This window comes from Betta splendens, chromosome 22 (genome assembly GCF_900634795.4).
Source record: "Betta splendens chromosome 22, fBetSpl5.4, whole genome shotgun sequence".
Lineage (NCBI taxonomy): Eukaryota > Metazoa > Chordata > Actinopteri > Anabantiformes > Osphronemidae > Betta > Betta splendens.
In genome coordinates, this window is record NC_040900.2 from 9,038,199 (window position 1) to 9,143,712 (window position 105,514).

Below are 105,514 nucleotides of genomic sequence, written 5' to 3' on the forward strand. Positions count from 1 at the left end.
ACCAGGAGACTGTAGCTGGCTGGAGTTTAAAGAGCAGGAAGCAGAGGGAGGGTCCAAGCTTCACCTGGAGCTGATCACCCTGAACAGTGGCTGTGAAGATGCAGCTGCAATTTGCTTTGCTTCTGATCTTCACTGGTGAGATGATTTAAAGTCAGCAGAAAAACTGAGCTGATGTTTGTTTGTTTGTTCTTGCTAAAGTTTTTTGTTTACTTGTTTTTCAGATTTCTGCTTCTGTGTGAAAATCGACCAGGCTCCATTTGTAATTAGCCGCGCTAAGGAGCCATCGGTAACTCTGCAGTGCAAACAGGATGACAGTACATATTACTACATGTACTGGTACAAACAGAGCAGCAGAGGGGAAATGCAGCTGGTCACATATTCTCCTGCTAAAGACACGTCCAGCACTGAGGCTCCTTTCGACAAGTCCAAGTACCAAATGTCTCGGCCTGAAATCTTGACATCCTCCCTTCAGATTGTCACGGTTGAATCTGGAGACTCAGCTGTGTATTACTGTGCAGCCAGCACACAGTGATGTGGTTCAGTGGTGCTGCTTTACCAAAACTCTCCTGTGCGAAGTCATAACAGCTGCTGTTCAGACTCTGAGTTCATTTAGAGTCTCAAATATGCATATGCAAAATTTACACGACCGGAAATCTGAGTGAAGAAACACAAACCGACTGACCAACATGACAAGATCACCTCTCATACTGGCAGCAGGTGTTGGTGACATAAATGTAAACCAAACAGGAAGTGACATCAAACACACACACACACACACACACACACTGTAATGGGAAAAATTGTGCCTTTGTGCTTTTTCTTATCGAAAACAGTCATCATGTGCTGGTTAGGTGCAATACTGAACCTTGTTACATAAACAACTAATCTCTTGTGCCGTGTCGTACATCAAGTTTAAACATCTGATGTTTAGTTTGACTGACTAATAGTTTATGATATATGTTTGTCTTCTACACCCGGTCTTTGGCTCCATCCTATCTGACTCCCTACCAGACCCAAGGCTGTAAAACCCCATGCATCTTGTCTTGGAAGGTTGGTGTTCCTTCCTTTGATAAGACACAATGATGCAGAAGTGAGAATGTTAACATAGTCACTCACAGCGAGATAAGGTGGCACAAACAATACTATTGGTCCAGACAGACATTCCACCAGAGCCAGAGAAAGGGGTTAAAAGGCAGAAGCAACCTGAGGATTGGGGGCTCTTTGCATCACACCTTTATGATGTTTGCATTAATCTCTCCAGCTGGTTTTTGGTTTGTTGATGTGCACGATCAACATCCATGTTTTTGATTTGCTTTCCCCATCATTTTTATTTTCCTTTATTTTTATAATAAATCTCACAAAAGAAAACTCTCTCATCTGCCTTTTGTATGGGAAATTTCCACCACAACACACACACACACACACACACACACACCAGACCAAACAAGACCAAGAACAGCACCTGTGAAGGCCAGAAGCCTGAACTGTAAGTGTTGTAATTGCTTATCTAATAATCAAACAGAAACCATTTTAACAGACTGCATGGTTGTAGAATATGCAGATCTGATATATCCATCAACGTCCCAATGCTCATGATCAGGGAATTGAACCTGCAGTAGCGTCTCACTGACACCAGGAGACTGTAGCTGGCTGGAGTTTAAAGAGCAGGAAGCGGAGGGAGGGTCCAAGCTTCACCTGGAGCTGATCAGTCTGAACAGTGGCTGTGAAGATGCAGCTGCAATTTGCTTTGCTTCTGATCTTCACTGGTGAGATGATTTAAAGTCAGCAGAAAAACTGAGCTGATGTTTGTTTGTTTGTTCTTGCTAAAGTTTTTTGTTTACTTGTTTTTCAGATTTCTGCTTCTGTGTGAAAATCGACCAGGCTCCATTTGTAATTAGCCGCGCTAAGGAGCCATCAGTAACTCTGCAGTGCAAACAGGATGACAGTACATACTACTACATGTACTGGTACAAACAGAGCAGCAGAGGGGAAATGCAGCTGGTCACATATTCTATCAATAAAAACATTGCAAGCACTGAAGCTCCCTTTAAGGAGTCCAAGCACAAAATGTCTCGGCCTGAAGTGCTGACGTCCTCCCTGCAGATATTCACTGTTGAACCTGGAGACTCAGCTGTGTATTACTGTGCAGCCAGTTTAGCACAGTAACACACAAAACCTCAGCAGCTCAACAATAACCTCAGAGGAGGAGATGACAGGGAGGAGGGATGAGAGTCAGATGTTCCTGAACTCTGAGAGATTAGAGCAAACATTTATGTTTAGATATTAAAACCTGGTGAAACCTTGAACTGTCAGAAGGCAGTCACACACTGCCCTCTACAGGAGCCACCTGGGATTACACATACAACATTTCAGTCATCAGAGTAATGCAATGAATAGAAGTCTCTAAACAGTGAATGTCTTTAAAATGAAAAGTAAAGGTTTGTGTTGGTTTTATATAGAATAACTACAACCTGTGACTTATAAATATAGTAAACATATTATTTTACCATATTACATTAGTATTAAAACTAATTCAGTTTGAAAAAAATCAGTTTGAAAAAACTGCTTACAGTGTATTTATTACAATATTAATAATAAAAAGAAATGAAATGTTTACAATTACTTCATTTTTTATTTTTTACTAAATGCAGCAAGTGACTTTTTTACATTGGTGGACAAGTAGGTGTGACCAGCGGAGATGTCACTTCCTCTGAGGATCTTCCAACACAAACAAAACCAGTTCCTCCCTTCCTTCCTTCAGTTCTCGCTGCTTTTCTTAGCCGTCACTGAAATAGCAGCAGTCGGGCTGGCTCCCGTTCAGCACCAGCACAGCTGCCATGGCACCCAGAGCGATGGAGGCTGAGATACGGAGTTGTGGGGAGGGGGGAGGAGAACAGAGAGAAACAAGGGTTTTTGTGTGATGCTTTTTCACCGTGGGGACAGGGGGCCACGGTGGATACAACCCAATAGAGCCGCCGTACAAAAACCTCCTCGCACCAACTCCCATTGTGTTGAGTGCTGCGAGCGGCCTGGGACACACTATGCAGCTGAAACCCCAGTTTTAGGGCAGGAGGTGGAACAGCAGCACCTCTCAGCAGTTTAATGTCAATGTAAAGGAGAGGATTTGAGCAAAACAACCTGTTGTTGATGACGTTTTAGTCAAATATGATGCATTTGGATGCTTCATTAACTAACCCTGAGTAAAACTAAGCAATCTGGACATCATGAAGCTCGTCCTGCTCGCTGACGCGTCCCTCCGCTCCTGGACTATTCCTTTGGTTCTCAACATGCTCATTACGGAGGGTTCGGAGACTTCTTGTCAGTGGGGACAGTCAGTGTGAACCAGGCAAGCGAAGCTTACTTTGGAAAAGGAACCAAACTCACCGTCTTGGGTAAGAAACAGCCCCGACATCTTCAGTTTACAGCCTCAAACTTCCACATGCATGAATGGTTTGAGCGTGAAATCAGAACCCGTCTCTGTGAAGCGTTGACATATTGCGCTGAACTGCGAACACTGTGACCTACACTGAACCTGCTTATTTCGGCCGAGGGACCAAAGTCACGGTTTTGGGTAAATATTCCAGTTTGTCTTACTGTACGTTGGAACATGAGTGAGCAGCTTGTGTAAATGACGCTGGGACAGTTTCGTGCTCGGTGGCTCTGCACTGTGAACGTCAACGAGGCCTATTTCGGCCCAGGAACCAAAGTGACTGTTGTGGGTGAGTAAAGCGTCGCGCTGATGCTGGTTGTCGCGAGAGTGAGGCTCGCTGGGCTGTTTGGGGCCTGATTAGGTTCACTGTGACTCTGGTGTTGGTGAAGCTTACTTCGGTGGAGGAACAAAACTAACGGTTTTAGGTAAGAACCGGGCTTCATAACACATAAGGTAGGACAGGCTCAGGCCACAGCTTTTTGCTGCCGACCTGAAGCGCTGTGCCAATTACGAAGCTTATTTCGGCCAGGGGACCAAAGTGACTGTTCTGGGTGAGTAAAGCCTCCAACCTCCCTGTAAAACACGTTAGAGCAGGTCTGTTGATTCGAGCGCTGACTGAATCCACTGTGAGAGCAGTGGATTTGAAGCCGTGTTCGGTGGAGGAACCAAACTAACTGTTTTAGGTAAGACACAAGTCCAGCAAGTTCAGGAAGAATCCAAATCCTTGGTCCTCAGCTCAAAAGCACACTCTTAATATTTGAAGTCATTACTTTTCTCAGGGAACATAAATGATTAGTTCAAACGCAGAATTGATCAGCAAATGCTCAGCGTGTTGCTGTTCTGAGCACTGTCTAGACTCACTGTGACACTGGATCTGAAGCTCACTTCGGCGGAGGAACGAAGGTAACGGTTCTAGGTAAGAACGTCTATGGTAAAAAATCATCAGAAGGGAAGCGGAGGCCTTTATGAGCACTGACTAGACTCACTGTGACTCTGGATACGAGGCTTTCTTTGGTGGAGGAACAAAGTTAACGGTTTTAGGTAAGAACGTCTCATAAATCATCAACGCTTTGGCGATAAATCATGAGTCAGGTTTTATTAAACAAGAGTGAATGATGAGAGAAGCAGAAGGAGCAGGTTGAGCCGCTCTGAGGACTGGTTGGATTCACTGTGACACTGGTTCTAGTGAAGCGTACTTCGGTGGAGGAACCAGGTTAACTGTTCTAGGTGAGAACCGCGCTGGACAGATTCTACAGCCAGGACTTGGTTCATGGCTGAAATGGGAACATGTAGATAAATCTCTCATCGGGTGAGATTCTCTGACAAACGTACGCAACTCGTAGTGAATGTGAGGCTCAGCTCACAGCGTTTTGATGTGGAGCTCTGACGCTGTGTCAGTACGAAGCTTATTTCGGCCAAGGAACCAAACTGACTGTTCTGGGTGAGTGAGACAAACCCAAAGTTAAATATTGAAGCTGTGTTGTTGAAATTGATTTAGGTTTGAGGGTGAACGGCGTCAGCAGGTGGGTTTGAGCAGTGTTTGAGCACTGACTAATCGCACTGTGACCGGTGGATATGAACCTGCTTTCGGTGGTGGAACCAAATTAACCGTTCTAGGTAAGAAATGAGACCGAACGGAGCTGATCGAGTCAAGATGTTTGTTTGATTGAAAACTGCTACGAAACGAGCAGCAGCAGCAGCTTCTTGGGCCGTTTTGAGCTCGGATGGGCTCACTGTGACTACGGCACTGGATCAGAAGCTCACTTCGGTGGAGGAACAAAGTTAACGGTTCTAGGTGAGAAAACACTGCAAAACGAATGAAATGAGGTCGAGGCAAAGCAGGAGCCGCGTCCTGGGCCGCTTGAGGCACTGACAGAAGTCACTGTGACAGCGGTTCTGCTACAGAAGCTTATTTTGGTGCAGGAACAAAGCTGACGGTTTTAGGTAAGAAATCTGTTGATCCACTGATCCAGTGGGGCCCAGACGTGGATCTGCTGAAATGTTCTGACACTGTCATTAGGTTCTAAGTAAAATTACTGCTTCAGTCATTAGAAAGACGTGGGTTAAGTGTATTAGGTGGTAGAAGCGGCACGTCCAGATGTTCAGAGGCAGAGTTTTGTTCCGGCTCAGCGTCTCTGTGCTCCGATAGAGAAGCTTACTTCGGATCCGGGACCAGGCTCACTGTTCTAGGTAAGAAAGTACTAAAAATGCAAAGTAAAGGAAGGAAGTAGCTGTTTGAGCACTGACGGAGTCCACTGTGACTCCGGTGCTGGAGCAGAAGCTCACTTTGGTGGAGGAACCAAGCTAACGGTGTTGGGTAAGGAATTCTTAAAACGCGTGTTTAAACATAATGGCTTAACGTTAAAGCGCTCGTGACAGGAGAATCAGCAATGAGTAGATGAAAGCGAGGGCCGTCGGGTGCATCCAGGTGCAGAGAGGCAGAGTTTTGTTCCGGCTCAGCGTCTCTGTGCTTCAACTCAGAGGCGTACTTCGGGGCTGGGACTAAACTCACTGTTTTAGGTAAGAAGCTACTGTTCTATGTGAACCTAAAGTGTGAATGGAAGCAAAGCGGCTGCGTTTGAGCACCGGCGGAGGCCACTGTGACTGGTGGTTTGGCAGAGGCTCACTTTGGCGGAGGAACTAAATTAACCGTGTTGGGTAAGAAATAGCTTATTAACATCATCAAATATCGCGCTGGCATCAGTGACGCTGTAACAGACCGCTCCTATTTTGAAACTCAAACCATTCAGAACCGCTGACCGCCGGTTAATTCCCATTAAATGAAGCCGTGGATGTCAAACATCATGGCAGAGCAGAGCAGGGAGAGTTTCGTTACGGCTCGGAGCCTCTGTGCTCCTATAATGAGGCCTACTTTGGAGCCGGGACCAGACTCACTGTTTTGGGTAAGACGTTTTGAAGTACAACCGGGTCTGAGAGCTAGAGTTTTGTCACAGCTGGAAGCCTCTGTGCTCCAACACCAGAGAGGCTTACTTTGGAGCCGGGACCAGACTCACTGTTGTAGGTAAGAAGCTAGAACCCACTAACGCGTTTGAGCACTGGCCGAGCGAGCTGTGACTCTGGATACGGAGCAGAAGCCCACTTTGGTGGAGGCACGAAGTTAACGGTCGTAGGTAAGAAATGACTGGCACGTCCGCGTATGAGCCTCACGTGGAACGTGTTTAATATCGCTGAAGCTGAGTGGATGTGAAGGAGGCCGAGGCAGGAGGGAGAGTTCTGTTCCGGCTCAGCGTCTCTGTGCTACAACGCTGAGGCGTCCTTTGGAGCTGGGACTGAACTCACGGTTCTGGGTAAGACCTCTCACCTCCGCTTGCTGCCCTTGAATCAACCCAGAGGATGAGCGCAGGTGGACGCGTCGTTCGCTGCCGCCTCTGCAGCAGTTGAACCTTTGGCTCCGGTCCCAGACTCTCGCGCTGTCAGCCGGTTGTTATCAGCGCGCTGAGAGGCTGTGAGCAATCAGGCAGAAGCTCACTTTGGAGCCGGGACCAAACTCACCGTCCTCGGTAAGAACCCGCTGTTACTAGACGCAGGCCTGAGCGCTGCTGAGTAACGCTTCGCAGGCGAAGGGGACGATCTGACAGACACTAAGTCACAGCTGAGGTGCTTTGGTCAAATCGTCCTTTACGAGCTTTAAAATCAGGACTTCAACCTCTCCCTCAGCTTGTTCTCGCGTCGCCTGATGTGTAAAATGCTCGTGGCCAAAGACACCGGCGCCGGTGCAGGAGGTTCGGTGGCGTCAGGCTGAGCAGCTTTATCTGCAGCCGCGCGTCAGTGTGAATAACTACGAGCCAGCGTACTTCGGGCAGGGCACCAGGCTCACCGTGCAGGGTAAGCAGCGCGTGCGACGTGATGCCTACAGCTCCACACGAAGGTTTGTGTGTTTAAGGTGCCGTCTGGAAAAGTAGACGCGGCGAAAAGGTGGTGTAGCGTTTGAGGCAGCCCGTTTTTAACATGTGAGCCAGCGGTGTGCTCCGGCTCCTATCCGGCTTATTTTGGAGAAGGGACCAAGCTGACAGTTCTGGGTGAGGGTTGCTTCAAACTCCCAGTGTTTGCTTGTTTTTTGTCGAATGCGTCCAGGGTTTGATGAGCTGACGCCTAATAATGTGCAGCAGATTTGTGGATTTCAACTCGTTTATTTTCCTGTTTCTCTGCAGAGGAAGGACATGATATCACTCCACCAAAAGTCAACCTGTTTTCACCTTCGGAAAAAGAGTGTCTAAAGGATAACAGAGACAAGCAGAAGAAGAAGACGCTGGTGTGTTTGGCCAGCGACTTCTACCCGGACCACGTCACCGTGTCCTGGCTGCATAACGGAGAGGTGGTGACGGACGGCGTGGCCACCGACGCCGCCGCCGAAAGGGATGGCAAGTTCTACAGGATCACCAGCAGGCTGACGGTCCCCATCAAGATGTGGTTCAAGACGGAAAGCGAGTTCACCTGCAATGTGAACTTCTATAACGGCTCAAAATACACAGATCACACGGCCAGTATTACTGGAGAGAAAGGTGCGTTCGGGCGTCATCTGAATCTGACGGTTGTCTGTCATGTTCATGTTCAGCCGCTCTAATCTGTTTCCTCTCCCTCAGCTCCTGATGTAGGCGTATGGACAAATGGTACAGTTGCTTCTCAATGCATTCATTTAATTCATTTCACACATTGTCGGCTGATGGAGTTTAAGACTCATGCCTTTTGTCTAAATGTCCAAACTCTCTGCAGAAAACTATTTGAAGATGGTAAATAAGATGAAACTCTCCTACGTTGTCATCACCGTGAAGAGCTGCGCGTACGGAGCCTTCATCGTGTTCCTGGTGTGGAAGCTCCAGGTTTGTCATGAAACACGTGAGTCCACGGGCAAAGGCGCCGAGTGTGACATTAAGACCGTGTCCTTTCTGGTTTCAGGGGTCAAAAGGGAAGTAGAACCACCGGGAGCTGAGCCCTACGTGACGCCGTGTAAATAAGGATTCTTATAATGTTGGAGTAACTTCATCCAGTTCTGTGTTTACTCTTATGCTGAAACGTTTTCCAGTCTCCAGTTTGTAGTTTTTATAGTTACTGTACTTCATCGCTGTGAAATGCTTGTGCAAAGGTTCTTTCAATAAAATATTTCAGATTTTGGGAAAAGTGCTTTGACGTCTCTTACTGTCACCCACATTTACATGCACCTATGATCAAAGCACGATGACTGATTTGGAAACACGCCAACACGCTTCACACTCACTCCTTCCAGACACGGACGTGTTTTCAGCAGCTCGTCGACAGTTTGATTTCTGAGAAATCGACTCGTTCACCCACACAGAGATGGAACATCGCTCAAAAGCTCACATGCAAATTCATTCAGATTTAGAAGTTTCCAGTGAGTTTGACCTTTGATGTTTACATGAAATCCTGAAACTAAACTGCATCAGCAAACCTGTATTTTGACCTTTTTAGGAAATCGGTTCCATATTCTTGAATTATTCTGGCATCTGAGCTTGAACTAAAAAAATACTGCTTCAGTTCAAACCCTCTCAGTCACTGAAAGGTGAGAAAACCAACGTTGTCAGTTGCGCTCCAATGGAGATCAACGCGGAGCTGAAGGCAGGAGCTCAGAGGGCGGATGTGGTCGCGGTGCAGCCTGCAGCTCTGCACCGACACGCGGCTTCACCGCAGCCTCCGCGTCCGCGCGCACCTGCAGCCCTGCACCAACTCCCACGCCGCACATCTGAGCGCACATCTGGCGAGCGCGCATTTCTGGGTCAACCGAACAGCACGCGCCGCTGCAGCCGTTCGCTGCAGAGCAAAGTGTGAACGTCACCTCTGCGCGCTGCTTCTGTGAAAAAACATGTTGACGCTCGCATGCGGCAGATAAACAGGAAGCAGCGTTTGCGGCGCAGCAACCGAAAGCCGACGAGCCCGACACCTGTGAGCGAGATTATTATCCGGACTGCCAGCGTTCAGCTAAATTTATGAGCTGCTGTTTTCATCGCTGTTAGGAAACAAGCAGTTATATTTGTGTGTTGGGGAATAAAGCCTGTGGTTATTTAAAGCTCCTAGATGATAGATGTGCCAAAACATGGAGGAGTCAACTCCACGGTGACGGTTCAAACCTCCATCATCTACTCACATTTACAGTAACAACAGGACTGGAATCACACGAATGAATCACACGTAGATGGAAAACCGGATGAACAAACTACTGAATCTGAATCTGCCTTTTGTACATTATACTAATGATTGTGTACTTATATTTATATATTATATCAACTAATATATTTAGATACTTTTTATCTAATTAAGTAAGCAACAGTAAGTTTTGAAACAGGATTGGAAGCTTTATGATTGGCTGCTTCGAAACTGTATGAACAACACGCATAAAGGTATAAACACAGTATCATTTAATTCACTGACGGCTAGTTGCCTGTAGATCTTTCTGACACTGATAAATAAACATGATAGTTCTGCAGAGAATATAATGCTGCGAATATTAGTTCTTAGTTCGTGATAAACAACTGTTTGGTTGTCAGGGGGCGGCAATGAACGGACCCACATGCACAGCGACGAGACGTGAGGCGAGGCGATGCGAGAAAGTGGTATTTAATTCCAGAACTCAGGTCACAACGGTCGGAGTCATACACAGGTAACAGTAGATAATCCAGGCGTGGCAGACAGGGATAAGGCAGGCTCAGAGTAAACGAACAAACAGGATACACGGGTTACAGCGGGGCTAGGTCAGCGAACGGGACTACGACAGGATCAACGAACTGGAACAACGGTAAGACACAAACAACGATCTGGCAACTGGAGTCTGTGAGGGGTGGATGCTATATACCGGTGTGATTAGTTAACTGCTAACAGGTGTGTCATGATCCGGGGACTGAACTGAGAAAACAGGAAGTACTTTCAGTATAAAAGCGGAAGCTAACACAATGACCAGGATCCGGAGGTGTTACACAAAGTGAAAACAGGAGCTACTGCGTTGAACAGGAAACAATAAACAAAACCAAAACCCAGATCGTGACAGTACCCCCCTCCCAAGGGCGGATTCCAGACGACCAAAAAAACAACAAACCCGAGCAGGGCGGGCGGAGGGAGGACCGGCGGAGGGACAGAACCAAAAACAACCCTCACAGGACACAGACAGGGCGGGCGGAGGGCGGACCGGGGGAGGGCAAAACGGGAACCCCCATCAAACAGAAGTCACGCCCGAACACAGACCGACCAGAAAAACAAAGAACAAGTCTCATCATCAAGAGAACCCAACCTGAATGTCCACAAAACAAGAACAAAAGTCCCCAACCAGGAAAACAACAGAGTCCAGGGAGTCCCTCACAGAGGGTGGGGACGCGGCGAGATCCTGCTCAACCGCCGCTGAGGCAGGAGAGTCCACCACGACGGCTGGCGAGGTCCGGGAGAGCAGAGCTGAGCCCAGCCCCCTCCCCGACGGAGATGCTCCGGGGATCCCAGTATCGCGGCGGACGACGACGGCAGAGACCGCGCCATCGTCGCGGCAGGAGGGGACGTACCCCAGGCGAACGGCCGTGGCGGTGGCGGAGTCGAGGCGGACGGCGCCGGAGGAGGCAGCGCCATCCAATCACCAGGAGAAGCCGAGGGCGAGGCCACCAGTCCGGCAGCCGAGGCCAGGACGAGGCAGGAACCGATGCAGGGGCGGCCGGAGCCGGGCCGCCAGGAACCGATGCAGGTGCGGCCGGAGCCGAGCCGCCAGGAACAGATGCAGGTGCGGCCGGAGCCGAGCCGCCAGGAACAGATGCAGGTGCGGCCGGAGCCGAGCCGCCAGGAACCGATGCAGGTGCGGCCGGAGCCGAGCCGCCAGGAACCGATGCAGGTGCGGCCGGAGCCGAGCCGCCAGGAACCGATGCAGGTGCAGCGGGAGCTGCGACGGGAACGACCCCCTCCTGGAGGTCCGCCGGGACTGCGGCGGGCGCGACCCCCTCCTGGAGGTCCGCCGGGACTGCGCTGGCGCGACCCCTCCTGGAGGTCCGCCGGGACTGCGACGGGCGCGACCCCCTCCTGGAGTCCGCCGGGACTGCGGCGGGCGCGACCCCCTCCTGGAGGTCCGCCGGGACTGCGGCTGGCGCGACCCCCTCCTGGAGGTCCGCCGAGACTGCGGCTGGTCGCGACCCCCTCCTCGGAGGTCCGCCGGGACTGCGGCTGGCGGCGACCCCCTCCTGGAGGTCCGCCGGGACTGCGGCTGGCGCGACCCCCTCCTGGAGGTCCCGCCGGGACTGCGGCTGGCGCGACCCCCCTCCTGGAGGTCAGCCGGGACTGCGGCTGGCGCGACCCCCTACCTGGAGGTCCGCCGGGACTGCGGCTGGCGCGACCCCCTCCTGGAGGTCCGCCGGGACTGCGGCTGGCGCGACCCCCTCCTGGAGGTCCGCCGGGACTGCGGCTGGCGCGACCCCCTCCTGGAGGTCCGCCGGGACTGCGGCTGGCGCGACCCCCTCCTGGAGATCCGCCTGGACTGCGGCTGGCGCGACCTCCTCCTGGAGGTGCGCGGGAACTGCGGCTGGCGCGACCTCCTCCTGGAGGTGCGCGGGAACTGCAGCTGGCGCGACCTCCTCCTGGAGGTGCGCGGGAACTGCAGCTGGCGCGACCTCCTCCTGGAGGTGCGCGGGAACTGCGGCTGGCGCGACCTCCTCCTGGAGGTGCGCGGGAACTGCGGCTGGCGCGACCCCCTCCTGGAGGTGCGCGGGAACTGCAACTGGCGCGACCCCCTCCTGGAGGTGCGCGGGAACTGCAGCAGGCGCGACCTCCTCCTGGAGGTGCGCGGGAACTGCAGCAGGCGCGGCCTCCTCCTGGAGGTGCGCGGGAACTGCAGCAGGCGCGGCCTCCTCCTGGAGGTGCGCAGGGACTGCAGCAGGCGCGGCCTCCTCCTGGAGGTGCGCAGGGACTGCAGCAGGCGCGGCCTCCTCCTGGAGGTGCGCAGGGACTGCAGCAGGCGCCACCTCCTCCTGGAGGTGCGCAGGGACTGCAGCAGGCGCGGCCTCCTCCTGGAGGTGCGCAGGGACTGCAGCAGGCGCGGCCTCCTCCTGGAGGTGCGCAGGGACTGCAGCAGGCGCGGCCTCCTCCTGGAGGTGCGCAGGGACTGCAGCAGGCGCCACCTCCTCCTGGAGGTGCGCAGAGAGTGCCGCTGGCGCCACCTCCTCCTGGAGGTGCGCAGAGAGTGCAGCTGGCGCCACCTCCTCCTGGAGGTGCGCAGAGAGTGCAGCTGGCGCCACCTCCTCCTGGAGGTGCGCAGAGAGTGCAGCTGGCGCCACCTCCTCCTGGAGGTGCGCAGAGAGTGCAGCTGGCGCCACCTCCTCCTGGAGGTGCGCAGGAGCTGCGGCTCCGAGGGTGACAGGAACTGGAACGGCCGCAACATGGCCGACAGGGACTGGGACAGGAACTGGAACGGCCGCAACATGGCCGACAGGGACTGGGACAGGAACTGGAACGGCCGCAACATGGCCAACAGGGACAAGAACGGCGTCTACTTGGCCGACAAGGACAGGAACGGCGTCTATTTGGCCGACAAGGACAGGAACGGCATCTACTTGGCCGACAGGAACGGCATCTACTTGGCCGACAGGAACGGCATCTACTTGGCCGACAGGAACGGCATCTACTTGGCCGACAGGAACGGCATCTACTTGGCCGACAGGGACGGCATTTACTTGGCCGACAGGGACAGGAACAGGAACTAGAACGGCCTCAACATGGCCGACAGGAACGGCCGTGACATGGCCGACAGGAACTGGAACGGCATCTACTCTGGAGCTGGCATGGCTACTTGCCGCTGCCAAGCTCGACGGAGCAGACGTCGGGCCTGATCGGGTGTGCATAGCACCTGTACGACAGGTGGTGCCCCCTGGTAGGGACACGACCTGCGCGTGACTGAACTGAACTGGGACAGGAACGTGACTGGACTGAACTGGAACCTGGACAGGAACGTGACTCGACTGAACTGGAACCTGGACAGGAACGTGACTCGACTGTACTGGAACCTGGACAGGAACGTGACTGGCCTGAACTGGAACCTGGACAGGAGCGTGACTGGACTGAACTGGAACCTGGACAGGAGCGTGACTCGACTGTACTGGAACCTGAACTGGGCTGGAACCTGAACTGGGCTCGACTGGACTGGGCTTGACTGGGCTGGAACCTGGACTGAGCTCGACTGGGCTGAGGCCTGGACTGAGCTGAGCTCGACTGGACTGGGACTGGGCTGAGGCCTGGACTGAGCTGAGCTCGACTGGACTGGGACTGGGACTGGGCTGAGGCCTGGACTGAGCTGAGCTCGACTGGACTGGGACTGGGCTCGACTGGACTGGGACTGGGCTCGACTGGACTGGGACTGGGCTCGATTGGGCTAGGACGTGGACTGGAGACTGAACTGGGCTCGGCTGGACTGGAGACTGAACTGGGCTCGGCTGGACTGGAGACTGAACTGGGCTCGGCTGGACTGGAGACTGAACTGGGCTCGGCTGGACTGGAGATTGAACTGGGCTCGACTGGACTGGAGATTGAACTGGGCTCGACTGGACTGGAGACTGAACAGAGCACGACTGGACTGGGACTGAACAGAGCACGACTGGGTTGGAGGCTGAGCTGGAGACGCGAACCACCGGAGCGGCGGCCGGAGCGGAGGCGGAGCCGCGGCCAGCCGATGCGCGCCGTGCGCGTGTCAGATTTCTCCGCATTAGCCGGAGTCTATCGAAAAACGCCTGCACTCCGGGGTACTCACGCCACCAGTATTCGTCCTCCAGGATCTCGATGGCTAATTTGACTGCTCGGAGCTGGGCCGTAAGGCTGGGCGCTTCCGTGTATTCCCTGGCCAGCCTCTCGAGATCCCCGCGGAAGTCCTCCGGTAAGCCCGGTGGAATAAATTCCATCGCTCCGGTACGGGGTTAGACGCGGAGCCGATGAACAGAGGGAAAAAACGGGGAAAAACAAGGGACAAAACTCGTACAGACCTGGGTGCAGGTTGGCGCTGGCTGGGTCCAAGTTTGGCCAGATCGTTCTGTCAGGGGGCGGCAATGAACGGACCCACATGCACAGCGACGAGACGTGAGGCGAGGCGATGCGAGAAAGTGGTATTTAATTCCAGAACTCAGGTCACAACGGTCGGAGTCATACACAGGTAACAGTAGATAATCCAGGCGTGGCAGACAGGGATAAGGCAGGCTCAGAGTAAACGAACAAACAGGATACACGGGTTACAGCGGGGCTAGGTCAGCGAACGGGACTACGACAGGATCAACGAACTGGAACAACGGTAAGACACAAACAACGATCTGGCAACTGGAGTCTGTGAGGGGTGGATGCTATATACCGGTGTGATTAGTTAACTGCTAACAGGTGTGTCATGATCCGGGGACTGAACTGAGAAAACAGGAAGTACTTTCAGTATAAAAGCGGAAGCTAACACAATGACCAGGATCCGGAGGTGTTACACAAAGTGAAAACAGGAGCTACTGCGTTGAACAGGAAACAATAAACAAAACCAAAACCCAGATCGTGACATTGGTAAGATTTTGGCGAAGCCATTGAATAATTGTTGCCACTATAAATATTGTAAGTTAAATGTATTTGGTAATTAGTGCACTAAACTTAAAGTTGGTTTATCTGATAAATTCATACTATTAAATATTTTGAGTAAAATGAACATTGCATTTAGTATATTGAACTCAAAATTCCTATTTCATAGCAATCAAAAACAATAGCAATTTTGAGTTATTGTGAAATTTGACATTTGAGTTCAAAAACGTTAAGCGTGTACAATGCTCAAAGTGACTGTACTTACTGTTTACGTTACGAGACTGTTTAAGTTGCAGAGTTTATAGCACCAATGCCAGCCTTTAACAAGATCACAAACATTTAGTTCAATTAATCATTGCTTCCATCAGGGAGGTGGTTTTTGTATTTGTTTTTTTGTTTTACTGACTGCTTCTTTTGCAGGTGTGTTACTCTATGTCTATTTATGTACTAACAGAAGGAATAGCTCAAATCTTTAAATCAAAGAGTCATTTGCTCACTACATGTTGTATTTTTTATAAATCATTAAATTCAGACTAATATCTGAATAGTTTCTGATGTCTGAAGTTGTATCTCTAGATTCCAATTAACAGATAAGATAAAATACAAAACTCCTTTTAAAGCAGATAGAACTTCTGAAATGACTCACTTTGGCCAGATGTCATTTACCCTGAATTTAGACTTTGTTCATCATCAGTATAATTCATGCTACTGGGAAAACATTTGGTATAAACCCACACGCTCTCACTGTCTGTAACATGAGTTGAAGCCTTATGTTCTGCTGCAGGAACCTGAAGGAGACACCAAATCATCAGCTGAGTGCCCCCTTGTGGAGCAAAGTCAAGATATCTGCAAATGTTTAATGAAAATAATATTTTTATTATCAAATAATGATATAAAAAATAAACAGCTTCTGGTCAAAGATAAAATATACATTTAAAATGGTGTAGTGGTTAAAACTAGAGCAGATATGAAATATATGTGTAACATGCTTCATTTCGTTTAAATGACCTGAAATAGAAATTCATGATTCTCTTGAAAACATATATAAAACGGTCCAGTGATTAATAACTTACTGTTAGGATGATAAAAAGCAAACAATGTTTTTCTCATCACATTCAACAGGTTTTAAATGTTCACCAACGGTACTTTAGTAGTAGCATGTAAATAGTCCTTTAACGTTTCAAACATAGTTCAACTTGTACTTTTAGCTGAGGTTCGATTTAAGCGAGTGTTTTCAGTTTTACTGACGTTGTGTACTTCTGCCACCTCTGGTTGCATCTTCAGTGTTTAATGCCCCCCCCCCAGTCCTCCATGCGCCCCGCCATCCCATAGTTTTGGCCTTAGCCGAGCTGCGCCGACCTGTGGCTCCGCTGTGAGTGCCTGGTGCAGCTGGCGCAGCAGAAGCTGGAGTAGTAGGAGTTGGAGCAGAGCCGGGCGTAAACGATCAGCTCGCAGTTGGCCAGATCCGGCTGGTCCACGCACTCAGGGGGCACGTCCGAGCCTGCGGGCCCAAGGGCAAAGAGCCTCCATCAGTTTGCTTCCTGTGCGTCCAGCAGTCAGATGGAGGCATGAAATGCTCCTTTTTATTGGCTGCTTGAAGTTTTAACTTTTAGAATATGAGTAGAACGAAAGATTTTAAGTCTGACGGTGAAACAGGTACCCAGAGATGCCACAGCAGCTCCAGAGCATCACTGGTGTTACCTTGCTGTGAGTCTCTGATGACCTTCACTTCAGCCGTGGCGCTCACAGAGTAGATGCCAGTGTAGGCGTTGCAGGTGTAGGTGCCCTCGTCCGACGGCTTCGCGTTATTCAGGATCAGGCTGCCGTCAGAGGACTGAAGGACGTCACGGCCGTCCGGGCGGATCGGTACACCGTTCCTGTAGCAGGTCAGAACCAGAACCAGAACCGGAACCGTCAGTGAGACTGTTGATTGATTTTACTACAATAAAATGCCATCAGGTCACATCATCCACAGCTGTACACTTCACTTCACAAGACACTTCACTCCTAAAAAATGTATTTCATACATTTAGTGTTAAATGCTCAACAATTAAACGTGTTTCAGAACCAGTCTTTAGTGTTTGTTACTACCTGGACCAGCCAATATTAACATTGTCTCCTGAGACCACACAGGGCAGCAGGGCTGTGCTGCCTTCAGACACCTGGACGTTATTTGGAGCAGTTGTTATCTTCAGATCCGCTGAAAGACACAAAAAAACAAAATAACAAAAACTTTCTTTTCTCTCCTTTACAGCGCATGTGTTTTTCAGCTATACTGACCTCTAGTGGTGAATAAGTCAAAGTGAATGTGATCGATGGGACTCAGACTCACCCCGGACTCGGAGCTGCAGCTGCCGCTGCTCCAGCTGCTGCGGACCGGAGGCCGTACAGGTGTAAACGCCAGAGTCGTCGGACCTCAGCGGGACAATGATCAGGGTGCCGTCTGAAGCCTGAGTGAACCTACAGCCCACAGCCTCAAGTTAAATCCAACATCTGTAATAGACAACATCAGATTTGAATGAGTTCTACCTGGAATCAGTGAGGGGTCGTCCGTCCTTGGTCCACTGGATCCTGACGGACTGGAGAGCCGAGGGCGGGACCACGGTGCAGGGCAGGGTCGCGCTTTGTCCCGCTCGCATGTGCAGCAGAGATGAGCTGGACCGATCGATACTGAACCTGAAAACAGAACGGAACACATCTGCCTCCTGAAAGGCAACGAGTGGGCGATTCACGAGGCGGTGGAGACGACTCTAACCTCGGGGACGGACCATCTTTGGGGAGCAATGGAGGAATCAGCTGTGAGGATCCTTCTGTGAGACACACAGGGCAAGCATCACATTGATGTTACATAGAGTCTGACATCATCAGTGAAGGCTTCAATCTCAGGGTTATTGAGTCTGGGGCCAGTTAGTTACCACTACTACTACACATGTATGTGATAAGTAACGCATGACACCACCTGAGACAGACAGGTGAACGTAGCGGTGATCTCGCTCTCGCTCCTGAGTGGCGATGCATAAGAACCAGCCAGAGTCCGACTTGGAGACAGGACCAACCAGCAGGGAGCCGTTGGGCTGCTGGTGGTGCCTGGAGGTAACGTAAATAAAAGTAGAGGTCATTCCTACTCATCCCGACCTATGACGCCACTGCATGCGCGTGCTTCCACCCACCTCTGCGTGGACAGGGGGACCCCGTCCCTCCTCCACTCCACGAGGACCGTGGACGACGGCGGAGGGCTGACTCTGCACGGCAGCACCACCGTCTGGCCGACCAAGGCCTCCACGGTGGGAGGGTCGCTCTTATCGATTGTGACTCCTTTGAGGGTCAAACTGAGGAAACACGAGGGACACGAGCACAGGGGGAGGAAAAGAAGGAGGAGGAAGGACAGGAGGAGGGAAACAATGACAGGGGAAGAGTCACTTTATGCTCCGCTGTTGGCACCTGCGCTAGTAGTCACCAAAGCAAGCATAAAGATCGGCCACGACCTGGCAGCAGCAGACGAAGCCCAGAGAAGAGAAACCTTTGGCACATGCAACAAGAGACAGACAGATGCACCCACAGAACAGAATGTTCAACTGTGACGATGATGATGATGATGATGATGATGATGATGATGATGATGAGACACAAAACAGATGATTTTACCCAAACACCACAAACAAATCAAAGAATGTCACTGAAACACAAAGATGGACAAAGACAAGACACACCGACATGAAGCATCCCAGCAGAACCTTTATTAGTCTGGTGAACACACAAAACACAGGAACTGGTCAGAATGGGCCGCACACGCCAGCCGTGTGGAGCTGCTGGGAGGCTCCCAGCTTCCCCAGGGGCTGAAGCAAGAGATGAGGTGAGGCGACCGGATTTAAGAGTCTTTGAAAGCAGAACCAGAAGCAGCTGCGGCTGCGAGAGCACGGTGCACGGGCTAAAGCACAACAGGGGGCGCTGAGGTCAGTTGGCATTAGTCGCCCTCACATCTTTAGTCACATCCAGCTGTGACACTGCAGAAATACAGATGTTTGTACACTAGAGGTCACCAAAAGGTTAAAGGTTAAATAAACTTTACATTTATGTTTTCATTTGCTATTCTGCTGCTATTTATTCATCTGCTGCAAGTTTAATATTGACTCCCTGATCAGGTTTTGCTAAATTATTCTGAAGCTGGTGTTTGTTATGCAGACACACGATGAACGATGAAAAGCTTGGTGTGGATGTGAGTGAATGATGCCTGTTCTTTGTCTCTGGGGGGTTTGTTCTCTCCTCCTTTCTTTGGCCCTGCTCAGTCAGAGCAGGCCGGAGTGGACTGGGCTCCTTTCGCGAGGTGAGGAGCCCTTTGACAGCATAATGAGGCCAGTGGTGCTGGGGCTGGAGCCAGGCGCCAGCGTTCCGCCGTGCTCTCTGGGACGTCGAGGTCTTACCTTGCGGCCGGGCCGGAGTGCTGGGCGGCGGTGGCGGGCAGAGGCCGGCGGACCCGCAGGTACATTCTGCCTCTGTGGGCCTGCCTGGCAGCGCTGCTGGCCTGTCTGCTGGTGGAGGTGGAGCCGCCGGGGGCCGTGAAAACCCTCCCCATGTTGCGCGACTGTCCGGCCGTGGAGCCTCCCGCCCTGGAGCCCGCTTCGCTGTCCCGTCCAGGCGTGGTTTCTGTTCCAGAGCCTGGGCCGGGCTGGGGGCCGGGCTGGGGGCCGGGCTGGGGGCCGGGTTGGCTCTGTGCAGGTACCTGACATGCCCTCTGGCACTCCGCTTGGCTCATGAAGTTGTTGCTGTTGCCGTGGCAACCGCCGTACCAGAACTGGATGCATTTCGAGGCGACGACGTCGTAGTGGTAGCGCGACACCCAGCTGCTGCAGGAGCCGGCGGCGCGGGGGAGGGAGCAGATGGAGCGCTCAACTACAAGACAGACACAAGCGGTGACGCCACCGGCACCAAAGTGCTTTCTCTCATTCTCCCAGACGTTGTGTAGCTTGGGTTCCTTACTGTGGTTTGGCGGGTGGGGGCAGCCCTCCCCACTGGGTCCTCCTGCAGGAGTGCTGCGGTCGTAGCAGCAGCCGTAGGTGGTGGTTCGGCACTGCACGGCATTCTCAGCAGGAAGAGGAGCAACCTGCACCAATAATATTTAATTTCAAATAATATTCATCTTTTTTCTGAGCAGACAACACTTCAAACATCCTATCCAATAATAATGAGCATGCTGTTTGCTTACAGTAGGTTCAGGGGCCACGTACTCCACGCAGCCTTCCTTGTTGGGGCCCTGAGCAGCCGTCGTCCCATCTTGGCAGCAGCCATAACTGTACAAACAGAAGGGAGCAGGTTTAAACTATCAAACTGTTTATACTCCACGTTTGTGCCAGAAATAACAAAAACAAACTTCAGCATTTCTAAGAAAGCCTCGACCTCACCCTCGGTACTTAAAGGCTGTAATTACTGTGGTGAAACACAAAATGATATCTTGGTGGTTAACGCAGAGAGAGTGACACCCAGGCAGAGATGTCAAAACAGGCCTCCACCGCAGGGAGCAGATACCTGGTGTGGACGCAGGGCGGCTGGGCGGGGGTGGGAACCGGGGCCTGTGGACAGCCCAGGCCCTGGGGGCCCCGGGCCGAGGTGCCTCCGTCTGGGCAGCAGCCATAATAGGACTGGCTGCAGTGGGGGCCGGGGCCGGACGGATCGGCCTCTGGCCTGCGAGCTGCAGAGAAAGGGAGCAGTCTGAGCTATTGTACTCGAGGCCACGCAGAGAGAATGGAAAGAATATCAACCAAGGGAAAGGCTGAAACACACTGGGGTCCAGAATAAACAATTCCTGACCACTAAGACAGCGCAGGGTGGTAAAAAACGCAGGAACATGCCGCTAACGCCACCGCTAGCACACTCCAGTGCTCCAGAAATATTTTAATCAGGCCCACAATGCTCACAGGCGTCATTCAGGCCTGGATAATTAGTGTTGGGACCGTAGCTGGAGGGAGAGAGGAGCAGGAATCACAGGACATTTACAAACCTTCTGAGTTTCTCACTTTGATGATGCTAAAACTCCATGAAATATTTTTACTTTTATGGATTTTAAAAGTGACTGAACATTATTACGTTAGGCCCTCTGTCCGGTCCTACCTGTTGCGTGGTCAGGCACATAGGGCCGGAAGCCCGTCTGGGTGTGTTCGTGTCCTCGCGGGTCCTGGATGCTGGGAACCGCTGCACAAAGAGCACAGACAAACGTGAGTGTGTTTCAGTTCACGGTCTTGAGTCCAGAACCTCAGGACACGCACCCTGTGGCCTGTAGCAGGACTGGCTGTTGCAGCGCTCCACAGCGGGGGGTTTGGGGTGGGCGCCGCACTGGTCCACAGGGTACAGAACGCCCTCCTGGTCCGAGCAGGTCACCTGGCGCTCCCGAGAACCGGAACCGCAGCTCCTGGAGCACTGCGGGGGAACAGATCAACAGTCTTTGAACGGAAGCACAGGAACGACGCCGCATTCAGCGCCGCTGTCCATTGCCGTTTGTGCCCGTTGCTGCTGGTGCCGCTCACCAGGCCCCACGCGCCGACGCGCCAGCCGATCCGCTCGGAGCAGGCGGCCACCTGGCAGTGCTGGACGGAGGCCGGGCGGAGCGACCCGCCGCAGGACTGCTCGTCGAGCCTGGCACCGTTGGCGCCGACACACGTCACGTCTCTGGTCTGTTCACCTGAGCCGCAGGTCGCCGAGCACTGCGGACGCCAGCACACGACGCAGCGTGACGAACAGAGCGCATTCATTTGGGAGGCGTGAGCCTCGTGGCGTTGGCTTTACTCACCGCGCTCCATCGGCTCACGCGGTACTCCGCGCACTGCTGCATGTTGCAGGTCTGCAGCGCGGCGGGGGCCTCCGTGTAGGCGGCGCACACGGCGTCCTCCACCACCCGGGGCCCAGAGGCATCATGGGAGACGCACTGCACGCTGCGCACCTGGGAGCCGCCGCCACAGGTGACCGAGCAGGTGTTCCACTCGCCGGTTGTCCAGCTGGGAGACGGACCAGGAGCCAGAGGTCAGGGGGGAGAGGGTAACAGTAACACAACACAAAGACCGACTTGTCCAATAAATAGGCAGTTTCTATCTAGGAAAGGTAGACAATCTCACAACTAAAAACAAAGAGTGCAGGATTGGTGGAAATCCTGGTGATGTAGTTAGTTTGCTGCTAATTACTAGAAGCAGTAATTACTAGAAGACAACAAGGCTCCCCTCAAATTTAGCATCTACAGGTTTTTATGGCTTTGATTCGAAGACTGGCATCACGCGAGCAGAGCGTCTTAAACATCTGCTTTTAAGCAGCAGGAAAGAAAAAAAAAAGCAGGAAATACCACAGAGTCACTGAGCAAAGTCCTGGCATTTTACTGTCACGTCCCATTGAGACCCACACAAACCCCCCACGAGGCACGACCTTTCACCTACGAACACCTCACAGCCATTAAGGGACACAGGAGGGGAGGTTTACAGTTCACTACAGTAACCAGGCAGCAGTCCGGCTCATTGCTCAGGTACAAAGGAGGAAAACCCTGGAGGGAATGTGGCAGCAAATCATGAGCGGACAAATAGTGTCTAAGACAGATGGTTGACGCTGAGCTGGACCGTTGCCCCGAGCCAAGAGGAACAGGCTCGTACTAAACATACTGTAGAAGCTAGAGGAAAGGCTTCGTAAGGGACATTCGATCACCATCAAGACATTGATTATGAAGATTACTAAAAACTATTCTGCTCAGGAAATGACCAATCAGTGGATCCGATCTCCCCATGTTGGTCCAGCTAACTACGACCACAGAGCCCGAGTTACCTGAAGACACAGGCTTTGGGTCTTTGTGAGGATCTCCACAACAGTGGTGGATACAGGTACGCCATCCTTTCAGACAGTCACACCACGGCCTGGATCTTATCTACTTATCTACCTGAAGCTCTTATCTACCTGTGGGTCTGTGGGCATGGATGGGGGTTGCAGGTGCGGTTGGTTTGTGGCCTTGGCAAAGACGCGCAGAGGTAGTCGGGGTAGGCCTCGTTATCGATGGTGCAGAAGACCGAGCGAGACTGGTAACCTGGGGAAGGAGGACGGCTCATTTTACACAAGGCAGGGAGAGGTCAGAGGTCACGTTTCGATGGCGGCCTGCTTTAAGAGTCGCACCTGATCCACAGTCCTTGCTGCAGGCCGACCAGGAGCCGAAGCTCCAGTAGTAGCCCTGTCTGGAGCGGCCGTTGGGCAGGTAGAACTCGTACTCCACCCCCTGGTTGGGCTCCTGGCTGATCAGCTGCGAGGGTCGCACATAAACATCACATTCACGGAGCTCGTGCTCAGGGACTCTCAGCGAATGCAGCAATCGTCTCGTATCCGTGCGATCTCACCTCGACTACAAGCGGCTCGGTGGTGGGGCCCCGGCCGATGATGGTTTCAGGGACGCTGTCGCCCTCGGCGCCTCGCTGGTAATACAGCACGGTGCCGGCGACGGGCGTCGCCCTGGAGAACTCAATCACCCAGTGGCCATTCAGGTAGTACTCCCCACGCAGGTTCTTGATGGCTGCACAACAGATCCATGTTCGTTAGGCGCCGGACAGACTAGAGAATTATGGACCTGATTCATCGTCCACGTCAAACAAACCGACCAATATAGTTGCGTGTGGCCGCCGTCTCTCTGATGCTGATGGTGGTGGCGCCAACAGGGATGATGAACATCTGGTTGTAGCCTAGATGAAAGCAAGACTCCCTTCACTCACACGGTTCTGTTGATTAATGTTGTGTGATTATAGGTTGGAATATGCCCGGTACCTGTTTGCAGGTTGGGGACGGTGAAGCTGTTCTTGACCAGGTGGCAGGACTGACCGCTACCTCCACACTGCAGGCAGGGATCCTCCTGCTGAGAAGACTCCAACACGTTGTCGCAGCCCAGACGCTGGACGAGCATCAAAAATGCATACATTAATTTTGCATAGATGCAGAGTTTGCAACGTTTAAAATCAAAATTCAAGGCTGAACCAATACCAGGTTTGATTTAAGAAGGTGTGACGGAGGGAGGAGTAGCAGACAACAGCAATCTGGGGTCAAAGGTTAAATTCATCTGGAGCACAGACTGAGAGAGCAGAGCCTCTGGGTTCATCTCACTACTTATTACTACCTTGCACACTCCAGCCACGCACACGTCCCTCCGCCCCGGGTGGCAGGGCGTCCCGTCCACCACGGCGCTGCGGTGCCGGTAATAAAAGTTCTCCCCTCTTGGGATGCAGTTCAGCTCGCACGGGTTCTCGGCTGTCAGAGGAGGGAGATGATGTCACTGAGACCCTGATCAGAGCCCACGGGGCTTCACTTCTGCTGGGTTCTGACCTCCGTAATATGGGAGCCACTTGTAGCGCCTCCCCTGAAAGTCAGTCCCGTCGAACTGGGAGCACTGCTCCTCACGGAAGTCTCTGGATCCCTCTGGACAGTCCTGGGAGGAGGGGGAGGCAGAGGGTCAAAGGTCAGAAAGAAAAACGTCACACAAAGGAGGAAGCACACTAGTGAGACATCTTAGCGTGAGGTCACCTGGATGTTGCAAGAGCGATAAGACTTATCGGGTCCCACACAGTTGTGTCCTCCATCGCTCCTGTTTGTAGAAAAGTAATGAATGAATATGACAGATGATGTGATCTCACAAGCACAATGGAAGGAAGGAAGAGCATCTTCACTGGGGAGTTAACTTCTCATGACCAGTAAACAAAAAAAAGTAACGTGCACCTTTAACCCAAATCATTAAACAAGCTCCTCTTTAATCTGCATATGTGTAAAGCAAAACTGAGTTCTTCCAGTCGTGCCGGGAACCCGCGATTAGGTCACCTCCAAAAAGTACCTGCCCTGGAGCCTGGGAGCGGGACGTGCCCCTGCTGGCACCAAAACTGAAAGCAACGCACTTGGCAACGGCACCCGGGCCTCCGCTTCCCCCTGGGGGGAGACAGCTAACACCGGTGCCTTACAATAACATTTTTAAATCATCCGTCACTCAAAAGGTCAGGAGTGTTTACACTGAGTGAGTTCCTGTAAGGAGCATGATGACTCAACTTGGTAAATTACAGTGTTTGGGTGTGATTCGCGGAGGACAAGGCCCATCGTAGGCAGGTCTTCTTCTCTGGTATTAAGGATTCGGGTGCAGGGAGGAAACAGCCTGACTCACTGACTGGCTGCACGGACATGTTGGAAACCAGCAGCGAACGCAGCGGTGACGACTGGGTGGGAACATGGGGCTGGACTGACGGTTTCAACATTAAATGCTTGCTGTATGTGGGATTTGTTGGGTTTAGTTATGTGAGGTCTTAAACCTTACTTTGTAAAGTGCCTTGAGATAACTTTGTTGTGATTTGGTGCTATATAAATAGAATAGAATAGAATAGAATAGAATAGAATAGAATAGAATAGAATAGAATAGAATAGAATAGAATTGAGTTGAATTGAATTGAATTGAATTGAATTGAATTGAATTGAATTGAATTGAATTGAATTGAATTGAATTGAATTGAATTGAATTGAATTGAATTGAATTGAATTGAATTGAATTGAACCTCACGCTCCTCTACCAGCGTTTAATGTGACGCTCTGAGCTGGAGATTAATCATGAAACCGTTTCAACATGCTAAGAGGCCGGCGTTCTGCCTGGTGGCGTCTTTGCTCCCCATTACTGAGACGCACCGATACGCTGAGCAGCTGATGAGTGACAGATAACCTGCAGGTAGAAAACCATCAGCAGCAGCGACCTTCAATTGGAGGTAAATTCATAATAGAGACAGTGATGGATCGAACCAGCAGCATTCACTCGTATGCTGCTCTCAGACCCTGCTTACAGGACTCGCTCTTAGCTGCTTCGTGCTCCTCCAACAACCCAAACATATTGTGTAAACTCCATTTTGAGCCCTTCAATCAGATATTATGCTTATGCATTCATTGCAGCAGAGCCCAGCCCTTTTAATGTCGAAGGGCCCCTCCCTGCGTCTGCTGCAGACGTACGGTGAGACAAGCCCGCGTCTGTGTGACTTCAAGGCATTCCTCTACAATTAAAGATCCAGTCCACGCGCCTCCACCCCCTTGTACCTGTGTGTGCAGCGCCTCCCGGTGAACAACACCGGCTTTGATGTCGGCACGTTGACCCGCATGTAAATGTAATAAAAAATATATATTACCTGTGAGTGATGCAGCGTCTGGTTCTCGTAGTTACACCCCCGCCACAGCTGCGACTGCATTCCCCATATGGACCCCATGAGTCCCAGTGATCCACACTGGGCACCTGGAGCCAAAACAGAGATTTATAAGTGGCACTGTGACATAAATCAGCAAAATCCATATAATAACACTAACAGAGCGGAGAGTTTGAGCTGAGAGTTTTCCCAACTGAAATCTGACATTGTGCTGCCTCATCTGACGTGATTAAATTGGGAAATTTGCATGAAATGTAAAACATAATGATATTTTGCATGCAAATATGTTTCTCCAGAGTTTTACCATCAGCACTGGGGCCAGGAGCAGCTGGACGACTGCCAGACACAGGAGCATCTTCATTGTTGCCTGGTGACGAAAACCCTCAGTGTTAGTCACTGTGTCTAAGTCACAGAGGCAGGAGAACCATGCTGACGTGAACTTCCCAACACGGACAGAGGAAGAAAAGAGAGAGGAAGAAAGAAGAGAGTGAGAGAGAAATAGAGATGGGGGGTTGATGGGGGGCCGCCAAAGCACCTCTGACCTCCTAGCCATGGTCACCACGGCCCCCAGAGTGAGGAAAGCTACCGTGCAGCTGTGAACCCCCCACGGAGATGCTCATATCAGAGAGGAGAGAGGCTGCAGTCAGCAGGTCTGATGCCCCTGTAGTGAAGACGCTGACTTCAAACAAAGACCACCACCTCTGGAGACCACCACACTCAGTATTCAGCCATGTTTGCTCCATAGACGCTTAAATGATAACTGTACCACAACTATAGAACAGCTATAACTTTAAAGCCTTCAGCCTCGTGACCTGCTGTTATAAAACCAAAGAAGGCAGCTCCACAACCAGGAGGAAGGAGAAAAAAGCACCTGCTCAGAGTCCTCAATAACACGATAAATCAAATCTTTAGGGACTCAGTCATTTATCATCACTTCTCAGTGGCGCGCGTTGGTTTCTTGATCTGATTCCGCTTCTCCTAATAATAACTTTCCGCTGAGGCGTCATTCAAACAAACGTACTCAATTAAAAAAATATCCGCCACTTTAAGTCATATTGAACAACCGGAGTCGCAGTTCAGTGAGATACGCGGGCCACTCACCTGATCTGCGGCTCTGAATGCGGCGCCTCGGAGCCCGAACCGCCGCTGGATCCTCGCGCAGAGAGAACACGGGTTTCTATCGATCCGACTCTCGGACTTGAAGGCGCGTCTGAGCAGCGCTCGGGCGTCCGGGATATTTGAGGAGGCAGGTCGGGCTGCTCCCCTTTGTCTCACTGCCTCTCGCTGTCTCTGTCCCACAGGAAACCGACAATCGGCGGGGAAAGTCCTGCCGGTCGAACCTCCTCCGCGGCGTCATCGGCGGCGCCTTTTAAGCAGCGGCGCATCCAGCGCAATTACAGCCCGTCGTGACAGCGACGGGGACCTTTCGCGCGCGCTCTGTAATTTCACACTGTAAAAATAACAGTTAAACAGCGCGTTCGTGTCTCATAAGAGCGGCTATCAACGACGAGGCCTCTTAAAAGGTCTATTCCCTCTTTGCGTAAACCAAAGCGTCATTACCGCTTCCACTGTACATGTAATACCAGGGTTATCATCCAGGCTTATTATTTTTAGCTGAAAATTGACCCCATGTGTTCTCTCTTGACGAGCGTTATCGTGTGTACTCAATGCTAGCTTGTTTGACGTTAACATAACGTTAGTGTTTTGAGCAAATGTAGAGCTAAAAACTGCTAAAAGGGTGAACAGTTCATGGAGAAGCAGCAAGAAAATAATGGGGGAAACCCAATAATAAGATCGTGGCTTATGGATTTAATCAAGTCATCAGTTTTTGTTTTGGTTTTCATTTGAGAAAATATTAGCTTTCCAGGCAATACGTGCAGCATTACCGTAATACTTGCTAATACCGTAATCCCCCAAATTCTTGCTTAGAGCTTCGATTAGGTCATTTATTTCGAGAACTAAAACCACATATTTAAACATATACGAAGAGCAGCTGTCGACCTCCTTATGTTAGCAGTAGCAGTGATGAGCACAGGTGAGGCTGATTGGTGGTGTTAGTAAAGCTGAGGGAAGACGAAAGTAATAAACAGGAAGTGCGGTTATGGGACTACAAAATAAGAGCCAGGAGGAGGAAGTAAACGTGAGGACGATGCTAGAAATGATAGAACTGTTTGTATTCTAGGACACAGACTTCAGTGCCTTACATTCTATCACAGAAAGTTTTGAAACAGTTCTGCAACCATTGATTCCCTCTTTCCTTTCATCAATATAACTAAAGCTCTACACGGACAATGTACTAATTATATATCGTCTATATATCATCTTAACTGATTACTATTACATAGAAATACCACCAAAACGTGATTATTTTAGGATTTAAAGGGGAAACCACCAAGACCAAAGCTATGTTTAAACATCTGCCGACATGATTCCCAAAAAGATTTTCGTCCCCTCTCTCTCCTCTCGTTTGGGGGTGAGGTTTTAGAAAACGCCACCTAAAACTACTATAATTGTGCAGAGTTATGTAGTTGTGGGCTGGTGTAAAAATACATTCTGGGTGTAATGCATACTTTTCTTCAGCTAACTGTTCTACTGTTTAACGTGTGGCTGAGACTTATTCAGAACGTAGGCAAGTAAAAGTTTGAATTAGGCAAACGTAAAGTATAAATATAGTCACTTGACTTTCCAGGTAACGAGAACCTGTAATTAAATATAAAAAAACAACGTTTTACGTCCAGTATTTTAAAATGAAACACTCTTACCATTCACCTTTTAAACTTTTTCTTAATTAAATAATTTTTTTGTTGTAAATTTATTTTCTGCCAATCCACATAAAAGCACATGACAAAGGAAAATCCATAGTTTATCATTTTAGACAGACAAAATAACATTTAGGTGGAACAATTAATAAGCTGATTAGCTGATTTTATGATCAGGTTTAATAATTTCAATAAACTTTCACAAGGAAAATTGCTGAAGTTGATGCAAAAGCCTAAAACACATAGGAGATGTTTTGTCGAGCGTTTCTTTATTTTGGTGCACAAATATTCCACGTCCCGCCGTGTTTGGGAATCATCCGTCTTCTTGGATGTGTGGATGCAGGCCACACATCTCAGCACACAAAGGGGTAATCAGGTATTTTTAGCACGTAACCTCCAAAAAGAGCAAAAATAGGCGACCACCCACTTCTTGTGATCGCTGTGCAACTACAAATAGCATCGGCCGGCTGCTGGCAAATAAAACCTTTACGGGGCAATGCAGCGGAGCTTCAGGCCTTGTTTTAATAACAGAACCCTAATGAGTGATGGCTGATGCATAATCTTTAGCCACTTTTAAAAAGCTCCTTTTCCACAATGGAGAGATCTTCTATTGATCCTGGCCGTTAAGTCTAGACATGACTTTAACGGGAGACCTAAGCCACAGGATTTAAGTTAACATTGAAATTACTAAGCTCCACATCTGCCGTTTCCAAACCTAACATGCAACAGCCAGAAAGAAAACACTTGTCCTATAGGTTGATGCAAGCAGCTGGGCCCACTTAGCCTTCATGCCCACCCAGTCTGGTGGGCATCGAGCTGCTTTTCCAGCTGTCACGCCTACAGTTGGGCTTTCAGAGCTGCCTGCTGAGTTTCTGGGCCTGCCGCTCCTTTGCGTTGAAGGCATATTTCGTATCCTGTAGCTGTTCTATTATCTCCTTGGCCTCCTTCATCTCCACGGCGAGCTGGTTGTATTTCTCCACCAGCTCCTGGTTCTCTCTCCGCAGCTCCACCACCAGCTGGCTCAGCTCTTCGCTCTGCTTCCCACAGTGAAGCTTCAGCTGCTCCATCTCGGAGAGGGTATCCTCCATGCGCTTCACCAGGCTCTCCAGCTTGTCCTTGGACATCTTCTTCCAAAGCTGCTTCTGTTCTTTTTGTCCAAGCTTTAGTCAGTTTGTGCTGTTGTGCACAATTGTTACTTGAGTAGAATGATTAGTCTTAATCCTTAGTCACTTACTCATCCCTCCCTGCCCAGTAATCCCATTAGCAGAGCTATCCTGGGAATGCACATGAGCGAGACACTCAGCTACCGCATCTCCTGTACATCCTGCTCCAGGTCAAAAGGTTGACTCGTCTACAAATAAGCTTAGAGTAAAAGAAAAGTGAATTAGACAAGTGCATGAACAAGGCCCCCCGATGCTCGGGTCAGTCTCAGTACGAGGCTTAAACATTAAACCCAAATACTGGGCCACTCTCCGACCCAATGAGGCCAAACAGTCGCCATGGTGACAGCTAATGCGCCCAGAGGTCCAGGCGACGTGCCAGCGGTGCCCGTGGGCCAGTTGGTCTAGAACGGGATGCCAGCGCATCAGCAAGCTGAGGAATGTCCAGGGAAATGCTTTGTGTTAATTCCTGTGACGGTTTTCTCTCCGAAATTAGTGCTGATGAAGCATTTTCTGCTGCAGGTTTGTACTTGTACTACTTTTGAGGGGAGTATTATACTTTTTTATACTATGTTCATCTGACATCTACAACTTCCTTTTGGCGATTCATATTTTGAATACAAAGCAGGACAGGTTAAAAACTATTCTTCAGTCTTGGGGTGTGTTCAGGGACAGCAGTCAGTGTAGGTCATCTGCATTTTGTGATGTTTTGGCTTCTTTAGTAATTAACCTTTGACTAAATGTACAGAGTTGAGGCTGATGATTTCTCCTGCATATGCTCTATATACATCTAAACAAAACAGATGCTTCAGTGACATTATTTATTAAAAAAAGAACAAATCTGAAATGAATAACCTTGCATAACACACATATGCATGTGAAGAATGGAAAATAAGCCAGCAACCAACCAATTCCCGAAGTACTAAAATGGGGAAAACGAGTCTCAGAACAAATACTTTTCTGTTCTTCACCCCCTGGGTTTCCTTCTTTGCAACATGACAGCTCTGTGCAGCTCGTCTTCTCTCTGGGTTTGGGTTCACATATCTCGGTGTTTCACACCAAACCAGGTTTGTACAGAGTTAAATTTTCAGTTTTCTCACCCTTTAATGCTAAAAATGGAAAGTATATTTTAAATAAACCCATCACAAATTCAATTATCAAATTTACCTACATTTATAATTCTCAATTTTGTTCTCTCAAACCTTTTGGTTCATAGATTTTCCTAATGTGCAGTTTCTCTTTAACCCTTTTGTCTCCTCTGCCATACAAACCACGACCTTTTGGGTGTTTAGATAAAATTATTGGAGATTTTGATGTAGCATAGTTGAAGACAGCACCAGGCGAGCATCATGACAGCAGCAGCCTAAAGGTTCGGTTTGTGACCAAAGGATCACAGGTTATAATCCCTGGACAGGTTGGAAATAAAACGGGAAAAGAAAAAAAGACACGTTGATGTCCCACAACAACAACAACAACAACAACTACAACAACAACTGAAATGCCCTTTAGCAAGGCACTGAACCTCCGAGCAGGTCTCAGGTGTGAGCATGTCAGTGTGGGTGTGCATGTGACTTTTCCTCCCTCCGCATGTTGTGAATGCTGACGTGACTAGTTCAAATAAAGGGCAGAAAATACAGTGAACTCTCTCGTGTTGGTGGCAACAACACTCACATTTTATATTCTAAACATACGTTTAACGTCTCCACACTAAAATGATTAGAATGTCCAAGCCTCTGTGTTTTGGTGTCTACTGTGGACAAGAAGATGTCTTAGAACGTCTTACCGGCGTGGGAAAAAAGCTGAGCTCACACAAACCTACACGATAACCTAAAGTCAATATCATCACTGAGTGTCCATTCGCTTGAAGGCATTTGGAATCTTAGTTTTAGGGCAACTGAAACTTGTGAGTCATGTGAAAGGTAACGGAAATAACCGTATGACTGGAAAAAATGTCTGTGAAGCTCAATAGCTACTGCCAAGGTGTCCCTGAGCAAGGCACCTACTGTAAAGCCCCAGTTGTAATAGACTGTGGTTGTACTGAAAAATGTGAAGCAGGGCGCTGCTGAGGCGGAGTAGACGATCTCTTGTAAACCACTCCTGGAGAAATGAAAGGTTTAATATTCCCACTAACTGGTTGGACTGTGCCTGAGGCCGGTGATGGAGAAGCAATTTAAAGTGGAGGTCCCAAATCAAGCAAGAGATTTCTTCTCGGTTTAAAATGGAAATAAAAGTTTTTAAAAAAGACCATCTCTTGGTTGCCAAAAACAAAGGCAAACTAAATAGGTTGTGTCCCATCATGAGTTCTTCGGAGGGGATGTGCGGGCGGAAGCTGCGCTCGCGTCGCCCTTTGTTCCCCGGCCGCGACCGCTCTCTCTCGTGTTGTCACCCAGAGACCTACATGGGTGAGGGTCGTCACGGCGGCGTCCTGCTAAATGTAGAACTGGTGCAGCGCCAGCTTGTCCATGAAAGGCTGCACCAGGTTGTCTGTGGCGAAGTAGAAGACCAGCCCGAAGAAAATGGAGATGGGCAGAGCGGGGAGCGCCTTCTTGAAGATGGCGAGGAGGAGCAGCGTCAGACAAAGACCCTGCGGGAAGAGACGCACAGAGCGGCGAGTTGAGGAGTTGCAAATAAAAGCGGCTCAACACTGGGAGGTAAAGTGTCACGCTGCGGTGGTGGAGCAGCGGCGGGCACTCACAATGAGGATGGCTACAAAGCAGGCGAGCGTGGTGTTCCAGTCGCCGCTGGCCGAGGCCTTTCCCACCAGCATGCTGTAGAAGATGAAGTCTCCAAGCCCCAACTTGACGCCTCCTGAAAACACAGGGAGGACACCGCATTCAGGGTGGAGTCAATTCAAACACGGCGTTCACTTTTAACCCAACGCTGGAGAAATCGCGACTCGGCTGTAATTACGGTACAAACAAGAGGTCGGACCTGGCATTTACCGAAGCCTGAAGTTAGAAAGAGCACCGGCCCCCGGAAGGTGCTGATGTGAAACCTAGTCATTGCAGTGAAAGATTGTTTCCCAATTTGCTCCTAAAAGCAGTCTGAAGCCAAACGAGGCACATTCCAGTATGCTCTCACTTTAGAGAAAATGACTGCACACTGAAGAGCCAGTCAGAGAATCTGGACGGTTTTAGAAAGTATGTTCACTTCTCAACGACCGCCAGCACTTACTCTCCTCATCGTCGTCTTCAACAGGAGGACGAGCAGAGGGCATCTGCTGGATCTCCCGTCTGCTTTCCTCGGTGGACTGGAGTTGTCCCAGCTGGTGCTGCTGCTGGTTGATCCAGGAGGGGGTGAACCCTCCGTCGTCCTGTGATGGACTGGAAGGATCGGGAGACGCCACGGCTGCCGACAGACAGTCACCGGTCAGACTCAACAACAACCACACAAAGTCCCAAGAGCAACCAGGCTCCACCGACACCGACGCTCTGCTCACCTGCTTGAGGAGTCTCCTGTTGAGGCGAAGCTGATTCTGCTGAATTCCTATTTGGCCTGTCCGTGTCGGCCATGTTGACGAGCCACACCATTGTAGCTGGGGAAGAGGTCAGACAGTGAGAGAGGTTTGGGTCACAAACAGAGTAAACGAAAAACAACAACACGTTTTGTTCACATTTGTGTCGCTTGTGATGGTGAAGTGAGAAGTACACAGTGTGTAATGCCATCTCCTCTAATTCAGACTTTCACTCTGCAGTCTTTTGTCAGAAACCTGGCAACGCGCACACATAAAACAGAAGTCAGCTGAAGTTCTGTACCAGGGGGAATCTGGCGTGTGTGTGTGTGAACGCCCCGTAAGCTCATGTCACTAATGAAGTCAAAACACCAATTTTAACATTGTTTCATTGCCCCACCTCTGTCGCATTATGACATTGTGTTCATAAACACTGTCTAGTTAGCGTCTATCTTACAGGAGTAGATGAGGGCTGGGAAGATGGGTTCATTCCTCTCCTGAGCCGTTTCCACCAGGATCCTCAGAGGCCCTTTGGGACAGAGCACCGCTAACAGATCTGTGGCAAAAAGCAGATTAGCGATGTGAGCAAGAGGAAAACATTTTTTATGCTATGCAATTAGATTTGTTTCCATTTTGCCCAATTCTCTGTTTATCAGAGAGAGCAACATGCAAGGCATGCTCTCAGCAACTTTGACTGTCTGGAAGCTTTATTTTCTCATAGATTGGGTCTTTCATTACACAATTCAAGTTTTTGTCTAGAGGTTTTACTTCTTGAGAAACATCCTTCCTCTAAACTAAGATGATTACATCTGTCACTCCTCGTTGCATATAAACACTGCTGAAGAGGGAAGAAAGTCTTTACTCTATGACATAGTAAAATACTGCATGCTCTGTTGTTCTGTCACAAAGCACAAGAGCTAAAAGAAACCAGATGGTTGCACAAATTCGTCATCTGAAGACATCTTTTTTCCCCAAAAGCATGCAGTAACGATCAGAACAATAGGACATGATTTACCATAGACGGATATGACAGCTAATATGAGCCATGCAGTCCACTCAGGTAGGTACTTAATGAAGACCAGGGCCATGAGGGCGCTGATCATGATGAGGTAGGCCTGCTGGAGCCGCAGCGGGCCTTTCCAGTGAATGCACATCATGCCCACCACTCCAAAGTTCCAAATTATTACGGCCAGGGTGAGGTAATCCATCGCCACGTTGTAGGTCTTGAAAACCTCTCTTCGGGACAAAACAGAGACGTTTCAATCACCTTTAAGAGTTCATGAGAACCTAGAGAATAAGTGAAAATGTGAGTAAAAACTGAGGGAGCATGGCTTACTTGAGGTAGATGTAGGAGAAGAAGAACAACAGGAGGAGGGAGGAGAGGATGAGCCAGCCTTGGATCACCTGTGAAGACACGAAAACCAGACAGGTTTAACACAGGACGCTGCTTCAGGAAAGCACATGCAAGTACTTGAACCAGCGGGGGTGGGGGTGGTCTTAGGCGGACATCACCTTGTAGCACCGGTACTTGTACAACAGCACCAGGACCAACGTCATGACGATGATCACCGTGATCATGATGGTGGCGTTCAGGATGGAGTTCAGGGCTCTCTGTCCTATTGTGTCTGTGTCTTCGGGGAACGGTGTGTAGATCCTGTGGGTGGCAGGGTCACATTATACAATGTAATAATGCAACAGGCTGGACACAAATCTTTCAGGCTCCATGTATCAGCAGTATATTTTGCTACGTGTTCTGAGAACAGTCTAGACTCGGCATTAACGAGCTCATACAACTACACTGGTCAGTTCTATGCAAACTATGTGGATAAACACTGCATCAACTCCACCTAGTGGCAATGTGACCACATTGCATTACATTTAAACACCTGAGCCAGTGAGCGGAGAATCTGGCACACGACCCATTCGAGTTCCCCATAGCACTATTTGAGTAGGGATAACACTCACAGTCTCTGGCCGTCGTTCTGGGTGTAGAAGCTGACCGACTTTATGGTTGCCACAACAACCACCATGCACAAGGTCACAGGAACAAAGAGCATGATGACGTGCTTGGCCCCGTATTTCAGGGTCAACTCCTCGTCCTCATCCTCCTCAGCCTCTACCACCCGTGGAGGCCGAGCGGCGGGAGGGTGTCCGTTCTGCTCTGGCCCAGTACCATTGCCGCTACCGGCGCTGCCGCTGACTGCGCCTTCTCCACCATTCCCCCCCGAGCCCCCTCTGGACCGTGCTCTGAGCCTGGTAGCGTCCTGTGGCTGCTGGGGGCACTCAGGGACCCTACTGGACTCCTGTTGGTCCTGTTGTTATAAGACAAGAATTATTGTCTGTTACCTTGAACAGTACTACACCTGTAAATGGGCAGTTTAAAACGCACAATGTAATAATTACTCAAACTGAATATATGTAACTATATTATTACAGACGTTGTTAAGCAGAAACATTTACTATAGAGACATCTAGTGATAAAGAAAAACACTTGGAATCACTGATGAGTGAACGGCCTAAGACAAGACAATACTATGCAGATCTGATTTAACTGTAAGAAACAAACGCATAGTCATGTTAGAAAATAAGGAGTAAAAGACACAGAATGTTACACAACTCAGGCCCTCGGCCAGGATTCGATTAATTTTATCCACAACACTATAAACTGTAAATTTCTTCTACTTTCTGTTCTTCTTTAAATGTTTCACTCATGAAACACTCATTCCAGTTCACTCTGAGGCTCTGTCCTAAACGAGGAACCTCAAGGAGGGTGTGTGAACAGAAACTGTCAGACTGCCTGGCGAGTCGAGACGTGGGACAGCCCAGACGTGAAGCAATCTCACCAGTTAAACACAAGTGAAGACAGGTGGTCTGTCCAAAAGACTGATCTGAACAGTGAAAGTGGCTACAGGTCTTTGAACAGCCTGCTGCTCTGAACAAGCTCACTCTGTGGTTTCAGTCCTGGGAGTTAGGCCAGGATTAGTACAAAGGATGCCAGTCATTTGGGGTCGTGATAGTGTAATAGTAAATGACTCTTGAATGCACAGCCAGTAGGAGGGAAACAAGGCTTCCGATGTGTCACTCACTGTCACAGTGAGTAGGGACCTGAAAAGTCCGGACACACCTATATTTATTATAAGAGCAGCGTGCTTCATGCACTACTTCACTGATTGTTTGAGTCAAAGTCTACAAAAGAATATACCCATGATTTACCTTCCCTTCATAACAACAACACCAGCCCTATCGGACTGACTCCTCCAGAGTTTGTAGCATCATAAAATGACTGGGAAACAGATCACTATCGCCACTGACCTGGCATGGAAACTAATCATTATCCAATACACCAGCACAGCCAGATACAGCCACCACAGCAGCCACACGAGCCTTTCTACTCACCATATTGCTTTCAATATCCTCTGCATTGTTCGCCATGGTTGGCTCTGCAGCCGCTTGTCCTCACATGCAAACCAAATTCTTTCGCCCTGATGAAAGAGAAAAGGAGAGAATACAAAAAGTATGACAACAGAAATGTGCACCATGTGTTAAGTTATTATTTTTACTACTACTACTACTACTACTACTACTACTACTACTACTACTACTACTACTACTACGTGTGTGTGTAATCTGTAATGGAAAATAATGTGCTCATTTTAGAGGAAGTTTGGCCGCTTTAAGGACGTGAGAGAGCAGAAGAGGATTGAAGAGATGTTTTAACTTCTGTAAAATAGTAGGACATGTCCTCAGACCCTTTTCTCAACACAAAATATCTTCCTTGGTGGACTCTGGTGGAGAGACGGTAACACAAAGAGGGAATCTTGCAGTAGCACTGCTGAAGACTCTGATTACTGTCACCCTTGTTTCTGGGTAGATAGGTTTACCCAGTTACTCTGGGCTGTGGGTTAGAGGCAATCAGTCACAGAACAAGAACTCCTGTCTCTGACTGCCCCCATAAAACAATGGCAGGTATAGGCTTTTTGGGCTAGATCCCCATAGAATCTCTGGCCTCACTGCTCCTGCTCGGTTACATTCTGTTATGCTCTGTTGTGCTTCTGGTGATAATTTAGGTCTTTCGCTGGAACCACATGAGGAAGTGATCACTTCACAAGAAGGACAAATAGTTACAACAGCCAATAATGTGATGAGCAATGAGAGTAAAGTCCTTAAAAATATCCCATAAGTGAATGTATCCATGGCACAATGGAAAATACTTCAACACAAACAGAAATCAAATGAGCAAAATGTATAGCATCATAAATCAACAAAATCATGAGACTGTAAAGGAACAGATTTAAGCTAAATATCTAAAGTAACTATTTGTTATTACAATTATTAACAACTGTGTAAATGGCACAAGCGAAAGGTTTAATTTTCAAAGATTGGCTTCTGTAATTTATTTTGTGAATCTTTAATTTGTAATTGCAGCAGAAGTAAAGTAGCAGCTTAAACTACTTTGAACTGTTGCACAGACAGACCGCTGCATTTGAGCTTTTTTTGCATATAAATTATTAATAAACATAAACACGTTAGTTAGCTTTAACATTACAGCAACGACGCTGGCTTGCTAACTATGAACTCAGCCAACATTAGCTACTAGCGACCAAGCACCTTAGCTGGATGGGGTGAAATGAGTGTTTTTTGTGCCAGTACTGGGATCATTCTGTCACTAGGCTCATTTCTGGCCGCTGGCATTTCACCACTCGCTGCGGACACAACAGTGAACGTTGCTTCACATTAGCCAGTAACGTTGCAGCGCAGACAGCGGCCGCGCTGCGCGGCTAACGCTGCTTCACTCACTCGGCTCAGATTGAACTGCTTCCTAAACGACGATTAAGGGAAATGAAGGCAGACTCACTGTGAACCGCAGGTGGTTTCCTCGATTTTCCGACCACAGGTAGGTTTGAAACCCGGGCACTCGCTCTCCTTTGTTGTTCCTGTATTCACGCCTAACATCCGCCCGCTGCTCTAAACTACTTCCGCTTCTCGCTGTGTCGGGGAGCGTGCAGGATCGCGCCGTCGTTGGAGCTTAGTTTGTTTTTGTTGAGTTCCGTAGTGTTAATTAAATATATCACCATCATTTGGTGCTCACTTTTAATTAAATTAGATAAACTAGAATTTACAATAAACAATACCAAATATTCGATGAGCTGCGTTCAGGTATAGCACACTAATTGAGAATTGTATAGCCATTACACATTTTAACAACAGTGAGTGTACTAGTAGACTACTGCATTTATGTGATTTTTTGTCTATTAATTACTTTGCACATGCTGATATTAAATCTATAAATTAAGCTCTTAACTTAATATAAGATCAACTTATATTTTGAGAGGGGACGCGCTGGATTTGTCCACACTCTTTGAACGCACCGTCACTGGTTATTGCTTCTTCTTCTTCCGGTGACAAGGGTCGAGACGTTCAGAAGAAGCAAGGATCCAAGAGAATCGACTGAAACCGAATAAAAACCACTGCAGCCATGGTTAGTATGTTGTTTTGACGTGTTCCTGAAGCAGGCGTGTTTTTGGTTTGTTTAATGTCGAAGCAGCGCGTCGATTTTAACGACTTACGTTAGCAGAGCAAGTGTTTGGTTAACGTAGAGGCTAACGTTAGCATGTATGTGGGGGTGTTGGGTGGTTAGCTAGTGTAGCAGCTGCGACTGAACCTCGACAGATGTAAATGTGAGATGAACAAATTACACATAAACGGTGCAGGTTAAATAAAGTACACAGACTAAGACCGGTTTCCAACTGGTCCACGGTTTTTCGAAATCATGTGGCTGGTGGTTTGTTATTTAATGTTAGTTAGCTTTAGCTCGCTAAGTGCTCAAGCTGTGGAAAAAACTTGCAGGGCCTTTACTTAAATAGAAGTATCAATACAACACGACAAAAACACGGTCCTACAAGTTAAACGTATGTATTCATAAAGCTAACACGGCTTCTATAGCTCTCGTCGTTAAATGACATTACTTTGTATTTAGTCATTTAAAAAAAGAGATAATTAGTATTATATTCAGAAAAACATAATGTCCAAAATTTCAACATAAGGTAGTTTTTTTTCTGTTTACTGTTATGTGGTTCCTGCAATAATAGCTGTTTTTTCCCATTCAAAAGAATCCTCAGTCAGCTGTTGTCATCCCCTAATTACACAGCAACAGCTTAAGGCACTAACAGAAAAGTAATGCAGCTTCTGTGGAATATTTTAGAGCTACTTGCTGGTTTAATCTGGCAGCGGCATGGTCCTGTCTGTACAGAACACCTTTTGCCTCTTCCTTCTAAATTGGTATAATGCAGAGAGAATCACATTGACCTATATATGTGCAGCCAACATGTGGTGTATTTTAACGGTGTAACCCCCTCCCCCATCCAGTCCCACACCATCCTGCTTGTCCAGCCCACCAAGAGGCCAGAGGGAAGGACATATGCTGATTATGAATCAGTAAACGAGTGCATGGAAGGTAAGATGAAATAAATACTGTAATGTTTTTCTAAGATTGTGCATTGTCCCTGATTTACCTGTTTTTCTTTTGATAGGTGTGTGCAAGATGTACGAGGAGCACCTAAAGAGAATGAACCCCAACAGTCCATCGATAACGTATGACATCAGCCAGCTGTTTGACTTCATTGATGACTTGGCTGACCTCAGCTGTTTGGTGTAAGTTTCACAGACTTGTACAAGTCTTCCATACATCTTGTTTGTTACCCTGTAATCTCCAGTACATGAGATCAGGTCAGCCTCACACATTAAGGTGGCTAATTTGTTAGCCTGCTTGAGGTATAGCAATACAAGTTTTTAATTTGGGGTAAAGAAAAGGAATTCATCCAGCTAATTCACTACTTAAAATCCTCATGTCCATCCTGCTTCACATTCAATAGCATCTGTACAGACCAGAATATTACAGATACATTTTCTCTGGCCATGTCCTCTTTTAGCTATTGTGGTTTTTGGCAGTGACACCTTGGTTCCCTAGCTTTTAAAATTATAGCTTGCACATGAGATTACAGGACCTGACTCTTGCCCTGAAACATTCAACTTTATTTCACTGGGATAACAAACTCACAATGTATTAGAACATTTAATAAAAGTGACTTATCATTCACACATAATCACACATTAAATATCATCGGAACTTTGGATTTCCCCTTTCTCCTTCTCTGACTGTTTGTCCACCTCTGTTCATTCTTCTGACTGCTTGCTCTTCCCTCCTGTTGAAATTTACCATTACCATCAATGTCTGTTTTTCCTTTTTCCCTTTTTTGCCTTTTGAAAGTGTAAGTGTTGCCATATTATAAAGATTTAACAGGGCCTTAAAATATTGGTTGTCAAGAAACAGGCCTAAATATGGTTAACTGAATCTATTCAACAAGCGTGTTGTAGTTTAACGACAAAATTAAGTAATTAAGCGAGTTGAGCGTTTATCAGTTTTCCTTAGTAACTGCTCTCTCATGCTGGTGTTGGCACCCATACGTCACTTGTTTTGCACCCTCTTTTTACCAGTGTCTCCAAAGCTGTGAGCGTGCATTCATATTTATTCCGTAATTAGTGTTGACAGGAAGGAATTTGTTATTAAAAAGACTTAAATCTTATTAGTTTTAAGTTGTTGGCCCAGATTTCTAGCTTACTGATTTTTACCAACTTGGCAGAGATGATGAGTGAGGAAAAGATAATGCATTTCTAGCCTCTCTGTGCAACAACCACTCTACTGTTTCAATGCCCTTGAGCACAACCCAACCCCTACCAGCTGCCATTATGCTTCACTTGTAGCTGAAATTGACGCTTGACCTCAAGTACAGGTAAAAGCAAAAAGGCCTACTCTAAGCAAAAAGGCCTACTCTAGATGGAAAGTGTCTAATCTTCCAAGTCTGTGAACCAAAAACAAAAATTAAACCCAAATGTAATTTCTCATGCTGCTTCAGGTATCGCGCTGACACACAGACGTACCAGCCGTACAACAAGGACTGGATCAAAGAGAAGATCTACGTTCTGCTTCGCCGCCAGGCCCAGCAGGCAGCGAAGTGAAGCCTCTGAGGAGGGTGCAGGGTTTGGAGATCAATATTTTTTCTTTTTCTGTAACTTGTGTTCAAAAGATTTGACATTTGGACTTTAGATTTAGAAGTTTTTAAAGTTGTTTTTTTTCCATGGAGGAGAGGTGTGTTTTGTATGTTATGGTTGGAGTTGTTAATAAAGATTTGCTTTAAAGTGTCTGGCTGATTTATTAGCTGCTTTTGTTTACACTAATTTTATTTGTTTTACAGTAATGTGAGAAGAAACTTAGCTTAAGTTTCTTTACCGTTCTCTTTAATTTTTTTTTAACTTCAATGTACTTAACGCTCAGTTTGACCTGCTCTCCTGGTGCTTCCCTCTCTTTGTGTTGTTTTTAAACCACTTGGCTGGAAAGTCTAAATTATAGTGGCGTGGTTTACTTTACTTCCAATCTGCCCAGTGGAAAACGTTTTCTTTTCCCTAATCACTACATCGAAAGAATAATTTCAGTTACAGATCTGCTGTGAGCATTTATCTGTTCTTGTCCTGTTATTTATTTCTCTCTTTAACTTTGCCATTGTGGCAGTTTGCTTTGTAGTTTTTACTGATAGAGAAGTGAGTCTGAGGATATTGATCCAATTCCAACTGTTGGAGAAAAGCTTATTTCAAGTACTTTCAAATTAGGTGGAAGTAACAGAATCTTATGTCTTCATCAATCTGTCTCCAGTTTTTGACTTTAGCATTATTTAGCATTTATTTTTATCCTTCCAGTGTGCTTCTCGTTAAAATCCGTTTCTCCCTTTTATTTGTCATTGAACTCGGGTCATCTTCCTCCTCCATCTATTTCCCCCCTCATCAGTAGTAAAGCGCCCAGGTGCTCCTCACAGGGACAGTTCTATAGCTGCGCTGGCACTTTCCCCATTTTGGCACGGTCGCAAACGCGCACGTGTTCTATTGATTTTTTTCAAAACTGTCCCTGGGAAAAGTCTTTACGAATTTTCTGGCCGTGAGCGGAGGGCAACGTGGGGATCGATCCGCCGCCTCCCGCGCTCCACGCCGCCGCGGCGCGTCCGCAGCGCGGCGTGGCGCGCGTGAGGCGGCGGCTCCGCTCTCCTGCCGCCGCCGCACTGCTCAAGCCGGATCCTCGCCTCCACGAGTTGTATTCTCTTCCCACCTTTGTGTTGTGATCGGGCTCTCCCAGTCTGTTTCTCACACCCACCCCGGCACCCCCTCCCCCTCCTCCTCCTCCTCCTCCCCACCTTCATCCCACCCTACCCTACCCCATCCACCACCCCCTCTCCTCCTTTTAGCATCTGAAAAGACCACTGAGTGAGAATCGATGGCGCAGAGGCCCGCTTGACAGGACAATAAACCACAAAGAAGGGGTGAGTTTTATCCTCTTGCTTGTTTTTCCTGAATTGCAGAATTACTCTAATGGCACAACGATGAGGGAATCGCTCGGGGCTCACTGCGCGGCAATGATATTTAACACAAGACATCTTTTGTTACCGCGATATGATTTACAGCGGGCGCCAGCTGTCGTGGTCCCACTCACGAAGAAATATTTATATAAATAATGAAAAAGCGGAAATTATTAAATAAAAAGCACCAGAAGGCTGCAGCCGGCGGCTCCGCGTCCCGCGTCGTTTGGGACATTAATTTCACATGAACACATTCACTTTACGTAACCCGTGAATGCATCACTGTGTCCTGGTCCCGTTATTGCCGGAGAATAGCAGGCACTTGCCGCTGCAGGTTTAGATGAGGGTCGTTTGCCTGGATTTCATTGGGCGATGCGGTACCTTGAGGGTGTTAATGCGGCTGTCGCGTTGTAAACAAAAAATATGTCAGCGCGTCGCGGAGGGAGGTTCGCCTCGTTTTCCCTTCATTTATTTTTAAGACACTTCCACGGGAAATTGGGCGCAAGTGAGTGAGGTTATAATTGGGTTGCGCTGCGCCGCTGCCGTGTGTGTGTGTGTGTGTGTGTGTGTGTGTGTGTGTGTGTGTTTTTCCTCCTCTCTCCAGCCATGAGGGGGGAGAGAGCGAGTCACATCCAAGGCGCAGGGGGAGCCGTCTATTTACAGCTGAGGCGTTTCAGATCTGCCTCTCGTGTCTGTGATAGCTACAACAATAGCTTCCATTTTCCTCATCAGCCCCGGGCTCACGCGGCACAGTCGGGGGGGGAAAAAAAAACCCCATCACGTCGGTCAGGTTCGGTCCAGATGTCTGCAACAGCCTCGCGAGCGCTGAGGAGAAAGTGATGAATCACATATTGATCTCACGTCTCACCGCTGAGCGGAGAATGCGTTTCGCCTGCTGGTAACCTCAAGTGACCTGACAGCATGTGGTGATGCGTCTGTGCCCCCCCCTCTCGCATCCAGCCTCGTGAGGACGCAGCGATGCCCCAGCAGAGGGAGGATCCGTCCGCGTGCCGCCGCCTCGGCCTGGCGGCCCACCGTCTCCAGGCACTGACGCGCGGCCGCCGTTTCCCATGAGGCCTCCACCAGAACTCAGCTCGACCGCTCTGTATGGGGCCTCTCACTCGTGAAGTACGTAACACGAGGGGCTCCGCTGTTTACTGGGCAACACAGGGGTTTTCAGCCATTTTCGACCGCAACAATGAGCACGTCCACCGTTTTCTTCTGGAATAACACACATGTTTCATAAGACTGGAAGTTTAATATCTACCGATGCAGAAGAATTTTCTCAGTGGACGAGTTCAATTAGTCAATCAATATTTAATTTGTCTCTTCAATAATCTGTACATTATTTTGTGCCAATCTATCGGTTGAAGTGAGAGAACGTAAGTGAAGGTGGAACCAGTAACAAAGCTGGTGCTAATGTGGGCGAGTGAGCCACAGCTGGTATGAATGAAGGGTGTGACTTTACCAGAACTGTCTAACTGCCTTTCCCTCCGTCTTCCCCTCAGCTGACATGGAGGATGAAGATGGGACTTGTCTACTTGATGTTTTGTGGTAATTTGATTTTAACAGCCCTGCAGATAAAGAGAAATGAGCAATAAGATGAATTAAAACCATTATTCTAACTTATATTCCTAACTGATGTCTTCTTTGTGTTTAAAGCCTTTAGCAGATTATTTACATGGACTGACTGTATTTTCACTGTGATTATAATATCTCTCCCTTTGACCTGACAGTGACCCCCAAGCCCTGAATGACTTCCTTCATGGGACCAGCGAGGTAACAAAGGCGGAGCCACACACAAACAATCACTACTGTAAATAATCATATAGAGATGATGACATCTCCCGGCGCGGAGGGCGTCTGACGGTTGTAATCTAATCCTGGTGTTTGTGCGAGCCCAGCCTAAACCTGCCCGATTCTCTCCCACCAGCTGCAGACTGAGGACCTGCTCATTAACTCCTCCTCTGGGGAGCCCTCCCTCTTCCCAGATGCCCCGGTGAGTGTGTGAATCCACAGCCGGCAGCGTCACAACGAGCGGCGCCTCCCCCGGGGAGGACGCGCGCCCGTGCTTGGCGCTAACTTCTGCTAATCGCTCGCTTCCCCCTCCTCCAGAGTCCGGTGTCTCTGCTGGGGGACGGCGGGGACTCCCCCGGCACGCCCCCGCCCGGCTGCGTGGACCTGTCCTTCCTGGAGGAGGCCCTGCTGTCGTCGCCGGAGGGTGAGGAGCTGCAGGCGGCGCGGGGAGGGGCGCCCGCGGGGGCCGGACGCGAGGCCGAGGGGGGAGACGGGGAGGAGGCGGAGGAGGCGCAGGTGGCCTGCGACATCCTCCAGCAGAGCCTCCAGGAGGCCGAGATCACGGAGCAGACCATGGCTCTGGAGGCGGGTCTGACCCAGGCGGGGAGCTCTCTGTCCCTCTACTCCCCCGGCCCCCTCCTCCCCCCGCCCGCCGCGCCGTTCGCGCCCAAGTCCGTGAGCCTGCCGGTCCCCGCGGCGCCGCCCAGAGACACCCAGGCGGCGGTGGAGCCGCCCCAGCCGTCCCTCCTGGCCGTGGGGCCCGGCTGCCCGTCCCTGAAGCCCGCCCCCCCGCCCCAGCTGATGGGGCTCCTGCCTGGAAACGTTTTCCCGGCCCCGGACGGCTCCTTCTCCGCCAGTCCGGCGCAGGGCTCCAGTATGATCATCCACAAGGCCTTTCCCAGTGTGACCAGTCGGCCCCTCATCACCCCCGCCCTCAGAGCCGCGGCGGCAGCACCGGGCCTCGTCCTGCAGAGGGCCCCTCTCCCCATTCAGCCCAAGCTGCCCATCAGCATTCAGCCCAGACTGGTTCAGATCAGCCCCAAGCCTTCGGGGCAGAAACCCGCCGCCGGCCTCGCGTTTGGCTCCCCAAATATTTTGCTGTCCCAGCCGCCGGGCCAGAAGCCTGCAGCTCTGCCCCAACAGCCCGGCCAGCAGCTCTCCAAACCGGTGAGCCTGCAGCTGGTCAACCAGGGCGGCTCCTTCGTGCTCCAGCCTCAGGGACTCTTTCAAGGCCAAAACCAGTTCCTTCTTCCAGGCCAGTGCCCTGTCACCATCTCGCAGCCTGTCAGTGCCGCTCGACCCCTGCTGACCCCCGCTCACCAGGGCCCCACGCTCCACAGCGTGACCCCCTCCGCCGGCCAGCTCGTCGACGGCTCCCAGATCCTGACGGTGCCCCAAAGGCAGCTGAACTTCGGCCCCGTCTTCGCCACCCCCGCGGGGCAGCTCGCGCTGCGCCAGGCCACCGTGCTGTCGGCACCCTTGCAGCTACAGTCAGCGCCCCCTACTGTCTTCCAGATGCCAGCACAGCTGGCTGGAGCCTACTCTGCAGGAGGCCAGGGGCAGCGCGCCACCCTGGTCCACAGCCCGGCCCTCGGAAACCACATCACCCTGATCAACAGCTCAGGGGTGCTCCCCTCGGACCTCGCGTCCATCTCCATCGTCAACGGCCCGTCGGTGGTCCAGGGCCTGCCCTTCGCCGCCGCGGCTCCTCCGGCGGCGGTGACGGAGGGGCCGCTGAGCCTCCAGCCGGCGTCGTTGGTGCTGCTGCCGGAGAGGGCGGTTCAGGAGGAGAGGGCCGGTTCTGAGGAGTTCCACCAGCTGCCACAGGTGAGCGGCCGGTCGTGGCCTCATAGACAAGGATTATCTGGAGTAAACAGGGAATGAATCCACAAATATTGCCTGATTCGCACGTTTGCCAGTGTTATTAAAACCCCCCTCCTCAGCTGACAAACCGTGGCTTCGCTCGTACCTTATTAAATCCCTGATGTATCTGGGTTCTCCTGCTGTTTAAAATAGAAAACAACCCCGTTTTTCCACTTACTACACATCAGCAACCTGACACAGCGTCGGGTAATTCACTCGTGTTTCCCGCCGCGCTGCAGGCGTCGCACTCATTCTCGTATTGAACCAAAATCCATTATTAGCCACCTGAAACCTTTTGTGCTGTGATTCATCATTCCCCATCAGTAATATAATTATAAAGCAATGCTCTATAGACTTGCAGCTGAGTGTTTTTGCAGCCCGAGTTTCAACACAGCAGACTTTTGTTCAGAACCACCGACAGTTCGGGATTCAGCGTTAAGTGAAGGACATTAACCCAAGTCGTGAATGCGTGGTCGCACCCTGTGTCTCTGCTTCAGCCTGCTGGTCTCACGGCCTCTCCCTCTGACCCGCAGCCCTTCGGACATGTTCTGCAGCACGTCTCGGTGCAGCCCAGCCCTGCAGGCCTGCAGGCGTCGCCTCCACCCCTGGTCGCCGTCCTGCAGACGCCCCCCGAGCCGCCTCTGGCCCCCGATCCAGCCGTGGAGGTGCCCCCGGCGGACGTGAGCCAAGCCGTGGAGGAGGTGACCCGCTCCATGAGCCAGAACCAGGCCTTCATGGAACATCTGCACCAGGTTCAGGACTCTTCAGCACGTGTGGCTGGCTCTGACTTCACCCGGATCCTTGTGACTTATTGTTACTGTCTCCATGATGTCTTCCACAGCGAGCACTTAGTTCCCCCATTCCGCCCGAACTGTTGGTTGGAGCGCTGCCAGCGGTACCGATGGAGTCGCTGGCCTCCCCTGTGGCCAGTGAGAGAGACACCCACCCTGCGATGGCGGAGTGCGCCGAGGCCTCGCCGCTCCAGTCGGACTCTGAGGACGCGCCGCTGCTCTGCCCCTCGCCCCCGGTTCCGGACGCTGGGACGTCGTCTTCGGCAGCTTTCTCCCCTCCGCCCGGACCTCAGCTGACTCTACCTGGACCCGGAACTCCGGCCTCACCGCCCACAGCCACGCAGTCCCACGTGGACCCCCCGGTTCCTCACCTGGTTCCTCACCAGCGCCACGTCTCGCAGGCCTTATTCGCGCAGAACCAGGTGCTGGTCCAGGCGTCCGGCCCGCAGCCTTCGCCCCAGGTCCAGATGTCGGCGCCCCCGCCTCTGTCCTCCGTCCACAGCAGCCCCCCCCCTCTGCACGTCAGCGTCCCGGTGCCTCAGCAGCAGCCCGACCCCACTGCTGTGTCCGCGGGTGTCTCCAAAGGAGGAGACGCCGCCGCTGTCCGACAGCACACACACAGTGAGTTGAGCTGCCGGTTAAAGCACGACTGAACATGCTGCCGTTCTGTGTGTGGTTCTAACGCCGTCGTCACCATCACCGCTTCCACCCGCATCGTCATCCTCGTCCTCAGAGCCAACAGCTGCCTTGACCGTGGAGAGTAAGGCGTTTGCTCTCGACGCCTGTCCGGGTCCGGGCTCTCCTGCGGCCCGGACCGTGTCCCCAGCAGCCAGAGAGTGCGGCGCCGTCCAGATGAGCCAGCCGAGCGGCACCAAGGTGAGATCATCAGCGCACGTTCAGTCTGGTTGTTAGAGAAGGCACAGCAGGGAGCCTCCTGTTTGTAGGATACAGCCTTTAAAGGCCAAGGCCGTAGTGCAAAGCATGCTAGTAGATTAGCTTGCTGATTTTCTGCTCACTCACTGACTGATAGTAAGTTAATCATTAATTAGTTCTAATTATATGACTGTATTTCTAATTCAGTTCAGTTTGAATTATAGACCTGAATTTAAATATTTGATCCTTTTCGTCTGGTTTCGTCTGCATCGGCTCTGCTTTTGAATCACCTGTGGCCCCTTTGAAACGCTCTCATGGCTCCTTCCGTCTGTCCTTCCAGCTGGCGGACGCTCCGGAGCGGCAGCGAGAGGAGAGGCTCACACCAGCAGTGCGCAGGCACAGGTAGGAGCCCGAAGCCCGGGCAGCAGCAGAACCCGGAACCCGAGATCACGCAAACGCATGAGCCGTGGCTGAAGCTGGCAGAAAGCCACACTCACACCTGTACTGTGCTTCAGCTACGTCTGCAAGTACTGCTGGAAGACAGCAGTCCTAAAGTAAAGTCAACAACAGCATCTTGAGTCATTGGAACCCAGACGAGCAATTAAATGCAGTTTGCCTTTAATTCACTAACAGTTTTCCCACTTCCTCTTCAGCTTTGTCCTCCTTTCGTTGCTAGTGAGTAATAACGGTTAGTGATAATCAGCCAGTTAATTCATTCAACAACAGTTGGCTGGTTTTACAGAAGTGGATTAAGTCTGATCCCTCACTAATGTTCTTTAATCCCAGCCCTGCAGGGATGCTTTCACTGTTTCCTCCTACTCGCTGCTAGTTCACGTCCCGCTTTCCCTCTGCGGCGCAGGTTCCAGCAGCAGCTGTGCTTGGACCACTTAGCGGTCCAGCACTCGTCCACCGGCCCGGCCTTCTCCTCCCTGAAGGATGCGGTGCGGCGCCTGCTGCCGTACCACACCTGCTCCGGTCACCTGCCCACCGAGGGCGACTTCAATTTAGGTCAGTGGGACGATTCGCGTATTATGCCATTAATAATGCATCAGCGTTTTGTAGCTTAAATGACCCTGGGCTTTAACTGTTTCTCTGCTCACAGTGGATCAGGAGTTCGACACCGTGTCTGGGTTCCTACTAAAACGCACCAAGGACATGGTGAACAAATACAGGCAGCTACTGGTCAGAGAAACCCAGGTAGGTTTAAGTGTTTAAAAGTCAAATGCAAATGACTGGAAAGCGAGTTCAGAGGACGGGCTTGGCTTCTGTAGTTTATCCAATGCAACAAAGCAGAGAATTTAAATATTACCATTGCCATTAACGATAAGAAACATGATTCAAGTTTTCAAGGAAAAGGCTTCTTCAAACTTGACAGATATGGTTCTGGTGACTTTCATAATCAGTTAAGTCAATTATCCTATCATATTTATATAAAATGGTAAATTGTGTCAACACAGTGAACTGCAGGTATTATATACAATTATAGTAGCGGATTTTGACAAGTCCATATTTACTTATAATTGAGCATCAACAGACAGAATCCTATCAGTCTATGAACAGATAAACAGGCAGCGAGGACTCAGGGTTCAGAAATGAAGACAAAGCCTCGGTGGAGGCACATTAAGCATCTGCAGGCAGAACAAGCCGTTAATGAGCTCCTCAACGCGTCTCCACAGCAGGAGAGTCCATCGGCGGAGATGGTGATGCTGGAGCGTCTCTTCCTTCAGGCCGAGCGCTTCTCCCTAGCGGAGGACAGACGGCGAGCCCGCAGAGACCCAGGTGAGCGTCCCGGCAGCAGGAAACCGGCCGGCGCCGCGTCACATCACGCCGAGCGCCGCGCCGCGGGGAAAGGGAATTAGTGACACTCTAATTTAGCGGCGCCTTTTGGAAGGCAGCACTTAACCTTCACGTCGGGTCCAGAGCAGCTCCCAGGTGTCGGCGGGTAATTAAGCTGTGTAAATGTGGAGCGGGGGGTCGTGCTGGGAAAGATTCAGTGTGATGATGGAGAAATTACACGTGAGAGGTTAAGAGCAAATTAAAGCAAGGTTGTTATGTTAATTAAAAAGTCGAGAAAGGAAGCGTGCGGAGACTAAATGTTAAATGTCTGGATCCCTGCACTGCTCAGTAAATCACAATCCAAAAATAGAGAGATTAACAGGCAAGTGATGCCGACGCTGTACTACATTAATATGTGAGACACGGTTGTTGTGTTGCCTGGGATACGTACCAGTCCAGTTATTCCAGTGGTACTGGGCTGTGATGGTCGTGTTGCTACTGCAAACATCCCTCACACGTTCTTTTTCCCCCCAGAGTCGTTTGTGATGGCTTTGGCAACATCAGTGTCTTCCCCCCACGGCGCCCACTCCTCCGGCAGCCCCTCCTCCCCACCGGCCTGGACCAGACTGTCTGACCGGCCTCCGGGGCTGAAGACGTACCGCTCAAGCTCGCGCGGTGGTCTCCGGCTCACCATCAAGCAGGAGTCCGGCTCCCGTAAGGTGGTGCACAACTCGGCGTGCGACGCGGGACTGAAGAGGGACCACACGGGGCAGCTGGCCAACGGCGGCGGATCCGGGCCCGAGCGCCGCCCCCGGCCGTCCAACGGAGCTGCCCCGCCCCCTCAGCCCCCTCAGCCCCCTCAGCCCGACGAGGAGCTCTCCAACGGAGCGCTGCCTGCCAACACTGTGGAGGACGGCCCGCAGGCAGCGCCCACTTCCAAAACAAACCCTCCTATGCCACAGGCCGCCTGCTTCGAGCTGCCGCCCAGAGATGTCAGCGCCCCAAAACTTAAATGCTACAGGCTGGATGCGTCGCCTCGGCCGGAGCATCAGCATCAGCATCAGCAGCAGCAGCATCAGCATCAGCATCAGCATCAGCAGCAGCAGCATCAGCATCAGCATCAGCTGCAGCAGTTCGGCTCGCTGCCCCCCCCCCTCCAGGAGGACAACATGCTCAGCGAACACCTGCAGAGCGCCATCGACAGCATCCTGGAGCTCCAGCGGCTGCAGGGCCCCGCCGCGGCCTCGGCCAGAGCCGTGTCCGGCCCGGCGCTGGACCAGGCCGTCACCAGCATCCTGGAGGGACACCTCTGAGGTAACGCGCTCGGACGCACCTCAGCGCGGAAAACGGCTGTCTGAGGTGGAAGCAAGCAGAGGAAGGGGTGCCGGACTTTTTATCTGTCCCTAGAACTGTCAGATTATGAATCGATTGTTTAAAAAGAAGGGGAAAAAAACTAAGAGGCACTATAAAGAGATGCATCCCAGACAACAGCACTATCTATAGTCCCATAGATGTTAGATTCTTCATTTTGATGTCTGTTCGTGGGAAAAAAATCTATTTGAATAGGAGCTATATTGTTTCAGTGGTAGTTAAGTCATTCAGAGGTTTACGACACTGGTGTAACCTTCATCAGCATATAGTATATAAGTAATAGTGAGGATAACGAACACGTGGCGTAGACTGAGATTATTCAATAGTTTTTTATAAGATTTCTTTCCAAAATGTGAAGTTTCTTTTGCATAGTGCCAAGCTTCCAGGGTATTTATTTTGATAATCTGTGCCAATCGTGTTTTCAGACGAGTTGCGTTTGAGGAGCGCGGTGAATGTGCGACGAAGGGTGTGAATGTGCGCGTGCGCGACAACATGGAGTCCCGCGACGGGACGGCGGTCGAATCCCGCCGCGGGCTCCGTCATCTCGGCTCGACGAACGGATACTCCAAAGAATCTGTGACTTGCTACGTCCTGAAAAATACACCAGCAAACATCCACGTTGTGTCTCTTCCCACAAAACGGAGCGCGGCCTTCGCTGGAGGAGAACGAACCCCGAGGCGCACGAGGGAAAAGGAGGCAGTCATGTTTTTTTATAGGATTTGACCCTTGTTGTTGCTGTTGTTGACGTATACTTTACTTGGTCTCGTCTGGTTTTCGAGACGACGCGTCCCCCGTATTTGTGTTATCACGCAAGCAATAATGAGTTGGGGTTGTTGGGAGGAGGAGGGAGAGCAAAGTGTGCTGTTTTGGATTATTTAACATTCTTTTCGTCTTTAAAGCCCATTTTAACGTGTTTCAAGGGCTTGAGGGTCATTTATCAGCTAACGACCATAAAACAGAAGTAGTTTTTTCTATCCGGAGCCTCTCTGCATCAACAAACAGCCTTTGACCAAAAACTAGAAGGAGCGTCCGCTTCACATTTTTACATTTTGAGGTCGACTTCTCTTTATTTATTAAACTATTGGTCTGTAGCCTGGTGTATTTAAGCCGAAGACTTATTTCCTCGCATCCATTGTGGAGCAATATTGTTTTTGACACATTTTGTTACATTACGACAATCTTTGTGTGTAAATTCTTTTACGTGAGTGGGGTTCGGTCCTTTGTATCAGTTTTGCGACTCATGAAACGCGCGCAAAATGTCCCCTGTAGATGCATTCACCTCCAAGGGCCAAATGTGAAACCTGCTACGTGAAATAGCTTCGTTTTGTACTGTTCTTTAAAAATGGGCTTTAAATTGGAGCTAAAGTTGGGGACTTCTTTAGAATATGCCTTATTGTATTGCTTTTAAAATAATGTAACATCTGGTGTCCTGAAATGTGAAAGTACCTTGTCCCCTTTGGAAAAAAAGACTAAAGCATCCAGAGATTTAATGGTTAAATCAAACAAGTGCACAAGGAGTTTTAATATGCAGTAACTTAGTGCTGAAGCTCTGCAGTCCAGGTGGACACGCCAGAGGATTGGTACCGACACCTGTACAGTGTGGATAAAGCTGCAGGTATCACCTCCATCTGTCAGGAGTGAGGAAGCATCATTACATTAGTAAATACTGTGTGTACGCTCTCAGCTTCATCCTCACCGTACCGACGGCTGGTGTCGGTTCCGCCCTCAGAGGTTCGGCTGTAATGCAGTAAAGATGTCGGTGTCTCTTCACGTAGGCTTGCACTCCTTAGCGCCGCTTAACTTCGGAAAGGGGAGCCCCAGCAGCTCCCCCCACGAAGCCGCCTCATGTGCCATTGTTCTCGTTCTGTCCAGTGTCAAACACTGACCATTAGAGATGTCTGTTGTCAGCTTTTAGGACAAAGGGATTGTCTGCATGTTGAGCCACTTTGGTATTTATTTGTAAATGTGTTCCGTTTCATTTTTTTCCTGACTGAACTGTGAAACCAGGGGAGCTCATTATTTACACTAATTCAACTTCAGATACAAAACCATTTGACTGACAGATTGTTCTGATGCCAAAATCAAGAGGCCTTAATTCAGCAAAACTAGATTGTAAAAAAACAAAGAAAAAGTCATTCCTGACAAAAATCCAACTGAAGACTCCTTTGACCTGAAAAAGTCATGAGTGATTCATATATGAAATGTTAAGAAAACCACTTTTGTACTCATTTTTACAGACTATTTATTAAACTGTGATTTTGTAAGAAATAAAAATGTGAATATGCTTGTGTCTTTATAAATCGTTTGAGGGAAGCTGCGCAAACAAGGTTAATATAAACATGACTTATTTTATTTGATTCATTCACAATGTGGAAAACCGCGTCAGAGCTGACAGGAAAATACAAAGACAACAGCAGCTGTTCATACTTTAAAGTTCCATATATTGTAAATAAGTTTATCACGTTCATAACTCAGAAACCTGCCTTGCATATGACGGTCTTAAATAACATTTCTCAGTCACGTCAGTTGGCTGCTTTTCTTCACGGTGCGTTTTTGGATTCTGTAAATTGACGTCGTAATGAAACTGCTGAAGGATGAAGTGAGGTCGTGTCCCGATGCTGTGACGAGCCTCCCGTCGGGTTTGGAGATTTAAGAGGCACATTAAAACATGGGCCATGGAGATGCCCCAAACCCGAGGAGAACCGTCCACAGAACACGCGTCTGGAGCTCAATGATCAACCCAAGCAGCTGACTGAACTGGACTGTCCCTGCGCAAAAACAAGGTCGCCTTGAAACCAAACTCTGACTCCAAGGTTCTTGTGGAAAACTCATCCTTCGTCTGTCTCGAAACAGAAGCAGGGAGAGCGACCAATAATTTAAAGGTCCGATTAAAATGACCCTCTCTATGCAAAGCAATTCTCTCATTCTCAGGCAGAGCTGCGGTCCTGCTGGGGGAGAGGGGGGAGGGGCAGGGGGGAGGAAAACATTTAGGAGCAAGTTAAGAGCAGGCTGCAGCTTTGTCTGAAAGCTGGTAGATAAATATCTGTTCATTTTCATAAATAATTATACATTTTTTTCATATTAAAACATTCATGTGCAACTACATGACAACCAAAGTTAGTGTTGATCAGATTTGGTGCTGGACTACTTCTCCACAGGAGGAGTCTCTGCTCGCATAGCCCGTCCATCACGGATAGTGTGTTCTTTCACGCACTCATCTTTGCCTCCTCAATGCCCGAGTGGGAGCTCGACAGCAGCCACATGCCGGCAGCATTGAGATAGGGCGGTAGATCAGTGCATTCATTCTCTCGCTACTAGTAATCTGGCTCGTAACACGATATAGTGGCTTTGGAAGTTTCTAATCCATCTGGCACTCTGACCACTGAATGAGGAAACCGTCTTCTGACCTGGTGTGCGGCGTTTGGGCGCAGTCAGTTGAGTTGGATGGGCAGGTCCTCTCCGTATTTGCGAAGGAACTTGTCGTGGTTGTGGTCGACGGACCAGAGGGGAGGGAGGTGGCGAGGCTGCATAGTGGTTAGAAAGTGCTGCCTCCAGCGGCGCTCCAGGTCCATCAGGCCCCGGAGGCCTAGCTCAGCGTACGCCTGCACCACCTTCAGGCCGTGAGGCACATAGGCCTCATTGAAGATCCTTCAGGAGAGAGAGGCCACAAGTACACATGCTTTACAGTGGAAACCAACGGCATCAGAACAGCGACCCATATGTGCACTGCCTGAATCAAAGCTCACCTCGTCTCCAATCCAGCCATCTCCTTCAGCACGTCGTCCGTCAGCCCTTCGCCATTTATGCTGACGAAGCTCTGGATCAGAGCCTGCAGCTCCTCTCGCCGCTGCTCTGGCAGCCCGTCGCCGGCCATGAGCAGGGCCCGGGCCGCTGAGCGCACCCGCCGTCGCTCCGAGTCCTCCAGGAGGCGAACCCCCTCCTCGCAGCCCTGGGGGGCGGCGAACTCCTCGGCCAGCTGCTGCTTCAGGAAGCCGTCGTGCACGTTGGACGCGCCGTGGCAGCTGGTGCAGAGCAGCAGGATGTCGTGGGAGTTGTGGTCCTTCATCTCGGTGGGAAAATGCCGCCTGTACTCGTGCGGCACAATGTTTTTCCTGCGGGACCAGAATAAACAACGTATTCAGATTTGACGACACAAAAAACAGATTTCTTTAACTATAGATAACATAAGTGACATTAAAAAAGAACGTAGCAACGTGCCACACCTGATGTAGGAATCCTTTTTGCCACAGACTACACAGATGTTCTCTTTGGCGGTGAGATAGTAGTCCTGGTTGGAGTCCGGGCGTCCAGACGGCTCGAAGAGCAGCCTCACTATGAAAGGCTTCTCACTCTGGAGCACTGGGTCAGAAACAGAGGGGATTAACAGGTCTTCAGAAAAGATTACTACTCATGCAGAGCAGAGAAACCATCGCTAGATTTAGGTTTAGGACAAAGTTAAAAACACAGAACAATAAGGTCAGGAATGTTTGTGAGAGTGAAGTGAATGAGCCAGATGAAGTCAGGTAGGGTACCTCCTATTCCCTTATCAAGGTACCATTTGGCTTTCTTCTTGTCACAGGTGCACAGAGGTTGGCCATCGGGAGCGTGGAGGAAGCAGTTATCATAGAGAGGAGACTTCCTGTAATCATCAGAGGGACATGTTTCAGGGCTTTACTCAAACAAATATTCAAGAGTTCAGTTTAGGTTTACAATAGTTGATTGAAGCCCAGTGTCTGTTTGAGCAGGACATTTTAAGTTCATTGCTTTTATCACTGGGTGTGTTCTCACCTTGCAGAATAGCCCACACCCAGTGGTTTCCTCTTGTTGTTCTTTCGAGGGTCTGGGATTTGCTGATCTCCAGCCTCTGGGCTTTCAGAAGTGGGCGTTTTCCGCATCTTCCGCCTCCTCTCTCCGTTGGCAGCTCTCTCGTCTACTTCTCCCCGGCCCTTGAAGGGCACATCCATCAGGCCCTGGCAGCAGGCAGCCAACTCAGGGTAGGAGCTCCCGCTGGAAGAGGCGGGCCCGGCTTCAGAGATGAAGCCGAGGAGATGGAGGAAGAGCGCGATGGAAACCTGGGCATCTCTGGCCGCATAAGTCATCTGCAGGGGGCAGCGAGAACAGGTTTAGAGAGAGGGGAAGCATTTTACTATTTACTTTAGGTTTGTGTTAAATCATGATTTGACCAACTGACCAAGAACACATTTTTTTTGACAGAATGAAATCTGTTTTCCTGGTGACCACATTCAGGTAATGTCAATTTTTTTTTAATATGCAACATTTGAATAACTCTAAAATAAAATCACCTGCTCCACTGTTAGCTCATCTGCCTCCCAGTCACTGCAGCGCAGCTCCAGGGATTTATCTAGTGACACATTCAACAGATCTGCTGCCAGCGACTTCAAACTGAGGCCATTGTTCACTTTTGTTTGCCTGAAAAAATAGCACAGATTTGAAAATAATCATGGTGCAAAGTTAACTATAAACTTCTCACAATGTGAAACCAAGGCAGCGACAGGAACCCCGTACACTGTACCTCTGTCGTAAAGCAAGGTAACGCAGGTCGACCACACACGCCACCGACAGACCGTAGTCACACATCAGCCGCTTGCCATCTTCATAGCAACCGACGCCAACTTTCAAAATGCGGGGGTCTTGGAGGACTCCCTTCAAACTGAGCGGAAGCTGCCGCTTGCTCCGAAATGCCAGCAGCTTCACCAGGATGCACAGACCCGAGTACGACGCCATCTGCAGCAAGGAGACTGCAGATGCCTGACCCCTCACCGACACCTGTCGGACAAACAGCCGCCAGGTCATAAGAAAGAACAATTTCATGAAGAATGGCTGAATTTGCTAAATTTACTTTTCTTCTGACCTCAAGTGCAAATACTGAAGATATACAGTTTACTTATGCATTATCTTATATTATTGCTTAAAAAAAGTGGATTTTCTTCTTTGTATTCTAAAATATGGAAAAGGCATTTCTTACGGCGTCGGTCTTTACCCATTCACAGTCCAGCCCCAGCACAGGGAACACTGACAGCTCCTTTTGCATCAGTGGCCACAGCTGCTCCCACTCGTCTTCAGAGCTCACCACCACTGGTTTCACCGCCAGCAGCTGCTCAGAAGAAGGGATGTGTGTGACAGGGGCTAGTTGTGGGGTCGGACGCTCCGCAGGCTCTACTTTCTGCTCCGTAAAATGCGTCAAGTTGTTTTCCGCAGGTGGTGGATCCTCCACAGGTTCGGCCACCTTCTGGACGGAAGGCAGCTTCTTCCTTCTCGTTCTGTAAACCTGCCATATGAGCAGTCCTCCTACAGCTGTGCCTAGTACCGTGGTCACAAGAGCAGTTAAATACCCCCGTTGAGACATTTTAACCAGGGGCTGTCCTAAATCAGGCTGAAAAGTGCAAACCTAGAATGAAAATATTTGTCGTCTTCAGTGACCAGCTGTCGAACATGTCTTAAAATGATTTAATGTAAGAGGACTTTACCTAATATTCTTTCAGAGGAATCCCATATAAATGCACCTCTGCTTCGCTGATCTGGACGAGCTCTGCATCTCCCTGGAACAAAAAAAAATATTTCCATGACATCAAGGTAAGTGATTGTACTCAAACTTATGTCTTTGTGCAAAAATGTGAGACAGTTTGAGGTGACACAGTCCAGTACATTAAATACTTCACATCTGTGAAACGATTTGGACTCATTAATGTTGTTCTGTGGCACAGACGCGTCATGTCGGGTCACCTGTGTGTAAATAGCACCCACTCAGTTAAATGGACTGAGGCTCAGTGGTGGCGTAACACAAGTTTCACTCAACTCTCGCCTTAGTCGCGATTCCTCCGACGCAGAGAACGCAAAGCCTTTGATAAGCAGCTAGCTTAGTTAGCAGTGCTACAACCGCTGCTAACACACAACACGGAGGCTTCGCGTTCACGTTCATTCACAACAAACGGGAAACGTTACCGGCGTCTTTAAACATTAAACGTTTACTCAATCAAACCTACAATAATCGGAAGCACACGGTTGGTGGTGTTCGATGCTAGCCGGCAGCAAGCTAGCTGCCTACTTCATTACCTGCTGCTTGCGCTGCTGCTTCACAGCTGCGACCAGTTCCCCCATTATCTTAACATGACCGTTGACGGAGACGCTTCACCTGCCTCCAATAACGCACCGTGTTTTAATTACAGGTCCTCTGAACCGAACATAAGATTCAGCTCCGACCAGGGACGAGCTGCACAAGTCCTCACACTGAACTGGACCCACAACGGTAGAGCGGTACATTTGTGTGCTAGTACTTAGGATCCGAAGCTTACCTTTGCGTTAATAACACAACGCCAGTTTCACACACATGTACACTTGTCTTTGCTGAAATACTTCACTTCTTCCGGCCTGTATTTATAACGACGCCGCTGCACCGGGCCGATCTGCGCGGAGCTCCGCCTAGTGGACGGACGGAACAACTGCACCGCACATAAAATACACCGACACCAAAATATTAAAAATGTTTTAAAATTAATTTGAACGGTATTTGTTAATGTATAAAATGTATTTAAACATTAAACATTTCTACCTTGCATCTTAATATATTTCACCAATGCATCATTCACTAATAAACACACCACATTTTCCTCTACCACCATCAATTTATTCAATCTTTCAGCTTCAGTATTTCTCCAAAGAAGTGGAATAAAGAAATGAAATAATTACAAAATGGAAAAATAGAGAATAGATTATATTCACAGGCTTGATTTTTAAAAATAAAAACACGACAGAGAAATGAGACAGTGAGAGATGAAAGCATTTAGTCTCCCTGTAGTATTCTGCTGACCGTCAGAACTGCGGCAGGCTAACGGAGGTCAGGGCAGGTCAGCATGCAGCCACTCAACTACTGCAGCACCACAACTGAACGGCCCAAGTTCATCAAGGTCATCTGTGAGGTCAAATCATCTACTTTAGTGCTTGTGGAAAATATAAATTTAGAAATCAATTACATAAAAAAATAGGACAAAATACGTCCTGCTGTTAAATAAAAAAAAACTGAATGACAGAAGTAAAATGATAAGTACTGATGTTTACTAAACTAGTAAAAACTAGATAAAAGAGGCAACCAGTTGGGCACAACCACCATTGCTAGGTCCAAATTGATTGTTGCTGCAATGATACCCTATTTACAGTGAGATGGGTTGCATCCAATCACAGGACGCAAGAGATGACAAAAAAAAAAAAAACAACAACAACAAAAAAAAAAACACACAAAAGTAAAGCAGCTGTCCCTTCACAAAATCTCTTTACATCACAATAAAAAATAGCACTGCTGTGAGCTGTGTAGCTGTGTAACAGTATAGATTCTTTATATATATATATATATATATATTTTATGTATAATATATGTATATATGAACATAAACCTGTCTCATTTTAGCTAGCCTGTGCCTTTGGTAAGATTACTTACAACTCTTCTGATAAATTCCAAAGCTATTTAAAATATACTTAATGCATAAAAATAAAGATTTTGGCATTGTCTCACTCTACTCTTCTGATTGGGAATTTACTACTGACAACTTCTTTCCTGGAAGCTGAGTTCTCTCAGTGCTGCAGCTCCTCTGTCAAGTGAGGGAGGTCGTGCCATGTCAACAGGGGGCGCTGGATGGCGAGGCGGGTGAATGGTACAGGGCTGATGGGGCTGGCTGGGTGTGGCTTGACACATATTCCACAGGGAAACGATGACCTTGCGCTCCACAATACCAGTAAAACATTACAGATGATGCTAATGAAATGCCCGGGGAGCTGCACACTCGTGAAAAGCAACCCGTTTTGTTTTTTCTCCTCTCACCACCAGGCAGAGTTCTCCCTGTTGATTTGCAATTGCCTCCCGAGTCTTTTCTGCCCTACTGAGCCTGTCCATTGTAACCGAGATGAGAGGCAAGAAGAGAGTCCCCTCTCTTCTGTAATCAATAATCCCCCTTCCCAGTCATGTCCAATACAATCTGGTCGCAAATACTGTCTTCAGAGCTGGATCTCAAAGGTCTTGTGCAGCTCAGTAGAGAAGGGATTCGTTGGGGAGGGTGTCGTGCGCTGGCGCGAGCGGCCTTCCAGGGCTGCCCACTGGGCCTCGAAGGCATCATTCTGCTGCGGCTGGGGCGGCTGTGTGGCTGGAGAGGATGGAAGTTGGGATGGAGCGGTCCAGCTGTCTGCTCCGTTAAAGGTCACGCTGCCATTGGATGGCTGGAGGTGAGCTTGGCTCACAGCTGTGGACTGTGGGGGCTTCATGAACATGCCGACGTTGGTGATGGCCTGGCCATCGTGCTGGGGCGTCGTAGAGGCAGGGACAGGGAATGACTGCGTTTGTGTTGCTGAACCGAATACATGAGCCACCATCTGTGAGGGAGTGATGCCCACCACAGGCACACTGGGCTGAGGGAACGCCAACCCATTGGCAATTGGGTAGGAGGCGGGAGCCTGAGCGTGGAAGGCGGGCTGGCGAGGGGGCAACATGGGCACAGCGGGGGGCAGAGAAGGCATGAAGGCCACCGGGGGAACGGAAGGAACGGGCGCTACAGGTATCTGTGCGGGTGCAGGGAAGGGCTGGGTCGGAGGCGAGGCCGCTGCCAGGATTGGATTAGCCGGCTGTGCTCGGACAGACTTGGACACTTCTTCCAGCCACCGGTCTGCTTCTGATGGCGTGCGCTTGTGAGCTGTGGCTGGAGATGATGTTGGGGCGACCACTATCACTGGAGTAGGAGATGACCAGTCACTTCCTGCTGTCAGAAAGGACACAGAACAAACAGTAAAAAGACATTACGATTTTACCTCGAGTTTAGAGGGGGGGGGTATTATAGTTATCTGTAGTTTAGTCAAAACTGTGTGATCCATGCCAACACGGAGCTGCTCACCTCCTGGCTGCGCTGAGGCCGGGGCCCCTGCTGGACTCTTAGCCCAGGGGTTAGTTTCTCGTGCAGGCAGAGCAGGGGGCAGGACTGGGGGGTTAGCAGCAGCAGCAGCAGCAAGAGCGAAGGCAGGAGCGGTGCCGTTCACTACAGCAGATGATAAAGTCAGGAGCAAGCGTGTGTGAAGGGTAACATGGACTGACAGCTGTTTTTCCATGCATTAAATGCTACGTCATGTCACATTCTCCCGATGTTATTTTTAACATGCAAGCAACAAAAAGGGAAATTCATTCAGTTCATAAAGAACTAAATTAACATTCAGCCAAAGTGTGGGCAATAAACAGAACTGATGTCCACCAAAACCTGGCCACAGATAATGTCTGGCAGTCTATTAGTGCATGCCTTCTCTCACTGAGGCAGTTTGCTTAGAAAATGCCTGAATATCAGTTCAGAGCCACAATATATGACTTCTATAAAACTCTAGCCACAGCTGCACACATGTTCCATATTAATGGTTTGAGAAGAAATTTACCTGGTGCTACTGGAGACTGAGGGGATGACGCAGGCTTATGCATTGGAGCTGAGGAGAAGGGGTCCTCTGGAGGTGCACTGAATGCGGTGGCGATCTGAGTGCATAGTGAACTGATGCTGTCGCTCTCTCCTTCTACCTCAGGGACTGAATGTGGACATGACGGAGAAGTTAATACGACCGCCACGTGAAAGAACAGGAGAACGGGAGCCCGGACTCACCTGTGTTTTTGATGGGGAAGTCCGACTTGCGCTGCATGGTGGAGGGCAGCTCGTTCATGCGCAGCGACAGCTGTCGTTTGAAGGGAGACGTCTTCTGGCTGAGCGCTGGGAAGCCCCTGAAGGAGCCCTGCCGAGCCAGAGCCTCGGCCGGTGCGTGGCGGCGGGGTATCACCTGAGGTCCCAGGGTGGACACGGGCTGAGGGGGGGAGGACGAGGGCGACGGGGAACCCGCGGCTTGTTGTACAGAGGAGTTTGTCAAACAGGGGGCCGAGATCCCACCAACCTTCACATCTGTCTCTGCTGTTAGAGAGCACAAGTCAAACAATGGAATCCAAAAGTCCAAATGCATTCTTACCACTCCTTTGTGTTGTCATTTTGACACAGACCTTTTTTAGCATCCTGGATCTGCCTCATGACTTCCTCCCGCTCCGCCGCCTCGGTTGCTGTAGTAACGCGAAAGGAGCCCTCGCGATAGAAAGTGGTTCCGTTGTTGGCAAAGGTCGCTGTGACCCCACACTCCTTCTCCCGCTTCTGTTTTCGCTCCAGACAGGCGGCGAACGCACAACCCACTGCATGACTGAGCCGCTCCCCCTGGAATGAGGCACTATATCAATGAAGTTCAAGCAAATCGTTTTCAACCACATCCACTAGTAATGATACTCAACAAGGATTTCTTACGGAGTCTTTGATGGCCATGAAACAGTGGCAGATCCAGCGCCGCGTGGTGCCGTCCCTGCAGATGTAGGAAAACGCCCTCTCGAAGTTCCTGTCCGGGGCACAGAACGACACCTTCTCTATCGTCTGGTCCAATATCAGGTCCTGCAAATAAAAAAACACAACCTCATCGTATCAAGATTTAGAACTTAGAGACTTACAGTCAAGTCAATTAAAATTGTAGCTTGAATGACTAAAGGCTGAGTAGCACACGCGGGTCAGGTGCTTGAATAACACTGAAGTGAACTACTATCAGCTACAAGCACCAGCATGTACCTGATCACAGCCAGTACACTATATATAGTGTATATCCTGTATATATATATATATATATATATATATATATATATACACAGGATAAAGGCAACACTCAAGACAATCCTGGAGCCAAGACTTTATTATTTAATACTGAAGAACCGATAAGAAACAGACCAGAGAATATAAACAGCACCAATATCCAAGTAGAACTGGAAATAAGCTACGTTACTAAACTGTGTGGTTAAATCATTATTGGCAACATATTCACACTACTTAACTGAATATTCTGCTGCTCGCAGAAGAGAAACACTTACTTTACCTAGTTTGATGCAGTACTCATATTATCCAGCAGTTGTCACTGTAACCTCTACTGAAAGAGGGTTTAACCTGACACCCATTATCACCAGCAGGTGCACTGAGTACATATTTTCTCCAGACGTCCTTGTGCAGGTCACTACACCATTAGTGTCTTTCAAATCAAACCTCTACAAGAGGACTGAAGGAATGTTTTACCTTTGTTTTGTCATCTACAACCCGAAGACCGTCAGCAGAAACCCACAACACGGCTCGCACCGGCTTCTTCCCGACCTGCGAACAAACACAAGACCAGGAGTGAGTTATGAATCAAGCAAGGATTTCCAGTTCCATCCATTTGAACCAATCCTTAGTACCTATTAATAAGAAAACCATCAACACTCACACAAGCACACCTGTAAATAAAGACAAAGCATCAGATGAGAGACAATCAGTCACAGACAGATTCCAGGTGTTGTCATTTGCTATTAACCCGAAAGACAGACGATAGGCCTGAGATAAGGTGCACGAACAACAGTGTGTGTGTGTGTGTATGTGCGCACAAAAGGAAGTATCCATTCATACAAACAGTTCATTGTTCCACTCTTGGTTCATAGAAGGAAGGCTGAAGGAAGAGAAGGAATGCCTGTTAATACAACACACACACACACACACACACACACACACACACACACACACACACACACACACACACACACACACACACACACACACACACACACACACACACACACACACACACACACACACACACACACACACACACACACACACACACACACACACACACACACACACACACACACACACACACACACACACACACACACACACAGTGCCCTGCCCCAGCCTCAACCATCCCACCTGCTCACAGACACATGCATCATTATGTTTGTCTCCCTCCAGAAGGATCTCTCCCGTGTACCAGTGTGTGCATGTGTTTCTCTCAGCCTTCAGACGTGATCAAAGGGTGAAGTGTTACGTGAAAGGAGGAAAAAATAATAATTATGCTAATAATAAAAACAGAAACACACCCAAAAGCACACAAAGCAATAACTTACTTTTGCAAAGAATCCTTTGAAGAATTTCCTGTCCTGGAAGTGGATGTGGTAAAAGAGGAGGGTGGGTGAGAGGGATGGAGGAGATGGGGGAGGAACAAGTCATGAAAATGTTACCTGGGAAGACTAAAAATTGTCTGGAGCCCAGAGGATTTGATTTGGGTTGTTTTCTGGTGAAGTGAATGCTGGGTTATGAGTGAGGCAATGGATCAGGTGGCTCCACATGATTTCATACTTAGACATTTTGATGGGTGACACAGTGGTTGTTATTGTCTCTATGGTGTTAGTAGTATCATGCTGGAAGCCTGACACCATATACCTGTTCAAATGTAACACCAGACGGCAGAAAATGGCTCAATTATTTTCTGGTGGGAAAAACCAACCCTGAAGCAGAAACCACAGCGAGTACAGTGCAGCAAGCCGTCAGGACAGATGGCAAAAAGAGAGCAGAACTTCATACAAGTCTCTGCCGAGGGGGACGAGCCTAAACCCCACTTTCTCCAGTTTCTCTGACTCTTAGACCAAGACATGGTCTTTCCATAGCTGTGTAGCAGACAGAAACCGATTCCCACAGACAGCTGTTTGACCTCCGAGTGAAGCTGTGCTATGCCCCAGTCAGCCACAGCTCGGGGTCAAGTTCAGGCCTCTGCAACAACAAAGGAACCGCAGCCAGACCCAGCCTCGTCTTAATCCTCCCCTGCGAGAGGTCCTCTCCTCCCTTTAGGCTGTGAACAGGCGTGCTCCTGTTGTGCAGCCCTGGTGGAGACGGCACTCCAAGCACCGTGTTAGTGCATGAGTTAATGTGTTAACCAGCATCGGAGAATCACCTGGAAAAGGGCTACGCGATGGTTAGCGTGTGCATGTGTTTGTAAGAGGACCGCAGACATGCAGATGACAGCAGAGCCAAAGCTGGTGTTAGTAAGCCACTGTTAGGGGAGCCGCCATAGCTAGAATGGGAGGGCAGTGCTGGGGGAGGGGGGTTTGAAGGCATATCTCTGCATTAACAACCTGCTTAAACAGACAAAAAAAAAACGTAACACCAACAAAAAGGCAATGCAACATCAGGTATTCAGTGATGAAACTGAAACATGGAAGGAGAAGTGAGTGTTGAAAGGTCAAGCCAAGGTGACAGAAGCAAAACGTATCAGTCTGTGAAATTCCTACAAGCTGCTGCCTTGCATTAGAGGATGTGCAGTAACTCGTGCAACGTCTGTCGCAGGCCTTAGGTTGTGCAACTCGCAGCATGGCCAAGAGCACAGAGCTTTGCTCCGTCCACATCGCTTTAACTCAGGCAAACGCCGCGCACTGTGTTACATCCTGCTGGAGCCTGTGTGTGTGCTAATTATTTAAACAGGGTGTAGAGTAAAAAAAGAGAAATATGATTCAGCATTGTGAGACTGTACAGTGAGAGGAAACAAGACCATGATGCATCTGTTCTCCAACTTCACCACCCTGTTAAGGCACAGCACAGCAGACCAGTGTGGTGTATAGTGTGGAAACCATCTGAATGCCATTAATCTGCTGTTTACTCTATTTTAAATAGTTTCCCGCTGGTAAAAAAAAAAAAAAACTACAGCAGCAAGTGACATCAGAGTCACACAGGTTTCCAGGGCCACAGCTCAGCCTCCTCCCATCCCACGCTGTGTCATGGATCACAGAGCTGTAAGAAAACGCATTATCGCCACAAACACTGCAGGGAATTATAATGGCGTCCTCACGGAGATGTGGCCGCCGACTGACGTGGCGTACCAGTACAGGACACACACACCTGAGCGCATTTATTAGTAGTTTTTCCTCCTTCACCTTCCTCGCCCGCCTGCTGCCAGACTCTGTTAGCTCATTTTCAGGAAACAGCATCCTCTCATCAGCCCACAACAGATATTAAGAGCCTCCAAATGTGGGCCTGCTTCCGGACCGGTTCAGTTATTAGTTCCTGGAAATAGAATCTGCTGGTGAGCAGTATGAACACACATTCCCACCACTGCATTTGTTGCCTGGCAACGTTTGGCTTATTAAAGAGTCAGGAAGGATGAACTAGGATCTTGCTAATTGTAGATCTCTTTAAGGGAGGGTGGCCTTGGTTGGATCTGGACAATGTAGCTCTACATAAGGCACACTCAGCCTTGCTGCCAAGCCTCCACCTCCCAGGTTTCCATAATGTGATTAGAGATCTTTGTAGTGTAAGTCAATGTCTGTGAATTAAACTCATCAGCCAACACTCCTTGACCCAAACCTCATTGTCTGTCGAACTCTTGCACTTTTCTTTCAAGCTCCATCACTGCAGACAGAGAGGAGAGCTGCACAACACGCTCCAAACTTTACAACCCTTCTGTTGTTTGAACATCGAGACTAATAGTAAAAGAAAATAACATTTCCAGGGTGATGGAAATGAAGGGTACAGCGACGCATTGCAGTACAACCAGTTTGCTGCTCTACTCTCACTCTACAGAATGTTGGTGAATATTAATAATCTTGTGTTATGAATCTTTAAAATCTGAAGATTTTGGGCTTGTTCATTTTTTTTAAACCCTAGAAACATTCCTTCCTGCAGTGTCACAGCTTCTTAGTATAATATACAGGTAGCAGACCTAAAGAAGGAGACAGGCGTAGGCGACGGTAGAACCAGGAAACAACTCATCCTGCAGCCAGTAAGCTCTAAATAGTGATAGCCAGCATCAACAGAGGCATTTCCTGTAAGACACACCTCTGCAGTAACAGGTACAGTATACGGACACGTCAAGGCCAGGACTCAGATGGATGAAAGCCAGCAGGAACATAGCAACAGGTCTCACATCATCTGCATTAGTTGGTCACTATAAAACTGCAGAGGAAGAACTTGAAATGAAGCCAGGCTGACTCATATTTTGAAGGAAGCTAGTGTTAATTTCCCCCACCGTGCTTTTTCCTGCGGATCGATAAACGCTTGCCTGTGCTCGCCGTGGCCGGCGAGGCTCCCGGCCCGCAGGACAGGAGGCAGAAGGAACCGCCTCTCCTTTTGAGTTGGCTCCATTTTGTCCGCCTCCTTAAAATGACTGTAACTCGGTAAGACTGCGCAGCCCGAGGCGCTGTGTGCGCCATGTGACCTCATCAGGCACCGGTGTGAATGTGCTGCTGTGTGCGCTTACGCAACGAGCGCGCGTGTTCGAGTTACGCTTATGTGTTTGTAAACGCGATTAATCTGCATGTTAAACTGTGGAGGGCGCTGTGTGTGAATCACGAGTGGACCGCAGTCAGAGGTGGTGATGTGTGAAGCAAACTGCCTCGCATCGCTCTCTGCTACGATGATTTACATGTTCTACTGTCCATGTAATCGCACTTAATAAAATGTGACATTTGATCAGCAGCCTGAGCGATCGCAACAGATAACCGAGTTAAAACTGCTGCGTGACTAAAAAGCCCTTAAACAGTTTTATAGAACAAGAAGTATTTATTCGCATTCTCAATTAGTCTGACTCACTTTGATTAAAACATGCCTTAAGGATGAGTTCTGTAACTCCTGTTCTGACAGATTCCAGACCTTTTTCTTCAGAAACGACGCGCTGATCTAATCATACAGAGACCGACTCCCCGCCGACTCAGGGGTGAGCAGCCCATAGGAGTTTATGAACTGGGTGAGGCCCTGGCAAACAACTGACAGCACGGAGGAGCAGTTGCTCCACTTACTCCCCCTTCTCCTCCCCTACTCCCCCGACTGGAATTTGTTCTTTTTGCGCAACCCTGTCAGCATCTACGGCATCAGGAAGCACATGCCAGGCTATCTGCTCCGGCTGAGACAGTGTGCAAGGAGAGAGACAAAGGTTCGGAACAGACCCTGACATCCCTTGGGGTTGTGTGAAGGTCATGCTGGGTGGAGACCCTTGCTGACAAATGGTCACAATCACACTCTTATGTAAAGACAAAACAACTATGCAGAAACAGGTTATGGAGACAACTGCAGGCTAACAGAAGAAATAGGCTCAAAAGTAAATGTTAAAAAAAAGTCAAGAGGATGCTGGTATTACAGAGAAGGAAATTAATAGAGGAAAAGATAAGACAAGACAAAATGAGAGAGACGGGGGAAACAGGATGTCTGGTGTTTAGCAGCCTCCTTCCTAGAAGAAGAGGTTTCTAGTAAAACCTACCGTCTTCAGACGCTTCACTGCATCTTCACAGATGTGCATCCCTCTGGACTCCTCCACCTCCACATGTCCCAGGTACTGCAGGGCAGAGACACAGACCAACAGGAAGAGAGAGCGCATGAGTGCTGCTGTGAGAGCGCTTCCCTGTGGCTATCACCGCTAATGTTTAAGTACAGCTAAAATAATAAACTCCTCAAGCAGATTAGGGTATTTAAATTAGTCCAATAGTCTAATATCCCCTGGTGAAGCCGTGACTTACATTACTAATTAATTACCCTTTTTAAGGTCAACTGCAGCTCAACCGATTCCCTGGTTGATCTTTTATATTGTCCATGGAGAAAAGACTACACTGCATGAGTTAGTGGGTGGAAGCAACAGCAAGTGTGGTTCAGTGAAGACTCTCAGTCCTGCATTGTTACCCCAGAGGTGCTGTTCAGTGGCAAACGCACTTGTTTTTGTTCTGGAACTTGTTTCATCTAACAGTGTATGGTCCAACATCCAGGCAACTTCAAATAAAAAGATCAAGCCACTTCACTTCACTGAGCTACCAGTGAAAGGAAAATGATTCTCTACAACTCAAACGTTCCTCTCGTCGTCTTCCTTGACCTAAAGCATCACACGCCCTGTTGTGTGTCACTTCAGCAGCAACCCTGTCCGCCCCAGAAGCCATTGTGCGTGCAGAACGGGAGAGGAAGTCCTTACCCTTTCCTTACAGATACAAGCACAGCGACTGACGCTAACCCATGCCTGTCACGACCCTCCCCACCCCCCCCCAGCCCTGCTATTTTGAGAGTGTGACTCCCCAGCTGTGAGTCACACTGTTGCAGGATAAGAATACACATGTGTACAGATGCTCATGCACAGTAAGTCCACAGCCCTCTACTCTGAAATGCATGTTTGCTAAGAGAACACAGGGGCGAGAAGTCAGGCGTGGGCCACGCAAACAGAGGATCAGCAAGGGGAAGTGTCTGAGGTGAGGTCCTGTCAGTAAGATGCTGGCAGCACAGAACACTCACATTCACTATCAGATGACATGGCTTCATCTACTGCATATATCCCCATTTTAATACTATAGTCTCCAGCTTACTGTAATTATTTGGGGGGGCTGAGGAGAGACTGTATTTACGTATCTGATTAAATGAGGTCCATTTTTTCCAGTGGAAAAGGTTAGCATGAGTACAGCAGAAGGATACCACTGGCTTTTGCATACATTTACATTTTGAGCATTTGAAGCAAGCGATGATAAGGAGGACAGGAGTCAAGACTGGAGTCAGACAGTAAAAAAGGGCAACACTAAAAGGTCAGCTGGTCTGATGTCTGGCCAAATATTATACATGAAAAGCCTGGAAAAAACAGTAACTTTATGCAAAAGGAAGACAAATCTTCTATGTAAAAAAAAGCCCTTGTGTCTGTGCTCAGAAAAGCACAGACACAAGGTGCTGTTCGCACTTAACTTACAAACGCTTTATTAGGCGGAGTTGGCCATGTTGCTGTGTGGATGTAATCCAGATGGATTACAGGAATTAATTTTGAGTATTGGCCATGAATCAATTTCAGTAAAAGATTAGGACAGATTCTTCCAACCTCTTTCACTTCCAAGGTGCAAATAACTGTAAAGACAGACTCGCACAGAAAAACACGTTTCCATTACTCTTCAAACCGACCGGGAACACACAAATACATGTCTCCTTCATCTGGTCTAGCTGGTAACTAACTAACTAACTAACTAACACACACACACACACACACACACACACACACACACACACACACACACACACACACACACACACACACACACACACACACACACACACACACACACACACACACACACACACACACACACACACAGAGCTTCACTGAGGTACATAAAGCAGGAGATAGGGAGCAGGAGGGGGAGGAGTGGTGCCAGTGGTGAGTAGCAGCATGGTAGGTTGCACTGGCACTGGCACAGTGTACTGTAAGCCGGTGCAGGAGGAGAAAATGCTGGTGGAGAACTTGATGACACCAAGGATACCAGCATTCCCACTTTAACAGTTCATTAGAATGTTATACTAGCAGGACAGTAACAAGCAGAAAGGTAACGATACCTGCGAAAAACATTACACTTACACGTCTGCACATCTCACATCCTTTCAACCTGCACAAAGCAAAACTTCCCCTTTGACTGGGCCGAGGTGAGCGCCTGGGCCCCCGTGGCGACGCCGAGAGGAAGCGCACCGTTGCGCTTCTGTTTGCAAAAGTGACAGGCCCTGTTGCCACAATAGAGCACGGCACCAGGTCCAGGTCGTCGGTTCTCACCGAGGGCGACAGCTACAGACACACCGTGAGCCCTGCTGAGGCTCCTCACCGCCGCAATGATTCAGGCGCATCCCACTCCCCCGCGACAGCAAATCACCTGTGCACACGCGTCCCAAGGTTTAAATGGCTACAGCCCACAATGTTGCAACCCAAACAGAAGCTCGATTAATAATACAGCCTTGTTTTCCAGCAGTCTCAGTGTAGCGCAGTTGAGGTCAGCTCAGCGCTCGCCGTGCGCCAGCTTGTTTGTGTGTGAGAGAGAGTCACCTTGACGGCAAAGCTGCATTTCCCGCTGCGGACCGCCTCCTCGTCCGTCTGCCACTGGTGCGGTCGACTCGACTCCGGCACGTAGATGTCTTTCTTCCGGCGGAAGCTCTGCCGTAGCTTATTCATCGCTGAGCTCCCTGTCAGTGGGGAGAGACACTTTGTTAGTCGCAGGGTGATAAGTGATGACGCCCATGATTGAGCAGAGTCGCTTTCATGCAGTCTGTTAAGTGGGTCTGATTTGAGCGCTGATTTTGTGCATAACAAAGTGAACGGTCTCTGACTCACGAAGAGTCTCTGCAGTGCTGGGAGTCAAGGCAGCCTGAATAACAGGGAACTGAGGACTGAGGGTGGCCTGCTGCTAAAAGAAAGTTATACCTGATGGTTGCATCACAACTACCTCAGAAGGGGGATATGAAACCCACTAGCATCCTTTTTAAAAGTTAAACCCATCAATTCAAATTAACTTGTTTTAATATAAAATTTTAATATTGAGCCACGCCGCATCAGTGCCAATTTATTTTTGTGTTAAAAAAATACATTTGGCAATACTGAAAAATAATTATACATCAGGGCAAATTCGGATATATACCCTAATTTGGGCCTTTCACATGATGTTCAAAGGTGCAGCTCTAACGTCTGAACTATAATATTTGTCCATTTTCTCTATAATAACTGATTATTACCAAGATTACAGCCACATTTATTTTTGCTTTAACCTCCAACATCTGGCAGAACCATTAGCCACTTTTACACTCAGGATTCAGACTCCTCCTTTAGTAAAGGCGCAGTCTGAGATCACAGCAATTACCTTAAAAAGCAATGCGTTATTATGACCAAGTGAAGTGATATCTGGAGGAACTAAATAACACGAGGATTCAAAGGAGGAGAACTGCTCGAAGTAACAATAGTTTTTCTTCTTTTTTCCTGAAGTTTCACATCAGAGCCATTTTTTACTGAGAACAATTATTCAGGTTAAAAGCACCACTTTAAAGAGCAGTGCATGAATGTGTGCTTGGCCTTGAGAGGAGATTAGGAGGTGCAAAAAAAAGCAGAGACCCAATTAAAAGTTGCTGATCCAAACGAGAGCTGAGAGGTGCATCCATCATCCAAAGTCTTGCTCACGTCTCCCAGAGAAACACGCAACTGGTGACCAGGAGCTGCTCAACCATGCGCCTCTGACTTTTACCACATGAACATACTCCTTCGCTAATAAATCGGACCTACTAACTTCAGAGCCGATGAGGATCTGAGTGGATTAGAGGCCTTTAATCCAGCAGACTGTCCGCGCACGTAGAACGAGCGGCGACACACATGCTCACAGCGATCGCACCCATATGCACCTACTTAAGTCCAGACACACATGCACACAGCTCGCAGGACTGAGCTGTCTGTTTGCATAATGAAACCTGTCCCGTGAGCCGGTAATGGCTCCAGGTGGAAAGTGTGTTTGAGGTGAGGCTCTCTTATCTGTCTGTGCCAGGCTCCAGCTCTGTGGGCAGCACACAATCAGGCGTTCATCCCTGACCAGGCCACCGAAACGCCCATAAACACGTCATAGCTCACTAAAGGGGAGCCTGGGAGTGAGGCGTGGATTAAGCCTGGACCTTCTGCACAGCCAGAGCACACTTCCAAGTTTAATTTGGCGTTTGCAGTATGGAACGGAGAGAGCCATCAGACGTGTGCCCACTGCAGGTGTCCAAATGTATTCGACTTTCACATGCACAAGTTGCAGCCTGCAGCAAAAGTGGTAGTAAAGGAGACGCCTGAGAGAGAGAGAGAGAGAGAGAGAAACACTGCTTCATCCGTCTCTCCTGCTCGTTATTTAGGTCACATCATGTTGGGGCTCACTGCAGTGCCAGTGACAGGCCGCATGCGTCCAGCCTGCGCAGCGGACGGACCGGTCCGCTCCACTTCTGGGCTTTGGCCTCTGGTGGTACAAATTACACCGTTTGTTATGCATACACTACGTTAGGGATACTGCCAACAGATGCCACAGTGTTTTCAACACATTTTGGAAGACAACTTGTTTGTGTCACTGCAGATTTAGACTCATGAAAGCTGGTGAGCGTTTTTGCAGGCACCTCTTTTTTCCCCATCTCTAAAACAGCTGTGTTTTAGTTCTGGTTAACCGGTTTGCCAGTCTAACATCCACATATTTTCTGCAAATAGCTACCAGATGGAGTTTTGTGTCAAAACTGCAGAAGATTATTGATGAATAACCTGTTGCCTATTTCTTTAACATGTCTATGTATAATCTAAGAAGGAAACCAAATTCCTTGTTCTGTCCAACAAGCAACCCAAGACCAATACCTCACCTGGAGATAAAAACGCAGACAGGAAAGGCTATAAAATAGGTGGTGGCAAAGCCTAAGATGAAGCTGCCATCATCAGCTCTAGTGCATTCCTGCCAGGGGTTTTTGGAGATTCTCCTGGAATTTGTTCCTGGAGGTCTGGCAAATATATATATTTTTTGCCTCATCGGCTGATTTGGGCCATTCGTTTTTTTTGCCTCTTCTCACAGAGTCTCTTAAAGACATCTTCTTGAATCTCATCACACTCATGATGCTACCAACCCACACATCTCACCTGCTCAGTGCTGTAAGGAGACAAATGTGATAAATAAAGAGAGCAGGAACGTTAAGTGGAAGTGCATTCACGCATGTGGTGCGAAGAAATCGTGCATTCAATGTTTGTATAAATTTGGTGAAAGATCACTGAAGGGAATTACGGAAACAAAGCAACCAGACCTGGTAAAGCATCCAGGCGGAAACGATGTGAGGGCACAGAGCACATTGAGAGCTGGCTGCGTTCGCCTTGTGCAGGTTCAGTCTCCTGATTGGCCATAAGCCAAAGGAGGGAGGCAAAGAGTGAGACAAAGATGGAGCTGCAAGGTGAGACTGGAAGAGGTGAAGAGAAGGTAAAAGTAAATTAGATACGGTACTTAAGTGGGAGAGAGGGAAGGAAAATAATTAGAATGGAAATACGTGAGAAGTTGAGATGAAGGGAAAGGGGCAACTGAAGAAGCTGGAGGTGAAGGTGGAAACGGGAGCAGAAAAACGGATTATTCGTTAGAAATGAATAGAATACATTTCTCCAGGCATCAAAAGCAAATACATCAGATTTCATAAGGTATTAATAGCAAAGAACTAAACATGTATGACAAACTAATGCAGATTTTTTTCCAACTTCACAAAGTGTAAAACAAAGTGTAAAGTATGAACCACTGTTTTTCTTCCGGAATCACCACCCATAGGATTTTACTCAACATCAGAGCTAAGGTTTTGTAACATGTCCACATGTCAGCTTAAAAGAAATAAAGCAACACTTGGGCTGGTTTTAATTGCTAAATAGCCGAGAGACTGACTGGAGAAGCCCGGAGAAACTGAAGAAGTACAGTAGGAGGGGGCTGATGAAAAGAGTGGCTGGAGAGGTAAAGGCTTTGTTGTAGAAAAGCAGGATCTGAACTCTGCTGGAGCTGTCACAGCTCCTATAGTCTGATGCCATGAGGATCTCTGGCTGCTCTCCTACCGGCACTAATGAGGACAATTACACAAGAACCCATTATTCTGTGTGTTCATATTCACAGGGATGAGCAACAGTGAAAGAAAAAAAAAAGAAAAGAGCTCTCTAGAAACACACATGCAATGTCTTCAATTAGTTCATCAGACTGGCTGGCATGAGCTTTAAAACAGAGAGAGAGGAACATGTGGGATGCACAAAAAACAAAATTAGTGGAAGTGGGAATATTACAGGGTAAGAACACTCGATCAGAGCTCTGCGGATGCCCTGGAAGCAGTGAGGGAGGGCTACTGCTGGCTGTAGATGCAACAGTATTTGAATAATCTCTCTAGGAATGGAGAACTGATTAATCCCTGCAGAAGGATCCTAGGGATGAGTTCAGTGGTTGGGTTTCAAAGAGGGGGGTGAGGGAGGGGGAGGCGAGGAAGGTGAGAAAGCGTGAGAGAGAAAGACGGAACGGGCAGTAGTTCAAGACAGAAAGGCCCACTGTCTCCATCCTTTCATGGCTTGTCCCACGGGCGTGCCAGCGGTGCACTGTGTTCGGGGAATTCTGTGTTATCTGTGTTGAGTCTGAGCTTATAGTTTGGAGAGAAACACTGAGATAGTATGGCTTCAGTCAATAGGGCCAGCCATCCATAATGCAAAGCGCGTCTGGTCAGACGTATCTGCTGAGCTGTGTTATCAAGGAGGCGGCCGACTCGAGGTGATAGCGTCTCTGTTCGACTCCCAAACGGCCATATGAAGAGAGAATTCGAAAAATGCTGTTACCGCGCTAATCCAATTTTCCGGAGCCCGGTTTGAAGCTTGACATAGTTATGTAAAAAGAGGAGCAGGAAGAAAAAAAACACAGGGAGAAAATGTGGATGAAAGTGCACAGGGCATTAAAGCAAAGAAGACATAGTCACACTTGAGAAAAAGGTGAGCAATTCAAACAACAATGACAAACTATAGGGCCGAGATCAGGGTCAGTGATCGGGGGTTATAGCTGCAATAAATACACAACCTCACTGGCTCACAACAGACTGATAGAAGCTTATATCAGTGCTGCCACTGATTTAATGATAGTCTGACGTGGCTGCTCAGTGTTGGCGTACGGAACAGTGTAAAAGGAGGTACCCTGCAGCTCCCACGTATTAATGCTTAATCTAATAATGTGGGACACATGAATCAACAGAGAATTAATTTGTGTCACAGCGTCCCGTAAATAGAGTCAAAGCGCCATTAGTAGCTGTAACCACCGACGTACAGACTTGGATTTATTTGCTAATGTTTGTAAAAGCCAAAAACTGTCTTTCTCAAAAGGACAAAAGACACTTTTAAAGTAAATGATGATGTAATGATAAGTTAAATCTTCAATTCAGACTCAGAGACTGTAGGAAAAGAGAGGTAGTCCACTAAAAGAAGGAAACAGTGAAAATAGGAGTGCATGCATCACTCATTCCCTGTCAGCCACTGATTCATCTCAGTCCTTCAATCTGTTCCCTGCCCTCAGAAAGACACGATGACCCCTGTTTCCTCAGAACACATGACTGCACATGGGGCTGATAACGAGAGACAAAGCAGGGTCCTACCGGATCTCTCCTCAGGGGCATCTAGCTGGTCGCCACTTTGGCTTCTCTGCCTGTCTGGATATATACACCAGTAGGAACCTGTGTGTACGTGTGCAGGACCAGTCAGGCGTGGCGCCGACACCTCCCGGGCCCACAGCATCAGAGCAGCCAGCACACATCACCGCGGGCAACAGCTGACGCCACTGTGAAAAAGCGCCAGGGCACGTGTTCCGGCACCAGGCTGTGGCACCGTCCCATCCCCTGCCACAGGGATGCATCACAGACGCAATCGATACCAAGCTCTGGCTTTCATCACGAGGAGCATCAAGGAGGCAGAGTCCAGCCCCAAAACAACATGTGTGCGATGCTTTTTGAGCATTTCTTGCCAAACGGGCTGCTATGTCCAATACGGAGCGGTTTCATTTGAATGAATAGAGCCATAAATACTATGCTCACGCTGTGGAGAGGCGCTGCTGACTGAAAGCACTGGCCTGTAAGAAAGGATTTGATGTAGTGGCCTGAGTGCCCCAACTCCATCAGTCCTCCTCTCCAAGGCAGGACTCATGCAGCAGCCATGGGAACATGTCTGTGTGTAAATGGCACTTTGTGACTTTGTTCGCTGGCTGACAAAGTGGCTGTTATTTTATACACCAGATAGCCTGAAATTACCATCTCTCCCTCTCCAGTTAGGAAGAACAGCAATCATCTGTCTTTGTTGGACTGACATCATTGTTGTGCAGCGAAGGCTTAAGCTCCTCACGGTTCACTCAGACTGAACTGCAACGCATTGTCCCCGACTCTAGAAGTGAACTCTTCAGGGAAACTTTGAGTAAACCTTGGAGCGAAAAAGCTACTCATGAAAACCATGTTTGCTTTTTCCTCTTGACATCCCCCCCCACACACACACACACACAGTCTGCAGCTCAGAGAACACACAAGAAGTACATGCAAAGTCGCATAAACCCACAAATGTAAACAAAATACACACTGAAACAACACCGATGCTCACGCACTACACTCACACATGAAAGTTCAAGTGAGACAGACAACTACAGCTTTTCAAGGTCTGCAGTTAAAGCTGCTTTATAATTAAGCTTTGGTGTTGTTCAGAGATGTGAAATGCTGTTGGAGGAGCTGCAGCCTGTTGGAGGAATAAAGTCAAATAGACTATTATTGCCAAGCACGGCACTGACCCGAGGAAACACAAGCAAGTGTTACATATTCACCAGGCGTCGGCAAACTGCTGTTAATACATTATCTATTAATCCTACAGTTGACTCACGACTACAAAGGCGAGCATTAGCACATTTATGAAGTCTCGCAGGCAGAATGCTGATCTAAGATGGTAATTTACATTCCCAGGCTTCGAATGCTCACATGTATAACAGCAAACTAGTCCAGCGTAGATGCAGGCTGAAAACAGACAGCTGATCCTACCTGGATCAGCCTTCCAGCCCGGTGCAAACCGAGACCACAGGTCTGCGTGTTTAGTGAGCAGGGTGGAGGCTGTCACAGTCTGAGAACCTTGGGTTCACGGAATCCAGTTTCAGTTCCAAGTCCCATGTGCCAACGTTCGCTTTACCCCGGTTACGATAAAGACACGCTAAGGGTTCAATCTCAAAGTGGCAGCCTCAGACGGTGCCAAGCTCCAACACACAGACACCAACACTGTATCTGTCAATTTAAACGGGCCTGCTTGTCGCACTGTGAGCCAGTTAGCACGCAGAGCAGAGACCAGCGTGTGCCTACTGCATGCAGAGCTGCTGATTCACAAAAGCAAACCACAAACAACAAGGCCGAGCCCAACAATGGCTGAGCGACGCAGTACAGGCCGGCAGCCCGTAGCACACGCCGTGCACAGTTAGCGTTCAGCATTTCCTGCACCGTCACGTCTGATGTCGCACCTCACTTAACCCCACTGGGAAAATACTTTCAATTTAAGCACCGAACCAAAGTGCAGCTTAGGTGATTAGGAGCACAAAGGCAATCCCTGTAAGCAAAGGCCCACGAAGCCGCCGGAAACATTCAAAATCACAAAGTGATGCTAAAGGCTTGCTTTATGTTGTTTTCAAGTGCGATTTTAATGGTGAGCTGTCATCTGCCGCGGCCTCTCCCACCCGCTCATCCTCCTCCCTGTAGTCGTGTCATCCTTCTCCTTTACTCCAGTTACGGCGACCCAGAGGAGATGTCTGCCCTGCAGCTGCCAAACGACTTTGCCTTTTAAAACCAAGCTGTGATTAAAGGGCACTGGCTTACATCTATGAGAAAGGCCTGACAACCACAGGCAAACGTGCAGCCAGTAGCAACATTTATCGATTAAACGCGGCGACGCTTAAGTGATCACAAACTCAAAATGAAAGTGAGTCAAGAGCGACGTCAAAGAAAAAACACAGAGAAAGAATAATGGTGCAGCGATCAGAGCCAATTAACTTGCTCCCCAAATGAGCCAAACCGTGAGGAATTAAAGTGAACGAGGATGGTTTTTCAAATCTATGTGTGGGGCTGAGGCAGACGGGGAAAGTAAAACCACACTGTCAGCAGTGTGTAACAGAATCTGCTTTCATGTAGTGGTACTATCCTGGCAACGGCGGGAGATGACTAAAACCTGGCTGTTTGTGTGAAAACCATCATTCCTCTTACCTCTCGGTAAACACAGATCCAAGAAGCTGTCAGAAGTGTATTACAGCGGCATTGGGTTAGGCACACTGCCACCACAGCAAGCCAACAGGCCTATGCCTGCATGTAAATACAAAGCCGGTGCCAAAAGGAAAGCCACAGCGAGTAATGGTGTCAGCGCTCCCACAGTTATCGTCACCATCATCTAGAAGGCTGCAGGGGAAGTGCACTCTAAACGCAGCGCTGCCGGTGTCTGACGCATCACATACACACAGGAAGACGACACGACGCCACACACAATGTGACGGAGTGGTAAACACAGTCAGACAGAGTCGCACAAAAGGGGTGACTTTGTGATTTAGACGAAGATGAATGGATGAAAAGCGCTGCCCGAATAATAAGTGTGGGGAAAAGAACTGATTACATAGAAAAAATACTCTCAGGAGAATCGATATCACACAGAGCAGACTCTACGGTTCCAGCTGCTGAGTCAATGTGCTGTCAATAATACAGCTTTTCATCCCAACAGCATTATTAATATTACTGGTAATAATGCTGTTAATGCACCGTGTGCATGTGTATGCGTCAGTAGCAGTATTTGTCTCGCAGCAGGAGCGGTGAGCGGATGGAGTGGAACGGGAACTTCCTGCTGAGAGAACAGACATGCAGTCGCTGCACTGTCCGACTGACCAAGCCAAGACACACACACGCACACACACGCACGCGCACGCACACAACTGATGATCCTTTCAGAGCCCAGCAATAACACTGATTTATTAATTAGGAACAAGAAAGGAAGTACCGGTACGTCCAAGTCCTTTTTAAGAACTAATTTCATCATCTGTAACCACAATACAACACACGGCTGTTTGTTTTTCTCACATAAACAAAGAATCAACTTTGGCCTGGTTAAAAGTGTGAGATCTGAAAACTACAAATGCCAACAAAAATCCCAGTATCTTGTTCCATTTCATTAAGGACTCACTGCAATGTTTAACTGTAATCCAGTTTAAGAACTACTACTACTACTCTAAGTGGGATGCGAGCCACGTGATGCTCAGCAGATTGTCAGGAAAAACTAGACTCGTGAGGATGAATGTAAAGGGTGAAGTATTCAGCTGTTGAACTGCTCACTGGTTATACTTTCCTTCCACGTACCTCAGCTTTGTTATTGGTCTGCTCGTGTTATTGCTCAGGCAGAAATGACTAGAATATCAAGGTACTAAATGGATTCCTGCTTGTACCTGGCTGTTTAACAAGCAGATTTAAGGTGCAGCTCAGAAAAGCGCAGGAGTTTTATTTCTACATAATTATAAGAATGAGGCCCACTATTAATTTAAACCCTTGAGAGCCTTTTATTTTCTAGGACTATCATTTGTTACCTAGAAACATTGGCACAAGTCCTAAATTTTAGAACTGTTTGGGGTGATTGATTTACTTTGATTAGAGTATAGAGCACATCCTCCTGACAAACAAGGAGAGTTTCAGTCATTAGATATAAAAAAAAAAGTCCAAGAAATGGCTTCGTGTTAGAGGTTATTTTTGGAGAGATCAACATGGAAAAAGATGTTTAAAGCTGAAATCAAGGAATTCTACGAAGAATTAGATTATATCACAATAGGTTCCACTCCAGAACACTGTGATTACATCCTCTTAGCTGTTTATGTAAGAAATGGTCTCTAAATGTCAAGCAACTCCTTCCATGTTGTACTTGCATTTGTGAGCCAGGAGTGATTCAGCAGTCATGGCAGACGCCTTCTTTTTCCAAAAATGTTGGACAGCTCTTTTAGTAAAACAGTCCAAAGTAGAAGGCTGGAGTATGAACAATAGCAGGACTTCACAGTGTTTTTTGGTGCAGCAATGCGGACTCTTATTCTCTGCAGTCCAGGGTTAAACTGTTTGGGTTAAACTAAGTATTGTTAGTATGTACGTTCTCATTCCACTTGACATCACTGATCACCTTACCTCAGTACCCAGTAGGAAGCTGCTTACTGGCTCCAGGGTTTGAGCCTGTGACCTACGGGAGGCTGAATACTGTCCATTTCTACGACATTCTTACTATATTTGTGTAAACAAGGAAAAGGCAAAGACAGCTAAGCCCCGTCATCAAGCATGAGAAAAGCTGGATTAATGTAACAGACAGATGTCAAGTCTGTTCTTTCTCTGCCAATGACCAGGCAGGCAGGAAGACCGACCAGTACGAGTTGGAGAATGGAAAATTACCAGGGCTCCACAATCAGCTGGTCACCTTTGATCAGCCAGATCCCAGGCACCAATTACTGTAGGATAATCAGCGGTCCTCAGAGGCAAGATGAGCTGCAGGCACTCTGGGCACAACGGGTCAGTGACCGGCAGGCCACGTCCTGGTCAACAAGGCGAACGCAGCCAAAAGCCGCCGGGGTCCCTCCATGAAATGCTGCATGAAGGCGGCCAAACGAACAGGCAGCACAGCAAAGCCATTGTTTCTGTCCTGTCGACTCAGCACAGAGGCACTCTCACGAGCCAGACATCCCTCTGCAGAGCGCTTGGTGGAGGAGGAATGGCGTGGTGCGCGAATCTGCTACTTCAGACCCCTTTTTTCCTCTGCAATCCATGATACACAGCATACATACAATAGACGCTGCCTCACATCTGTCCCCGTGCATCTGCGGGAAACCGAGAGTTGCAGGGCTCAAGGCAGCACTTGCTGCACAGCAGTGCATGACACAGGAAACGCTTTCCTCACCTACCCTCTTCACTAGTCCACAACAACACATAACTGCCTATTTCTGACCCATTTCACATAATCTGAGAGGAATGCGAACAGGCAAAGTAAATCCCACCGCAATCTCCCTTTTCACCTCTCTCTTCTTTAAACAAAGGTCTGATATGTAACACAAATTCAAGCTAGCAGCAATGTCTTATAAAAAATTAAGCCTCTCCTCTTGAGCCAGAACATGATATTCATCTTATTAATAATTGACATGGCTCTTGTGCTAGGTAACTTTCATGATCGATTAGTCTAGGGTGTAATGCTGCTGAAGCCGCTCCTGCTTTCATTGTCAACAATACGGTGACTGGGCACAGTTCATCTTTATATTCACTGCATCAGTGAGAAATGACTATTACACCATCAAACTTCAGTTACTGAATGTCTTGCTTACTCATACATCATCATAGATATCTAACAGAACACAGAAGCCAGTGGATTAGACAGTGGTTACACAACAACCAGTGCTGATCCAAGTATGCTCATTTGGGCCAGAGACAGCTTCGCTATAAACCAGAGTCAGCAGAAGAGCCTGATCCAAAAGCAGCGAAGCCTCAACACTCTTAGAACAGAGACGAACGATGAAAAAAGGCATGTGTTAGCAAAAACCCATTTTAAATGAAACACATTCAGCCAAACTATCAGGGATAAAGGAGCTTCAGTGTAGTAATAACAGCCAAACAACACTGGGACTGAATCATGTATATTAATAAACGCACACGGAGCATGTTTCCAGCTGCCTGAGGTACAACTTCCTACTGGAGACGCAAATTGTTAGCAACTTCCCAAACAGATAACTAACAACCAGACGACTTTATTAGTATATGAAATATTCAAAATCCAAGTATGCTGCACTGCCTCCAGCCGTAATTAGGAAACTTGCGTTAGACTAAGTAAGTTGTATGGCAATATTTAACTTCAACTTAGCAACAGAGGAGGGTGGAAAGGAGTGCCACACACACACACACACAATAAGAGGCTCTACAACACAAACACAAATGTTCAGAACCATAAAAGTAAACCTATAACATTGTGTAAACTGATGATAACCCCTTTTTTAACCCCATTGTGTTGTCTACTTGGCAACGAGATGCTCCCATTTCAGAAGTTGTGCGACCGTTGAAATATACACAAAATCACATTAATCACCACCTACTGAACACGTGCCAACGAGGAACGGCTCCATCTTTATTCCCCACTTGCCTGCAGGTGACACAGATTTTCTGTCGTTTTGACATGGCAAGCGATCTCACAGTATTATGTCGAGACTATTCTTCTAATCAGTTTAACACCCAGAAACCGTTGTGGTGGTTACCAGGGAACCAGCGCCACAGCAACACTGATACAAATCCACCATGACTACGGGAGACGGGACAAAGAAAGGATGGGACTGCACAATAGATTAAACAGAACTACAGGGGAAACGGCTCGCAGACGGTCTGCTCAGTCAAGTAAATGGAATTTGTCCACACTGTTTGAGGCAAAGGCATCGCTGTCAAGCCGAGCTGTGGACAGGGAGTCATTACACGCAGATTCATGCGTCACTTTGAGACAGGGCGTTATTTAGCTAGCCACACACTGACGCGTTAGCATTAGTGCATATAGCTGAGCTGACCCTAAGAGGTGATTCATGAAGACAAATTCTAAATCTGACTTGTCATCCATAATAGAAAAAGGTGCCTAGTCATACAACAAATGCAACTGCTACTTAAGCTTTTTACACACGTCACGGTTAGTGTGAAAGATTTGCTTAGTTAAAACTACAAACTCAGGCATCAGTGCAAATATACAGTATTTAAGCAATTTGTGGGACATGAATAAACAGCTATAACGAACAATTCATGACATTTATGTTAGATAGATAAATAAAATGAACACGTGGTCACATTGCTGTTAATATAAAGAACACAAACATGGAAACCCCCTGAAGATCCTCCTCACAGCTCATTTTATATACTATATTTACTCCATAATGTAGAATGGAAAGAAAATCAAATAAAACACTAAAAAATTAAACCTGGGCTGAATTCAGTTGTTTATGCTATGAATTAATGTGGGTTTGTGAGGTGACACCCATCTAACACACACACACACACACACACACACACACACACACACACACACACACACACACACACACACACACACACACACACACACACACACACACACACACACACACACACACACACACACACACACACACACACACACACACACACACACACACACACACACACACACACACACACACTAGCTAGTGCAAAGTTCCCGCCCTGTGAAACCCATCACAGGTCACCCTGTCCTGGGTCACTCAAAATTAAAGCAGAGATCACAGAGCTGAATAAAGCATGAGCTGTTTCAGCACAACGTCTCAGGTATCACTCTATATAGGGCCCCTGAGACACAATGGGAGTCTCTGAGGCCCATAACATGCTCAGGGAGGAGTGATACAGACGCAAACCTGAAAGGCAACTCCATGCATACAGTGATGCACCCCCAGCCATCGCAGCCCTAATCCCCAGTTTAAACAGGCAGGGCAAAAACGCAGGGCTCAATACCCCTTGGAGCTAATTAAGTGCTAAAGATATTGTCCCAAGGGAGGAAACGTGTTCAAAACAGCCCCCTTCTCTGTGCTGACCCAGACAAATAAGGCTACCAAGAAACAGCCTATAGATACAAATACTGCATATTTTGCATTACAAGTGGGTTTAAAGGCAGTGTGGTAACGTAACTACGCTTCTAAGACAGGGGAGGCACAGTTTCAAAAACAGACATCTAAGTGCAAAACAGCTTCCTTAAAAAAATAAAGAGACACTAATTCATTGACTTGGCCAGGTTATAGCTGTCATCAAATATACTACAGTAGGTTATTTGTTAAATTAAAAAAACGAACAGCACTGTGGCAGCTGTGTGCCTCATAACTGGCTCATATGTACCTGGGCTGCTCCACCGAATATAGAGCGTGATAGACACCAGCCACTCACGGCCATTGACTGGAAATGAAATATGGGTCAAACTGAATCGAGCAAATACTACAACCACAACAACCGTGTGATAATAATGGCATGGTTCACAACCCAACTTAGCTGTAGAAAGGGTGAATGTCAGCCATTGCAACATAAAACACCCCATTTGGAAATCCTTTGGACTTTAAAGAGTAGAGGACTAAACTCTGGAAGCTTACAATACAATTAAGAATAAGAATAAGAATAAGAAAACCTTTAATAGTCCCGCAGTGGGGAAATTACCTTTCACAACAGCAGTACAGATGAATTATAACCAAGGTAACTACATCTACAACACTACTACAAAAATAAATTTATGCAGCACATTTCCTGTGATACAACACAACCGCTTATCAACAAACCGATCACACACAACTCTGCGGGTCCAAGGGACCTATTTTAGGCTACTTATGTTGAAATGGGGTCAGCTGCACATTTGAGATCCTAATTCTAAAACCCACCCTCTGCTTGAATCTTCTCAGATTGTCTCTGCTGGACCCAGGCCCACTCTGTTTACAACATGGAGCTGTGTGTGTCATGACTACATACATATCATACACTCTGGCATTCATGACATCCAAAGCGCTGGTACTAATGAATCACATCACGCAGGTGCACATGAGTTTGCATGTTTGAGTTCGCACCATCCCACACAATCAATATGACCACAGAACACCTCATTAAATCACTCCAAACATGTTTGGTGTTTGCACACGTGTAGTCAGCTGTGAAGCTGAGAAACAGCGCCGGCTACGCAGAGCGCCATCAGCCTGCACGTGCAGTGACCCAAATCAAACCTGCAGCCAAAAATAACAATCAACGTTCCTAAACAGGACAGGTGAGCAGTGAAGACAAACTACCCGCATCCAGACTGATGAGGAAGGACAACAGACACATCAGAGCCATATGTCCTATTGCTGTCATCTCTTATTGAATCAGTTACTACAGCGCTGGAAGCAAAGCTGACACGGACACGCTGCTTTCGCCACACGGAGCAAAAAGCTCCACTATCATGCTGCTATCAGGGAACAACAGTGAGGCCCTTTGATTGCGTTGCCGTCGTGAAGCAAGTTTATCTACCCATGTTGCATCACTACTCAGAATTCACATGCACCGCGCACTGCCAAGAAAAGGGCCTTTCCTGTGCAGGCAGGGAGAGCTGCGGAGTATCTTCTCCCACAAAGTGCATCACAAAGCTCCGAGCATAGACTTGTCTTGCATTCTTCTGCTCCTTCAAACAGTCGACAGACCCAACCGCCACAGTGGGTTCGCTGGCAGAAAGCCACTCATGCCTCTTTAAATTGAGCAATGCCAAGAGACACTTTCAAAATTTAAAATTATAATTACATTCCTTCATAATAACATTTATTATGTGAGAAAATGCCAAACTGAATTCATTTACCATTATGAGAATCAGTCATGAACAAGTCATCGTGCGATTGGGGACAATGAATTTGACTTTTCACTAACAATGACTGGTCCAGACTACTTTATTGTGATGACAACAATTCTACTGAGGCATGTAACAAGTAACATCAGACTGACTCACACTTTACATTTAGTGTCTCACCACCACAAAAACATACTCAGTGGTACAAATAAAAAGGAACTGGATCAGCTCCAGTGCATCTGGTTAATTCAAGTCACACACCTCATTAACTCCCCATCAACAAACAGTAATGACTTTACAATTATGGCTACGCCACATCTTGCTGTCGATATCACCGTGGTAATATTTGATGTGTATCACGGAGGACAGACCAAATCTAGCACGGAGGCTAATGGTGTTGCAATGTCATTACCATATAAGAGAATCTAGGGCACATTATCACACTACACAAAAATCCACAGCGTTATGAGTCACGGTTTGGAGCTTGAGGGGAAATCAACCTGTCTGCGGCTGGGTCCTGAACGCCGCATGTGGAGCCGCTGAGCTTTAAACGCACGCCTCGAACCGAATTCACGCGCATTTCTATTTTCACAAAGTTAAGCCCCTAAACTCCAGTTTAAATGATTGTAGACTGATTAACGCCAGTCTATAACACAGCGGCATCGACTGCGTCGCGACAAAGGTGTGAGGCGCGCGGCTCCTCTGTCACCTCGGTCGGGGTTGGGTCCGCGGCGTCGTTGAGCAACGTTCACCTCTTGAAGTGAACCAGGTGAGCCGCTAGCTGCTCGCCGCAGGTTAGCTAGCTAACGACCTCGCAGCGGTCCCGGCAGGGCAGGGGAGCGCCCTCCGCCCCCCGACCCGCGAGCGGCGGCGGGCGAGCTCGCGGCTTCCATTTCAACGCCTTCTCCGTGGTTTCACGGCGACTGGGCGCGCTACAGCCGAGCCCGCGGCGGAGCTAGCGCAGCTCCGTGCGCCGCATCCGAAAAGCCCCATGCTAGCGCGGCTTAGCCTGGCGAGCTAACCAGCTTCGCCGGGACATGCCGATGAAACGCAGCACGCGCACGCGTATCAACCCACCTGTGATCACCGCCGCGACCCCGAAGACGCCCCTATGCTCCTGTCACCTGTGTATCACGAGCCGAGCCGGGGCGAAATGATTCAAATTCCACAGAAAGTGAGGCGAGACGCACGGGCAGTCCAATCGCTTCAGCCACCGCCGCTGAATGGCTGCTGCGCGGAGACTCAACCAAACTTCCTCCTTAGCAACGGACCGACCCCTTCACACCTGATTGGCCGCCGCGCGCTGATCGGAGGTGATCGATAGACGCGGAGGGCGCAGAGTCAGTGCGCAGGAAGGCGCGCAGGTACACGAGTAGAAGCCGCCGCCGCTGCTAGGACGGAAATAATTATTTATCACTGTGAACTTCACCTGCAGGTAGTCCTTCCTGCTTCAGTATGAAACGCCCTTTCCCTTGTACATTTAAATCACTGTTCATGATTAAGTCCTACCGATGATGTCACCGGGAGGACTTTTTAAGTTATGTCATCAGGAGCAATTTTGGTTGTGTCATTGAGCTTCTGTGGACCTGCTCTACCGGCGCTCCTGCAGTGAGAGTCCTCTGCATGGGGTTTCAACGAAACGAGAAATATGTTAATGTTGGGCTATTCATGAATGGCTAATTAGGCTGCAACTGGGCTATGAAATAAGTGAGTGAACTCATTGATATAGAATATTTTTTTGGGAATAATTGTGTGACTTCTCAGTAGTTGCAAAAAAAATGTCCTCATATTTTTAATGGCAGCAATCAGCTGTTATGAAGTTGCCTCATTCTCCACCACAGGTACCAGACATTCTACCTCTTTCAAATGTTTGTGATGTGTTTATAATTTCACACAATAACACAGGTTACTTATCATTATTATTATGGTATTATTACTGTGAATTGCACCTATAAATAGAGCCATCTGATATTTTCCTGTGAAATATAAATGCTTCACAAATAATAATGGGAACCTACAGTAACTGGTGTGCTTCATTATCTGTTTTTTGTATGGTTTATGATGTGCCTGACCCTAAAGGAACTAACTGTTGAAACCAAAGAGAACCATCTAGGTCACATTTATCCACAACGTTCTTCTCAGTGGTGACTGGACTTTCACATCCCGTCTGATCGGTTTCAGAGAGCTGCCACTGAATTTTATAATATATATAAAAACCCACCACAGTCTTTATAGCCCCCATGTTTTCACGCTATTGTGAAGTTTTGATCTGCAGGCATGACGTACACTCACGATAACTGATTCTTAGTTATGTGGCATTTCAATCCCCCGAGCTTCAAAGCATCGAGATGACACTGCATGATGACTCAGAGGTTTATCAGCATTCCTCGCATAGCACTGAAGCGGACTTGGAATGTCTTGTGCCCTGGATGGTTACAAAAGCAGCACAGAAACAAATAAAAGGCAAGGTTGAAAAAGTTGTCGAGCCTGTTGTGCTTAAAATTAGCCTGTCATGTGTCGTTGCCTTGGTTTGCAACAACAGCTCAGTTCAAGTCAACAGGATTTATCTCACAACATATTATATATTACTTTACTTCTCTCCATGCAATCTATCTTTATAATTTCTAACAGATATGTATTTGTAAATGTCTCTTTTACATACATAATCTCTTTTTAATTGCTACCAATCTTATTTTATGAATGGTCTTTGAACCAATATAATGTATGGCTCAATTTTTACAGCTAGAGTTCAAGGTCGGTCATCAAATCGTGACGGTGAACCTCTCCCTCATCTGTTGTGGTATCCTGCCCCCTAGTGGTCGTTGGTTGTACGTTCAGTAACGTGACGTTCAACTGCACAGGTAGTTTCAACTGTTTTGTTTAATTGTGTCATCGTCCTTTATATTCTTCTTTTAAAATGGGTCTTTATAAAAATATTTTAAAAACTTAGATTCAAACACACAACTAATGCAAATCTATCTATGTATGTAGTAAAAGTTTAGTTGTTAGTTAGTTAGTTTTGTTTTAGATGCTTCTTGGACAGATATATTTCACAACACAATATACTGCCATTAAAATCACAATTCAGTTGTTTCTTTGTTACCACGTTTTATTTTTAAACAACATATAGAGTACTTTTCACAGAAACCAAGCCATATCTGCTTCAAATATTTACATAGGTTTGAAGACGGACAGGAGGAAAACATTGGGTCTGCCCATGCAAAACAATAAATAATGTTCCTGACGATGCTTTGCATGGCGCTTTGAACAATAAAAACAGCTCAGATTGTAGTTGGCTATACATAAAACTGGCCACCCCCCATAAAGCCCTTGACCTACGACTGGGCAACAAGATGAGAAGACGGACTCACGGAAGGTCAGATGCACCTCAGCCCGTTTGCTACAAGGCAGTATGCACTCATCCACACTAACCCAACGTGAAGCAACTGGTGACCAGGATAAATACAGAAATGAATATGGAAAAATGGATTCAGTTTTCAGTAAAAAGCTTAGAACATGTAGAACCGCGGCATCCTCAGCACTGTACACAAAAGGCCCCGAGACGGCCTCAAATGTTTTTTTATCGATGCTCCTGCCACCAAGACACAACGAGCAAGAGCTTGTAGTTGACATCACAGAAAGTACAGTCCTCCCTCCTCTCACCCGTCAGCAAGGCGACAGACAGTGTGCAGACTCGACCCCACCATTCCTCCCGCAGGCAGCGGGTGGAACCGGCTCCTTTCCTCCCTCTCCCTGTGGGCGACCCTGTGGCTCAGGTGATGATCTGCGGCTCCCAGGACTGGCTGGCCACCTGGGGGCGACACTGTGCGATGACCGGGGGCCCGGTCGGGGTCTGGCTGTCCAGGCAGAAGCCGCTGACCATGTGCTGCAGAGCCGAGCCTTTGGGCTTCCACTTCTGCAGAGAAACAATGTGGGAAAACGGGGGGATTTGTCTCAGTTTGCTGTTGTGAAGTCCCTGGATCCTATCAGCACAGCAGGTTCAGGTTAGCAGTGAGTCCAGGGCTGAGTCACACTCGCGGTAATCGCACACATGATTGACTAGCTGAAATCACAAGGGAAACATAGCACAGCCAGCCGGAGCACATGATGTCCCACTGGAGGAGCAACAAGTTGATTTTAGTGTTAAAAAATCCAAATATGATGGAATTCAGAAACTTAATATATAAACCACACACATTTGGAAACATATGACAAACTGTATTAATTATATACATAAGGTAAAACCTCAGATATTCATGCTAGGATGTGAAAGCTATGCTATTTAAATTTCATGATCTTCTATAGTTGTGTTGATTAACAATGCTTTTAAGCTTGCAGAAATCAAATATTCCCTTCATGTGACACTTCTGAGCCCCGTGTTAAACTGCTGGAGCCAGTTTGACTAGGAACTGTGAGTTCCATGTGAACAGGGTTTATGTAAAGCACCAGGTGTGAGTGGCTGGAGCTGAACGCAAGGCGAGCACAGAGCGGAGCTGAAGCCAGATTTGTGGAGTCATATGGAGGTTTTTCTTTTTAAATCCTGCAGGAGGGATTGAGTGAGTCAGATAATGAAGCAGAAATGAACAGAAACAAGACTTGTGTTAATACACTGTGAACTTGTCTTATCATCTTAAATATGTCCCACTGTTGCTAAGTGAGAACAGCAATAAAAAACAAGACTTTTTGTTTTGAGTGTTTCTCCCAAGGAACCAGAAAGGCCGAACGTGTCCCACAGCAAAAGGCTTTTTCTGGGTGATGGGCAGGTTCCCAAAGATCTCTCCAAGGACTGGGCCTGCAGCGCGATGAGAGCATGGCCTGGCAGGAGTCCCGCACGCTCACACACATGCTTCCAGCTAACAGCTCCCTCCCCAGCGTCATGAATCAAGCGCGCAGCCAACGCATGGGCCTCGAGCGTTGGACACGCGGAGCGAGGAGCGGGAGGACAGACCCGGGTGGGGTCTGAAGTTATGGGAGCACTTGTTCTACTGTGTCTATAAAATCAACGGTTCCTGTTTTGGCACGAGCTGAATCGTCTCCTGGCACCAGCGCCAGCAGGAGGGCTGTATCATCTGCAGCATCTGTCCTGGAACCACCTGTTGCTTCCACATGGCTCATGTGTGAGCGTGCCTGGCACATCGGGGATAAATTAGCCCCAAATAAAGCGCCTGGAAAAAGCTTGACCGACCAGTAACATGAGTGATAGTGGAGGATTGAAGCCACTCTGTTTCTCGTTAACTCTCATTACTTACTGCTGGTGCTGTCGAACAAAACAAAGCAACTCAGACTTCTTTCCTATTACCTGTCTGGGCTCTTTTGTATTGCAGTGCTCCATCTTGACCTTTGACCCCGACGTGAAGGCTGAAATGGCCAGACAGAGGTCCTGCTGCCGGATCAGCGGCTCTATCAGCTCCCATTTCTGCAACATACAGAAAAAGCGTCTTGGTTTTAGTTACGACTGAACATGTAGACCATCATTTCTGGGACTAATTCAGACTCTGCCCCCCACCCCTTGGACCGACTCCTGACCTGTGCTTGCGGCCTGTTGGCTCCGATGCCCCTGCACTCCCCCAGGCCCAGGCCGTCGGTCCCACGGCTCTCCAGACACAAACCGCCTTGTTTGAGCACACTGGACACCGCTTCCTGCTCAGGGACCCTGAAGGAATCATTAACAGACGGGAGCGAGGCCCATGAAAGGTCTCATTACAACATTAAAGAACAAACGGATCGAACTGACTCTTTGCCCCAGTCCGTAACTGAACCTCACCACAAAGTAATCCACCTCCCTTCAACACACACTTACAAATACACAACTACAGTTGGAGAGAGCAGGATTATAGAAGATTATGGAAGCAGATACAGTCCGAGCCGGGGGAGGGATAAACACACCACTCAGATTCCCATACAAAGCAGATATATTTAGAGTAGTGGCTCTGACCCTAGAGGCCATGACATCCCAGAGGCTTGAGCAAAATAGTACATGTTTTATCTTTGAAATGAAATTCGCCTCCTTTCAGCCCTTTCCGATCCTCTTCATGACCAATCAAAGCAACACTTGACTCACCTCAGCTCTGGGTACACGTTCTCCATGTACCAGCGGAACGGTTTGCAGTTCAGCTTCCGCCGCAGCGTCAGACGATCTGCGATGCTGCGAGGAGGAGGAGGAGAAGGTGAGGGCGAAGTCAAAGAGACGGGAAATGAGGCGATGGAGGAGAGGAGCAGACAGACCTGCCGAAGGCCTTGCCCTGGGCCGACGGCCTCGCAGAGTAGTAGTACTGCTTGTACTCGTCCATCCACACCTCCGCAGCGCGCCGGGTGTTCCTGCAGGCACACACCTGATTTAAATGCCCAGCAGGGAGCACCGGCTCTCACGTCGGGGCTTTTAACCCTGATCTGCGCTCAATCGCGCTGACTCCGCCCACTCACTTGATGTAGGTGAGAGCGTTGCCTTCTGGGAAGTCGTACGGGTGGCGCTTCCTGAACACGTGGCCCACGCGGCTGCAGGGCAGGATCTCCAGGCTCCCGCCGCACATCCACACCCGGAAAGAAAGCTCTGCAGGAGGACAGACACGTGACACATGCTCTCCACCGGGTTCAGGCGACGGACGGACGCGTGCCCAAGTTCAAACCGAGCTCACCGAAGTTCTCGCCCCCCCAGATGTCCATGTGGGTGTCGTACTGGCCCAGGTGGTTGAACCAGCTCTTGTCCATGACAAAAATCCCACCGGCGATGACAGGCGTTCTGCAGAAGTGGATATGATTCACATGCTACACATGCTACAGATGCACCGGCCTCTAAAACAAAGTGTAGTGTTGGTGAAACACAGGGATCAGAGTAGAAATACCGGATCGGCTGCGTGGGGTCACTTCTCGCCATTTTCTGCTCGATGGGAATCTGCTCCCACTTGAAGTGGAGGCTCCAGTCGAATCCTGACAGAGAGAGAGAGAGGCCGATGAATTTACGAGCGCCTCGTCTAGACGCGACCAGGACGGCCGTTATTACCGCCCCGCTGATTTTTGGCTCCGACGCGGGAGTTCTCCTCGTTAACAGGCCTAGAATTGGCAGCAGCCACAGCGAGCGGGCCGCCGCTGTGTAATGAGGCCTGTGATGTCACAGAGAGGCCTCCTCCACAGCAGCGGTCGGCCGCGCGTCCTCACCTCCTCTCAGATCCGCAGAGGCGGCCAAGTAGGCGAAGTTGTCCAGGCTGATGACATCGATGATGGGGCTCACCACCCGCGTGTGGTCCTGCATGGGAGGAGAGGGACACGCGGGCTGGTGCATTAAACCGCGAGCCTTTCTGCTGCACACACGGATTTTACATTTAGCCCACGCGCACAACTTCTGACAAGAACAACAAGCGCTCCTAGAACATCGCATCAGACAGTGCCTCAGAGTGTTTAAGGCTCGAGAAAATAACTCAGCGTGGGTCACATTCATTCATTTTAAATATCAGATCGCGCCGCAGGGAAAATTAGTCACCCAGCGGAGCATGTGACTAACTGATGATTAACCGCCCGCGTGGACGTAATGGGGAGACGATTGCTGGCAGGCGCTCACCTCGTTTCTGCGAGTGGATTACGTAAGTGCCCTCTGACCCCTCGCCCGCCTTCCGAGCTGTTTGTGTGTGTGAGGAGCGACAAACACAGCTGCTGATCGGTTCCACCGCGGTTCTCGGGGTTTCAAAGCGTGGAACCTTAACCTCGTTGTGAACTTTGTCCTCGCTGCGCCGACCACAAAACGCTGTTTGGAAAGTGATGCTCGCTCGCTCTCTCTCTCTCTCTCTCTCTCTCTCACTCTCTGAGCAACAGACATTTATTGGGTTTTTTAATGAGCCTCTGATTTGGCGGCACAGACGGCGGCTGCTCCAACACACGCGTCACTGATGATCATCACTTTCACATGACGCTCTTCCATTTCTCATAGTAAGTTAAAAAAAGCAACGCGCACACTGAGAGGCTTGACTTGACCCCTGTAACAAGTTTTGTGCTCACTGACCATTGGACGTGTGCAGATCTGGTTTTTATTCTTGCCTCACTGCCCACAAATGTCACGTCAGCGCCCGAGTAGCAGATCAGCGGCGGACACGCTGTCCTCGGGCGGCGGGTCAGGAGCGACCGCACATGCTCTCGCTTCAATCGCGTTCTCCCCGTTTCTCCTGCGTCGTGAGCCCAGAAGACGTTCCAGCCCATTATCGTTGCTTAATTACTAATGAGATTCGCGTCTCGGTGCCGGCAACAAGCGAATGAGCACCGCGGCACTGATCCTCCATCAGCATTCCACCTCTCGGGAGCCTTGATGAACACGGGGAGATTAATGAATCCGTGCGGACGGAGGAGCCGCAAAATTATCGCTGAGCCCGAGAGCGCTCATGAATGCAGCACTGACAGATCGTAATGCAGGCTGCAGGAGTCGCAGCTGCACGGAGCGGAGGATGCGCATGCACTCGGAACGGGGAGGGTCTGAGTAAATGCTGGGATGCGTTGCACACGAGAGGCTTGGACCTGGGCTTCGTTGCCTGCGTTGGTCTGGTCTGAAGGAAATGCAGCAACATACGAGATGAGAGATGAGAAGCTGCTTGGAATTGTTTGTTGAACTGAGGCAGCTGTGATGAAGCATGTCCCACTGCACCACTGTGGAACATCAGCGAAATGGGAAATGACATGAAGCAAAGCCCAGATAATGAACGTTTCATCCCGTTCATGCTTCTGTTATGGACTGTGGAAATCATTTAGGTGCAGATTGGACGGCAGCACCCCCGGCGTTGGTGCCAAATTGATTTCAAAACGGACCAGCTGATGCCGTGAAGCGAGTGGAACTGGGAACCGGGCACCGCGTCGGCCACATCTGGCGCAGCGCGCGTCCGATCTTAGCGCGACAAATTGAGTGTTTATTTAACGATGCGCGGCCAAAGCGTTACATCACAGCGCGTGAAGCGGTCCCTGAAACCGAGGACGGCGCGTGGGCCCAAAGCGGCCTTACCTCCTTGACTCTCTGGATCATCGGCTGCAGCCAGTCGGCGTTGACCTCGCAGTGGCTGTCCAGGAAGGTCAGGACGGAGGCCGAGGCCGAGTTGGCGCCGCGCACGCGGGATCGGATCAGACCTGAGGGAAGCGCAGCGGAGAATTACCTCAAAGTACTTTCTGCACCTGAGCATCCGAGCATCAGGTGAGCTTTACGTAAAAGTGAAATCCAGTGACCTAAGGTTCTACTTAAACTGCACTCAGAGGCCCTGCGTTATCTCTGCTTTGTCCATTATCTGTCTGGGGATTAGAGCGTTCAGCCCTGTTGGTTGTCGATGTGCAGCATTTATGGACTTTTGAATGACAACAACTTCTTTTTTAGTCTGTGTTTCTGGGATATTTGTAACGAAGCCACGGCAGAATAAACAGCCCATAGAGATGAAACCAGCTAATTGGATTAAAGCGAAGTGGTGCCAGAGTGTCTCACGCTTTAGCCCGAGCAGCTACTTGAGACCGAGTGCGGAATTACAAATAAAAATTATTTAGAGCCGAGGGTCGAAATGGTTTCAAAGAAGATCAGCTTAGGAGCCATTAAAACGAGCTCTTTTGACTTTTAGCTTCATTTTATTCTCAACACTTACACTTAAACTAAACCCTGAAGAATGAATTGAATTCACTGATATATATATATTTTTTTATAGGGCTTCCGCTCCACACGCTCCTGGGTCTAAATCCACCGGCTGCTTGTTAACCGTGTGTGTGTCCACCTCTTGCTGCCGTGCAGGTGTTCTGCACGTGGGGCTTTTAGAGCTTTTGAGGTCCTTTTTTCAGGTTTGCTTCCTCGACACCAGCGTCTTCCTGCGTGTTCAGCGTGACTCTCTCCGCTGCCTGATGACCTCAGGCAGCAGTTTGACACATTAAAGGAGAGAGACTCAGCGACGCCTGAAGGCGTGAGACCGTTAAAGTCCGATCTGCATCACTGAAGAGCTGCAGCGGGGGTTCGTGGTGGAGTCAGCGTTAGACGCTGTGGCCCACGTGTGGTTCGTAAGCTCCAGCTAAGTGTTTACCCTGCAACGCGGGTCGGATTATTGTTAAGACTCGAAACAAATCAGCAACGCTGCTGCTTCCGGGCTTTGAGTTGGGCTGAACCTTCTTGTTTTCTGTGTCGAGGATTTAACCTAATTCAGAGCTTAAATTAATCCAATTCAGAAACCTGCGGGTGTTGACGTTTGTCTACACCTTGACTTCAGAAACAATGCATTTATATGTTGGATAACCTATGAGCACATTCTATGGCTGTTATTGTAAGTCAGCTTGAACTCTGCATTAGTATTATCCATTGAACCAACTGAGCAGCCTCTGTCCACACTCACCCTCCCTCCGGCCGTTCCGCAGACAGCGCACTTTGGGGATCTGAGCCAGCAGCTGGCAGTCGTCGGCTGGAGGGTGGAGAGCAGAGGAGACGGGAGGTCAAGAGCTAAACACGTCTTGTTTAAACATAGACTCCATCAGCGCTCCGCTGCGAATCATCAGGAACTCGAAACAGCTCAAACACTGGACGGGATAATTCAATTGGTCCCATAAACAACCCCAGAGAGGCCCTTTCCCATCAGCCGCCACCTCTTCTCCCTCAGCTCCAGCCGGAGACCTTTGGCAGGATTCACATAAGCAGCGGAGAGCAAAGGATTGTGGGAGCATCAGGTAAACCTGGTCCACAGCTGGTTGCCAGATCCCAAGGAAACACCTGGATCCACAGCTGCATTTGTGCATTTCAAATGTCTGGTCAAGTAAACAACTCAGCTGCGATGAGACACTGGAAACTAGGTTGAATGATAGTATGAGATAATCTATTTGAAAATGACTGTCAGTGATCCAGTTGGATCTAACTCAGGCCCATATGCTGTTGTTTGGACTGGATCGCTGTCCTTGATGGAGGAGCCTTAACAGGATTACACTTGGACAGGACGATCCCCCTCCTCCCCCTCCTCATCCTCCTCCTCCTCCTGCCGTCTGTAGCCTGTGAGGTCAAGTCCCAACCAACCAGCTCCACTTTCACTGCCTGAACCTGAGCCTGAATGGGGTCTGAGCATGTGGATGCTAGTTAACATCTGAGTGAAAGCAATGGTCGCGCGTCCTTGTTTGTCACAGAGTTTGGAGTCAGTTTGGACCTGGCAGCAGCAAACAAACAAGGCCTTGGTGAGTTCACAGAGCTCCTGCTGCTGCCAATGACCGAAGGCGCTGTGGACGGTGTCAGAGCGGGCAGATCAGGGAGGCGATTGCTAACATGTGACGATCGCAGCCTGACAAAAAAAAACAAAAAAAAAACGCCAGCCAACCTCTCCGTGGTCCCGTGAAACTGATTCAGCTGCTTGTTTTCTAAATGCCAAGGTCAATCAGGCTAATGGCGGTCAAACAGGAAGCGGCGGCGTGAACGGATCCTCGGGACGCTGTCGCGTCTGATTCGGTCCTGCTCTGCCGTGACGCACCGTGAAAAAGCTCCTCTGCTGACTTGGTGCTTTGACATTTGCATCATACTTAATCACCGCTGACGGGAGTGAGGAAAGAGCAACGCACCTGTCAGGGTGCTCCGAACCTTAGGAAAGTTTGAACCGTTTAAAAAGTCTGTCACGGGCTCCATTACCAGTGGCCTGAACGCTGGTTCAAAGCCTGAGCACCAGTAATAAGAGATAAGAAAACACGAAGCTCAAAGCAACTCACGGTCTGAGCTGAAGTCGTCTATCAGGATGATTTCCTGGATCAGAGATGAAGGACTTCGCATCAGGACGCTGAGAAGGAGAGAGAAGCAGGAAAGGAGAGTTCAGCTTGGTCAAATGGAGCCCGTGACCCCTCGTGACCCCGTCACCTTTTGATGGTGCGAAGGAGGGTGGAGCGAGCCTCGTTGTGGAACGTGATGATGATGCTGGTGGAGGGGAGGTCTGCGTCGTAGCTCAGGGACGCACACCTGGGGACAGAAGAACGCAACCAGGTCTGTCTATAGGTCACACGCACGCACACACACACGCACGCACACACACACACACACACACACACACACGCACGCACGCACACACGCACGCACGCACACACACGCACACACACACACGTGCGCGCGCACACACACACACACACACGCACGCACGCACACACACGCACACACACACACGTGCGCGCGCACACACACACACACACGCACGCACGCACACACACACACACACACACACACACACGCACACACACACGCACGCACACACACACGCACACACACACACGCACGCACACACACACACACACACACACGCACACACACACACGCACGCACGCACGCACGCACACACACACACACACACACATGCGCGCACACACACACACACACGCACGCACGCACACACACAGACACACACACACGCACGTGCGCGAGAGGCTGGGTTTTCTGGGGCGGCGGCGCCACGCTGAGATGCTTCAGCTTTGTTGCTGTAGTGACACGGAGGTGCCCAGTTACCAGGCAACAGCTGCACAAACCTCTGACCTTGCGTCTTGAGCTGTTACCTGTTGCCGGGAGATTCATGCTCCGGCCAGACGACGTGAGGGTGAAGCATCGCACACCACAGACTCTACTCCTCAGTAAAAGACAGTCTTAAGAGTAAAGACCTGATGATTTACATCTCTAGTTACGCAGGAATGAAGTAATCCCTGCTACATCTGGTCACAATATCAAGCTGCTTTTCCTGCCAGAGGCCTTCTCCGTCAGCTCATAATTCCAAGCTGACTTCCACTAAAAGGGAGTTAACGTGACTAGCATCTGCAGGTGTGTGTTGGTCGAACCCGGCTCACCTGTAGTGCCGCGTGTCCCTGATGGCGCGCTCGCTGCCCAGCCGGTCGCTCTCCTGCAGGTTGAAGGCGTGCTCCCTGTACGGGTCGTCCCCCGGCCTCAGCTGCTTCCCGGCCAGGTAGGCCCTCTCGTCGAAGCCGCCCAGCAGGGGGCCCTGCTGCTCAGGCTGCGGGGCCTGGGTCACCTGCACGGGACAGAGAGCGACAGGCCCTCAGCGGCGGAGCCACAGAGGCCGATGGGAGGAGGGCGGCAGCAGCGTGATTAGGATGCGAATGCTGCTCCTATTCAGGTCAGCATGTCAGCGCTAACGGGGCAAAACGGCATAAAAACTCATCAAGGCAGCGTAAACAGCCCATGAATCCTCAGTAATTAATGGACTTTCCCGCGGAGTTGGTTCGACGCTCGTCGGCAGCCGGGGAACGGGTGAGAGGAAGGCGAAAAACAGCTGCTGAGCGCGTGAATAGAGATGAGAGCGGGCCTCATCAAAGGGAAGCAGCAGCCAGAGGGACGGAGGGACAGATGGAGGAGTGGAGGGACACATGAGGAGGAAAGGCAGCATGGAGCGGCTCTGTGGCCGGATGAAAGGGGCGGAGTCGCGGGGATTAGGAAAAGCGCCGGAGCGGGTTCAAGCCAGTGTCAGTCTCCGTGAGGGGATGTGATGGGATGAATCACACAGCAAAGTCTGACCCCGATTTCCTCGGTTTGGGAGCGAAAAAAAAACTCTCCGTTAGACGAATCCAGAGGTGCAGCGGTCGCCCGGTTCTGCTGGAGGCCCGGTTCTGCTGGAGGCGTCTCAGCACAGCGTCGTTATGCGGAGTCTGTCCACGCGGTTCAGGAGGGAGTCACTGCTCACGCCCCACGTTTCCGCCTCCGCCGCCGCTCCCCACTGCAGCTCACCCACTGGACGACGCAGGCGTCACTCAGACTGAATATCAAAGAGCGAGAGACAACGGCGCTCGGAGGGTTATCAGACAAAAATAACAGAAGGCACTTGGAGGCTGTTCTCTGAATTAAAGATGAAGCTCGTCTGCTGGCTCCTTCAGATGCAGATAAAAGCCTCAAATGGTCAGATACTATAGGATACAGGCCACTGAGGGGAAACTCAGGTGAGCGATATGGCAAAATAACAGCTAACAGAACAGGTCGACACTCACTCATTAAGCTTGTGAAGGTGTCTGGTAATAAAAGCTCCAAAGGGATTCAACATTTCATTTTACTGTGAAACGCGACACAAACATTTGACCTAAATAAAGGCTCGAAGCCCTCAAACACATCTGACAGCTTGGAACCCCTGAACGATTCAGATTAAACCATTCGCTGAAAACTTCTACAAACTGATGAGTCATAGTTGGGAAAGAGACGGTGTCACGTGTTTGTTTGGGCCGAATGAACATTTGCAGCGGATTAAAGCGTCATTTCGGACGAGGGGCGATGAAATCAAACACATAAAACTGATGAGCCAAGACTTACAGACGACGTCATTAGTGAACGAAAAGCTGCCAATGAACGCGTGTTTGGGGAAACAAAAGAAAGCCCAAAAAAAAACAAAGGAGCAAAAGGCTGCAAATTTGGAGGTTAGAAGGAAAAAGGGGATGAGAGAGGGAGGAGAAATGAGGAGGAAGAGAAGTGGAGAAAAAGAAGGAAGGCGAAAATGTAGGAAAATGAACCAAGTACAAAAAGCAACAATGAGAGAAACTCGGTAACATCAGGGTGTGTAGAAAGAACAAATGAAATGATTGATGAAGAAACTTTCAAAAAAGGGAAAATATGTTAAAAAGCAAAAAGGCATAAATAATAGAAATGACATGAGAATGGACGGACGGACTGACAGTGACCGAAGGGTGAACGCGCTCTGCAGCCTCAGGTCAACCAGGGGTGAACGACCGCATCCAGCCGATCCGAGGCCACGGTTCAAAGAGCAGCCTGGTTCACAGCGCCCGAGCCGGGGGGGCGCGGCCCGAGGCCCGGTTCAGCACGGCGCCACCGGTCTGTGGGCGCTGTGAAACCGGCTCCACTTCCTCAACAGCTCCTGTTCACGCCACACGGCGAGATGCGCACATTTAACTGAGTCGTCTGTCTGTCAGCTCGGTTCCGGAGCTGAGGGAGACATATTCTCCGGATTCTTCCCGGCCTGGAAAGTTTGGCGCAGCGGATTACGCTGGTGAGGAGCGGATCAGGCAGCTGACAGCAACCGCACAGTCTGCTGGGCTATTTTTTAAGCAAAGCTACTGAACATATGCTGAGTTTAGCTCCTTACATCAGCACCAACCACATCCCATTGTGAGTCCAGGGAGGTAAACAGCTGATCTGTGATCTCCTCGGGCCTCCTGGCTTCATCCCCGTCTGCAGCCACAGGTCTTCTGTCTCTTCACACCTAATGCAACAGAGGAAACCCTGCAGCCAAGTGGAGCAGAGCTCCTAATCCGCGCTGGCAGGGACCCAGATCCAGCTCCAGCAAAACAAGGTTCAGTCTATATATACTCTGCAGCCGGGAGGATGTAAAGCAGGCTAAGTGCGACGCCCACCTCACCCGCGGCCACGGCCACGGCCCTGAGCCCACGCCAGGGGCTGCTTTCGGTCCTCCGCCCTGGCGCATGAATGCACTGAGGTCCGTGATGACGGCGGAGCGGCGACGCGGCGGACGCACGCGTCTCACGCGTCAAAGCCAGCGAAGGCGTCAGCGTATGATGCGTTTTACGCGCCACACGCGGGACCGAATAGAAGCCTCTGAGGGCACCTCGGGTTCTGTCGGGCTCCGGGGAGGAAGTGGAAATGGGGAAAACAGTGGCTTCGTACACGAGGTGCTGATTCTACAGGCTGTGGGATAATGATACGGCTGCACGTGGGGGGGTGGGGGGGCCGCTGGTGCCAGAGGCGTCGCGAGCGTGCCGTGACGTCCAGATGTGCGTCCGCCACCAACACCCCTCGTTCTCGTCCACACACACACACACACACACACACACACACACACACACACACACACACACACACACACACACACATCAACATGCAGCGCACGCTCTCCTACAGCTCGGCGCCTCCAGCGACAGCGCCGCGCGCAGCACGCCCCCCCCCCCCCCCCCCCCCCCCTTTTCACTTTAATAACCCCCCCCCCCCCCCCCCCCCCCCCCCCCCCCCCGCCCCCCCCTCCGCCAGCAGCCGCGCTCACTCACTATCAGCGGGATGGTCCTGTCGTCCCGGTGGATCTCCAGCCGACCGGGCACCAATTTCTGCCCATGACTCCTGCCGCGGGTCTGCGACGCCGACGACGACGGCGACGACTGGGGCTTGTTGTCCTGCCACAGGTAATAAAAGGTCCCCAGGATCCACGCGACGGTCAGAATGGCGATGGCGTTGGCCCGTATCCTGCGCATGGTGAGCCCATACGGGAGGGCTCTGGAGGCGAGCCCGGCTGGTTCAGGTCCGTCCGCGGCAGAAGGTGCAGCCTCCCCTCCGGTGATGGTTTGAACCGCAGCGCAGGCAGACAGCCTCTCTCTCTCCGCGCACGGGCTGCCGCTCCGCTGGGATTTGCGCACTGACAGAGCCACGGTCCTAGCGCCGAGTCATATCACCCCCCCCACACACACACACACACACACAAGCGATCGCTCGCATGATCCATCCCCTGGAAGCTGGAGGAGGTCTCACGCGTCGAGCGGCTGAGATCGGCGCTTCAGACACGCGCGGAGCAATGAGCAGTAGAGAAATGCCGTATGTTTTCATTTTAATGTCACCGAAACACCGTTAAACAGTAGATATGTGTAACTGAACATATGTTATGTCACCTGGAGCTTCTGCCTTTATAGTATGAAATAAAACTCATCTTCCCCGTTCTTAGAATAAAACAATCGTTCTGTTATGTATTTTATTGTGAAAGCGCAAATGAAAAATCGGAGCTAAACCGATAATAAAGCAAATTAAAGGACCTCCGTGAACATTCCTGGGTTCCCCCTGCATACGCTGACCCCTGTAACTGCGGCTTGTACCATAAAAAAGATGTAACAAACATGTGAAACATTACAAAAAGATATGAGCGGAGCAGCAACACCCCGGAGGCGCAACAGAGCTGAGGAGGCTGCAATGTTTCATCTTATTCCTCACAGAATCACAGAAACAGCCCACAGAATGAGCTCATCCAGCCCCACCTAGCAGCCCTGCACTGTGTGTGTGTGTGTGTGTGTGTGTGTGTGTGTGTGTGTGTGTGTGTGTGTGTGTGTGTGCGCGCGCGCGCGTCCACACAGCTGGACCCACCACCGCAACACCGGGAATAATGGACGCCAAGGTTTCCCTCATCAGACGCATATGCACAAAGAAACATGATCCAGAAACAGCCGGCAGCTCCGAGTATAATGAAATCAATAGCTGATGGAAAAGCAGCTGTGTCTCCTGCGTCGTTATGTACGGCTGCACGTGACTGTTTGATTGGGTTCTGTGTAAGTCTTCCTTTGAGCTGATCCATGTGCAAGAAAGAAAGAATCGCAAAAAGATTATTTAGTCAAATCAATTGCAACAAAAAAAAAAAAAACGCTTTGGTTTATTGTTGGGACCACTTGATTTGTTTTCCACAACCTGGCAACCCAGAGCTGGTTCTTATACCAAAACGTTGCATTGCGTGATTTCTGATATAAAATGTGTTTCTAGCTGTTAACCTGCTTTGATCCAGAGAAAAGTTTAAAACCTCAAAAGAGTGCATTGCATGTAAATATAAGCAAAAGTAGAGAAGTTAACTGTTAACGATTCTCCAACGTTTGTTGTTGTTGTTATTTTATTTATTTTGCCTTTTCCACGCTCTCAGTGTGATGTTTCTTCATGATCTCTGTGGCTCCTAATCTCAACAGGAACAGACAAACTCCAGAAGAGCAATAAGACCAATACCTAACATGAAGCACACTGAATGTCCCATATTAAAGTCTTGCAGTTTGGATTTTCTTTCTGTCAAACTGCCTCCGTTCGCCCTGACGTTGCTGAATCACCTCGTGTGTCCGCCGCCTCTCCCAAGCTTTGTATGGAGGTTAATCTCATTACACGTACAGTATAATCCGTCTGCTCCCTCCCAGCAAACACGAGCGGCCTCGCACCCAGCCTGTGTGTAGGCACGCGGAGCGGAGGTCACGGCGGTCGGAGCAGCACATCTGGCTCGAGGCTGCGAGACGGCTGATTTCATGTGTGTGGACAGGGCCGCGCCTCTCGTGGCGCTGCCGCCGCCGCCGCCGTTGTCTTCTGGGATGACACAGACGCCCCAAAGCGTGGAGGGAAGAGTCACAGGGAGGAGAGTGTTGATACTGGCAGCTTTGGTGGGGACACAGCACGCGCACAAACACACACACACATACGTGCACACACACACACACACTGTTTTTTTTTCTTCCTCCTTTCAACTTTCAAACCTGGCAACCCAGCCCTCCGCTGGTTCGGTGGAGGACAGATTAGCGGGTGCAGAGAGGAAACGAACGTATGGGGAAGTTCCAGCAGGTTCAGTCGACAGTCGTGTGTGCAGACGCTTCTGTTTTCTTTCCATTGAGGACCATCGCTGGCATTTCACACAACTGTGCCCAAGCGGTGACTCCAAGACAAGCTCACACACTACTAAGGAATTTCACATGATGACGGGGTGAAGCCCGTCAGCTGAAACCTGGTGATCATCTGCTGCACTGAACAAGTTGAGTCTTCTGCCACCGGTTCACCTCCTCAGCCCCCACTTAGAAACACAGCACCAGACCAGAGCCAAGGTCACGGCACGCGGGTGGAGCCAGGAGCAGGGAAGTACACAGAGCCAGTGTGCACTTAAACGCCTCCCATCCAACCACACGCAAAAAGCATCAGCAAACACCTTGTCTGTCCGACGCAAAGCAATGACAAGAGTCAAAGGTCAAGTTCGGGGTGGAGGTATGAATACGTCCCCAGATCTACAGCAAAGAACCTTATGTTTGATTCATTCAGCTTCAGCCTCGATCTCCAAACTCAGGTGTGAGCCTCAGACGCCTGCAAAAGCCTTCATGGAACCATACACACTACTTCATCCAGTAATAAAGTGACTGACCGACATCGTCATCCAATGGCACACGGTGCTTAAATCACTCGTCACGTCAGCGCTGCCATCGTACTGGTTGAGTGCGGTGTTGTGCCTGTGCCAGCTGTGCAGAGCAGGCAGCACAGCTGGCTGGGCCGGGAGGGCACAGTCCCACCGGAAAACCTTTTCCCGTCACAGACTGGAGAAGCGTTCCAAGCCGTGACAGCATCAGTGAAGCCACACACACAAAGCGCGATGAATTATTGAGACGTGGGGGTTTCAGCGCTGTTCATCACGCAGGACATCTCCATACGTCCCAGAGAAGCAGCTGGGAGCCAAACGTGTTCTGCTGGACCGGGCCGGGCTCTCGGGCTCGATCCCGTAGCGCCGCCCAAACCAGGGAGTCAAGATCCGTGCAAGGCCTCAGCGTATGAAACAGTTGGCAGGCTCCACCGTGAGCGTGTGACTAACTGCGTTGCCGAGCAGTCGGGCTGTTGTGATTCTGTTTCTCCAGCTGGCGCGGCTCAGTAGAGGAAGTCCATTAGCAGGACGAGTAACAGTGTGGTTATTCTCCAGCGCCGCCGTCCTGGAGATAATGGGCCTATCAGGGAAAGGGCTTCCAGATGAGATGAGATGTTCACTGACCATGGACAAATTAGTTGTTTTCTATTCAAGGAAAAGATTATGGGCTCAGAACATTTAATAACTTAAACGGAAGAACAAGGATTCTGATCATTTCCCTCAATTAAAAGTAATCGGATGAGTCCTACACTGAAAACAGTATCAAAATAACAGTAAAGAATTAAAACACAAAACAGCTTATTCCAGAAAAACATTACTTAATA

At 49.2% G+C, this 105,514-nt stretch overlaps 7 protein-coding genes and 1 gene segment (V, D, J or C); 3 read left to right on the plus strand and 5 right to left on the minus strand.

Moving 5' to 3' along the window:
• The first annotated feature begins 3,582 nt into the window (after positions 1–3,582).
• On the plus strand, positions 3,583–8,569 carry LOC114848405 (M1-specific T cell receptor beta chain-like). The segment is given in 5 exon segments: positions 3,583–3,719; positions 7,603–7,953; positions 8,035–8,061; positions 8,165–8,271; positions 8,348–8,569. Coding segments are annotated over 5 exon segments (594 nt in total).
• A 7,254-nt stretch (positions 8,570–15,823) lies between these two features.
• Positions 15,824–27,711, minus strand: LOC114848798 (papilin-like). The gene is made up of 27 exons (XM_029139546.3): positions 27,229–27,711; positions 26,432–26,494; positions 26,113–26,216; positions 24,488–24,548; positions 24,290–24,392; positions 24,084–24,214; positions 23,738–23,861; positions 23,575–23,655; positions 23,317–23,489; positions 23,099–23,222; positions 22,886–23,012; positions 21,744–21,948; positions 21,481–21,657; positions 21,223–21,373; positions 21,068–21,148; positions 20,486–20,648; positions 20,166–20,250; positions 19,940–20,063; positions 19,384–19,852; positions 18,133–18,291; positions 17,922–18,049; positions 17,718–17,772; positions 17,492–17,638; positions 17,295–17,422; positions 17,054–17,162; positions 16,664–16,839; positions 15,824–16,463 (listed from the first exon to the last, which is right to left on the minus strand). Exons 2-27 carry the CDS (start codon positions 26,486–26,488, stop codon positions 16,303–16,305), a joined length of 3,603 nt encoding a protein of 1,200 aa, XP_028995379.1. The 5' UTR covers positions 26,489–26,494; positions 27,229–27,711; the 3' UTR covers positions 15,824–16,302.
• Positions 27,712–30,853: 3,142 nt separating this feature from the next.
• Positions 30,854–38,511, minus strand: psen1 (presenilin 1). Its single transcript, XM_029139571.3, has 11 exons — positions 38,353–38,511; positions 36,894–36,979; positions 35,463–35,809; positions 35,010–35,151; positions 34,834–34,901; positions 34,513–34,733; positions 33,955–34,053; positions 33,486–33,581; positions 33,221–33,394; positions 32,742–32,854; positions 30,854–32,630 (listed from the first exon to the last, which is right to left on the minus strand). Exons 2-11 carry the CDS (start codon positions 36,927–36,929, stop codon positions 32,475–32,477), a joined length of 1,452 nt encoding a protein of 483 aa, XP_028995404.1. The 5' UTR covers positions 36,930–36,979; positions 38,353–38,511; the 3' UTR covers positions 30,854–32,474.
• A 6-nt stretch (positions 38,512–38,517) lies between these two features.
• On the plus strand, positions 38,518–41,698 carry LOC114848803 (enhancer of rudimentary homolog). Its single transcript, XM_029139572.3, has 5 exons — positions 38,518–38,654; positions 38,905–38,976; positions 39,864–39,951; positions 40,028–40,148; positions 41,411–41,698. The coding sequence occupies exons 2-5, from the start codon at positions 38,974–38,976 to the stop codon at positions 41,511–41,513; spliced, it is 315 nt and encodes a 104-aa protein (XP_028995405.1). The 5' UTR covers positions 38,518–38,654; positions 38,905–38,973; the 3' UTR covers positions 41,514–41,698.
• Positions 41,699–41,839: 141 nt separating this feature from the next.
• si:ch211-168d23.3 (BRD4-interacting chromatin-remodeling complex-associated protein) lies at positions 41,840–53,653 on the plus strand. The gene is made up of 14 exons (XM_041069326.2): positions 41,840–42,862; positions 43,859–44,026; positions 44,407–44,452; positions 44,635–44,677; positions 44,832–44,897; positions 45,014–46,522; positions 47,092–47,310; positions 47,400–47,970; positions 48,083–48,225; positions 48,563–48,624; positions 49,082–49,230; positions 49,325–49,419; positions 49,899–50,001; positions 50,533–53,653. The coding sequence occupies exons 3-14, from the start codon at positions 44,412–44,414 to the stop codon at positions 51,309–51,311; spliced, it is 3,780 nt and encodes a 1,259-aa protein (XP_040925260.1). The 5' UTR covers positions 41,840–42,862; positions 43,859–44,026; positions 44,407–44,411; the 3' UTR covers positions 51,312–53,653.
• Positions 53,654–53,697: 44 nt separating this feature from the next.
• exd2 (exonuclease 3'-5' domain containing 2) lies at positions 53,698–58,810 on the minus strand. 6 transcript variants are annotated; one of them, XM_029139569.2, is made up of 10 exons: positions 58,683–58,810; positions 57,858–57,929; positions 57,371–57,778; positions 56,903–57,156; positions 56,673–56,799; positions 56,158–56,468; positions 55,902–56,008; positions 55,593–55,728; positions 55,116–55,481; positions 53,698–55,017 (listed from the first exon to the last, which is right to left on the minus strand). In XM_029139569.2, exons 3-10 carry the CDS (start codon positions 57,734–57,736, stop codon positions 54,801–54,803), a joined length of 1,884 nt encoding a protein of 627 aa, XP_028995402.1. In that variant the 5' UTR covers positions 57,737–57,778; positions 57,858–57,929; positions 58,683–58,810; the 3' UTR covers positions 53,698–54,800. The 6 variants fall into 6 exon arrangements, with proteins under 6 accessions (XP_028995402.1, XP_028995398.1, XP_028995399.1 ...); XM_029139565.2 differs by having other exon boundaries at positions 57,356–57,778; XM_029139566.2 differs by lacking the exon at positions 58,683–58,810 and adding an exon at positions 58,444–58,614 and having other exon boundaries at positions 57,356–57,778.
• Positions 58,811–59,711: 901 nt separating this feature from the next.
• Positions 59,712–87,286, minus strand: numb (NUMB endocytic adaptor protein). Of its 15 annotated transcripts, none has more exons than XM_029139556.3 (11): positions 87,158–87,286; positions 71,041–71,177; positions 68,473–68,547; positions 64,355–64,387; positions 63,492–63,566; positions 62,685–62,825; positions 62,393–62,597; positions 62,007–62,306; positions 61,789–61,932; positions 61,263–61,403; positions 59,712–61,130 (listed from the first exon to the last, which is right to left on the minus strand). In XM_029139556.3, exons 2-11 carry the CDS (start codon positions 71,164–71,166, stop codon positions 60,376–60,378), a joined length of 1,995 nt encoding a protein of 664 aa, XP_028995389.1. In that variant the 5' UTR covers positions 71,167–71,177; positions 87,158–87,286; the 3' UTR covers positions 59,712–60,375. The 15 variants fall into 15 exon arrangements, with proteins under 15 accessions (XP_028995389.1, XP_028995388.1, XP_028995387.1 ...); XM_029139555.3 differs by lacking the exon at positions 87,158–87,286 and adding an exon at positions 86,997–87,142; XM_029139554.3 differs by lacking the exon at positions 87,158–87,286 and adding an exon at positions 86,950–87,142.
• Positions 87,287–88,960: 1,674 nt separating this feature from the next.
• On the minus strand, positions 88,961–102,200 carry galnt16 (UDP-N-acetyl-alpha-D-galactosamine:polypeptide N-acetylgalactosaminyltransferase 16). The gene is made up of 15 exons (XM_029139069.3): positions 101,833–102,200; positions 98,662–98,843; positions 97,694–97,792; positions 97,549–97,616; positions 96,204–96,269; positions 94,850–94,971; positions 93,028–93,115; positions 92,715–92,799; positions 92,508–92,611; positions 92,296–92,422; positions 92,098–92,190; positions 91,934–92,017; positions 91,399–91,525; positions 91,172–91,288; positions 88,961–89,788 (listed from the first exon to the last, which is right to left on the minus strand). Exons 1-15 carry the CDS (start codon positions 102,031–102,033, stop codon positions 89,645–89,647), a joined length of 1,707 nt encoding a protein of 568 aa, XP_028994902.1. The 5' UTR covers positions 102,034–102,200; the 3' UTR covers positions 88,961–89,644.
• Positions 102,201–105,514: the final 3,314 nt, after the last annotated feature.

What these genes read in the sequence shown, in the direction of transcription:
- LOC114848798 (XM_029139546.3), bottom strand. Translation starts at nt 26,488, where the DNA reads ATGAAGATGCTCCTGTGTCTGGCAGTCGTCCAGCTGCTCCTGGCCCCA. An exon ending in CGTCCCCAACCTGCAAACAG is followed by an intron (nt 23,656 to 23,737) that starts GTACCGGGCATA and finishes GCTTTCATCTAG; the next exon opens with GCTACAACCAGATGTTCATC. An exon ending in GGCCACACGCAACTATATTG is followed by an intron (nt 23,490 to 23,574) that starts GTCGGTTTGTTT and finishes TCTGTTGTGCAG; the next exon opens with CCATCAAGAACCTGCGTGGG.
- psen1 (XM_029139571.3), bottom strand. Translation starts at nt 36,929, where the DNA reads ATGGCGAACAATGCAGAGGATATTGAAAGCAATATG. An exon ending in ACAAGTACCGGTGCTACAAG is followed by an intron (nt 34,902 to 35,009) that starts GTGATGTCCGCC and finishes GTGTCTTCACAG; the next exon opens with GTGATCCAAGGCTGGCTCAT. An exon ending in AGCTGTCATATCCGTCTATG is followed by an intron (nt 34,054 to 34,512) that starts GTAAATCATGTC and finishes TTTTTGCCACAG; the next exon opens with ATCTGTTAGCGGTGCTCTGT.
- LOC114848803 (XM_029139572.3), top strand. An exon ending in AGTAAACGAGTGCATGGAAG is followed by an intron (nt 39,952 to 40,027) that starts GTAAGATGAAAT and finishes TTCTTTTGATAG; the next exon opens with GTGTGTGCAAGATGTACGAG. An exon ending in GCTGACCTCAGCTGTTTGGT is followed by an intron (nt 40,149 to 41,410) that starts GTAAGTTTCACA and finishes ATGCTGCTTCAG; the next exon opens with GTATCGCGCTGACACACAGA.
- si:ch211-168d23.3 (XM_041069326.2), top strand. Translation starts at nt 44,412, where the DNA reads ATGGAGGATGAAGATGGGACTTGTCTACTTGATGTTTTGTG. An exon ending in TCCTTCATGGGACCAGCGAG is followed by an intron (nt 44,678 to 44,831) that starts GTAACAAAGGCG and finishes CTCTCCCACCAG; the next exon opens with CTGCAGACTGAGGACCTGCT. An exon ending in GCCAGCCGAGCGGCACCAAG is followed by an intron (nt 48,226 to 48,562) that starts GTGAGATCATCA and finishes CTGTCCTTCCAG; the next exon opens with CTGGCGGACGCTCCGGAGCG.
- exd2 (XM_029139565.2), bottom strand. Translation starts at nt 57,736, where the DNA reads ATGTCTCAACGGGGGTATTTAACTGCTCTTGTGACCACGGTACTAGGC. An exon ending in CCTTGATAAGGGAATAGGAG is followed by an intron (nt 55,729 to 55,901) that starts GTACCCTACCTG and finishes TTTCTGACCCAG; the next exon opens with TGCTCCAGAGTGAGAAGCCT. An exon ending in AAAAAGGATTCCTACATCAG is followed by an intron (nt 55,482 to 55,592) that starts GTGTGGCACGTT and finishes CTGGTCCCGCAG; the next exon opens with GAAAAACATTGTGCCGCACG.
- numb (XM_055506011.1), bottom strand. Translation starts at nt 73,884, where the DNA reads ATGGCCAATCAGGAGACTGAACCTGCACAAGGCGAACGCAGCCAGCTC. An exon ending in CCGCCTGGATGCTTTACCAG is followed by an intron (nt 71,178 to 73,787) that starts GTCTGGTTGCTT and finishes CCCCACTGACAG; the next exon opens with GGAGCTCAGCGATGAATAAG. An exon ending in TTGTAGATGACAAAACAAAG is followed by an intron (nt 62,826 to 63,491) that starts GTAAAACATTCC and finishes TTTTATTTGCAG; the next exon opens with GACCTGATATTGGACCAGAC.
- galnt16 (XM_029139069.3), bottom strand. Translation starts at nt 102,033, where the DNA reads ATGCGCAGGATACGGGCCAACGCCATCGCCATTCTGACCGTCGCGTGG. An exon ending in TGATCCAGAGAGTCAAGGAG is followed by an intron (nt 93,116 to 94,849) that starts GTAAGGCCGCTT and finishes CCTCCCATGCAG; the next exon opens with GACCACACGCGGGTGGTGAG. An exon ending in CTCTGCGGATCTGAGAGGAG is followed by an intron (nt 92,800 to 93,027) that starts GTGAGGACGCGC and finishes TCTCTCTGTCAG; the next exon opens with GATTCGACTGGAGCCTCCAC.